Genomic DNA, 142,177 nt, shown 5'->3' with positions numbered 1-142,177 from the left:
TGCCCTATGATTGGTTGATAGCTGAAGAGAAGACTGAGGCCTAGTTTACCGATGATGGTTCTGCATGTGATGCAGGCACCGGAAGTGGACAGCCCTGAAAGACCAGCCAAGGGAAGTCTTCAGGCAGAGCACATGATCATATGTTTTGTTTGAAAGGAGAAATGATCAATGTGTAAATTGTTCACTGACTGTGGGCTGTGGCGCATGAGCTGGCTTTATGGTCAGGGGCTTGGAAAGAAAAGATTGCAACACTGAGGAAGGCATCTGGGGAGACATATGGATCACTACAAGTGGAAGAATGTGAAGATACTTAAACAAATGCTGAAAGGTGATGTTGCAGAGGAGAAGGTCAACAATCAAGTAGATAGGATGACCCACTCTGTAGACATTCCATGTCTCCCCAGCCGCTGTCACCGCCCAGCGGGCCCATAAACAGTGGCCATGGTGGCAGGATGGGGTGGGCTTGACAACTCGGACTTGCACTCACTGAGGCTGACAGCTGCGGTTGCTTCTGGGTGCCAGGTCTGCCAACAGTGGAGACCAGCCACCAAGGCACACGGTTCTCTGGGGTGGCCATCTGGCAGGTCCCAGGTTGACTACACTGGACCCCTTTCTTCATGGAAAGGACAGTTGTCTTTACTGGCAAGATTATTCTGCTTATGGATTTGCCTTCCCTACACATAATACTTGTGGCAAAACCACCATCTGTGGACATAATGCCTTCTCATCGCTGCTTTTGACCAAGAAACCCAGTTCACAGCCAGAGAAGTGCAACTGTGTGCTCAGGCTCACAGAGTCCACGGGTCTACTGAGTTCCCTGACCGTCTAAAGCAGACGGCCTGGTATAAGTGGAATGGCCCTTTGAAGACACAGCAAGAGTGCTAACGATTAGGTGGCAGCAGCCTGGAGGGTGGAGAAGGGTTCTCTGGCACGACGTATGTTTGAGTCAGCATCTATATGTCACAGCTTCTCCCATACCCAGGATGCACAGATCCAGGAATTAAGGGGTGTAAAAAGAAGTGGTTCCCTCACCATCACCCCTAGTGACTCAGCAGGAGTTTTTTCCTCCTGTTCCTAAGACCTAAGTTCTGAAGGCCTAGAAGTTTTGGGTTCAGATGAGGAGTCCTGCCAAGAGACACAGCAAACATTCCCTTGAGGTGAAAGCTCATCTCCATTCCCCCACCACTGCCACTTTGGGCTTCAAATGGCTTAAGCCATTAGGCTAAGAAAGGAATAGGAGTTAGGAGGGGGATTGATCCAAATGACCAAGAAAAAAATGAGACTGCTTCTCCACAGTGGAGGTAAGGAAGACTATGTCAGAATTGCAGGAGATCCCTTAGCACACCCCCAGTCTGTGGGTCGAGACACCTTTGGCAAACCTTTATCTCCAAAAATATTTACAATACAATTCCTATCAGTAGCAAAATTACAGTTGTGAAGCAGCAATGAAATAATTTTATGGGTGGGGTCACCATCACACGAGGAGCTGTATGACGGGGTCTCAGCATTAGGAAGGTTGAGAGCCATGTTAGGGTGTCTGTCTGTGCCACCACATCCTGTGATTAAAGCCTACCCCGGGCAGGATGACAGTCCCACAATGAAGGTGTGGACCTTCCTCCAAGAAAAACAGCCCAGACAAGCTGAGGGCGGAGGAAATGCAGAAGGGATAGCAGAGGGAGTTACGGGAGCCAGCTGAGGCCACATGGCCAGTTGCCGAGATGAGGGGGACAGCTGGCATGACACTCTGTCCTACTTTAAGAACATGTTTGTGCGACAGTCACATTTGCTAAACCACCCTTTCAGGCCTGTCATGGAATGTAACATTGATGGAGACCAAATCAGCGGCAAAGAGCTGGAATTACCACATTTTAACTACAAGACACTGAAACACCAATCATTCCTAAGGGGACTTTGCCACCATGATGCACTCTAAAGTATATAACGGTCTGTGGCTGTATGTGAGATAGTTAGGTAGACCTGGTTGCTGTTTTCAGTTGAAAATCAATCATGACATAAGCTGGGTTGTGCGTGCCAGGCAGTGGCGGCACACGCCTTTGATCCCAGCAGTCAGGAGGCAGAGGCAGGTGGAGCTCTGAGTTTGAGGACAGCCTGGTCGACAGAGTGCAGGACAGCCAGGGCCACACACAGAGAAACCGTGCTTCAAAAAACAAAACAAACAAAGAAGATGTGGTTGAGTGTTAACAAGGGGTGGAGGTGGACTTGTGATGGCTAATTGCGGTTGTCAACTTGACTGAACCTGGAATCTGCTAAAACCCACGCTATTGGGCACTGCTATGAGGGGCTTTTCTTAATCACGTTGCTCAGAGCACCCTACGTCTCAGCAGCCCCCTCCGGTAGCAGCCCAATTAAAGGACCTGAAAGGAGGAGACAGGTCTGTCTGCTTGCCCTCAGCCTACTGGCAAGTTCTCTTGTTCTGTTGCTGCAGCGTCCCCTCACCAAAATTAGAACCAGCTTCCTCAGGATTCCAACACGGACTGGATTCTCTAGTCTGGTGATTCTGTTTCTTTACAACAGTGGGTCTCCACCTTCGGTGAAGGTGAACCTTTAACACAGCTCCTCATGTTGTGGTCACCCCTGCAGGCACAAAATTATTCTGTTGCTACTTCATAACTGTAATTTTGCTACTGTAATGAATCATAACATCTGATTTGCAACACCCCCAAAATGGTGGCGACCCACAGGCTGAGAACCACTGCTTTAAGGAACCCTGACTGACACTCTGTGTGTGCGAGAGGCACCCAGTTCCCCTGAACTGGAGTTACATAGTGTGTGTGCAGGGAGGAGGACATCAGGTGTCAGCCACCCTGTCTTCAGACCTCACCAGTCATAGCTAACACGGCTAACTAGGGAGCTGCAGGGAGCCTGTCTCGGACTGAACCGACGGCGCGTAGAGCCACTCGGAGCTTTTACCTGTGTGTGGGGATCCAACTCAAGTCCTCACGCTTGCCTTGCACGCACTTCACCAGCTGAGCTATCTCCTCAGACCAGTAGTTATTTAAACCCCTAAAAACAGCCGAGTGGTGATGTCCCACGTCTCTAATCCCAGGCAGAAGCAGGAGGATCTCTGAGTCCTGGCTGGGCTACAGAGTGAACTCCAGGACAGGCAGGCCTACACAGAGATACCGTCTCCAAAACAAAACAAAAAGCAAACATACAGACATGCTCCCCCTGCCCCCCCCCCAAATGCCCAAAAACAGATGTAAGGGAACCGGCCTGGGGTATGTGGCTCAAAGTTCTGCAGAAAGGCAGCGCAGTTAATGCCAGGGCCTTCCAGGAGGCGCTTCCCAAGCTAGCTGCCATCTACTATGTGCGCTGGGAGCATGCAAACCTCCCACAGAAGGCCTTGGAAAACTGGAGTCCATCTCCCAGGCCCTGGGCGCGCGCACCAAGGTGCCTGAGCAGCAGAGGGCGGAGCTTGCACGCTGACGTAGAGTCTGAGGCGTTCCTTGTTCGTTACAAAGTTAGGCTTCTGAGGCTAACGGAGGTACTGGTCTCAGACCTGAACCTTCTGCATCCTCAGAGGTAGAGGGCAGCACCTATTTGTGAAGGGAAGCTTCTGTGGGCCTGTGGTGCTGAGGAGGGGAGGAGCCTGCTGCAGGGAGGGAGGAGCCTGCTGCAGGGAGGAAGGGGCTTGTCTCCTCAGTTGCCTCCTTCCGCCTATGCGCCTATGCCAGGCTGCCCTTAGACCAGCATTCCAGCTAAGGAACTTTTGGGCTTCATAGACCCTGTGCTCCTAGACAGGTATGGTGACACAGGCCTGGAATCTCAGCACTCTGATTGGCTGAGGCAGTTGGATTGCTGTGGGTTCAAGGCTAGCCTAGACTTCCTGGCCAGCCCTAGATACACTGTGGAACCCGGCCTCAGCTCCGCTCCGCACCAAAAGAGAGTTGTTTGATGTCTTGACCGCAGAGGTGGGTGTCCACTGAATTTCCTCCTGTTTTCAGGCTCAGCATGTCCACTGTCAAGGAACAGCTAATTCAGAACATAACTCAGGAAGACAAAGCCTCCCGCTGTAAGATCACTGTGGTGGGAGTTGGAAATGTCGGCATGGCGTGCGCTATCAGTATCTTACTGAAGGTAAGGCGTTAAAGGAGATCAAAGGAGCTCTTTTAGGTTAGGGTGGCCCGGCTGCTCCCTTAATGCCACTACACACGTGCTGCATGTGCAACACACACACACACACACACACACGAAAATAAAAAATATAATCTCTAAAAAGTTGTAAAGGTACAATTCTACAAAATTCTTACGATTTTGTAAAGGAAAAGCAGTTGATACTTTCTCCTCCCTTCTTCTGTTAACTCGGACTTCTAGTCACTTGTGCATATTCAGCAACTATATTTTTGTATCTTTTTTCCTAATTAAAAAAGACAAGATTCTCTGGGTGGTCATGGCTGCACATGTCTTTAATCCCAGCACTCAGGAGGCAGAGGCAGGTGAGTTCAAGGCCAGCCTGGTCTACAGCGTGAACTCCAGGACAGCCAAGGCTACACAGAGAAACGCTGTTTTGCAAAAACAAAAACAAACCAAGAGCCCTACAAGATTCCTTTGGTTATAAAGTGGCCATATAAAAACTCGGACTCAAGGCCTCCCCCGCAGGGCAGGCACTTTGCTAGCTCAGCTCCACACTCAGCCCCGGACACGGTATTCACAGCTTCTGTGTGTTTTCAGGACTTGGCTGATGAGCTTGCCCTTGTTGATGCTGACGCGGACAAGCTGAAGGGGGAGGCCCTGGATCTTCTGCACGGCAGCCTTTTCTTTAGCACTTCAAAGATCGTCTATGGAAACGGTTAGCTTTGGTTTTGTAGCGTTGCTTGTAGAGCTTTGTGGGAAGCGCTGACGTTTTATGTGTAATATCTGGACAATTTGTAATCCCAGCACTTGGGAGGTGGAGGCAGGAGGAAGATCAAACTCAGCTACACACTGAGTTTGAGGCCAGCCTGGGCTACATGTGACCTGTCTCAAAAAATAGAAAAGGTAATTAGTTTTACCAAATTGACTTCAATAAGTATATAATTAAAAAATCACTGTTAACAGGACATAGAATTTAATTGTATCTATGTGTCATTTTAATACAACAATCCTGTTCACTTATTTTGAGATGGAATCTTACTCTTTGGCCATGGTGGGCCTGGAACTCACACAAACAGGACAGCTTCTGCCTCCTAAGGACCAGATTAAAGGTGTGTGCTACCAAGCCCAGAATAAAAGCTTAATTCATTAACTGTTTTTGTTTTGAAACAGAGTGAGTCTGTGTGGCCTTGGCTCACTCTGTAGACCAGGCTGGCCTCAAACCCACAGAGATCCGCCTGCCTCTGCCTCCTGGGTGTTGGGATTAAAGGCGTGTACTACCACACTTGGCAAGCTTTTTTCCTTTTAAAAATGTTAAATTACAGTTGGGCGAGTTTTGGAAGACAGAAAAGACAGAACTCCTTGGGAGATGGCGAGGCAGCCCAGTGGTGGAGAACACTACTGCTCCTTTTGAGGATCTGTGTGTGCTCGCCAGCACCCACCCCATGACTCACAAGCACATGTAATTCTAATACCAGGAGATGGAGGTCCTCCTCCAGACCGCGCAGACTCTGCACATGAGTGGCGCAGAAAATAGCAAGAGAACGGTCTCAACATGACTGGCCCTCAAGGTAGCTGCTTAATCTAAAAGTGTCTTAGAAAGGCACTGCAAACATTTCATACTGACTCAAACATGTCAATGTCCCTAAAATTTGATGATCTATCTCTCTATTCTCTACCTCCTTACTTATCTATATTATTACTATTTTGTTTTTTGAGATAGGATTTCTCTGTGTAACTCTAGCTGTCCTGGAACCTGCTCTATGTGTGCTCTGCGGCACACACACACACACACACACACACACACACACACAAATAAGAAAATAAATGATATGTGTAAGAGTACTTAGAGTAGCTGCTAATTGAAAAGTATCTAATGTTTAATAATGCTAAGCAAACATTGTGTCACTGGAGTTGGATATAGAGGGTGAAATAATTTACAGACTGATAATTCCATTTAGGAAGTATAAGTTGTTTCTTTTCTCGTATGGATTAAGATCTAACTTATTTGTAATATCAAATATGGGTCCTTATAATTAGAATCTATTGTTGCCTTTAGAGTCCTAAAACAGACATGGAAATTCTCAGAATTCTAAGCTTCTAATTCATTTGTATACTCTGAAAAGCCCAAGTGTTGGGGATGTGGTTCAGGGATGGTGCTGCCCTGGGTTCAGGCCCAACAGCACATAAAAGCAAACACCGAAGCCGGAGAGCTGCTGGTCTCTTGCCCTGGTCTTACTGACAAATAGGAATGTGGGTTGAAAGGGATGGCAGATGAGGAAGTGGCCATGTGAAAGCTGGCAAGCGGCAACAAGCCTTGTGTGGCTTATGCAAGACGCTGCAGTGTAGGGAGTCTGAGTTCTTCAAACCCAGCAGAACGGGATAGACACTCAAGGCCTAGTGGTCGGCACTCCTGATGGAAACACTGTCTTCTATTTCCTCCTTAGATTACAGTGTATCTGCCAACTCCAAATTAGTTATCATCACAGCCGGTGCAAGGCAGGTAGTGGGAGAGACGCGCCTTGACCTGGTCCAGCGAAATGTTGTTATCATGAAATCCATCGTTCCTGGCATAGTCCAAAACAGTCCCGACTGTAAAATAATGATTGTCTCCAACCCAGGTAAGGAGCCCCCGCTGAATGATGACTGGTCTGTGGTTTATAACCACTCTGTTTTAAAGGTCACTAAGGTTGCATTTGTGGGTAAGAAGCTTTGGTCACCCCACATCTGCCATGCTGTGAGTTTGGTGGATGCCACCACAGTAAGATCTGGAGTAGCTCTGGCACCTCTGAAGGCTGTGTGGTCATTTGCTGTTCATCCCTCCTCCTACCGCTTCACTCGCTTCCTGGAGCTTCATAAAACAAAAAACAAGGCAGAAAACAGTAGTGAAGCAAACTTTTCTACGTAGCCCCTTTACAGTGCAATTATTTTGGTTTCATTTCCGTCTGGGATGTGTAAGGCATTTTGCTCCTTTGCATTGCTGGAGTCTCCTGTTTATGTTTCTGTGTGTGATGCGCTGCTCGGATCAAAGGTGTGTACCGCCACCACCCAGCATGGTTTTTCCATCTTTCCTGCCTCCCTCCTTCCCTCCTTGCCTGGGCATGTCTTCAGTACCCAGCTCAGCAGCTTACGGCTGTGCCTTAGCCATCACTTCCGGCTTGCTCAGAGTTTCAACCGCAAAGCAGAGTTGACAGGATCTTTCTGTACTGCACACACACCCCCGCAGGCCATCCTGGCTGCGTCCAGAACGATGTATTCTAGGTTACACCTTGAGAGCGGAGGTGAGGATGCGGCAATGGAGAGCAGAAATCCAGAAGGTTAAAGAAGTGTCTGACCTGTTCGTTATTAAATTTGCAGAAAAGCAGAAAAGCCCATAGAGTCTCTAAGAAGATGTTTTAAGATTCTATTAGTGAATTAGTTCTTATTAATTTTTATTTACCTTTATTTTATGTGCATTGGTGTTTTGCCTGCATGTACACCTGTGTGAGAGTGTCACATCTTGGAATTACAGACAGTTGTGAGCTGCCATGTGTGTGTGTGCTGGGATTTGAACCTTGGTCCTCTGGAAGAGCTGCCAGTGCCTTTAACCACTGAGCCATCTCTCTAGCCCTGTGAATGATTTAATATTAAAAAAAACAACAACAACAAAAAAAAAAAACACACCTGAGTGTGCCTACCTTCTAAATTCACTGTACTTTGAACTCTAATGAATCTGCATTTGACTCCAAGACAATTTATCTGTTTAGAAAAGCAACTGTGAAGGGAAACTGCTGGGGCTGGAGCGATGGCTCAGAGGTTAAGAGCGCCATCTGTTCTTCCAAAGGTCCCGAGTTCAATTCCCAGCACAGCCATCTATAATGTGATCTGATGCCCCTTCTGGCATGCAGGTGTACTTGCAGATAGAGCACCCATACATAAAGTACATATATCTTGGGAGAGAGAGAGAGACTGCTTTGGACCTTCCTCAAACACCGTTTGGCATTGCTGTTCTTCCTAGTGGATATTCTGACGTATGTGGCTTGGAAGATAAGTGGCCTCCCTCCAACGCGTGTGATTGGCAGTGGCTGTAACCTCGACTCTGCCCGTTTCCGTTACCTGATTGGGGAGAAGCTGGGCGTCCACCCTTCAAGCTGCCACGGCTGGGTTCTTGGAGAGCACGGAGACTCCAGTGGTGAGTGTGAGCCCAGCTGCGGTGTAAGCGCCCTTCCCAGTCCCTGCCGACAGGGCTGCATGAGGTTCATTCGGTTACTTTCTTTGGTGTATGTTTTTTTGTTTCTATGTTTTTTCAGAATCTTTTACTCGATCTAGGCATGGTAGTGTCTACCTGGAATCCTGGAAGTTCAGAGGTGGAAACAGGAGGCTAGCTCTAGGGCAGCCTGGGCTACAAACACCAACAATCCATTTTCTGCCGCATAATTATGCACACTGAGAGGACCTGAGGCACATGGGCGTGACATAGTGGTCAAGTCAGTGTCATTGGCTTTGTGGCCACCTCCTGAATCTGTCATTTCTCTGTGGGAGAACACTAAAACCTGGCTAGTTTGAGATAGGCAATACTTCAAAAGTATTTTATTATTTCAAATTGTGCACACTATGTGTGTCTCTGTGTGGGTATGTGCACCTGGTGTCTGCGGAGGCCAGAGGTGGTGTATCCCCAGAATCAGAGTTACAGGCTGTTGTGAGTGGCCTGATGTAAGTGCTGGGAATTGAACCCAGGCCCTCCAGAAAAAACAGCTGTTTTAACCACGGAGCCATCTGTCCAGCCAGAGACCACACTTGTCTTTTTTCAAGGACAGGTTTCCTGACTCCCAGGCTGGCCCTGACCTGCCTCTGTAGCCGAGGATGACCGTGAGGTTTGCTCCCCCTCTGCCTCTGCCCCCAAAGCACTCTCTTACCAGTGAACTGTCCCCAGCCTGAGAGCACTAAATTGCTGGCTACTCTGTGAGCGCACGAGCACTTGCCGTGCACACAGCGAGGTCTGTGAGCTGCCCCTCATGTCCCTCTTCTCCTTCCTTCCCAGGATCTCAAAACCTCCCTTCTCTACTTTCCCACATCAGGTTTTTTAGACTTTTTATTTATTTATATTTTGTTCATTTATATATTTTGTTTTTTCCAGACAGGGTTTCTCTGTGTAGCCCTGGCTGTCCTGGACTCCCTGTAGACCAGGCTGGCCTTGAACTCACAGAGATCCTCCTGCCTCTGCCTCCCAGGTGCTGGGCTCACAGGTGTGCGCCCCTGCGCCTGGCTGACCTCATATTTAAATGACATGATTTCCTGTGCGTGGCTGTATTGCTCACCACAACTCCCTGTTCCGCTCACATTATCATAAAGGACAAGATGGGACTCTCTTGAGGCTGAGCACTATTGCACCACACAAACACGCACGCGCACGCGCGCACAGAGCACCTTTTCAGCTCTGATGGACTTGTCTCTGATTGCAAGTCTTGGGGGTCCGTGCTCTGCTGTGCTGAGCACGGCGGGCAGCTCTTGTCTTCCATAGACTGACCTCGTTTCTTCGGCTGTGTTCCATGCCCAGTCATGGGATGCTGGATCAGACAGTAATTCCAGTTCCGTGTCGTTTTCCACCCACGGATGTACGGACTCTGTTCCCATCAACAGGGCTTGAGTGTCCCCTTTCCCACAGCCTTGCCTGGCATTTTTTTTATCTCCTATCTTTTGACAATAGTCACTCTAATTAGGGACAGAGGATCTCATTGTGAGTTTGTTGTATCTTTAGCTTGTTTTTGCTTTGTTTTGAGCAAAGGATTCATTCTGTAGCCCAGGCTGACCCGGAACCCACTGTGTAGCCCAGGCTGCCCTCTTCACCGTGTCAAGCATGACTCTGATCCTGGAGGCTGAGGTGACCCTCATGCCTCAGTCTCCCAAGTGCCGAGATTACAGGAGGAGCCACAGCAGCTGACTCCCATGGCTCTGATTTACACTGCCATCTTCAGTGACGCGTCATTTTCCTGTTGGCTGTTTATGCACCCTTTTCACAGATGTGCAAGTTCAAATCTGACCCCTTACGGACAGGTGCATTGTTCTTGTCGCTGACACGTTTGAGTTCGTTATAGTTTATGAAATTTGAGCCCTTTATCAGATCTGATCTGTTACTTACAGGTATTTTCTTCTGCTCTATGGTTCATCCACTCTGTTATTTATTGATATACTCCCAGTTAGTTTATTTTTGGAGGGGATGTTTGGGGTGTTTGTGTGTGTGTGTGTGTGTGTGTGTGTGTGTGTGCATGTGTGTGCATGTGTGCGTGCGTGCGCGTGCGCATGCAGAGGTGCTGGTGCACGTGTGTGCAGGCTCAAAGCTGATGTCAGGCATCTCTTCCCACCGCTTTCCACCTTAAATATTGTGAGTCAAGTTCTCCCACTGAACTTGGTGCTCTGCCAATCTCACTGGCCTACATAGCCCGCTTGCCCGGGATGCCCTGTCTCTGCTCTCTCGTCTACATGAAGGTGTTTGGGTTTCATCCCGTTCCTTAGAGAGTTTGTCTGAGAGTCTGCGAGGCTGCTTGCTTCTCTTCAGCTCTGTCCCTGTGGGAAGTGTGGTGTTGGTGGGCAGCTCTTTCTTCTCTGATTGATAGCGTGCTTCTTGGTAATCCTTGTCTTTGTAGATTCCACATTTGTATATTGCTTTAAAATGCCTCCTGTTCCGCAGTTACAAATACTTCAACTATGTGTTTTCTAATATTATTTCTTGTAATTTCCCTTTCTGTCCAATTAAAACTTATCTTGGGAGCTGGAGAGATGGCTCGGCAATTAAGAGCACTTGTTCCTTGCCACCTGTAACTGCAGCTTCAGAGGACCTGAAACTCTCTTCAGGGCCCTGCTGGCCCTTATGTGTACAAGCCTACACACAGACACTTGTGTGCACCTAAGGAAGAAGCACAAAATACAAACAAGCAAAAATAATAAATCTTAAAAAAAAAAAACCAAGAGAATCCCTAATATCTTGTTTTTCTCTATGATGTGAGATAGCATCCTACATTAAAATACAAACCAGAAATTCATCGGGGTGTGGTGGTGAACACTTGTGATGCCAGCACTTAGGAGCTGAGGCAGGAAGCCCAGGGATTTGCAGACATCCTCAGGTACACAGGAAGTTCAACACCTCCCACCACCATAGTCCAGGGGTGGTGATGTATGCCTAAAATCTAATAATTTGGGGGTGGGGGTATGAGTGGAGGCAAGGGGATTTGGAATTTGAGGCCATCTTTGGCTACACATTGAGTTACATGACACCCTGACTTAAAACAAAGAACAAACCTGCAGTCGTCACTAACCAGGTATGGTAACTCTGCTTGCCACCCATCACTCGGGGCAAAGGCAGGAAGACTTGAATCTGAAGAGAGCCGGGGCCTAACAGAGCAGAATCTCCACCGCTGTCCCCACAACAGAGCACCCCAGCAATGGACTCCAGCAAAAGTTGCGCCTGTTTTTAAACTCTACTTTATTTGGCTTGTTTAAGCCTCTACCTCTCTTCCACCAACCCTTTAACCCTAGGTGAGAGAGAGAGACAGTTAGTGGGGAGAGGGGGCACAGACCCCTTGACTTCTCCCGGCTGTCTAGGGTGGATGGGTTCTTTTGGGTGGGGAGAGGGGGCGCAGACCCCTTGACTTGTCCCAGCTGTCTAGGGTGGATGGGTTCTTTTGGGTGGGGAGAGGGGGCGCAGACCCCCTGACTTGTCCCGGCTGTCTAGGGTGGATGGGTTCTTTTGGTGATACACCAACGGTCTGTCAACAGCTGACACAGCAAAGCAGTCTTCTCCAAGCCGCCATGAAATGTCTCTCTTCGTCACCTCCAAGCTGCCACACCTTCTTTTTCTGGGCTCTCCTATTTATATCCCTCAGAGTCCTAGAACTTCTCCATGCTGCAAGAGGCAGGCCATTACCAGCTGGCGAGTCCATGCCCTGCAGGAGGGAGTTATCAGCTGTGGACAAACTAAAGCCCAAACTAAAATCCCACAGTTGGGATTGAAACAAGTAGATATTTATGTAAAATAACTAAGTTTTAAAAGCAACCCAAACGTCCATTACAAGCAACTGACGCAGTCTTGGAAGAGACGCTCACGCGAGAGGTGACTTTGTGTTTCTTCAGTGCCCCTGTGGAGTGGCGTGAATGTCGCTGGTGTGCCGCTGAAGTCGTTGAACCCAGCTTTAGGAACTGACTCAGACAAGGAACAGTGGAAAAAGGTCCACAACCAGGTAGTGGAAAGGTAACAGTCGTTACGTGATTTTTCAGTTCCCTAATAATCAGTATTAAGAGTACATTTTGCTCCTGGTGGTGGCACACAACTTTAATTCCAGCCCTCGGGAGCCACAGGCAGGCTGAGCTCGGTGAGTTCAAGACCAGCCTAGTCTATAGAGGGAGTTCCAGCAACGCTACACGGGGAAACCTTGTCTCAGAAACCAAAACCAACCAACGAAACAAAAAACAAGCAAACAAAAACCAACAAATTTTGCAGTTGGCTGGAGAGCTGGGCTCAGTGGTTGAGCGTGCTGGCTGCTCTTCCAGAGGACTTGGGTTGGATTCCCAGCACCACATGGTGGCTTACAGCCATCTTAACACCAGTCCCAGGAGATCTGCTGCCCTCTTCTGGCTTCTGTGGGAACCAGGCACACATGTGGTACACAGACATACATGCAGGCAAACACCCATGTGCATAGAATCAACAAATAAAAATGGAAAAAGACTAAATGTTCCCTACAGAACATCTGGAGCTGCTCTTGGCTTCCAGGGTCACCCTGGTGTCTACCAGCCCGTCAGCCTGTGAGGCCTGAGCGGTCCCGCTGCTGGCAGTTTGTCTGCGGCACCTCTCTAAACCTTGAGCTTTTACTTTGGTGCATTTTCTCCTGCGTTTCCCTGCTGAACTTAACCGATTTCATATATGTGTGTGTATATCTGAGACAGGGCATTAGTATATAGTCCAGGCTGGCCTTCACTCAGCTTTTCCATCTCCAGCCATCTAAGTGTTGGGATTGAAAGTATATACCACCACACCAGGCCTGTACCAGGGGTTGTCTATGGTCAGAGAGCTGTCTATAGTGACTTTCTAGGTAATCAGAAGCTGTGCTTGTATATTTAAGCAGCAATAAAATATTAAAAGTTAATTCCACCTTGTGGTGCATATGTCCTAGTATTCTGACTTGATGATAAAATATGAACTGATTCTCGTTTTGTTCTTTGTTTTGAGACAGTGTCTCCCTGTGTAGATTGGGCTGCTCTAGAACTCTGAGATCTGCTTGCCTTTTCCTCAGGAGTGCTGGGATTAAAGGCATTTGCTGCCATGCCCAGCATTGAATCAATTCTTATTTAAAGTGAAATTGGTGGTTGGTCTAATGCTAATTACTGGCTAATTATGCAAGCTCTGGTTCCTGCCAGCCCCGATACACTCATCCTTGTTTGTTTAAACCTGCCTAAAATGTTACACCTGATTGAATCATTAAATGGCCTATACCTGGGCAGGGCAGAATAGGGTAGGCATGGCAAAGGTTTCCGGGCTTCAGAGAGAATCACAGGAGACAGGTGGACTGGAAGGGAAGAAGGAGGAGGAGGCTGGGGTGGGTTAGCCTGTAGAAAAAAGCCACATGGGGCCGGGAGAAAGGACTCCAGTAATGGCGTAGAAAGGCCCAGATGAAAAATAAAAGCAAGTACCATGGAATTCTGGATGGAAGGTAGACCAGATGAGGATTAAGGCATTGGATGGGGCTGGGAGATGGATGGTGAGGATATTGAGACAGTGTAGGTGAAGTATCTGCCCCGCCCAAGGGAGATAAGGCAGTTATAAATGTAACAGGTTCTGTGGCTTCTTGTTTGCGGTAGCAGGTTAGATGATACCGCCGTGACAATCTTAGGGCTGATAATGAACATTACATAGCCCAACTGTCCTCTCATGTATTCACTACATCAGAGTGAATAATTTTAGGAGACTTTTTTATGAGACATTTTATGAGACTTATTTACTTGGGATAGGATCTTACTGTGTCTCTGGTTGGCCCAGAACTTACTATGTGGACAGGCTGTGCTGGAACTCACCTGTGACCCACCACGTGTGGCGCAGACCTACCTGAAAGATTGTAAGCTCGTAAACACCTCTAGAGGAACTGTCAGCGGCATGGCACGGACACGTGGGTGCTTCGGAAGGGCGTGAGAGCGGCAGTGTGTCTTGGAGTTGACAACGCATGAATTCGATTTTCTTCCTTGTGCAATTGCAGCGGCTATGAGGTCCTTCGGCTCAAGGGCTACACCTCCTGGGCGATTGGGCTGTCTGTGACAGATCTGGCCGGGTCGATGCTGAAGAACCTACGGAGGGTGCACCCAGTGTCGACGCTGGTTAAGGTATGCCTGGAGGAAATGCTCATTCACCCTCCCTGGCCACTGGTAAGGTCGAGTGTGAGGTCACCTCAGAGAGGCAGGTGGCAGGGTGGTTCCTGTGGGAGGAAGTATGGGAAGAACGCAGGAGTGGGGAGCTGCAGAGGGCACGAGGCTCTGGGCATGTATGAGGAGTTGGGATGCACTGGCAGAATCTAGAGACCTCCCCTGACCCTCAGTGTTCATACATGACACGTCCGACCAAAGCTCTTCCATTGCCTTGCCACAAGCCCAGCCTCGGCCATGCAGGGGTGAGGGGAAAGGGTGGGCAGCTGGGGAGAGGTCACTGGGTGTCTTCATCCCCCAGGGGCGCTGGTGTGACAGTTGGTGTGGGGCAGCAGATGCTGGTGTGTGCAGGCAGATAGGATCATTGGATAGATGATTGGATAGAACAGTGTCTCACAGCCATTTCTGTAGCCTTGGCTTTGACTATGGAAGTGGAAAGACTGTTGGGTCATTGGCCGGAGTTCCACGGCTGAGTACTGTAAGCGGCTGCAGGTCTCATGTCTCTGTACAGCCTGGGAGTCCCACGGTGCAATTCCAGGAAAGCTGGCAGTTTAGGGGTCCAGAAGAGCAGGGATACAACCGAAGGTCTTATCCTCACATACTAACCTGGGCTTGTTAGAGTGACCCCCAGCTCCTCCAGGGCTTCACCTCTTCGTGCTTGAGAAACTCATGTGTAGCAACTGGTGTCCAGGTGGTGCGGGTAGTGCTCTTGTTACAGGTACGAAGCACGGGCTCCCTGGTCACCAGCTCCCTTAGCCTTTACTGTGCCCTAGTGTGCTGGCCAGGTAGGAAGGTCACCTGAAGACAGCTAACCCTTTAGACATCAAGATGATCTGTTGAGGGATGAAGGGGATCTTGTCTTTCCCTGGTCCCCTTGAAGACCTTAGGCTGATGGTCCAGGATAAAGAGGGCTCTCAGCTCGCCCAGCTCACTGCCTTGTGCATAGCTCTGCCGGGCATTTTTTTTTTTATCCTCAAGATTTCTTGCATAGTTGCAAGGGAACCAAATAATGATGTGACCTTGTGTTTCAGGGCTTATATGGGATAAAGGAAGAAATCTTCCTCAGTGTCCCTTGTATCTTGGGACGAAACGGTGTTACCGACATTGTGAAGGTGAACTTGAACCCCGAGGAGGAGAGCCTTCTCAGGAAGAGTGCAGAAACCCTCTGGAATGTCCAGAAGGACCTGAAATTGTGACGCCTACACACCGAACTTTTTAACAGATACATGATTGCGTATTTCACATTTCAACTGTTTCCACATAATAGAGAAGTAAATAAAATATTGGAAACCTATGACATCACATCAGTTTCAAAATTAGAAAATAAATGTCAAAGATGCATCTCCCCTTCCTGTTCTATATAGCTCTGGCTGGCCTCAAAACAGGATCTGCTAGTCTCCCAGTGCGGAGATTAAAGGCATCCACCACCATGTCTGGCTGAAATCTCTGCCTTTTATAAACCCTTTGTCTATCAACGGAAATTATGTCAAGGAACCAATGAGTGAGTAGTGATAACTGAGCACGTGTGATAACCCTGAACTCACAAAACAAACTACTTCTTCCAGTTCTGTTTGACTGTGTTCTCTCGTCTTTGATCTGTTGCGATGCCATATTCACATTGTTTCATTAGTTCCCATCTCTCTATATAAACTGTTTTCTAAATAAAAGATCATTTATACCAAGGGCCTGGAGATAATGGCTCAGCCATTCCCAGAACTTGCTGCCCTTCTGGAGGACTCTGGTTCGATTTTTCACCCCCACTTTGTTGCTGACACCTTCCATAGATACACATATTGGTGAAATGTTCAGACACAGAACTAATAAAGCTTTTTAAGAACGACCATAAGCCGGTGGTGGCAGTGGCACGCTCAGGAGACACAGGCAGATCTCTGAGTTGGAGCCAGCCTGGTCTACAGCGTAACTTCCAAGACAGCCAATGCTACACAGAGAAACCTTGTCTAGAAAAACCAAAAATGGTAAGACCATATCAGAAGAAAATCAGCTCAACGTTTGAAGTGGGGTAGAGCTGGGTGTGGCGATGCCAGCGCCCAGGAGGCAGGGGACTCGGGCGCAGCAGACCACTCCTGTGTTGCTGTGCAGTGTGGGACTCTGTCCATGAGCCAGAGCTCAGGGTGCATCAACTAGTGATGCTGATTAAGGCGACACAGCAGTTGCCTCCACGTCCAGGATGGGAATGAGCGTGCTGTTCCTCATCAACACTCGCAAGCCATTTCCTTGAGTCCAATTTGAGGCAGATATTAGAAATATGCAAAAAACCAAATGCAAGGTGACATACTGATAGGACAGGACTCCTCAGGAAACAAGATACCTGTGTTCTAGGGCTGTTTGTATAGCAACAATGGTTGAAGAGGAGGCCTGGAATTCAGAGACAAACGGGCTGTTAAGAGCACCCAGGTTTAGTTCCTAGCACCTATATAGTGGTTCACGACTGGCTATAGCTCCAGTTCTGGGGGACTGCATGCCCTTGTTGGGAGCCGCTGTTCTAGCAGCTGCTTTGATATTTAAATCTCAGCGGAAAGACTGGTTTTACCAGGCCTTCACTGAAGTCAGGGAAGAATTTCCAAGTCCATCTTTTGTTTGTGACAGCAGGTGGGACAGCTTGTCAAAATCACACCTCTTGTTTCAACTCCTTATGAATTTAACCCATTGTTCTGAGCTGTTTTTACTCTGGCTTAAAAGCAGTCTGAAATAAAGCCAGGCGGCTGGTCCAGTCTACTCTCCACTGGAGACTCTCAGAAAGGTCCCATGTGTTGTGTGTTAGTTTATTAATTTTAGTCCTCGCTCCCAACTCAAGAACCATTCGACTCTGCTAGTGGGCTCCGGCACTTTCTTAGCCACTTGCAAGCACATTTAAAAAAAAAAAAAATTGTTTTTTAAAAAGGAGGCCATGACTTTGTGAGAGTGAAAGAATAAAGTCCTAGCATAATGCTGACCCTGCTCACAGTCTGCCTTCCCGCCTTCCCGGTTCCGGGTACGTGACTTAACTACGGCTTTGTTCAAACCACCCAATCAGACCCCTGTAACTATGCTTCTCGCTTCTGTAACCGCGCCTCCTGCTCCCGAGCCCTATAAAAACCCGTCACCCCAACCGAGAGGCGCGCAAGTCCTCCGATAGGCTTGGTCGCCCAGGGTACCCGTGTATCAAAATAAACCTCTTGCGGCTTGCATCCGAAGGCTGGTCTCGCTGTTCCTTGGGAAGCGGGGTCTCCCCGTCTAGATAGGCTCATGGGAGTCTTTCAAGAGAACCAGTAGGGAGTGTAAAAGGGAGAATGAAAAATAATGTAACTGAGTTTTATTAAATCCTTCTGACTTCCACAGGCACCAGTCACACACATGGTACATACACATACATACATATAAAATACATCTAAATAAAGCTGTGTATTTAGAAAGTGCTTGCCGCTCTTACAGAGGCCTGGTTTAGTTTCCCAGCACCCATGTTGGGTAGCTCTTGGCTACCTGTAACTCCAGCTCCCGGGGCTCAGCTGCCTCTGGGCCACCCACACTCCCATGCACAGAAGCTAACAGCCTCACCCACGGTAACACCCAGGAGTCCACATCTGCTGGGGTCTCTCTAGGCCGAGGCGGATTCAGAGTCTTGCTTCCATGACTGGCCATTTTGAAGATTCAGGTGGCTGGAATGGTGTTTTCCTCTCCAGGGAAGATGGCAAGGCGCCACTTCACTGTGTCACACGAGCGTGCGCGCTGCTGGCTTGGTGGCTTGGCCGCCTCAGTTTGCATCTCTAGGGCAGCTTCCGCTTCCTGGTTTTGGACTGCGCTTTTTGGAAGTCTCTGCTTACACTAAGCAGTGGAAGATCTTTTCCATCTTCCCTGAGGATGGAAAACTCCCAGAGTACCATCTTCTTTCTCAGAGGGAATTTGACTCTGCTCACCTAGTTAGCATTTATCAATATCATTATGGCCTCATGGATCTCATTTTACCTTGAGGCTGTAATATTGACTGCGTGTGTTTGTTAGAGGGGACGGGATCAAAGGCCTCCTCAATGTTAAGCGAGTGATCTATCACCAGCCTAGATCTTCACTTAAGTTTGAGACAAGGTCTTGCTAAACTGTTCAGATTGGCCTTACTCTATGTATGTATGCATTATGTATGTATGTGTGTGTGCATGTATGCACGTATGTTTGTATGTATAAATGTATGTATGAATTGTGTATGTGTGAATGTACGTATGCATATACGAATGTATGTGTGTGTGTGAATGTATGTGTGTGAATGTATGTATTATGAATGTATGTATGGATGGATATATGCATGAATGTATGCACAGGCAGGCCTTGAATTTGTAATGCTTGTGCCTTAACCTCCCAGAAACAGGAGTTAACAGCCTGCAGCCAAGCAGCTGCACTGCTAACACAGCCCCTAAACTGCCAGTTCTCTAACTCAGCCCCTCAAAACAGCACCCTGTTTCTTGAGATACATCTTCAATTTGTAAGATAATCTGGTGTGATCTAGTTTAAAATGTGACGTGTACAGCCAGGTGGTGGTGGCACATGCCTTTATTCCTAGCACTTAAGGGGGAGGCAGATCTGAGTTTGAGGCCAGCCTGGTCTACAGAGCAAGTTCCAGGACAGCCAAGGCTACACAGAGAAACCCTGTCTCAAAAAGATAAAACCAACCAAACAGAAAGCAACATGTACAGCTCTGGATTTTTGCTAAGTCCATTAAGGTAACTGAAGAAATAATCTAAGTTGGCTTTGTGCTTAACTTAGAACATAGAGGCGTTCTTGCAGCGAAAACAATATAAATAATGTAAATACAGATACAATATGTACTTAGGGGCTGGAGCAGCGGCTCTGGGAGAGGGCCAGGGTCAGCACCTTGCACCCACATGGCAGCTCACCACAGTCTGTAACTCCAGTCCCAGGAGATCCAACGCCCTCTTCTCAGTGCTTGGGAGGCAGAGGAAGGCAGGTCTCTGAGTTTGAGGCCAGCCTGGTCTACAAAGTGAATTCCAGGACAGCCAGGGCAACACGAAGACACCCTGTCTGGAAGAAACCCTGTCTTGAAAACCCAACCCTCCCTACTAAAAACATAACAAAACAAAGCAACCAAACAAATGTGCTCAAAATGTTTCTCCTGCTGAGGTCGCACACCTTCAGTCCCAGGACTTGGGAGGCAGAGGCAGACCGTTCACTGAGTTCAAGGCCTTCCTCATCTACACACTGAGATCCTGTCTAAACAACAAACATGTCTCCTCCAAAGATAATATTTTCACAGGGTTAAAAAATGAAAGTATAGGGGCTGGAGAGATGGCTCAGAGGTTAAGAGTGATGACTGCTCTTCCCAAGGTCCTAGGTTCAATTCCCAGCACCCACCTGGTGGCTCACAACCATCTATAATGAGATCTGGTGCCTCTTCTGGTGTGCAGGCAGAACATCAAATACATAATAAATAAATTAATCTTTAAAAAAAGAAGGTAGAAAAAGAAAGTGTATGGACTTGTGTGCTGCACAGCCCAGGCTTTGCTGTATTACACGGACGTTGATGTGGTTGCACTTGTTTTTAATTTTTTATTTATTCAGTTTACATCCTGGTTGTAGCCTCCTCCCTCCTCTTCTCCCAGTCCACCCTCCCTCCCTGTTCACCCTACCCCTCAGAGAAGGGGAGCCCCAACCCACCCACCCCAGCAAGTCAGTTGCATCAGAACTGAGTGCATCCATTTCTCCTGTGACCTGGTGAGGTAGACCCACCAAGGAAAGTGATCGAAAAGCAGGCAGCAGAGTCCATGTCTGATTTAGTCCTCATTGCCCTCACTAGGACCCCGGGCTGCCCATCTGTTTAGAGGGCCAACCTCCACCCCAGGCACGGTCCTTCGTTGGTGCTTCAGTCTCCACAGGGCCCCCTTTGCTCTGGTTAGTTGACTCTTGTGGAGCTCCTGCCTCCTCTGGGCCCTTCTATCCTTCCCCCGACTATTCCACAAGATTCCCTGTGCTCCACCCAATGTTTGGCTGTGGGTCTCTGCCTCTGCTTCCATCAGGTGCAGAGCCACTCGGAGGGCAGCTATGTTAGGGACCCCTCTGCAGGTATAGCAGAGTATCGTTAATAGTGTCAAGGGTTAACTTATTTTGGTTTTTCCAGACAGGGTTTCTCTGTGTCCTCCTGGCTGTCCTGGAACTCCCTCTGTAGCCCAGGCTGGTCTCGAACCTCCTGAGGTCCACCTGCCCCTGCCTCCCCAGTGCTGGGATTAAAGGCATGGGCCACCATGCCCAGGTCACATCAACCCTTTAAATCAGATTCAGTCTTGCTGCTTCTTTTGCAAATAAAGATATTTCTTCCTTACACGAAGTCTCTTACTAGAAATGGATAGTGTTGGTGTTGGCAAGACAGCTAACTCAGTGTGTAAAAATGCTTGCTGTGCAAGCCTGATGACCTGAGCTTGATCTCCAGAACCCATGTCAGAGTCAAAGGAGAGAACCAACTTCACAGATATGATGTTACGTCCACGGCAAGGCCCTCGCATATCCGTTCACATGCATCATACATAATGGCACAGTTTTTTAAAAATTTATTTATTGTTTTATTGATTAGTCTATTCACTTTGTATCTCCCCTGTAGCTCCCTCCCTAGCCCCCTCCCAATTCCACCCTCCCTCCCTCATCTCCCATGCCCCTCCCCCAGTCCACTGAGAGGGAGGTCCTACTGCCCTTCTATCTGATCCTAGTCTATCAGGTCTCATCAGGACTGGCTGCATTGTCCTCCTCTGTGGCCTGGTCAGGCTGTTTCCCTCAGGGGGAGGTGATCAAAGAGCCAGCCACTGAGTTCCTGTCAGAAAAGCCCCTGCTCCCAATGGCACAGTTTTTAAAAGGGAAGGGCAGGTGGTTGGCTCAGCAGGTAGAAGCATTTGCTCTACAAACCTGCCCGCTTGAGCACCATCCCTGGGACTCACACGGAGAACTGACTCCCATGCAGCCCGGTGCAGAAACGCCCACACACGATAATACAGTACAGTTTAAAAAGACAGCGACTTCTCATGGAACTGTAGATATTCGCAGTTGCAAAGAGCCTCATATTTTAGTCTATTGACTCATAACATGTTTACTGAGCCCCTCCCATATGCAGGTGGGCTCTAAGCAGCAGGTGTGGACATGGGTAAAACACCAGCTCCGTCCGGTGGGAAATCCCTGCTTTCTCACTGTGCAGCCTCAGTTTAAACTGAAGCGAAGGGAAAGCTCAGCACCTGCAAAGCCTTTTCATCTGTTACTCTGTTTTTCTTGGTAACCTGCATCTCTCCTGCTTTGGACTTTCATATCCCGGAGCAATACTGAGGCCTATTATGCAGCCTGACAGACAATTCACAAGCTACACAGAGAGCTGGTTCAGTGGCTAAGAGAAGACATTTCTACCACAGCGGACTTGTGTTCTCCTCCAGCATTCATACACGGCAACTCACAGCCGCCTCCTCAGGCACCCACGCTCATGAGTGTGCATGCACGCTTTCTTTTCATTTCTTTGCGGTAAACTCTTCCACCACACTCTGCTTGGCATCTTTTAGGGTACAGATACTGAATTTACCTTTGTGGACCTGTGTGTGTTATGCATCCATCTTTGTGTGTTCCATGGAGGTCAGAGGTGGATACCAAGTATTTTCATCTAGCACACACTACCTTTTTTTGAAGGTAGGGTCTTTTCACTGAATCTAGGGCTTGCCATTTTGGCTAGACTGGCTGCAAGCCCCCAGAATCCTTGTCTTCAAACCTCACACCCAGGCTGGGATTGTAAGGCCACTATGGCTGACTTTTACATGGATGCTGGGTCCTGAACTTGGGTCTTTATCCCAGACAGCAAGCACTACGCACTTCGAGATCCCTCCTGCACAAATCAGTGTAGATTTATACTATATGCATTTTTTTTTTCTTTTCCCAGACGGCTTCTGTGTGTAGCCCTGGCTATCTTGGAAGTCGCTCTGTGGACCAGGCTGGCCTCTGCCTCCCTAGGGCTGGGATCAGAAGCATAAGCTACCGCCGCCCGGCTTATACTATACTATAAGCATTCTTACGTGAATACATGTAAGAAAACCATCTTTGTTGAACTCTGAGGACCCTTTCCGTTTTTATAGTAGAGCTGGGGGCTTCCTACTTGGCCTATAATGTTCAGATCTCCTCAGGTTGTTCACAGGCATCCTACGTCACAGAGCCAGCTCCTCACAGGCTGTCGGTGGCTGTGACATCCTCACCCCTTTGCCAGCGTTGTTTTCCACACTTCAGATAGCTTTAAACCCTGAGCAGGGATATTGTACTGAGCTGAACCTAGATCATCTAGGTGTAAAGCTCAGCTCTTGCTTGATCCCCACAAGGGTTTGTGTATAGCACAGCTGTGCCTTCCTTTACCACACAATCCCTATTTTAATCTCACTGTAAACATACTGGTTTCCTGAAATGTTTACTAGGGCCTGAGTACTGCATGCCTGTAATCCCAGTGATTTGTGAAGCTGGGGCAAGACGACTGACAGTTCAGACAGCTTGGGACTGCTGTGTCTTTCCAGCTTGTGTCTTCTGGCCTGTGGGGCCACTACAGATACACATTAAAAAAAAGTTTGGGAAAATGTGGCAAGACTGTTTCAAACAAAACATTGAGCACAATGGTGTTTTTTTAAAGATTTATTTATTATGTATACAATGTGTGTCTGCGTATACACCTGCATGTGAGAAGAGAGCACCAGATCTCATTATAGATGGCTGTGAGCCACCATGTGGGTGCTGGAAATTGAACTCCTGACTTCTGGAAGAACAACCAATGCTCTTAACCTCTGAGCCGTCTCTCTAGCCCAACAGCAGTGATTTAACGGAGGTGCTCTTTGGCAAACATTTTGGTTGTTGAGGGGGAAAGTGTGTTAAAACGTCAGGTGATACCTTTCTTCAAAGCCTTCCTCAGATTACACCTGCCAACTCCAACCTCGGGACCACCACAGCAGGTGCATGGCAGGGAGGAGCGCTTTCTGTCTCCCAACCACAGAGTTCAACCTCAGCTCATGGAGGGCTATCGTTACCAAGTGAGTCAGCTCTAACTGGAGAGCCCCTTTTCTAGTGATTTTGGTAATTTTACGGAAAAAGAATTTACAAATTAAACCTTAACACTACCAATAACGTCTCAGATCTTTGTGTTTTCTCGGTGTCGCAGGAGACTAGCACAGCAGTGACCAGCTTGTCACAGTGAGGATGTTTTTGAACTGCTGTCTGTGGGCTGCTTCCTACTGTGTGAGGAAGGGGAGGCAGCACCATGGGGACCACGGGCTCTCCACAATTGTCCAGAACTCCTCCTCAGAGCACAGGTCTGGCAAAGCCAAGGCAGACTTTGGAGATACTACCCTGGAGTCGTGGAAGGGCATGTGGAGTAAGGGATAGAGGTCCACCGCCAAAGCACACCTCGTACAGCTGCTCGGATGGAAGTTTTACTTAACCAGGCTGGGGTCAGGTGAGCAGGTCTGGAGAACAGTCAAGGGAGGTAGTTGATGAACTTGCAGCCTAGCGTTCAGGGCTGAGTAACTGTGTTCCAAAACCATAACCTATGCACAGGCCCAAACACGGAATCTGCATTTGCTGCTCATCTGTATTTTAAGGAGCATAGCTGTTACCATGTTATATTTACCATGGCTCCAATAGCAACTTAGGGAAACAGTGCAGGACTATATACAGCTTCTATGTGGGTCTGCTTTGGCCCACGGCTTGCATGCCTGGCAATGGTACACGTTTTCTGCATCTTCTTTTATTTATTTATTTTGGATGGGGGCGGGGGGACTGTTTCGAGACAGGGTTTCCCTGTGTAGCTCTGGACTCTGTAGAGCAGGCTGTCTTTGAACTCACATCGATCCTCCCCCGGTCTCTGCCTCCCCGGGTGCTGTTATCAAAGGCATGTGCCACCATACCCAGCTTCTATTTTTAACGGATAATGTATCATGAAGCTTATTCCACAGCACTCAGGAATATGATGATCACTATACTTTTGTGGCAAGTTTTGAGGGGGGTGTGAGGACCTCCAACTTTGTGGCTTTAAGATCATTTCTGCTGGGGCTGGAGAGATAGCTCAGTGCTTTCTGCTCTTCCAAAGGACCTGGGTTCAATTCCCAGCACCCACATGGCAGCTCACAACTGTCTGTAAGGCCAATTCCAAGGAATCTGACATCTTCACACTAATGCACATAAAATAAAAATTAAATAAAATTAATTAAAAACAACCATTTCTGCTTCTCTGGGTCCTTTGCATTTTTATGTGAATTTAAGAATCAGACTGTCAATTTCTACGAAACAACAACAACAACAAAAAACAGTAGATATTTTGATAGGGAATGTCCTGAATCTGTTTTTCAGTGTGATAGTGTTTCTGTGTTGTTCTCAGTCTATCTTGGGATGTCTTTCTACATCCCTGAGGTCTGTTCCCCCTGTTTTCATATATGAATGTTTCACTTCTTTGGTTGCATCTGTTCTTCACAATTGTGTTTGTACTGCATGCTGTCACAAGACAGTCCTTTAAATTTGATTTCTGGATTGTGCAGTGAGTACAGTGGGATATTAAGGGCCAGAGAGACGGCTAAATGGGTTAAGAAACTTGAACCAGCCAGGCACACGCCTTTAATTCCAGCACTTGGAGGCAGATCTCTGAGCATGTGAGACCAACCTGGTCTACAAAACAAGTTCTGGGACAGCCAGGGTGTTGTACAGTAGAACCCTATCTTGAAAAAAAATCAAAGAAATTTGCACCAAGCCTGATGACCTGAGTTTGATTCCACAGATTCTAACGGTCTTGAGACTTGTTTCCTATACATTGTCCTCTGACCTCCACAGGAGCTGTGGCACACACACACACACACAGGTAATGTAGCAGATTAGAAGTTTATGACTGTGTGCACACAGTGGAGGTAAGTTTTCTGCATTTGTTGGCTCTGGGGACTTAACTCCCGTCGTTAGGCTTCCTTAGCAAGGCCTTTACCACTGGCCCGTCTCGCTGCATCTGAGCCACTGACTTTATGCTGCAGTTGCCACTGTTTTAAAAGAATTTCTAGAACAAAATCATGTTGGGCATAATATTCCCCCTTTCTAATCTAGATGCCTTTTCTCTTGGTTACAATTTAAATAAAGTGTTTAGTCATTATTAAGGATATATACTTTGGGCTGGAAAGATGGCTCAGTGGTTAAGAGCACTGGCTGCTCTTCCAGGAGTCCTGAGGTCAATTCCCAGCAACCACATGGTGACTCACAACCATCTATAATGAGAGCTGGTGCCTCTTCTGGCCTGCACACGTATATACAGCTAGAGCATTCACATACATTAAATAAATAAGTAAATAGGATATGAACTTTAAGTTTCTCATAAATGTTTTTGAAGTTCTTTTCCTGTTTATTTTCCCGGTAATTATTAGATGATATGAGTGTTTCAAGACAGGGTTTCTGTGTAGCTCTGGCTGTCCTGGAACTCCTGTAAACCAGGACTGAATTCAAGATATCTGCCTGCCTCTGCATCCTGAATACTGGGGTCAAATGTTTGTGCTATTTGTCCTTTTTTTTTTTTAAATCAATACTGCTTCAAGAGAGACATGTGGCTTTTGCATGTCATTTTAGCATGCTATGACAAGTCATTTTTGGATGTAGGACTGGTTCTAGGAGAAATCCTAGTGTTGCACTATCCCTTTGAATGCTCTTGGGTTGGGTTTGCTGGTATTTTGTCAAGAATGTCCACATTATTCTCTTGAGAGACTGTCCTCTTTCTTGTTGTTCTGCGGTTTCTAAGGACTGAATTCAGGGCGTTGCACCTCTAAGCAAGCATTCTACCACAATCTCATCTACAGGTTTGTAGTTTTCTTTTCTTAGGTAACTAAAAAAAAAAAAAAAAAAAAAAGAATCAATTTCTTTCTACATTCATGTGTATGGATGTGTTGCCTGCATGTGAAGATCTGTGCACGCTGCACACGTGTGCCTGGTGCCAGCAGAGCACAGAAGAAAACATGGTATCCCCTAGAGTGGAGATAGATACAGCTGTAAGCGGCTGTGTGGGTTCTGAGAATCCAAAGCAGGTTCTCTGGAAGGCCACCCAGCTGCTGGGACCTCTCTCTGGCTCCCTGGCCTTCAGTGTCACCACAGCCTTGCCTGTCTTTCGTTTCCGGGCAACAGTGGCTTCAGAGTAGTGTGGTTCTTCCTCCATTTTCTTAGAGTGTGTGAGGGAGGTGTGTCTGTGTGTGTGTTGTGTATTGTGTATGCAGAGAGATTAGAGAGCAACTTGCAGGAACTGGTCCTGTCTTTGACAACATAGGGCCCAGGACTGAAGTCCGGGACCGGGCTTGGCAACAAGCTCCTTCACTCCACGGAGCCATGCATGCCACTTGCCCAGGGCTGCTGTTTTGGTGAATTGTTCTGGTAAATCCAGACAGCTCCTGCTTTGCCGTAGAGAGGGTTTTCAGATTACTTACAGCATCTGTGTTTGTTGTATACCTAGTCCTACCTTGTTTCTGAGCCAGTCTGGAAGGTTTCTTTCTGGGAATTGATACATTTATGTATTTGTTAGTTTACAGCTTGTTGTATTCCTCAACTGTCTTATCAATGGTCTTATTTTCTTGAAGATTAGGAGTGATGGCTGCCCCTTTCATTTCAGATCTTAATCATCTGTCTTCTCTCTCTTTAGACTGAATCTCATAGGATAGCCCAAGCTGGCCTTGAACTTGATGCCTCTTGCCTCCTGATGCTGAGACTACAGGTATGAAACCAAATACCCACAGGTGCTTTTTGAAATTCCAGCTAGTTTGGAGTTCTTAGCTTTGTTCGTGTTTCAAAGAACTTGTTTTTAGTGTCAGTAACACTCTCTACTGGCTATTTCATCTTTTATCTTCCCCATAATATATTATATTTCTTGGTTTCTTTTTGGCTTCAGCATACTGTTCTTGCATTGTTGCTTAAGGTAGAAGTCCCGCTCTAATCTGAGGTCATTCTGGTTTTACAGGAGGCATCTACTGATACAGGGTTAGCATTCTTTGAGATGCCTGGTACCAGATCATGCCTCAGGAATCAGACTTTGGAATATCTGAGGTAGGCTTTAACCACTCAATCAACTCTCATCTGAAACGGATTAAAAAGATCCCTCTCTCTGTATTTTTTAACATGTCAGTCTCCCCCAAGTTATAGTATCTTTTTTTACCAGGCTGGCCTTGAACTCAGAGATCCTGAGTGCTGGGATTAAAGGCATGCACCACTGCCCAGCAGTATCCTGTTTTCTTTCAAAACTTCACTTCAAATACTTAAAATGTTGCCATGATTTCCTAAAACCCCATACCCGAGTCATAATGATCATACCTCCCCACTGTGCTGGACTGTCTTGCCTAGTTAACACGAGAGTTCTTGATTTAAAAGTCACAGTTCAGTTGGTTCTAGAAATAGATGCATCTTCCAGCACACCTATTTCTCTGTGTTGTACCCTACACTAAATAGAACTGTCTTTATCCTATAGAAAACTGAACTGGAACTTAAGCTAGACATTGTGTCCTGTTTGCTAATGAGAATCCAGGCTTCTGACTAGGTTTCTGCATCTTTTCTCAAGTCCAAGAAAGAGAAAAATTATGCAACAAATTTTATTTAGCCCAGTCAGTCCCAACAGAGCAAAGGAAGCTTACAGAGGGTAGAAAGTGCATTAATAAAAGCCAGTCTTTACCCAAAGGAAACAGAAAATATATTATTGATTCAAAATATTTAACACTTGGATGATAAACTGCAATAACTTATTCTGGGTTCTACTGATGAGAAAAAGGAAAAGAAGAAAAGAACGCTTTATGAAGAGGTCAGTCTCCAGCTGATACCAGAAGTCAGTAGAGGTCACTAAGCCCCGCGGTCTTTCTTGCCTTTTGCATTAGTGCCCTTAGCTGGAACTGTTTACGGGACAGCAGGCGGACGTGCTAGGAAGGAAGAGAATGTTAATAGTTTAGAATGACTTTGATCCTGGCATGAGGTCAGAGAGCATCTAGCAATCCTAAATACATACAGCAACCTCTGGAACCATTATCTCATTATACATGGCTTTAAAAACTCTTACTATGACACAGGGTCTGGTTCAGGGTGTTTCGTTCTGCTTTGTAACTACTAGTTAAGTGCAATATCCTGAGACGTTTCCCCAGTCCTGAGCTACATCTTGAGACACCAAGATGCCAGGTGAACACACTACAAGCTTAACACAGTTACTCAACTGTCCCTTTACCAAGAGAAAAGGAAGAAACAAGCTACAGAGAAATGGAGCTAACTCTGGTCCTAGTCAATTTCTCAAAAACAGCTTCCTTCTCTTGCCTCTCAATTCTTCTCTTATGCAACGCCACCCGGCCAGAAGACAGTGGCAGAGAGCCCTCTCTGTGATCTCTAGTTAATGCCCAGTCATTCACATTGTTTGCATTAGACCCAAGGCACATGGTTCAGCCACTCACCCAAGTGCCCTACCCAGCTTGCATGAACACTGAGGTGTCACCAGAAGCCAGCCCAAATACACAGAGTGGCTGGCTACTATTCCTAAGCCGATATTCTCCATGACCCAACAAACAATAATAAGCAAAGCTTACTAGATCTTCAGGTCTGTATAGTGTTATCGAGCCAGAGATAACTGCACTAAAAAGGGTAGCTAGCCCACTTCCTTCTGGGACTATCTGATCTGGGAACTGACCTAGAATTATCCAACCCTAAGACTATTAATGGATTAAAAACAAAACAAAACGGGGGTGGGCAATAATCTCAAATGTAGGTGGTGTGACGCAGAGAAGGAATGGCTATCTGAGGCGCCTTCTGACCCAGGGAAGCAGAAGGAGGAAGTCTGAAGTGGTGCTATCAATGAACCTGCAGACCCCAATGCCCTGCAAGTCGAGGAAGGATGCCTACCTTCAGGAACACATCCAGGTCTATTACTCCCCGCCTCAAGGCTTCTCCCAGGTAAAAGATAGTGTCTTCAATAGCATTTTCCTCTGCATACAGATTTAGAATCTGTTTATAGAGTGGGGCTGTGGGAATGATAACTTCATCAATATCATTATTTTCAGACTGATTTTCCATTTTCTCCAGAGCAGAACTTAGTTCTTCATCCTTCTTTTTCAAAAGTTCTATGTTTTTATCAACTTCAGCCTGAAAACAAAACAGTCCATGCATAACTTTATACTGTTTTGCACACGATCGCCTGCTGTGACACATCTACAATGCAGCCTCAGGGTATTTTAAGCAGCTGACTGACTGACCTTTCCAATAACTTACTGGGTGAATGCGAGAAGGAATGGTGGAAACTCCCTAAAATGGGCACGATCATGAGAGTGACACATGGTGCTATCAACTGCACTGTCAGACACGTACTTTCAGAAAGAAAGTCCCTCTGCACAGACAACCACAAAACAAGAACTTCCACATGTAAATGATTCGATCGCCGAGCAACAGCACTTTGTCCAGTGTCAAGATACTGCGGTGGTAGAGGTAGGCTCCCCATCACACTGGAACCACATCCATGAAATGAAATGGAAAGCCTCAAGAGGGGGCACAGGCTACATTGATATGACTCCCTCAAGGGCCCCAAATGTCTTTGGACGATGAAACCTAAGAAGCTCCTGAGACACATTTGTGTGTGTGTACAGAAATGGATGTCAGATTCCCTGGAGCTGGAGTCAACAGGCAGCTGTGAGCAGCCTGATTGTGGGTGCTGGGAGAGCAGTATGTGCTCTTAACCACGGAATCATCTCTCCAGCCCTGCCCCCAAGATACTTCTAATAGTGACTGAAACAACATTTAGAAGCACGATTCTCTTAAGTACGTACTTGGAGGCCTACAGAGCTCTACCATTCATTCACACTCCCTAGTAACCGGTAGCAGTTTCCCCAGAAAGAAGTGCGGTGCTCCAGACAGCACCCACTTCCCAGGAGGACACCAGCGGCTGCACTCCAGACCTGGGGCGCACAGCCCTTCCACTCCCCATTCTCCTCTCATTGCCCACCTCTGGCCTCGGCCCCCGAGAACTGAGATGACAGGTACCACCGACCCTGCTCACACAGCTGTGCTCACGTGTGTGCCTTCTGCTCACTGAACTTTCCCTGTACACAGGCAGGGCGTGCGCAACCTTTGCCTTGGCTGTAGTTCAACCTCAAAGTGTAAACGCCTACGCACTGCTTACCACTTCTTGATCTAAGCGAGTGACCATCTCTTCCAGTTTCTGGTGACCCTTTTTCAGATCTTCCTCTGTTCGTTTCAAGGCATTGAGCTCTGCCTGGGCACCATCCATTTCCTCCTTCATCCTCCATCTCAGTTTGTCACTGACTGCTGAGATGAGAGATGCCCGGATAGTGTCCTCGCTGATTGTGCCGTCTCTGCTGGGACCTGAAGGAGATAAGGCAGAAACTCTGGACGCCAAGGCACAGGCACGTGTTCAGATTCAGAGCCCTTGGACTGTGCCACAGCCAACTGCAATCTGTGTCCTTTTGCTATAAGCAGCTGTAAAAGGTGGATAGCAGCTTTCAGAAAGTCGTGTAACAGAATGTTAGAACTGAACGTGGCCTCAGAACTGTTACACTCAAGACACCTGAGCACTTGCCCTCAAGTCTGACAACCCTCGCTTAATTTCTGGAACCCAAGTAAAAGCTGGAGGCTGTAACCCTCATCTGTAATTCCAGCACTCCTATCTCGACACAGGAGGCAGAGACAGAACTGGACAGAAGCCCAGAGAACCAGCTGCAGAACCAACCCGGAGAGATCCTGCTTCAACAAGGGAAAGGTGGAGACCAGTGCGAGCACACACACAATTTACCACTCAATATGGACAGGAGACTTTTCTTCACCTGCTAAATTATATCAAAGAGCTATATGTCACAAGCCTCATTCACAGACTCATTCTCACTTAAATAAACTGTTCAGGGGTTGGAGAACAGCTCCGTGATCAAGAACTCGCACAATCAGGCAGCTCATAAAAGCCTGTAACCTCAGGTACACGGGCTCTGACACCCTGTTCTGGTCACGGTGGGAACCAGCATATATGTAGGGCGAGTGCACACATGAGTGCACACACATACACACAAATAAATAAATAAAATACTAATGATATTAAGAGGCTTAACTATTCAGGCATCCGAACAGGATAAAGGCCAAATCAAAATCTCCACTATCCTAATTTATAAAGTAAGTTGTTCTTTTTTTTTTTTTTAAAGAAAGAAGGAAGTCAGGCGTGGTGGTGCACCTCTGAGATCCCAGCAATCTGGGAGGCAGAGGCAGGCAGAGCTCTGAACTTGAGGCCAGCCTGGTCTACAAAGCTAGTTCAGGACCACTAAGGCTACACAGAGAAACCCTGTCCACAAAAACCAAAAAAAGAAAGGGGGGGGGGAAGAGGTGGAGAGGGGCTCACTGGTTATGGCACTTATGGCTCTTCCACAGGCTCCAAGTTCAGTTCCCAGCACACACACGGCAGCTCACGACAGCTACACCTCCAGTTTCAGGAGCTCTGCCCTGAGCTCCTGTATGCCTTGGCACACACAAACTCACAGAAAAGTAAGCACGCTTCACGTAAAAGGAGATACTTCCTACAAGATTTAGTGCCTACCCAAAAGATGAGAAGACCAGCAAAGATGTGATCTTATTATGTGCCCATTTTGACAAAGAGACATTAGGAATGGAGTTTATATTTGCCTTTAAAAGACCCCAGTCCATAATAACCCATGTGAAATTTTATTATGCTAATTTGATGCAAAATGCCCTCATCCCAGCGGTCATGTACCCAGACGATAATAACAACAATGTGCTCAATTCCATTTATCTATGTTGTTATCTGTAATAACAAGACGTAAGAGTCTTTTTATGTAGGCTTTTCATACACAAGCACACCAACAAATCTGATTAGTTACCTTACCTGGTCTAATGGATCATGTCAACTGATGTTAAATTTGAAATTCCTATGTTAAAGAAAACACATTTAATTTTGGAATTTATATTGTTCTTAGAATCTAGGCTTTGGCAGTCTCCATAAACTCCATATAAAAATGCAAAAGACCACAAGCAGCCAAAACATCCTCAGCAGAAAGAACATTAAGTCACACTACAGAGCCATGGAAATAAAACTGGCACAATACTGGCATAAAATAGGCATGTAGAGCAATGGAACAAGGCAGAGGAACCAGAAATAACTCCAAGCATACCATCTGATGCCAGAAACACATGAAAACCCACAGCCCCATGTAGAGCAACAAAATTAGGTACCTGTCTCTCCTCTGAAAAAAAATCCACTAAACAGGATCAAAGACGTTAAGATTCTAAACTCTGAAATTTCCAACAGCGAATTGAGGAAACACTTAAAAGATCCAGGAATATGCAGTGACTTTTTAAATCTGACTTTAACAGCTCAGGAAACACCAAGTGACAAATGGGGCCACATCAAATTAAAAAGGTCCCGCACAGGAGAGTAGACAGCCCACAGAACAAAAGAAAGTCTCTGCAACTCTAGGTACCTGGCATCTATAAAGACCTTGGGAAAGTAAATTCCGAGGGAGCGGTGGGTATCACTATGATGGTTAATCTTTCTTAAGAATTACTTTCTCTGTGTGTGTATGAGTGCGTGCGCGTGTGTGAAGGGTTCAGGTGGGCAGCCTCTGGGGAAAGAGCTAGAACTGCAGGTGGTCTGTGACATGGGTGGTGGGGTCGAACTCAGGTCTCTCAAGAGTAGCAAGTGCTCTTGACCGCTGAGCCATTGCTCCTGTGCCTGATGTCAGTCTTGTTAATTGGAGAGGTTTAGAACTGTCATGGACAGAGCTCTGGAGACACATACTTGATGACTTTTCTACAGTAGGCTGACCGAGGTGGGAAGACCTAACTGTGAGCGACAGCACTCCATGGGCTAGAGTTCCAGGCTGAAGAGAGCAGGAAAGAGCGCCCAACTGCTTGGCTGCAGATGCGATGTGATCAGGCGTCCCCACATTCTTGCTACCCTGACTTCCTCGGCAAGATGAACTCTACTCGCAAATTACAGGTAAATCTATCTTAAGCTTATTCTGTCAGGTACTTTGTCCCAGTTACTAGTGCTTGCCTAGCATGTACAAACTCTGGGTGGGGCTGATCCCCATTTTCTTAAAACTAGGTATGGTGGACACCTACAACCACAGCACACAAGTTTGGTTCCCAACACCCATGTCAAGTCCAGCTCCAGGAGTTCTGAGGCCAACTTCTGGCCTCCAAGGTACTTGCATGTACATGCACATACACAACCAAGTAATACATAAAAAGTAAATTGAAGTTTTACAAAGAATAATCAGGTGATGGAATAAGCCGAGGTGAAAGAAAATGTGGGATATAAGTTACTATATAATATTAAAAAAGATGAGTGTGGTGGTGCACTGTATTTTCAGCACTAGGGGAAGCAGAGGCAGGTGGATTTCTGTGAGTTCAAGGCCAGACTGGTCTACAAAATGAATCCAGGACAACCAAGGCTACACAGAGAAACCCTGGCTCGAAAAACCAAAAAATAAGTAAATAAATAAATAAATAAATAAATAAAAATAAATAAATAACATTAAAAAAGAATAAAATTATACCACTTGCAGGAACGTGAACAGAACTTCAGCACCAGGTGAAGCCACACACACAGACAAGTGTCATGTTTTCTCTCATATGTGAAAACCACAACAGCACAAATTACAAAGGCCACTATTAAGAAAGAGGAAATGAAGTAAGTGGTGGTGACACAGGTCTTTAATCCCCGCACTCAAGAAGCAGAGCCAGAAGGATCTCTGAGTTTGAGGCCAGCTGGGTCTACAAAGTGACTCAAGGACAGCCAAGAGCTACACAGAGAAACTCTGTCTCAAAACAGGAAAGAAAGAAAGAAAGGAAGAGGGCACTTGGGAGGCAGAAGCAGGCAGATCTCTGCGAGTTCGAAGCCAGGTAAACCACTGGTCAGCTTGGTTTACTCTGTCTCAAAAAAACAAAACAAAACCACTGAAAACAAAGTTAAAACAGAGACTTCCAGGGTTTTTGAAGTAGTAAAAAAGGCGGGGGAGGAGAGACAGCTGAGTGGCTGAGAGAACTTTCTGCACTTCCATGAGATCTGGGTTCAGCTCTCAGGGCTGATCCAGCAGCCAGCTGTGCCTCCAGCTCAAGGGCATTCACACCCTCATACACGTGATGAAAATAATCTTAAAAAACACAAAACATTCTGAACTTCAGTCCAAGTTCAGTGTGCTGCTTGCCACTGAAACAAGAAAAAAAAAAAAAAAAAAAAAAGAACTGCTTGAAGCCTCTCAACTTTTAATAAGTTTTCAAACTATTTTTTTTTAAATCGGCTTAAGAGAAATCCTATATTCTCCAAGTCAAACTGTCATATATCAAGTCTCTACACACTGACAATTATTCACACAAGCAAAACCAGAGTTCTGAGTTGAGTAGAGTTCTGTAAGTCAAGATTATCAAAGGAAAAGGTCAAAGACTTTAACAACAACAACAACAATAATAATAGTTCAAAACTTAACGTCAGGGAGTATCCATCACCAAATGTAATCCTTAGAAAATAAGACAGTTTTTCTAAAACTGGGGAACAGATAACTCATCAATCATTAGCTAAGATCTTTAAAGCACCCTAGTTCACAGCACCTGACTTAACCCCTCAGGGGTCTTAACCTTTGCCCTAACTTTTCTAATTTTTCACCCTTAACTCCTTGTGGAGAAAAATTGGTTCTCCAGCAGCGCTTACTGACCACAATTTCCTACAAGTCAAAAAGAACCCATTTTGTGTTAGCAAATCTAGGATTAACCCAGCAGAAACAAGATAACAAGTAGTTTTTTTGTTTGTTTGTTTGTTTGTTTTTTTGCCTACAGAGGCCAGAAGAGGGTATCAAACTTCCAGGAACTGGAGTTGCAGACAGCTGTGAACCATTATGTGCGTGCTGAGAATGAGACCTGGTTCCTCTAGAAGAGCAGCCAGTGATCTTAACCTTTGCCCTAACTTTTCTAATTTTTCACCCTTAACTCCTTGTGGAGAAAAATTGGTTCTTAGCCTTGTCTCAAAGAGTAGAGTGCAATTGAAGACACAGAAGTTGACCTCCGGCCTCCTTCACACGTGTGCACACATCTAACACATACACACATAGGGACGTATATACATACATACATACATGATACACATCCACACATACACATAAAAAAAGAGAAATAACACTTTTGAATTGGAATTGACAGTAGGTGGAAACCACTGGAAATAAAACCAAAGGTAAGGGAAAATACTTACTGTACAGCAGCTTTGGAGCCTGAGTTACCACAAATTATCTGCTCAGAAAGTAGATCAAACCATGAAGATTATTTCTTTATATAACAGCAACATAAAAGGTTGGTTTCTGAAGAAGGAGCAAACCTTCCAAACAACTGCACGCACAGAATCTTCCTGTGTGGTACTGAGTGGTGAACTGAAGCTCAGTACAATAGTTACACAGGTACAGTTTTGACACTGTGCAAGCAACAGGACTCCGGCTCCAAACAAAACAAAACACCCAAATTATGTGGTCACAGTGAAGCAAAGTGAAGACAGCTACCAACAACACACCACATGAGAATCCATGTACTCAAAAGCCTCAACTTTCAAAAATGGCCAAAAGTTCAGCAGGAGGCTATGCCTCAACAGCCCACCATCCACCAATGCGCTACTGTCAGGTCCAGTCTCGTATGGGGGACCACAACGGGTCTCGGGCAATACTTAACAAACAAACAAACAACAAACATGATATTATCTGTATGGTTAAATCTTAAGTCAAGTCTAATTTTAAATGTACCATTTTCCATAAAAGCCCATTTTGAGGATAAACGGAAATTTTCTAAGCTATGAAATTCCTCAAATCTAATATTCATTCTAGTATGAAATGAACTAAAAGACTTTCATGGGCAAAAGAAAAGCTATTAAGCCCAATAACCTAAGTTCAATCCCTGGACCTAGTGGTATGAGAGATTCCCCAGAGTTGTCCTCTGACCACCACTAATGCTGAGAAAACATACACATACACACACAGGCACGCACGCACCAGAATATTTAAATATTTAAAAATGAGATCAAAGGGATTATACTATTATCTAAGAAAGCAACTAACTGTTCTATTCCCATTTCTCTGATGCTTCAACACAAATAGAAGATTTTTAAAAGATGCTATTTATTATTATTATTGGTTTTTTTAAGATAGTGTTTTTCTCTGTAACAGTCCTCACTGTTCTGAAACTTGTTTTGTAGCCCAGGCTAGCCTGGAGCTCATAGAGCTCTGACTGCCTTGGCCTCTCAAGTGCTGGAATTAAAGGACTGTGCCACCATTCCCAACACAAGATGTTTTTTTGTTTGTTTGTTTTTAATTTTATGTGTATGAGTGTTTTGCCTGCATATATATTTGTGCACTTCTTGTGCCTGACACCTGAGGAGGCCAGAAGAATGTATCATATCCCCTGGAATTGGGGTTACAAACAGTTGTAAACCACCATGAGGAAGCTGGGAATCATACCCAGGTCCTCTGGAAAAGCAGCCAGTATTCTTTTTTTTTTTTAAAGATTTATTTTATTATGTATATAATGTTCTGTCTGCATGTACACTTGAAAACCAGAAGAAGGCACCAGATGGTTGTGAGCCACCATGTAGTTGCTGGGAATTGAACTCAGGACCTCGGGAGGAGCAAGCAGTGTTCTTAACTTCTGAGCCATCTCTCCAGCCCCGCAGCCAGTATTCTTGAACCATGGAGCCACCTCTCCAGTGTTTCTAATTTTTTTTTAACTTGCAGATTAAAGACTTCCAAAGACTCCCAGCACTTTTATTTCTTATTCAAACAACTTAAATTATACTGTATTAGGTCAGATATGTGGACACATGCCTTTTATGTCAGCACTTGAGAAGCAGAGAAAGGCAGATCTCTGTGAATTCAAGGCCAGCCTGGTCTACATACTGGGTTCCAGGCCAGCCAGGGTTGTACAGTGAGAGCCTGCCTCAAAATGAACAAACCTTTTTGTATAAAGTAAACTACAGTACAGAAAAGACAAGCACATATTTTTCATGTGTCAAAGCCAATGCCGTTAGGTCCTGTTGAGGACAGACCCTGTCTGGATGGCAAAGGCAAAGACACATGCTCCTGATATCAGATTTCATGACAACAGAAAATATAACCACCTCCAGCCTCACACCATCCTGTACTCATTCAAGCACTTAGCAAAATAGCCCTGGTGAGCGGCCACACACCTGCTGTTGGAGTAGGTGGTAGCAAGATGATACAAAGGAAATACGCAAACTCTTTTACATAAGAATAGTAGGCAATAAGGTAACAGGAATGAGGGGCAGGATCCACAGGCCTGCTAAACCTAAAACCTCTGTAGTAAACTCTTAGTGAAACAAGGCTGACTCATGTTTAAATAATGCAGGGCTGACGGTTCTCATAAAGTAGATGAGATAATGGTGACTTGTATGGATACGGTGGAGTCTGTATAATTTGAAGATGACATGATTCAAGAATGAGTGGAGTTAGAATATGAAGAGTTGTCAGTGGAGACGGATAAACTGTAGAAAGACTTGAGTCCAACTGGAACATGCTGAGTTTAAGATGTCTGTTAACCATCAAGTGGAGACAGTAAGAAGGCAGCTGGGGAGAAGACTAGAAAGATCAGGAGAGAGATGCAGACCAGACACATTCAGCAACCGTGGGTACAGCTCTACCATGAGGGGAAGGAATCACACGTGCCAAGAAGTAATTGGGCACTCAACATTAAGGGGAGGATCTACAGAGGCTGAGCACAAGTACCTGTGACACAGGAGGAAAAGAACAAAGTGTGATTCCCTGTCAAGCTGACAATAGCCCACTGTGTCAGATGCCACTGGGTTTAAACCCATAAAGTCACTGTGACTCTGACAGAAGCAGTTTTAAAGGAATGGCAGAGGGAAGGCAAGCGTAGCTGAAGTCAACAAGGACAGACAATAGTCCCTTGGAGGTTTGCTGCAAGAAGGAAATGAGATGGTGCAAATAGGAAGTGCAGTTGAAGCCTTTAAAGGTTGACTTAGGATGTTTTGTGTGCCAATGACAGCAGTCCAGTAGGTAGGGAAGGAAATGGCTGAAATGGCACCCCAGTGTGAGTTAGAAGACATAAGCCCTTCAGGCGGCAGCACAGGTAGCTGAGTGAAAGGGGAAGGCAAATGCAGTGACAACAGGAGGCAGGCTGCAAAAGTCCTCCTAGTTCAGACAACTCTAAAAAGCAAACACCACTGGTGTGTGGCACTATCTTCCTGACCCTTTTGTGCTGACTCAGCTCACATTCTCCCACAGGAACACTCACCTGTCTCCACGCAGCCAGGCCACAAAGCGCTAGGATTTGCTAGAACTATCCAACCTGAATTTGGGGGCTTTGTCTTTAGGACTATTTCAGCAGCTCCCTGCTCTGTGAAGGTGACCCTCAGACGCCAGTGACTCAACATGTATGAGATTCACCAGTAAGAATGTGGCAAGCAGGAAACTGTTAGTGAGTTATCAGCCACATTTTTAGACTTCTGGGGGGGGGGGGGGATATGCCTGTTTACAGAATGTTAAATCACATCAAGTTTTACATTACAGGACACCGATCACTACAGACTTTCCTATATGAAAGAATAGTCTAAAAATTTACATGTAAAAATGAAATGCAAATACATTTCACAACAGGAGACCTTCAACTTATGTGGAAAAAACAAAAATGTTTATACTTACCAACAGTGGTCACAGGAGGCTGGGTAGGATACTGAGAGCTTGTTGTGGCAGGGTATGGGCCAGCAGGTGGGTAAGGACAGCCAGGATAACCACTATAGAAAAGAACACCAGAGGTGAAGATGACCCAACACTACAGTGCTATGAAAACCCCACTGAGAAAGTTCAGACTGACATACTGCCAGTTAATGAACTTAAGAGTTTTAGAAATGAAGGCTTTTTTTTTTTCCATGGAACAGTATATGGAAATTCCATTAATGAAACTTGGTTTAAAGTCAACTGAAGGAGGCTGAGGCAAAAGGATCCTTTGAGTATGAGGCTAGGGACTGGGAGATAGCTCAGTGGTTAAGAGTGTTTGCTGCTCTTTCAGGGGCCTAGATTCGATTCCCAGTACCCACATGCTAGCTCACTGTCACTGGTCACTCTAGCTCCAGGGGATCTAACACCTTCTTCTGACTTCTGTGGGTGCCAGGCACGCATGTGGCACACAGAGATTCATGCAAATCACTCACACATGTTTAAAAAAAAAAAGAAGAAGAAGAAAGAAAGAAAGGCAGGCACGGCACTGCCTACTTTTAACCTCCATTCTGAGGAGGCGGAGGTGGAGAATGTCTGTGAATCTGAGGCCAGCCTGCTAGACACAAAGAACCCCACACATCCAGAGAACTATCTTGGAAACAAAGAGTACGAGGCCAGTTTGGGCTACACAGCAAGACTCTATCTCAGAAAATGCAAAACAATCAAATCAATCTACAAAACAGAGCCCAACAAGGTAGCTCACACCTATAATCACAGCATATGGCAGGCTGAGGTGATTTTCAGACCAGCTAGAGAAATGGCTCAGTTGTTCTTGCAGAAGACCACGGTTCCACTTCCAGCTCCCACACAGTGGCTCACAACTGTCCGTAACTCCAGCTTCAGGAGGTCAGAACACCCTCTTCTGACCTCTTAAGGCACCAGGCATGTAAGTGGCAGACAGACAAACACATGAGAAAAACACTCACACACATAAAATAAACCATCTTTTAAAAAAAGTCTGAGCTCCTATATCAGAAAAAACCCAAAGAAGTAAATGGCCAAATATTCTTGCTTGGCTCAGATTATACATGGATACCTTCAGAGAGGTAGAAATTCCAAGAATATTCCTAAGGACAAGACTCTAATAACAGAAGAGTAAAATTTTCTATTCTGATTTCTAGACAAGGTTTCTCTGTGTAGCCCTGGATACCCTGGAACTCTGCAGACCAGGCTGCCTTCAAACTCAGAGATCTGCCTGTCTTTGTAGACCAGGCTGGCCTTGAACTCAGAGATCCACCTGCCTCTGCCTTCCAAGTACTGGGATTAATAACCACTGCCCAGCATTTAAAAAAAAAAAAAGTTTCTGGATAGTTTGTGTTATTCATATATTCTAATAAACAGTTCTAAATTTGCATTCTGGAAAATCCAAAGTTTCTTTTTAAAGATTTGTTTTTATTTACTGAGACAGTCTCACTATGTAGTCCTGGCTGGCCTGGAATTTATAAAGATCTGCTAGCTCCTGCTTCTGGAGTGCTAACACCCAGCTATTCCTTTTATTTTACGTGTACACACGTGTGGGTGCCCATGGAGACAAAAGGAAGGCTGGATCCCTCGAAGCTAGAGTGCCCAGTTTAGGCGCTAAGAACCAAACTTAGGCCCCTTTGGAAAAGCAGAAAGTGCTCTTAACTAAAGAGCCACTTCTCTAACCCTAAGGGAAAAAGCAAGCATTTCAAGGCTCTAAACCAAACAAGATTACTGTTATTACTAAGCCAAGCCTGTCTCCCCCACCCTGTAAATAAAACAAAGCTGCATTTTTCTAGGCAACCTATAACTCCTTTGAAATTATGTGCATACACTTTCCATAAACCCAGGTATGGTAGTGCAGGCCTATAATACCAAGGCTGAGGTAAGATTGTGAGTCTATACAGCCAGATATCTCAAAAAACAAACACCAATAAACCAACCCTTCACTGAATTCCAACTAAACTTAATTCCCCAGTTAGCATTATTTTGATTCCAAGTGTAACAGAATTTTCATTACCTGGGGTTGGGAGGGTATCCAGATGGATATGCAGAGATTCCACTTGGCATGCCTGGCATGTAGGAGGCTAAAAATAATTTTTAATATTTGAAAGTCATATGCACAGTCCTGAATATAAAGGCTGTAGAGTAATAGGTATCTCTGTCACACCACAGCAAAATTTCACACCAAGAATCCAACCTCAGGCTCAAAACAAAACCAGCACCTGGCTTTTATTTGTTCTTTAAGGAATAATATTTTGAAGTCACTTAATTCCTAAATCATTATATGTGAGTGACAACACTCATGCAAATCTCAATAATACATGACTGGAAGACAGGTCAACCTGGTAAGCTTTACAGCCTTAAAATTAATCTGTAATTTAGGAGAATTTGCTCTAAGACCTGCTTCTTAGGAGTTAGTCCACCTCTGCATCTAAGAAATCTTGGCCACATTGACTGAATTGCACAACTGGTTTTGTTGGCTTGTTTGAGAACCTAAGACTCCAAACCACTATAAGAAATCCTACACAAAACTTACAACCACACGCATTTAGATTGGCTTTTAAAAGCTTGAACATACTAGGGGGAAAAAGTTAAAATGTCATTAGTCTTCAAGAATGCCTCATTCATTCATAGAACCAGTAAGGTCAGTGATGCCAAAGGCTAAATTTGGCCTCGATGGAAAAGGACTTGCCTTCAGAGTCAATTTTACTCAAATGTTTCTCATTAGATACAATGGTGAATCAGTACTTAGGTCAATAAACAATGTTTTACTGTCTTCTATATGACAGGAAACAGGGATTTGATGGGAGGTGGGAAGAGATAGAGAAAGGAGAAGAGAAGAGAAGAGAAGAGAAGAGAAGAGAAGAGAAGAGAAGAGAAGAGAAGAGAGGAGAAGAGGATGGTACAAAGGAAAGGCATGAGACAAGAAGGGATCCTTGGCCACATGTTGCTTAGAATCAGGCTGGGGCGATAAAGAGTCAGCAGTGGCTGTTCTGCTAATCATGCTGGCAGGGAAGGCAGAGTGCTATCTATGGGATCATCCAGGAAAGGAGCTAATTTAAGTCTAAGAGATAGAGTAAACCTCAAGGTAAAGGTGAGAGGTAGAATGATCTACTAGAGGAATGGCAGATGAAGCGCGAAGAAAACGAGACACGAAGCCTTCAAAGAATGACCTTCTAGAGGACAGGCTACAAGCCAAGTGGGAGAAGTGTGCTGGGCTGCTGTCAACAACAGGCTTGGGAACCTTTGCCAGCCTAACACATCAGGGTTCACAGCCTTCTTAGGATGTATCAATAGATGCTGAACTACTTTTTCCTAAGTATAATAAAGGAAGACAGTCAGTATTTCATTAAACAACAACTTCCAAAAGCTCACAACTCCATTCCACACATAGACACTTTCTAAGCAGGAAGCACAGTTGACATTTATGAGTATCTCTTTAAAATGGCGAGTCCACTGTTAAGTCTTAGCAACACACATGGTCAGTATCATTCTCTTCCATGCTAGTTTCTCCAATGTACAACCACTATCTCAGAGTCATAATTTCCTCATAAGCATAAGCAATTTTTCTTTTCTTAAAAACGGGTTATTTCAGGGCTTGGAGAGATGGCTCCATGGTTAAGAGGTAAAACAGAGAGCGCATGCATGTGCACACACACCTCCCCCCTACACGGTTCAAGGGCTAGAGAAATGGCTCAGTGGTTACGAGCATGTAATGCTCTTGCAGAGGACCCGAGTTTTATTCTTAGCACCCATAACTCACAGTTGGACAGCTCACAACTGACTGCAACTTGAGTTCCAGGGGATCTGATGACTCTGGTCTTCCTCGGCACCTGAACTCGTGTGCACATACCCACACAGACACACTCACACAGGATTAAAATAAAACTTTAAAAAGATGAAGTTTGGATATAGTGTCTGAGTGTCTTGCCTGCAAGTACTTCTGCACTGGTATGACTGAATGCCTGGTGCCTGCAGGGTCAGAAGAGGGCACCAGATCTCCCAGGAGTGGAATTAGATGGTTTTAAGTCACCATGTGGATCCTCTGCAAGAGCAACAGGTGCTCTTAACTGCTCAGCTGTCTTTCGAGTCCCAGAATGTTACTATGCTGCCCAGAACTCCATGGCTCACACAATTCTCTTGGCTAAACCTCCAAATTACAGGCACACACTATTGCACTTATTTTTGTTTTTTAAACAATGTCTTATAACATGACTCATCACTTAAAAATTACCCTGAAAGAGTTAAAAAAATGTTCTGAGCAATGATTTCTCAACTACTAAATATTTATTCAAATATGTGTCCACGATTCTTGGCTATTACTTAGTACATGTATGGGAGGAATCCAGACCTTTGCTCATGGTGATACCTGATAATGATGGATATTCTCTAACTGCCTAAAATGTTACTAAAATTTCAACAGCTAGCAGTGCAGTGTGCAGGGTCACAGTGATTTGCCTGAACTAGCTCTTCAGGGCTGGAGGAGGCCGTGAGCACAAAGCTGCGCTGCTCCCGTGACTAGTGCGGCCTCTTCATGGAGCACTGTACTGCCAAGGCAACGTGAAACTGAGAGAAGTAGAGAAAGGCTCCCTCTGTCTTGAGTGCTAGCTAAGTTAGCTGAGCAAATAAACGAGGGGATCAGACTAGACAATGTCTGTTAACACTCAGTTAACAGCCCTTAACTAACAAAAACAAACTAACATCCTTACTACAGGAAACACTAGCCCTAACAAGCTCACTCTCAGAGGGAGGGGAGGGGATGTCACTTCTCTGACATTCCCATTCTGCTCAAGGATCAAGATACTCTCCATGAAAAACGAGTAAAAACAAGAGCATGTCTTTAGGCAGAAGGAAATAAAGCTCACATAACTAGTCTTTAAAGAGAAGTTTGTCAGAATCACAACTTAAAACACAGTAAAATCAGTACAAAACAAAAACAAAACAAGTAAGTACAACCAACTCCCAATTACCCAGTATGCTTGTCAAGTATCAGCAAGAATCATTCATATGATCAGAACAGGGGTGGAACTATTTATGGGGTGCACAGTACTGTCCCCTTGCTCTCACCCTTCCAACAAGGTAGTCACAAATTGGCTGTACCACAGAGAAGCAGCCAAGAGCTAGATGTCTAATTGTGTATACCCAGAATAGCTCAAGGGAATGAGCTAGCTGATGTAATTAATTCTCTACAATACAGACCCTGGAGGCACAGAGAAAGCTCAGGCTACCTTTCAAATTACATTTGCTTTCCAGGCTTTTCCATGGCATGCATAATTTAAAACTTCTAGCTCTATTTGGCATCTTCTCTTCACTCTGGAATCCAGAACATCCACACTTTGATTTCTACCCACAGATGGAAGCCCAAATGCCAGTCTTTGGTAGGAACCTGTACATGCAGATGTGGGGCCTCAGAATACTTCCAAAAACTCCACTAACTTGAGAAGCTAAAAAGCAAAGTAAAGTTATTTTAAGAGTTTTACAGGCTTTGTTTCAGAAACTTTTAAAATCAGATCTCAAGCTACTTACTATTTGGTGGCCCTGTTGCTGTGTATGGTGGGTAGGATGCAGAAACAGTAGGACGGGAGAACACTGGAGGTTCCTCTCCAAATATCACAATCATGATCTGAATAAGCTCCAGCAACTCTGACCGTGGCTAAAAAGGGTGGAAAACACAACAAATCATGTCACCTATAATTATTTCTCAGCAAAATAGAAAGTTTGGTCTTTCTGCTATTAGTTTTTAACCCTCTGACAATCTTCTTTACTCTCTTGGCTTTTTATCATATGTATGTGCGAGCACATATAGCACACTGTGTTCAGGAATCAGAAGACAACTCTGGAGTAAATTCTCTCTTTCCATCTCTACTTGAATTCTAGGGATCCCCAGGCTTGTGTAGCCTCTGCCCTTACTCGTGAAGCCATGTGGCTGGCCCCAGCTATTTCCCTAAACACACCAATTTTCAAATCAGACAACTTTACACGAAGCACGGAAACATGTCTGTGTCCGACCCCTGTGTAGCTCTCTTTTAGTGTAGTGTTAGTTTACATGCTGGGCATCACTTGTGAAAAAGGATGGAGCAGGCAGAAGTTTCCAGGAACAGGAACTGGTGAGGAGCACCTCATTTGAGTGGGCGGGGCCTGTTCCAGGGCAGGCTCTACAAGCTATCTAACTGAGTTGTCTCAAAATAAATGTGATGGTTAATTTTGGTTGTCAACATGACTGGATCTGAGATACTCCCCGAGTGGGCAAAACCTTCCCATGTCGGCCTAGATACAAGAGGTCAGAGGACAAGGTAGCGTTGCCTTTTCTGCCCATCTTCCACCTCCCCACTGCCACCTCTGCTGCCATCTCCTCTGACACAGAAAGCCAGTTATTTTGGCTTTCTGGAGACATGGCTTGGCAGTTAAGAGCACTGGCTACTTTTGCAGAGGTCTTGTGTTCAATTCCCAGGACCTCCTCTGGTGGCTCACAATTGCCTGCAACTCTAATTTCAGGAAATCTGATGCTGTCTTCTGGCTTCCACAGGCACCAGGCTCAACATTCATACACACACACACACACACCTTTAAAAAAATCCAAAAAAACTTCCTTTATAACATATTCATTGTATTGCTTCTGTTCCTCTAGAGAGCAGTGATACAATGTAGGCTTCTGGCTATTTTGTACAAATGTTGCTCAGCTCTCAGCCAGTTACACTATCAGAGGCAGAAACAGGAGTTTCCAACTGTTGCCCTTGACAGCAAGCAATGCTTCAAAAAATAAGATCTGAGTTCCCAAACATACCCCATCAGTGTACCCATTTTAAAACTAATATTCTACCTCTGAACCTTGTCTGTTTAAGTTTATATTCAACTAAATAAAATGGTGAATCAGCATTCTAGACTATTTCCCTTTCAGCTATTTAGTATTACAGTTCATGTATGTCATCTTAGGACTTGTTTGAGGACAACACAATATAGACTCTACTTCAAAACCAAACAGACAAACAACCACTACCACCAACAAAAACTAAGCAAAGGAACAATGAAAGCCTTTTCTAACTGCCTCAGTCCACTGTCTGAACTTACTTTACCATTCTTGAAATTTTCCTTGAGTGTAAACTGAAGACAGAAGCTAGTGAGTAGAACACACATGTAATTACATCACAGAGACACATAATACTTACGTGTTTCCAGTCATGTAGATACGGTAGGTAGATCTTCCCATTTGCATCTACATGTTTTCCTGTTTTAATAGTCATTGAACTAGTAGGCTTAACAAAACAGATAGGGGGATTATATGGGTACGTGTCCAGCAGCCACAGGCATATTGGAATATTGTATGTATTACCTGAGAGAGAAGAAGAAACCTCAGTTACTCCTATTATTTTCCAGGATTGTAAGACACAAGATTGAGAGCAACAAACACCACCATGGCCACCATCAGATATTTTTTTTTAATTTCAAACGATTCTTGGAGCTTTGGTTTGTGAGCCACATCAAGAAGGTCAAAGTGCTGACCGCATTCTGCAGACAACATTCTTTTGGTCCAACCTACCGTCTGAGATGGAAGGAAAGTGATGCACCCATTCTCTTCCAGAAGCTAGTCTCCACCCTCTAACAGTCAACGGATGCCACCCATGCTTATGGCGGTTTCAGTGGTGATTATTTAGATCAATGGTGCTACCCTCTCCTCTTGCTTTGAAACAGAATCTCAGCTGAGAAATCTGACTACTTGGCAGTCAAATGGAAGGATCTCAAAGGATGCAAAGTCACCACACTAAACGTAGAGCAGTCTTTAATGCTCTCAAAGCCCAATGTTGCAAGCAACTGTTTACCACCTCCGCAGCTTACATGTGCCTCACCTTTACAAAGTTTCGGCAACACAAATATGTAAGCATGTTTCACCTCAAGAAATGAGATACTAACGGAACTTCTGATTTCTCTTTCTCACCATCCAGACACATCTACAATGTGTAGCTCTAACACATGAGGCTTAGGTTTATCACCAACATTGAGAAGTCTCCGCTCTTTGAACAAGAACCCCCCACAGTAACCTGGACCTGCATGCTATGACCCACGAAGAAGGGCTGAGGGAAAAGAGCAGGCTCACCTCAACCTGCACCACAGCTCATCCCTAGGGGCAACAGTGCAGCTAGTAATTAAGCTTAAGTCCGTCACAGATGCTCTCAGTTAACGCTTTTCCTTCAGGATTATGTCAGGGGCAAGCGGCTGACAAGCATTATCTCTGTGATCTTCCTATATGCCCCTGTTCTCCTTTTTGATCTCACAGCACAGCAAACACGGAACTGTTGTGTAATATTTCCCCACAGGTTCATGTTCTAAACCAGTGGCTCTCAATCTCTGGATCATGAGCCCTTTGGGGTTCCACAGTAGATATTATGCTTTTCAGAGATTTACATTATGATTCAGAACAGTAGCAAAACCATAGTTACAAAGTAGCAATGAAATAATTTCATGGTCGAGGGGTTACCACAACACGGGGCACTGTATTAAAGGGTTGCAGCATTAGGAAGGCTGAGAATCACTGTCCTAAACACCTGTTTGCCAGTTGATGGTGATATTCCGGGGCCTATGTCACAGAACTGGGTCACTAGGGGAGGGCCTTTGAAGGTTCAGCATCTTTCTCTGGGGGCATGTCCTAGCTAGCCACAAGGAATAATTAATGAATACAACTGTCCCAAAGCAGAACAGGCTCTTAAGAAACTGAATGTTCACTTATCACTGAGTGTAACAGAGAGCTGACTGATTAGCAGAGACTAGCTACGCAAACTCGCGTCCTTACCAAACAACAACCATAAACATGTGCCTTTTACTGTTTGTGTAGGACACACCAGGCTAGTGCAAACCTTTACATGTATCACTTCCATGAAGCATTGGCACTCGAGCCAGGTAACATTCCCCAAATGCTGGGGATGTCCACAGTCACAAAGTTCACACTGCATAGCAGGAATCCAAACCTAATTTCTGTCCCGACTTTACCCACCACCTCACCACTACCCAGTACAGCTTCCCACGGTCAGAAAGGTATGAATGGTGAGAAAGGCTGAACTAGCAGACACCTAAGATCCCAATACAGTACCACGATTCCATGAAACATTAAGTTCTGTCTGTACTGTAAAGCACTTGTTTGTTGCTCTATCTTGACAGAGAAGTTAAACAATAATGACAATAAAAACCCAACTAACTGTGAGGTGCTGCTGCCAAATAAAGTTGAAATAGGACTGAAGAGAAGACCTCTGTCTTGTCAAGAAGGCCCTTAGAATGTACTCAATGTACTTTTAACTCCTTGGCAGAGGTTCCTGCCAGCATATAGAGCTACCGTGAGAACATAAACATGTTCTTTACCTCTGTAACGCACAGGGATTGTTCCAGTGAGGTTCACCAGCTCCCTGGAACTGCCATCATTAAAAACTAGAGGGAAAAACAAAGATTTCATCATGAGCATTTTTGTACACACCATCATGTAAGTTAGTCTTTCATCAGTTACCTATGGAATCTGGCTAACCTGTCAGTGTTCAGTAACAGAGCCTCCTTCACGGATTCACTTAGTTTAAAAAGCTTTGGAGTACTTGTAAAAATTATCTTCTGAGTGCTGTATTTCCAAATACGAACTTTTGGTCTGCAACTAACATGACTTTAAGCCTGTTTAGAAAATCACTTTGAGCTGGGTGGTGGTAGCACATGCCTTTAATCCCAGCACTCAGGGAGGCAGAGGCAGGCGGGTCTCTGTGAGTTTGAGGCCAGCCTGCTCTACAGAGTGAGTTCCAGGACAGCCAAAGCTACACAGAGAAACCCTACCTTGAAAAACCTAAATAAATAAATAAAATTAAAATCACTCTGAAGTTATTGTGATGTAAACCTAAGATGGATACAATGATTATGCAAAAACTGTATCCCCAATAAAGTTGTTTTTAACAAATTTAAGAATAAATATATCAGTAAATAATAAAAATCCCCATCAAAGCTGTCAATATAGCTCCATGGAGCAACTGTCTTGAATGAAGACCCTGGGCTTGATCTTTAGTACCACTAAAAAGGAGGAAGACGTCATTGCCAAATGATGCCACACTAAAAGCTTACCTTTCATCATTTCACTTTAGAACCCCCCACTCACTGTGGCTGGGGTGTAGCAAAACAGTAATGGAGTGCTTGCCTAGATTCTTGAAGCCGGGGGCTCCGTCACCAGCACTGTGTAAACTGGGCATGGCGACACATGCCTACAGCCCTAACACTTGGAAGGTAAAGACAGGAGAATCGGAAGTTCTTCTACACATACATCACTTCCATTCTCAATTCCAAGGTGGTATTAAATTACAGTACTGGAAAGAGATGTCTCCATAGTTAAATACAGACACCTTCTTTCAACATGTATTTTATTTATTTTTATTTTATGTTTATGTGTGTTAAGTATTTTGCTTGCATGCAAGTGAACCATGTATGATGTACACTCAGAGGGTAGTAGAAGAGGGCCTCAGATTCCCTGAACTAGAGTTACAGGCTATTGTAGTCTGTCATGTAGCTGCTAGGAATTGAACCTGGATCCTCTGTAAGAGCAGTATGTGCTCTTAACTGCTGAGTCATCTCTCCAGTCCCTTTCCTGAACTCTCCTTTTATTCTTAAAAAAAATTATTATGTGTGCCATCACACTTGGCTTCCTTTTATTCTTAAAAGAAATTGTTATATGTATAAGGGTGTTTTGTTTACATGCATGCCTGTACAACATGCATGCTTGGGAGTCCACAAGGCCAGCAGAGATTGGCAGAACCCTGAAACTGGAGTCACAGAGAGTTGTGTGTGCCATGTGGGTACCGGAAATTCAAATGAACCTTGATGTCTTTTGCATAATTTGTGCTACACAAACTGCTTTATTTCTAAAATGGACACTGTCACACAGGGCAAACGCTGCACTTACAGATCTGTAGAAGGACATAAGGTCCACATAAGCAATGCCTGTTCACCTGAAGGCTGGGATGAAGTGGATGTTGTCTGACACCTGGTCATCATTTGCTCTCACCCAAATCTCCCAGAATTCTGAGCACTGTTTCTTAGTCACTAGAACTCACTCATGAACAGGTCCCATGTACCTTACAATGGTTTCTTATAAAGCTTATTACTAACCAACCCTTCCTCCCTAGGCTCTTCTCCTGAGCAACACTTCTCAGAAAACAGAACCCATTCTGTGGAAGAGGTCACAGCTACTTTGCAAGGGAGTTAGATGTAGTCATACTTTGTTGTGATAACTACCATGAAGAAATATTTTTCCAAAGTTTTACTGTATTTAAATATGTAAAAAAAAACAAAAAAAAAAGGCGGGGGGACTGGAGAGATAGGGATCCAACAACCTCACACAGACATACATTCAGGCAAAACATCAATGCATATGAAATAAAAATAACTAATATCTAAAATATGTGTTAAAAAAAACCCCACTTGGCATCAAGACTCCAGAAGTTTAAACTAGACTAAGTTGTGCTGGGCCAAGATTCATATTTTGCCTCTCCACAGATCATTGTTAGGACCTCCACATGGATTCAAGATGAAATAGCCTCTAAAGGCTCTTGTGTTGAAGCCCTGGCCTTTGAGGAGGTGACTGGACCATGAGAACCACGGCCTCAGCAGTGAATCATAAAGGACGGGCATTATTGAGGTGGCAGGAACTGGGAAGGTGGGCCAGGTTGGAGTATCTCCTATGCAAGGCCTCTCACTCTTCCTCTGCTCCCTTGCTTTATGAGGTGAGCAGCTTTTCTCCACCATCTCCTTCTGCCATGACGCTCAGACCCACCTCAGGTCCATAGCAATGGAGTCAAGAGATCACTGACTGCAATGTGAGACTGAGCCACAGCCAGTCTTTTAAAGAGGTTGATTTCCCAGAGACTCTTCCTATGAGAAAAGCTGGCACACGCTGTAACAAACAAAGCAAGCACACACAACTACTCTGACAATAGCAGCTCTTCTGCAGACAATTGTCTAATTTTGTGCATTGTGAAGTTAGAATATGTCCTTGGGCAGAATTATTCATGCCTACAGTCACAGCACTTGGAACAGTGAAGCAGGAGGATTACCATGAATTCAATGACAGCCTCAGCCATGTACGAAGTTCCAGGAGAGCTTAGGCTAGAGTGAGAGTGAGAACCTATCTTAAAAATCAAACAAATAGGGGGGTGGAGAGATGGCTCAGTGGTTAAGAGCACCGTCTGCTTTTCCAAAGGACCCGGGTTCAATTCTCAGCACCCATATGGCAGCTCACAACTGTCTATACCACCAATTCCAAGGAATCTGACAACTTTACACTAATGCACATGAAATTCATGCGTTGAAACACTACATTTAAATTTAGTATGTTCTCTAAAAGCATTTTTATAATGAATGAAAACAAGAAATAAAAAGGAAATTGTCCTGGGTTTGAACCTTAACAGATAATAGTTTAGATTAAGTTCAGCTATATAAAACCAGAAAACTTTGTGTGATGATGACAGCATCTATCAGTTTTGATTAACAGCATGCAGTAAAAACTACACTTAAACACAGGGCTTAGTAGTACATGCCTGTAATCCCAGCAGTTGTGAGGCTGAGGCAGGCCAATCTCTGAGTGGAAGGCCAGAGCCTGGCCCACTGGAGCCACTTTGGGTTTCGTCAGTCAATACAGTGTGCAGACAGAAATCATGCAGAGTGAGGGAGCTTGTCCCGGGTTTGAGAGGAGGCCTCATCATTTACCGGCACCTCCACATCTCCATAGGACCTATTGAAGAGCTTAAGATAGCCTGAATATAACTCCATTTTGAAATAAAGATCTTGACTGGGAACTGAATTCAGGTACCAGGAAATATCATAGAATGTACACCTGGCAGAAAACAAAGTTAACTCTCCTAGCAACAGCCTCCAGGAAATATATAACAGAATAAATGCTTCATAGAAAACAGAGACAAACTCCCTGGCAATAATCAATGGGAATCGGTTGAGAATCAGGTGGGAAAATTCTCCCCAATGTTTTAGATATGGCTTAGAAAAATAGCCATTGTGATTATATGCCTTAGCCATTGTGATTATGTGCCTTAGAAAAGGTCACCCCGCCCTGCTAAACCTCACCCAATTCTGTAACGCCAAGGCTTGTGCCCCCCTGCTTGCTGCCATGGAAACCCCCGGCTCACAGACTTTCCCTTTAAAAATCCTGTTCACTCAGAGCTCGGGGTCCCACTTCTCTACTGCTGCGCCAGTGAGACTTGGGTCCCGAGTTCGATCACTCTTGTAATAAAGCTCTCTTGCAATTGCATCGAGTCATCTCCTGGTGGTCTCTGAGGGTCCCGTGAACCTGGCAGAACACTATTGTTTTCACAACCCTGCCTGAAGGAAGTGCAGTCTACAAAGCCTCAGCAATAAAATCCCACTCTCTGCCTTCAGAGCCAAGGACCTCCTAGTGGACAGGAGGACAAGGGCACATGCTTTCCCCTGGCCCTGGCCCTGATGTGCTCAAGGTAGGACTGCTATATCTTAAAAGAGAAAAACTCCAGATGTTATTTCTTAAATTCTCAGTACAAAGACAAATTGGCATCTAAAACTAAAGACCATTATTAAAAAATACTTTCCAGTTGGGTGTGGATTAATCACACCTTTAATCCCAGCAGAGGCAGGTGAATCTCTGTGCGTTCGAGGCCAGTCTGGTCTACAGAGTGAGAGAGTTCCAGGACTAAAGCAGAAAAAGTGTCTTGAAAAACCAAAAAAAAAAAAAAAAAAAAAAAAAAAATTTCCAGATTTATAAAATGAAAGGGACTGTTAGTGCCAACTAGTCTTGTGATGTGACCCTGAGAACTGAGAAGCTAGGGGGGAGGGGCTGAGACCCAGTAGCTAAGACATTCGGCATGTCCATGGTAATCCACCTCTCAGTTAAAAAAATTTTGTTGCAATGAAACTTAAGTTTTACAAATCTGTCTTAGCTGGATGGTGCTGACACCACTTTAATCACACATAGCACCTGAGAGCAGAGACAGGCAGATCCCAATGAGTTCAAGGCCAGCCTGGTCTACAGAGTGAATTCCAGGACAGCCAGGGCTACAGAGAAAGCCTGTCTAGGGAGTGGGGGTGGGGGAGTCTTATAGAGATGATTAGAGACGGGAGGCAGACACAGAAGAGACAGAGACAGGCAGGCTGAACTGACTATCTTTATTGCTCAGGCTGGCCTAGATTCCTAGGTTCAAGTAATCCTCCTGTTCCAGGTCCTTGAGTAGTTGAGATTACAGGTTCATGATACCAAGATATGCATTTGATTTTGTTTAATGTTTAACTGTTAAAACTTAACCACAGAATTTTCCCTTTAACCCTCAGCTGCTCTTAGCAACGTTCTTCAAGACTCTGTCAAATGGCCTGACAAGATGGCTCACTGGGTATGGGCACTTGCGGCAAAGCCTGATGACTCAAGTTCAAGCCTCACAATGACACAAAGAAAGAAGCACAGACTCCTGTAGTTTGTCCTCTGATCTGCACATGCATGCTATAGCATTTGGACTCTCTAAGTATTTTGGAAAGGAAAAGAAAAAACTTTAGAAAATGATAAACTAAACTATATTTAAAATTCTCTCCTATGGGCTAGAGGTACAGCATGCAGGGGACTGGGTTTGGTCCCCCAACACAGAAAAACAAATATCTCCCCAAGTATCAAAGTAATACTTTTTAAGACTTGGAAGGAAAAAGAAAAAAAGATTTGGAAGCATTCAACAGATCTATTTTTCAGACTTATTCTCTCCTGTTTCCCAGCACCTTTGTTAGGTGGAAGTTCAATCCTTCAACTGGAAACCCAACAAACTGAAAAGGAAAACAAGAAAACTGTAGCCATAAACATAAGTAAAAAAGTCAATCACAGTGACAGATACTCTTCTTGAATAAACTTACCATATGAATCCAATACAGGTTTGAGATCCTTGTACATAGCGATGACATTGACAGTTTGACGGACAGTGAGATCTCTGTATTTGTACTGAAAAGCAAAAATTTCAAAGTTTACTTAAAACCAATGTGCATCACTTTACTGCTGGGTTTTCTTCTCTTTCTTGGTTTTTGAGACAGGGTTTCTCTATGCAGCCCCACTGTCCTTAAACTCAGAGGTCAACCTGCCTGCCTCCAGGTGCCAGGATTCAAGGTGCGATGCGAGCTGCCACCGCCAGGCTGTATTTTCTTAAAATGTTATTTTCTTTTGTTGCAGTCTTCTTGAACCTTCTACTCATCGTTAACATTAAAGCCTGAGGGAGCCTCAGGGAACTTATTTCTCTACCACAACCCTTTCTGAGAAAGGGAACCCTTCTGAGGTTGCTCACTACTATTTTAGTACTTATTTTATTTTTACTAATTACAGTTTATTCACTTTGTATCCCAGCTGTAGCCCCCTGCCCATCCCCTCCCAATCCCACCCTCCTTCCCTCTTCTTCTCCTATGCCCCTCATTATTTTAGTACTTTTATTCAAGTTAAAAGGCCCCGTCCAAAGGGCTCAGTGGCTTAAGAGCACTGTTCTTCCATAGGGCTCGGGATGGAGTCCCAGCACCCACATGACAGATCACAACAGTCTGTAACTCTAGTCCCAGGGGAGCCAATGCCTCTTCTGGCTTCTTCAGGTACCACACAGGGTACTTGGACATACATGCAGGCATTTTAAAAAAAAGAGTCCCCATCCAAAAATGTTTTTAATGAGGTTTGATTTTATTGTCTAATCTGGCTTCAAAATTAATGATCTTCTGCCTCAAGCCCCAAAAAGCTGGGGAAATATAGGTTACTCAAAAACTATGCTGCATCTTTCTTTTAACAAAACTTTCCGGTACACTTCCCTCATTCTCTGTAGCATTCGCTGTCAACAACCACCATTTTGCAACAGATCACTCACCCCACCACTCTCTCCTCTCCTCTTGAATTAGCACACTGGTTTAGGCACATCTAGCAGGAGCTAACTGATAATAACACACTGATGCTCACAGGTTGATAAGCCCTACCCATGCAAAGCTCTTAACTGGCTTGTCTTAAAAAGCAAAACAAACAAGCAAGCAAGCAAGCAAGCAAACAAAAACAGTCAGCTGCAGAGGCTATGACCCAGAGGGAGAGAGTTCACCTAGCCTGCCCACGATCCTGGGTTCAATTCCCTCAGTACAGGAAAAAAGAAAAAATAAATAAAAAGCACCCAGCTATTCCAACAGACTCTGCTCTCAAGGCAGAGAACAAAGCATCAGGATGATACAGTTCTTTACTGCTAACTGATATTAATCATATGAACAGCCCACCTTTAACCTAGTGTTTATTTGATAGTGACAGCCTCATCTCTATTTTAACACACATGAATTAGTTTTTGGGTCTAAGAAGTTATGATATGCAAGATATTTATGTCCTTGCCCCTTCCCTCTAGCGAGCTCACTGCAGAGAGGGCCATGCTTCTTCACTGGGGAGAAACAGGTACTGGGCATGCCTGTGGTCTCAGCAGCCGCTGCTTAATGTCTACAACAATCTTCTTCAAGCCTCCTACAGTTTTGGACATCCCACTGTGGAGACAGTGAGGTGTGATCAGATTTGAATGTTTGACTGGCAAGGATTTTCTGTGTTGGGAAGAGGACTCAGTAATTTTTGCCTCAGCAACAGAACGGGTGCACATATATTTTATGCCCTTCCCAAAACTGCTTATTAAAGTCGCCAGTGCCTGCCATATGGTGCGGCGCGCCCAATTCTATCCTTCATTTTATTCAATCCCCAAGATCCACATGGTAGAAAGAAAGAATGGACCCCTGCAGCTTAGCTCTGACCACCATATGCTCACTGGTGCATGTGCAAATGTGCGCACACAAATGATGAACATAATGAAAAACTAAAAAACCCAAACCCCATGTCTTCTAAAGTATCAGAGCTTGACTTCCTTCTTATCCTTTGTTCTTTCCCTTCTAATCAATTATTACTGAGCCACAGGACTCACTCCTTTATCTTTTTCATCTAATCTCACTTCTTTAGTATTCTCTCTTGTATTTTTAAGTATTTAAACTCGCACATTAAAGATTTCCCATACAGGGCTGGAAAGATGGCTCAGGAGGTAAAGGAGCATGCTGAGCAGTTAAGCTTGCCCCCTAAGCGTGGTCCCTAGAAGCCCACATGGCAGGAGAGAATGACTTTCAAATGCTTGCCTTGGCCTATGTGTGCGCCTATATGCACATGGACATCTTTTTAAAAACACTTTCAATCTGAACCTCTTCCATAAACTCTAGACATGCGTCCCTTCTTTCTGTAATTTCAGTGACCCACGCTTAACCTCACTCCTGAAGTATTTGAGAGAGAGCAGCCACGGCCCTGTGCATGCACACCAAGCCATGCAGGACAGGACCGGAAGTGAGAGGATTTGCACCCTTTGAGGTGTGCGCCATGGAGTTACTCAAGGTCTCCAAGGATCAGCATGCTCAAGTTCATCAGGAAGAGGGTGTGGACAAGAGGAAGCAGGAGCTGGGCAATGAGATGGCAGCCATAAGGAAGGCAGCAGCCAAGAAGGACCGATGGCCCTTCTCCTTCCCCAATACATTTGTATTGCAAAACAAAACAAACACCAGAAAATTCTAGAAATAAACAATTCATTACATTAAACTGCACTTCTTTTTTCCCTCTCAAAACAGGGTTTCTCTGTGTAGCCCTGGCTGTCCTGGAACTCACCTGGCTAGCCTTGAACTCACAGAGATCCACTTGCCTCTGCCTCCCAGTGCTGGGATTAAAGGTGTGTACCATCCAGTAAATTGGATTTCTATGTAGCATGATGTCTTGATGAAATCTCAGTCCTACTGCCCTGCCCAGGAAGTGAGTCGTCTCTCTGTCCAGCGTAAGTACACTACATAGGCTACCCCACCTGTTAGTGACTGACTGTCCCAGGGCTTGTGTTTAAGGAACTATTTTACTCAAAGCCAGAAACTTATAACTGCTCTACCTTGTTATATTATTATTAACCTCTTACTGAAACTAACTTGTAAGTTAAATTTCCTTACAGAAATGCATGCATAGGAAAAAGCACAATCTATATGGTTCAATACATCTGCTTTGTCTTGGAATGTCTCCACTATGGGGAAGGGAAGAGGGAGTGCTTTGTATCTAGCTACCAGTTTGACAGCTGTGTATCTACTGCACATTAAACTGACCAGGAACAATCTCCTCATCACCCTCCCAGTTGCATTCTTCCCACATCTTGACTCTAGCTGCTATTCAGATTCCAAACCTTGAGGTTCTCCTTGACATCTCCCTCTCAAGCCACAGCAAATCTTGCTCAGCATTAACTTCAACACATACCCAGAATCCTGGGCAGAAGAGATGGCTTAGTGCCTAAGGGTGCTTCCTCCTCTGCAGAGGAACCAAACTCAGTTCCCAAGACCCACACTGGGAGCTCCAGGCAATGCCCTCTTCTGGCTTCTGTGGTCAGCCACATGTATATGCACACACACACACACACACACACAAGTGTACTTAAAAAGAAATCCTTTTTAAAAACTGTACTTGTATATCTACATCTCTAGACCCTGACTTCTCCCTCAATAGCGACAACTACAGTCTAAGCCAGGAACAGCAGTGTTGTCTCTACTGCTCTACTGCAGTCTCAGTTCAGCACCTAGAGTAGTCTTGTTACAATTCACATCAATTGGGCTGACTGTTGTGGATCATGCCTTTAGTCTCAGCACCAGAGGCAGGTGGATCACTCTGGTCTACAGAGTAAGAACCTCAAAAATAAATAAGTAAATAAATAAACAGAAATAAAAAAAGCGAGGGGGAAGCTGGAGATGGTGTGGCACATCTGCTGCTCTTGCTTAGGTGGTTCACAAACGCTGCAATGCTAGCTCCAGAGGGTCCAATACCTTTGGCCTCTGTGTGTAGATCTTGCTGGCCCTCAAACTCACAGAGATCTGTTATTAAAGGTTTGTGTCACATATCTGTTCCATATACATAATAAAAAAAAAACTAAATTATTTCCTATCACAATCCAATCAAATGCCAATCCTTACACTCGCCTGAAAAGCCCTCCAAAATCTCCCACATCACTGAAAGTCAATGCCAAATACCACTAATTCCTGCCTGCTCTCAGCCTGCCATGCTACCACCCTTTTGGTGATGAACTGCTTCAAACCTTTGTGCTTGTCTTTCCTTCTTCCCAGAATGTTCTTACTCCAGATTATTCCAGAGCTCATTTCCTTATATTGCTCAGGTTTCTGCTCGGATAGCACTTCTCACAATAGAAAACTAGGACCTCACCATTGTCACCACCACCACCATTTCTTCCTGCTTTACTTTTCTCAAAAGCTATTATCAACTTTGCAACATTATTAGCATGATTTTGATACTTACTGGCTTCTATGTTAAGAAGTACAATTTTTAGTCAATTGCTCACACTGTTGTATCTCTACAATTTACTGTACAATAGCACTCTTTTTCTTTGAGACAGTCTCACTATGAAAACCAAGCCGGCCTCAAACTCAGAGATTTGCCTGCCTTTGCCTCCCAATCAGTGCAGTGTGTGCCATCATTTCAAACTCAACAGCAACTTTTAGTGTGACCACTTTCTTCTACCCAGTTAGCAGTGACTCATCTTCTATTATAAGTAAATACTGTATGTAAAAAAAAACCAGAAGGTTGCTGTTAATAATGAATAAAGTAGAAAGTTATTTGCATAAAGCAAGATGGACTAACAGTAGAAATATACTCAATTGATAAAATCACAACCAAAAATGGTGTTGACAAAAACCTGATGAGGATGGGAGCTAAGATAATGCTCAAAGGAGAGAGATGATCTGTAGCAATATTAAAACACTAACCAGACCCCTCCCCATGAGCCAGAATATCTTGATAAGGGTGGAGATTCCTCAATCGGATGAAGTTAATGGGCTAAATCCTCTAAAAGCGTAATTGATGCTTTGAAAAATAAATGATGAAGATAAACGTTACTATACAGACCTTTGCTTGGGCCACAAAGATTCCCCCTAGCCCCATCTGTCATAACCCATAACTACAGGAAAAAAAAAAATCAAGAAGCTTAAAAAGTAATGGGTAGATAGCCAAGAGACTGTACTGGAAAGGTCTCTTTTACAAAGTTTTGAATTCTTTTTTTTTAGCATCATTTTTGTTTGTTTGGATACAGAGTCTCACTGTGTATCCCTGGCTGGTTTGGAACTCATGATCTGTCCATCTCTGCCTAAAGTGCTGGGTTTAAAGGCTGTGCCACCACGCCCAGTTTCCTTGTAAATAGAAACCTCTTAAACCTACGATCTCTATCGAAGGAGTTAGGGCTCAACCACATTACATAGATTTTATTCCAATTAAATTTGGTAAATTACCAAAAATAAATAAATAAAGCATTCTGGAGTTGGGTGCCCAGTGTGTTCATCAAACTAATAAATTAACATGCAAAATATCCAAAAAGTCCTTTTTAAAAGTGAGGGGGAACCCCTAACCCCAGGCAGGCATACGAATTAAGTTCAACTCAAAGTAAACAAGCAAACAACTGCGTTAATCATAGTTAATGCATGCAATGGAACGGAACTGCAGAGTTCTCCAAAGTGAGGCGGGGATGGCAGTCTAGGTTTTCTGGCTGCTCTACTCCAGCGAGCCAATTGCACCAACAGTTCCCGAGCTCCGGAGAGGTGGGCCGGGCCGGGGGCCCGGGAGAAGCGCGCGGGGACCGAGCTGAGCAGGGCCGGGCACAGCAGGGCTGTCTGGGCCGTAAGCAGCGCCTGGCGGACAGCAGTGGCCGCGCCAGACACGACCCCGCTTTTGTTTACGGAGACGAAGGCGGGAAGGGCCGCTCCGCAGAGCAAAGCGGACGCAGCCCTGCCCGCGGGGCCGCCCAGGAGGGCGCGGGCTCACCTTGGACATCATCTTCTTCAGCTGGCTCTCGGACACCGCCATGGCGCGCGCCTCCGTCCCCACAGGCAGAGGGTCAGCGCCACGGGGCCGCCCCAGGCCGCCAGACAATCGCCGCCGCCGCCCCGCCCCTGCCAAGCAGGAAGCCGGCGCTCAGCGCTTCCGCTTCCCGCGCGTCACTTCCGGAGACGCTGCCCTGCGCCGGAGCCCGGCGTCGGCTCGGACCGTTCCCGCAGGTGCAGTGGGTACCGGCGTCGGGATCCTTTCCCGGCCGCTGAGACCCTCGGCCGCCGGCCCGCTGGCGACCCCTGCCAGGCGCTGCGCGCACAGGGTCCTGGGGCCGCGCCGCTCGTGTGACTAGCGCCTGGGGCAGCCTGGCCTCAGGAGTTGCTTTAGGTGACGACGGCCGAGGCCCCTCTGTTTATCGCCTGCATTTGTCTTTTGTTACTGTCAGTTTAAACGTTTGAAGCCCTTTATGCTAAGTTCGCAAGGATAAAGATAAGACAGGCCGCAGTCAGCCTTGAAGGTCCTTGATGTCAGCCTTATTTTCAGACCAAAAAGAATTTTCTCCTTTCAGACTTCGGAGCCGTCTCTCCAGTGTCAATCCCAAAAATGCAAGGAGAAAGATTGAGCCTAATTATGATCACGGTCAAAACAAGCTCTTCTATTTGTGTACAGGAGGTCAGCACTGGGCAAAGGCAAGAAAATGGTTTTTATTGCTCGGGTGGGAAGGGGTTTCCAAATGGGGGTTTGGCAGTCAAATAGGCTTACAGAATTGGAACATAACAAAGTGGTCATGGTTGCAAGGTGGCCTTAAGGTAGTCATGACAAAGTGCACATAAGGTGGTTATGACAAGGTCATAATAACCTTTTGAAACAAAGGCACGGTTACAGTTGGAAACAAGCAACTGAAATGTATTCTAAGCACTACTGTTGGTGCTGTGTTCTGTGGAATAAACAATTTACCCTTGTTCATTCAAATGCTGATTTCTCTACCCCACTATCTGGTTTCAATCTGGACATTTCATTGTAATGTTTATTCTAAGCATCACCTGTCTCAAGTTTGTGTAAACATGCCACCATTTGTTCTCTGTGTTGTCAATAAAACAACCACCCAGTTCTGTGCAGTGGAGAGAATAGGGTGGGACATCCTGGTCCGGAGAGGAGAAGGAAGGGAGTGGGAGAGTCAAGGAGCAGAGAGATTCATTCCCGAGGAGAGGACTTGGAAACAACGAAGAGAAATGAGCCAGACCTAAGATATGACTAAAAACAAATATAATGTTGGAAATTCTGAATGGGAGGAGGCTATGCAGGCTTGGGAGTAATCATTGCCCAGCATTGTGCTCTAGGATAATTAAATAAATCCTAGTCTCTGTGTGGTGAATTGGGTATACAGCTGGTTTAGGAATAACTGCTGTTTAACTAAAGATAAATTAATAGTAAATACTAATAACAACATACTGCCATTTCGTTTTCAGACTCCATCAAAGGGAGAAACTAAGTTTAAGGTCCCAGGCCCTAGGGGACCTGGGGACTTCCCAATAGCCAACAGTTTCTGTTGTAAGTAAACAGTTGTCTGAGTCCAGGCCTCTCAGGGACTTGTAAGGAAACAGTTGTCTTGAGTCCAGCCATTTCAAGAGCAACTTTCTCCGTCTTGCTGGCATCAAACTAAGTTTATGATCCTAGGCCCAGGGATCAGCTTCTATTCTGATTGATAGAACCTCCCTTGGTCAGCCTCTTACGTCAAAAAGATTGGACAAAGCTACAAACCCAGCCCACTTCCCCTTGCTGTATGGTTTCATCCTTTCAACATGCTGTACAAATATCCCTTCAAGGTTGCGGTTCAGCTCCGAGTCTATTCTGCAGCCCTGGACCGTCAGTACCAGCTTGCTTCTAATAAATACTGTCATCTACATTGACCTGGTGTTTGAGTTATGTTGGATTTAAGTGGACCCCACAACAGTTACCTTTTCCTGGAATAGGCAGTACAGAAACATTTGTATTTAAGGTTACAGGTGGGGCATAGCTCAATCAAACCCAGTTTGTCTTTACTATAAGACGGCTTGGCTTTCAAGCCTAAAATGGAGGCAGGCTGGCTCATCACCAGACCTATTCTCAGATTTTAATTGTCCCATAGAATACAAGAGGTGATACTTGATCTCAGTTGAATTTCTATTTCCAATAAAAGCTTGCTCTAGGGATTGAAGAGATGGCTCAGCAGTTAACAGCATTTGTTGTTCTTACAGAGGGTTAAGGTTAGGTTCCCGGTCACAAGAAATCTCCGTGGACACCAGGCATACAGGTGGTGCACATACATACAATGTGGGCAAAACACTCATAAAAATAATCTTTAAAAACATTAGTGACATAGTAACCATTAATTATTATATGTAATAAGTACAGTCATCCAAAGTATAAAACCTAGTATAGACAGTAGTGAAAGATGATACACCAGGATAACCTTAGTATACAGTGTGATGGTATCAAGTCCTTTCTAAGCAAGGCATGGACCAAAGGGGCCTAAGTGAAAGTGCATGGCATGAGTCAGTGTGCTCCACCCCAATAGGTAACATCAACCTTGAGTAAACTGTAGCTACAGTCAAACCCGAAGCTCACCCTATCCTGCTATTCCCACTTGTTTCCAGTTGTTCAAAAGCACTTGTTCAAGCATGAAACCCAGAGTTCAAATCTCACAGGGCATTCCCACCCACGCCTGTGACATGGTTAACACCAGCTACAAGAGGAGTAAAGAAGGACCTTGGGCTTGCTGGCTACTGGCCTCACCAAGAGATGAGCCCCAGGCTCAGGAAGAGACCATGCTTCAGGAAATAGGGTAAGTGATGGAAGAGGACACTGAATGCCTTCTCCCTACAATGTCTTTACAAATACTCAAAAGCCTTCATTTTAAACTGTTCTTACAACCACAGCTATCTTAGAAATTCCTTTAACCAGAGCATCTGTTTCTATGAATTGAAGGCGAACTAATTCAATGCTTTACAAGGTTATTTTTTATTTATTTTATTAATTATTTTTTTTTTGAGACAGGGTTTCTCTGTGTAGCCTTGGCTGTCCTGGACTCACTTTATAGACCAGGTTGGCCTTGAACTCAGAGATCTACCTACCTCTGCCTCCCTGAGTGCTGGGATTGCAGGGGTGCACCACCATGCTCGGCTACAAGTTTTTTTTTCTTTTTTAAAAACCAGGTATGACAATCTATAATCTAGAATTAAAGTCCTTGGGAGGCAGAGGCAAGAGAATCTAAAGATGAAAGCCAGCAATGAGTAGATAGCATTATATTGTTTGAAAAGTTTCTATCCAAATTATATATTTTTTAAATTTAGAAACAACTGATTTTTCTTCATTTTACACTTAAGCACTTTAGTGAATGGATGTGGGTGCTCTGAAATGCCAGGAAAAAACCCTCTTTAATGTGAATGTATTTTCTTTCACTTAATCAGATATCACATGATCCTTTAAAAATCAAAGTTTATTATTTTTGATATTTGAGGAAGACCATGTAAACCGGATAATGAAAAATAGACCTTACAGTATTAAAAAGCATTTTAATCTAGGCCCCAGTAAAATCATGAGGTACTGCATGATTTTGGAACAATGAAAGTTTCCCCCTCCTTGTCACATAGCAAGAAGAAAAACCAACATTTTACTTAACATAGTGCTTTTTAAATGAGGAAATACATCTCTTACTTTTTCACAAAAGCCTGCATTTCAGAACAGTCCAGTCGGTCGAGGTTTGTGACTTGGTTAGGGCTGAACTTGTCATATGGTAGGTATTTCTGGGGAATGGACACTAATTTGGATCCTGTCCTTGTGCCTCCGATGAGAAGTATGCAAACGCTGTATATTTTCCATTGGTTTAGAGACTGACACAATATACAGATGAATCAAGTCAGCATCACCCAAACATTAAAAGAGTCAGAGAAAATCAAAGTTACCACACAGAAGCCCTGTGACTGTTAAATTAGCAAATCAAAATGAGGTGCTGGCGATTGACACCGCCTGACTTACACAGAACTTACAACTGCTGCCTAACTCAAGGAAGTGCGTGATACAGAAAATGACTTCTCTACTAGGACCTTTTGAGGGTGAAGTCAAACTCACACAAAATAGTTGGGATAACACTGAGTGTTCAATACATGTCTGTTGTATTGACATTTCTTTCTGTAACTGACACAGTTCTTGGCAGCTCATTGTTCTAACATTCTGCAGTTGGCTCACTGTTGAAGAGTGTTAGAATTAGACCCCAGAAACCAGGTTGGGGATGAACCACAGTGGTGGAGGTCTTGCCAAGCTTGTATCAGATCTTGGACTAGATCCCCACAAACCGGACAAACAAAAACTGTTGCTGGGCATGGAAGCCAGCACTCTTGAGGCTTAGGCAAGATGATGGTGTAAGATTAGTCTCAAAAACAAATGAAGAGAAAAAAGGTTCTATTTTAGGAATTATTGAATCCCTAATTAGTCATCACCTATTATAAAATACTAGTTTAAAACACATAAGAAATGGTTGTTTCAACTTTACTTTCCTGTTTCATACAAAAGACCAGTAAAAGCAACAACAAAATTGTCTACAAATGCTTATTTCAAGTATCCTAAGTTTTTGTGGTTCTGAGACCAAACTCAGTGCTCTGTATACATCAGGCAATCATCTTGCCACTGGGCTACATCCCTAGTCTGAATGTCCAAGGTTTTATGCAGTTAAATCTGGTGGGATTCTTTCTCAGACATCATTTTCTAGTTTCTTCAGCGGGGGTTCTGCGGTTGTTACCATCACCGAGTGTCACACTGAGAATGAGATTATTTCCTTTGTACCTCACAAACCACTGCGCTCCTCTCTGGCTACACTGGAGTCCCTGTCACGGGCTCTCCACCTCTCTGACTCCGAACTTCACAGGGCTTAGCACACTTGCACTTATATGACATTTGGTCACTGTGTTCCGTGCTAATCCTTACGCACCAGCTGGGTTTGCTCTAATCTGTTGGTGTTCACAGTGCTTCATCTGTGAGAACTTTCTCATCAGCACCAGCTGAAGGACTAAGTGAACACTGTCTCCAGCCCATACTACCTCTGCTATTTGCAGAATTTCTGGGGGTCAAGCTAATCAATCTTTGTAAGAAATATTTTTGAAAATATAGGCAGGCATGGTGGCCCATACCTTAATCCCACTGGGAGAAAGAGGGAGAGGCAGGAGGACCTCTGTGAATTCGAGGCCAACCTGGTCTACAATAGCGAGCCCCAAGATAGCCAGGACTAGGTAAAGACCCTGTCTCAAAAGAAAAATAAAATAAAATAAGAAGGAAAGAAAGAGAGAAAAGGTCCCATGTGAGAATGAAAGGAATTCTTTCACAATACCCCAAACCTCAACTTTAGTGTCTGTGACAACTTGGCTTTTAGGCCTCTAAGCCTCCCTAGAGCCCCTGCTGCTACCTATAAAAAGTAAAGGCTGCACAGATAAGTAATGCCCCATGGAACCCATGGGATCTTAGACACTAACGTTCAGCTTCCTCCTCTGTAATGAAAATAAACAGCCCCTACCTCAGCCACTTAATGTGAGGATTCTGAAGGTAAGGAGCTCCCGTGTAAGAGTTGTGTTAGCCACCACTGTCTTCTGCATGTCACAGCAGTCACCATGCGGTCTCCCACGTGGAAGTGCTGCTGCTGACCAATCTCCCAGGCACAGCTGGAACTGTTTCTCCAGGGCTGAATGACTTTCTCCGAAGCAGCACTCCAGCCGGCCGGCCTCTCTCCCTAAGACCATGGCTCTTAGGAAAGCCTCATGATTCGGTCTCAAAATTGGCCGTTATTCATTACTTATGGCCACAGAAAAACACATCTCTCTTTTTCTACTGATACACTTTTAAGATATGTTGGAGATCTTCTAGCCCAGGAAGGGGTTCTAGAAATTTTCAGAAAGGAAATCTCACTGGAAATTAAATCACATATTATTTTTCATGTATTAAACAGGAAATCTTACTGGAAATTAAATCACATTATTTTTCCTGTATTAAACATTCCATTAGATCAATTTAAAATGCACACTAAAGTCCTTTCTGGTGTTTGTAAGCTGGTGAACTGGCCATTACCATCAACTGGGTCTCGCAAAAGCAGCATTAATGTGTAAGCCAAGCATCTCGGAATGAACACCTACCACAGAGTTTGTGCCCATTCTGCCTAAGCTTACCAGGCTAAGAATAAATGTCCAACAGGAATCTTTAAGGATTGCATTTCTCTCAGAACGTCTCCAAAGTGCTAGATGTGCCTTAGGTTTAGGACATTCAATTTAAAATGACATGCAATGCAAATGAATCTTCATCCCTGCTGTACGTTTAAACAGCAGTACAGGCATGTCAAAAAAATCAAATACTTTCCCGTCCTCTCCTCAAGGATTAAATTATGAAGCTAACTAAGAAACCATCTACCACAAAGGCTGCTTTTTAAGGATAAATAGTAAGTTGTGGAAGTTCTCAAAACAATGTGTGTTGGCGAAAGTAAATGAGCTCCGCCCTTCGGGTGAGCGCACTTGAAAATTAGAGTTTCAGCTGCTGCTGGAGGCTGTGGATTGAGGATGCACTGGTTTGGAGTGTCTCCATCATCGTGTCTTCTGCTGTGGTTTTAATGACTTCAGATACTCCACCGGTTCCCAGGATGCAAGGCAAACTTAAAAATACTTCATTGTCTAGACCATAATATCCCTGAAATGAAAAAGATGAGATTATAGTTGAATTACCACAAAAAAATTAAAATGATAGAGCTGGAGGGATGGCTCAGCAGTTAAAAGTATGTTGTCCTCATCCAGAGGACCTGAGTCATTCCCGGTATCCATGCCAGGCAGCTCATAACCATCTGTAGAGTCAGCTTCAGGGGATCCCACACTTTTCAGCCTCCATGGCACCTGCACTCACACACAACCCTTGTCAGATACATAATTAAAAATAATAAAAGAATATAAAGATAATAAAAAGACTTGTAGTTCTAGTACAAAGTGATACAAGTTAAACATAATTTGTTTGCTAATTTTCTAAACTCGGGATAGAGCTCCAGCAAATGTCTGAGATGGAAGGAGTCAGGTCAAAGATAAAGATGCCCTCTTTGCAGGGAGGTAAACTAGCTGTCTGTGCCATGGTCAGCAGGCTGGAGGGAATCAGAGATGGACAGCCCTTGGGGGAAGATGGCATGGACTCTGGGGACAGCCACCACAACAAGTCATTTCACATTTTCTTTCCATGTTGTATTTCCCTCCTGGTGTTCAAAAACATCTGACCCAGGATTTATACCTCATTTTAGCTGTGTTTTGGGGGTAGTTCATGTTCTGGTAAAAGCAGAAAACTGCTGGAGTGACTTGCTGGCTTAGGTGATAGAGGACAGCCAGGAAAAGCACACAGATTACATGAACACCTTTGCCAAATCCCCTAAGTTATACGGATGTGGAAGGACAGGCTGACCATCCACACTTCCCAGAAGCAACTCAGGATACACACTCCCTCGGCTCACACCAAAGCCCTGCGCTGACACAGCAGTCCTGCTGCCTTTATACGATTAATAGCAAAGCTATCAAAGTCTAAAATACATGAATGAAAGTCGTTACCTTTGCTAAAGTTGATACAGAATGCACTTTCTTTTTGTTGTTTATAATGGTGTCTACCAGGTCAGCCACCGACAGTCCAACAGACCAAGATCTCTGACCTTTTACCCTCAACAGTTCCACAGCTCTAGATTACAAGAGAGAGAGAGTTCAGAAAATTTAAGAAGGCTTGCAGATAACATAATTATTACTTCAGGCTTTCCTAAAATGTGAGATGCACAGTTCACAGAGAAAATGCAGAAACCTTTACAGCATAAAAGATACTCACCACCGTGATTACTTAACTAAATATTAGTTAAACCATAATTGGGTGTGGTGGCATATGCCCTTAATCCTAGTACTTGAGGAGGCAAAGGAAGATGAGTCCAGGCTAGCCAGGACTAACTGTCTCACAATAGCAACAACAACTGACAAAAAGCCAAACTAAACACCAGTTTGGCCCACCAATGCTAACAAGGATAAAAGGACTGATTAACTAGTTCTGGAAGCTGTATGAAGAAGCATCCCTGTAAGGCAGGGATCTAGAAACCCCCTTCCTCACACTTTGCCCTACGGCAGCAAGCTCAAGTGTGCAAAGGTATACATATGGGCATGCTGGCTGTATTTGAAAAAACAAACAAACAAACAAACAAACAAAAAAACAAAACTCATCAAATGGAGAACTGGTTAAATAAATCCCTGTCAAATACCATACAACATGGCTCCTATGAAAATAAGGTTGGGGCTGAAGTGATAGCTCAGAGGCTGAAAGCACAGGCTGATTTTCTAGAAAACTGAGTTCAGTTGCCAGCATCCATGTCAGAAGGCTCCTGACTGTCACTAACTCCAGCTGATAATCTCTAGGGAGCTGATACTCTCTTCACCCACATGCATGCATGCTCCCAAATAAAAAATAAATCACATAAGAAAAAGGGAGGAGCCCACACCACCTGTTATTTCACCATCACCAATAGTTTTCCTCCACCTAGAGTGATTGTGCCGTGTGGGCTTTTAACTCTTTGGCTCATGAGTTTTCGAACATGTAGCACTTAGAAAGAGTGTGTGAGGGGTGTAATCTATTATGTAATACTCATGAACAGGGTCCTCTATTTTGTTTGGTTTGGATGGTGCTAAGGATTAAACTCAGAGCCAGGAATGAGCTAAATGCCTAAGCGTCACGTCCTACACCAAAGAAGCTGGTGCTGACAGGGCAGTCCTGCTGCTTGATAGGATGAGAGTCTAAGACAGGAATGAAATAAGGCCATCTTTGCTGACGTTGCTTCAGGACACACTTTTACAGTAGTGTCTACCAGGAGAGTGAGCTCAGCAGTGAAGGGCACAGAAGGCTCAGGTTTGGTTCCCAGCACCCATATGGCGGCTCACAAAAACTCGTAATTCCAGTTCCAGGGTATCTGACATTCTTGCCTAGCCTAAACACATGTCAGACACACACGTAATGCATATACATACATGCAAGAAAAGTCTCATACATAGAAAATAAAAATAAATCCTAAAAAGGAAGGAAGCCTTCCATGTACAATACAGAAAGATACTCGGTTGTATGATTAACCAAGGTGCAGGGTGGTACAGACAGTGTAACTGTTGTAAATGATCAGTGCACCTGCCTGTGGGGCCTGTGGATGTTAAACTGGCTGCTTCCAGACGATGGGATTATCTCAGTTTTTACTCTATAAACAGCTGTGGTATTTAAAATTTATAATAGGCACACTAGGGCTGGAGCAATGGCTCAGTGGTTAAGAGCACTGTCTGCTCTTCCAGAGGTCCTGAGTTCAATTCCCAGCAACCACGTGGTGGCTCACAACCATCTATAATGAGATCTGGCGCCCTCTTCTGCCATGTAGGAATGTATACAAAGAGAGTGCTCATATGTATAAATAAGTAAATACTAAAAAAATAGGCACATTTTTTTTGGGGGAAAAAAAAAAGTAAAGGCAGGCATGGTGGCACGCCTTTAATCCCAGCACTCGGGAGGCAGAGGCAGGTAGATGACAGTGAGTTCAAGGCCAGCCTGGTCTACAAAGCGAGTCCAGGGCAGCCAAGGCTACACAGAGAAACCCTCTCTCAAAAAACCAAAATAAAAAAGGTATGTAAATGTAAACTGTTTAAATTTATTCCATTTAATAACTATAGGGAACATAATTCAGTGTGAAAACACGTTTAGCACATCCATGACTCTGATTTTATTCTCCAGCACCATCAAAACAGCAACAATGAAACAAAATAGCAAAAAACAATAAAACAGGAGAACCTATAATGTAATAATGCAATAGCATTCACTCAGATTAAATTCCCTCACATCCTGTTCTTTCCAACTGTTAAATGCAATTAAACTCCTAAGGTGAAGATTTAAACATCTACACTTTACTACCACTCCCGACTTAAGGAGAGTATGATTGGTGATGGTGAAATAACAAATGTCTGAAAACAATGTGTGTGTAAACCCAGTGTAGTGGCACACCCCAGAGGGCCTCCACATACGGGTTCTGTGCACTGCACTCCCCTGACATGATATGGAAAACTTGGGTCTTGGGCTGATTTCCAAATGTAGTCATGTGTGCTTAGTTGAGATAGCGGAGATGAGTCCTCTCCGTACACTAATTTGATATCAGATGATTGGATGCAAAGCACTCTTTGGAGTCCAGGACTGCAGAGCACTGCTCCTGGCACTTCCACGCTCCCTGTAAGCCAGCCCTGTTTACACATGCCAGGAAGGACCTCTTGTGCTCCTGGCACCTCCACGCTCCCTGTAAGCCAGCCCGGTTCACACATGCCGGGAAGGACCTGCTGTGCTCCTGGCACTTCCGTGCTCCCTGTTAGCCAGCCCTGTTCACAGACGCTGGGAAGGACCTGCTCTGTAAACAGGTGCTCTCTCAGCTATGAAGCCCATGAGTTTCAGCTGGACGTTCACAAGTTCGCACTGTTACCTGCTAGACAGCTGGGCCTGAGAGCTACGACTTGTCACTCCATCTCGGCCGCTCCATGAGCATACTAAAATTAAACAAAGAATTAGTTATGTTTTGCCAGTGATTTTGTTAAGACTAACAAAATGTGACAAATGGCTGGGAGTGGTGGCTTAAGCGTCAATCACAGCCATCAGGAGGCAGCGGCAGAAAAACAGAGTTCCTTGAATTGGATGTCAGCCTGATCTATATAACAAGTTCCAGGACAGTTAGGGCTACACAGTGAGACAGGGTCCAATAATAATAATAATAAAAAAAAGGTGCCACCACCACCAACAACAAAACAAAAAGCAAAAAAAGATGCAACAACTGGCCTTTTAAGCTCAAGAGACCTGGTCTTCTTATAGTTTTTCACTCTTCTAACAATAGATCCTTTCCCATTGATGGCAGTTAGTTTTATGTGTGGAGACAAGAAAGACTTTAAACCTCGATCTCCCGCAAGTGTGCTCCAAGTCTACGTGTGGCTTCCTTACCTGCTCTCCACCACCAGCAACAGGTCTACATGGCCACTGTCCACTCACGTGGAAGAGCTGCTCCCTCAGGAGGCTGCAGCAGGTAGCAGCCTTGGAATGCTGGAAGCACTTGCCAGCAGCTCTGCTGGGACGCATACTGACTGACGATTACTTTGAGGAATAACTTGGTAACCTACTCTGGGATGGAATTTCTACAATCGTAAGAGAAGCAACGGCTTTTGACCACAGTGTTTATAAGACAATTTAAAAATCCAATTCAGTGCCAACAATCTGCAGTTTTTAAAGCATGAAGGGACTTGAAATCTTCTTGCACGTGCCAAGCATGAACTTTGCCAAGGCCGATGATGCATCAGAAACACATAAACTAGATATTTGTGCCAGTTTTTAATATTGGCCTGAAACTGCAACACTTGAAACCATTCTAGTATTCATTTATATAAAGGCATCTTAAAAAATAAGTCTGTTTTCATGTAAGCAAAGCAAAAATATATTTGGTTGTAGAAGAATATCTTATGTCTATGATTCACATACTCTAAACTGCATTTAAAAAAAACAAAACTCCTGACCATTCAGTGATGTGACAGCAGCAATGGACTTGGCCGTCAGGACACTGCCCTCCTTCACGCTGACTGACCATAAGCTGCCCTGGTGCAGCGACTGCTGGCTCCTCTTTTGTGTCCTCTGCAGTCTATTTTCTATCATGGTGCTGAGGACACAGAAGCTAATGCACAATGCTAAAGCCCCACACACCATTCAAGATTATATTTGGTAACAAAGAGAAAAAGACTTGTAACAATTAAGCTGAAAATCATAGGAAAGTTTCAAGCTTATTTTTTATAATGCTGGGAGGGAACCTAGGGCCCTGCTCATTCTGAGCAGGTGCCTGACCACTGCACTCTGCACCCTGGCCCCGCAACAATGCGGCTCTCAGGAGCAAACGGAGGCTCTGCAAGAGCAACAAGTGCTCCTCACCCCATCCTCTCTCTAGCCCCGGGCATCTCTATCTTTTTATCTGTCCTCTATATAAGCTCTGACTCGTAACTAAAAGGAGAAAAATGTTTGGAGTGTTCAAAGCTGCCTGTAACAAAGTCAAGTCAGTCAGGATGCATGGTGATGATGAGATAGCAGACTCGGGGGTGACACGGTGCGCTAACGCCTATAATCCTCGCACAGGCGTAGCTAACCTTGAGTGCTGTCCCGGAGGTGAGCAGGAAACGGTGAAATGGTGTTCAGGAACAGGCAGCAGCAGTGAGAGTGCACGAACTACTACAAGTGACCACGTGGCTAGCACTGAACAGCTGGCAGACCACCTGGCAGCTGAAGCTGAGGAAATGAAGTCCAATGGTCTCATTTGTCTGGGGACACCTTCCTAGGCGGTGGCTCCCATTGTCTCTGAAGAACTCGAAGGAGGATTTTATTTAGACACTTCCATTCTTACAACTGTCTCCAAGACCTAACATTACTTCCTTCCTTTTGCTAAATCTGTTCATCACCTTGTAAATCTCGGAGTAGCAGTCGCTGAGTGCTTACCCTGTGCCAGGTGTGGCATAAAACACTTTAAGTGACATTAAGTGACAGCAAGGAAGAGCGATATTTTAGTGTCAATTTAGGATATATTACCCTCAGCAGTTCAGTCATCCTCACTGGGCTCTTGTTTCCTCCTCTTCTATACATTTAGAAAATCAGGGCTCAGCTGGAGGGTGGCGGTGCACGCCTTTAATCCCAGCACTAAGAAGGTAGAGGAAGCTAGATCTGAGTTTGAGGCCAGCCTGGTCTATATTGAGTGAGTTCCAGGACAGCCAAGGCTACACAGAGAACCTTGTCTCAGAAAAACCAAAACCAAAACCAAACAAATAAAAAACAAAACAGAAAAGAAAAAACTAGGGCTGGAGAGATGGCTCCATGGTTAAGAGCACTGGCTGCTCTTCCAGAGAACCTGGATTCAGTTCCCAGAGCATGGGAGCTCACTACCATCTGTAACTCCAGTTCCAGGCAGGGGATCTGACACCCTCACACGGACATACACGGAGACAAAACTATTTATTTCGACCCAGAGTATTTGTAAAATGTAAGTGAGATACCTGTATGAAAAGTACTTCATAAAAATAATTATTAAAAAATCAATTCTATCAGCTGGGCGTGGCGTCTGTAATCCCAGCACTCAAGGAGGCAGAACAAGTGAATCACTGTGAGTTGGAGGCTAGCCTGATCTACAGAGCAAGTTCAGGATAGCCAAGGCTACACAGAGAAACCCTGTCTCAAAAAACAAAAACAAAAACAAACAAACAAACAAAAAAAAAGGAAGAAAAAATATTCTATCACATTACTGTTTTCACTTGTGCAAACATTCTTACCAGCTGACATCTAAGATGCAGCCAGCAGAGGGAGCCTCTTACTCATGTCTGCCTTTAGGGAAGGAGCCCCAGCTCTGTGCACACTTGGCTGAGGAGGGGAGGACAGGACAAAGGTGCGAGCCAGGGCCAGGGCTGTTAGTTTGCCTAGCAAGCACAGGCTCCTGGTTTGGATCCCAGCATGGCAAGACAAGACGAAGCCAGCTGTGTCTTCCTAGACAGTGAGCAGTATGATGGCTGGGAAGAGTCAGCAGTGCCCCGACGCTCCTGACTGAGAGTGTGCTCGTGAGTGCTCGTGAGTGCTCATCCCATTAGGTTTCAGATGCTCACGCGGCTCTCTGTACACGCAGACACACATACATCAAACATCCCAACCCTGGATCTCAATAACCCAGTCTGCATTCTCCTAGATGCTCTGCATTTCTCAGCTGAGACCTCGAGTCAGAAGTCCCATGCCTGCTCCCTATGTTTTCACTGCCTCTTGGCACAAGCTACCCACCTCCGCCTGGTTTGGAGTTCCCAGTCCTGGCATGTTTTCACTTTACCATCAACTCAAAACCCATGCATTCTTCCAATGTCCAGCTCAATTATGGCTGTTACTATCATTTGAGGTACTACAAGTACAGTAATCTTTATTTCCAAGTGAATTCAATCCATGTTGAATGCATGTGTAAATGTCTAAGTACTAGAATAATGCTTAATCAAAGAGTATCCTGTCAACTAAAGTATCTTGTCAACTATAGTATCTTGTCAACTAAAGTATCTGAGTATCTGAGTATCCTGTCAACTAAAGTATCTTGTCAACTATATCTTGTCAACTAAAGTATCTGATATAAAGTGTTGTGGTGACCCCAACCATAAAATTATTTCATTGCTACCTCATAACTGTAATGTTGCTACTGTTCTGAGCCCTAATGTAAACCATCTGAAATTTAGGTTCTCTGAAATGTAACTCCAAAGGGGTCCCGACGCTCAGGTTGAGAACCACTGCTTTAGAATGAATGTGGTATGTCGTGTTCCACACCTTTCACATGACACACATGTCTGGTATAGCAAAGAGTAAAGTGTAGACGCTCACATTCTTGTTACATGAATGCAAGTGGACAAATGAGAGCAAGCTTCAGTCCTATCACTTGACCAGCCTGGCTTTACACAAAATACGGAAGCTGTAAAGGAAGGCATTCTCAAATACAGAAAGCCTTCTTTCGCAATAAGAAACGGGTTTTGTTTGTTTCCATACAGAAAACTGAAGCGATACTTTTGTGATAGGGAGGGAACAAGCAGCTGGTTAAAAAGGAAGCAGGCTGAAAATTCTTTGGCAGTGGTGATGGGGGAGGGAAGAAACAAGCAAGAGGCATACATTTAGGAGTGAGGCTGAGCTTTGGAAAAGCAAAGAATGATGTGGAGAGCTAGGGGACTTCCAACTGCTCCAGGTGCATTTAAACATTTAAGTGAAAAATTAAAACTTTTCAATTAATTCTACACTCTAAAATTCAATCCAAAATTTAATTGTCTTGCTTTAGGCTCAAGAAAAACCAAATATATGAGTATGATAGGAGCAGGGGTTGTAGCTCAGTGGTAGTACATGTAACAAACACACTGGAGGCCCTGGGTTTAATCACTAGCGTGCGCACACACACACACACACACACACACACACACACACACACACGCACGTGCACGTGCGCGCACACGCACACACACACACACACACACACACACACACACACACACACACGGGGTGAGCGACCCTCAGCAAGGCTCTCTTGGGCTTGCTCACATAAGGGCACTCACTAAGGCCCACAATCCTCTATCAGTTCACATAGTATGCAAGCAATGACATCACTAAACTGCTGTACTTACCTTTGTTTTCTCCCTGTTCACCAACAACCCACACTTCTTTGCCTGAAGTCTGCGTCTTCAAAACATTCATAATAATGTATTGTAATCTCTGTGAATCCAGATTGCATCCAGTCCCAATCACTCTATTTGCAGGAAATGTGCTCAGTTTCCATGTCACATAGCTCATGATTTCCACTAAAATGTTATACACAAAGTAAAAATTTTAAGGATTAAAAAAAAAAAAAAAGCTGCCTTTAACCACAGCAGTCAGGAGGCAAAGGTAGGCAGATCACTCTGAGTTCAAGGCCAGCCTGGTCTACTAAGTGAGTCCAGGACTGTCAAGGCTACACAGAAAAACTCTATCGTCCCCTGCTGCCTCTTACTCCCCCACCCCCAAAACGCGTCTAGCCTCACCTAGCTCAGCCCAATAATTCCATTTCAGTGATAAGTTTCTTTTATGTTTTAGGCTTAAGTGAAAATGCCGACTCATATATTATTATGCAATACAGCACCTTAAAAAAAAAAAGCCTACAACTTCCTTGTCTCATACATGAAAAAGGATTTAAAGAGACCGCTGTCTCTTCGAGTACAAACGAAACCCATAACTCTGGGACATTTTCAAACACATGCTCACACAGAGAGTATCACTTCACTAGAGAAGTATGGCAGCACTTCTACACCCTTTGGGGGTCTTAAATGCACTGAAGCTTTGTAGTCTCTGAGGCCGGATCTTGTATACAGTCTAGCTGGCCTTGAACCCCCAATCTTCCTCTCTCTGCTTCTGAGTACTGGCATTATAAAAGTATACCAACATGGCTGATAGTATGTTTGTGAACTATATTGAGAACACTAGGGGTCTGGGATATGGCTCAGTGGGTAAGAGCAGTGTCTCATCTTCTAGAGAACAGGGGTTCGAATCCCAGAAACCACATGGAGGCTCACAACTGTCTGTAACTCCAGTTCTGGTGTCTTCTGAAAGGAAGGAAAGGAAGAGAGAGAGAGAGAGAGAGGGGAAGGAAGGAAGGAAGGAAGGAAGGAAGGAAGGAAGGAAGGAAGGAAGGACACACTAACCAGGTTAAAGTATTTTATATAACTTCCTCACAGAGCATAAATTGTTAAGGTAGAAAATAAATAAGTTCCCAGAACAGTTAAGCAAAAAAAAAAAAAAAAAAAAAAAAAAGGTGAAAACTGAGCATAGAAAGCAGGAAAATAATTTCATTTCAGTGAAGCATTAATTCTTTGAGTGTGTGAACATGTGCAGGGTTCTGAACATTAATTCTTTGAGTGTGTGTACACGTGCAGGGCTTCATGTATGCTGGGCAAGCACTCTACCGCCAACCCATATCCCCAGCCCAATAATTCCATTTCAGTGATAAGTTTCTTTTATGTTTTAGGCTTAAGTGAAAATGCCGACTCATATATTATTATGCAATACAGCACCTTAAAAAAAAAAGCCTACAACTTCCTTGTCTCATACATGAAAAAGGATTTAAAGAGACCGCTGTCTCTTCGAGTACAAACGAAACCCATAACTCTGGGACATTTTCAAACACATGCTCACTGTTGAGCCCAAACCACCTAACTCACCTAACTCACCTAACAATGTACAAAATATAAACAGTGACGACGGGTGAGATGGCACAGTGGGTAAAGGCAGATGCCACCAAGCCCGACAGTCTGAGGCCAACGCACAGCCCATGTGGTGAAGGAGAGCCGACCTTCACACAGTGCGTGTGTGCACACATTCACACACACACAAAAAGAAAGCGTAAGAAACTGTTGCTGCATATGAAACGGTATGCTCCCTAACATCTTTATAACACCAGCGAGGTAAGGTATCTTACGTGTAAATGTTGCTGCATGATTCTCTTGGGGGTTTTAACCATTTTCTCACTAAAGGAGGTATGGCTCACAACTGGAAAATACCACATTTCATGAAAAGGTGTGAGTTGTGAACTGTGTAATAATAATTATAAAGAGTAACTGCTGCTAGCATATACATGCGTGCCCTGTTCATTGTAAGAGCAACCTTACTGAATACCCCTTTGTATACCCACAGTGCTTTGGCTTTTTTTTCTTTTTAAAATTAGCAATGGCAACAATACTGGTAATCTGGACCAACATTTGAATTTAAAATAAAGCTTTTTACCTGGCTGAGAGGCAACAAGCAAGACAGCATGTTGACTGTAATGTCCCAGAGCTGGAACAAGAGCTCTGAACATGTCCACATTGCTCTGTACTGCACGGAGGTAGGATTCAGAACCACCCAGAGAGTTGGCTGTGAAGATCACCACCTTGGAATGAGCAGAGGCAGACAAATCTAATGAACAGAAAGAAACAGTCTGAGTTCAAAACAGTCTAAACTAATGCTAGTACATGGTGAAAATGTTTCTCTATCCTGTGACCAGAGAATATAGGCATATTCTGTCACTCAGAGCACTGATGGGTAACATCCTGTATTCCAGGGCCAGGCATGGTGGTACACAGCTGTGATCCAGTACTTGAGAGGTAGAAGCAGAATGGCTCCCAGTTAGAGGCCGGTCTGGGACCCGCAAAGACTAACGTTTCCATGTGTTTCACAGTTCTCAAAGTGGTAATAGGTAATATGATGTAGACAAAGTGAACTGACAACCACTGGCTTCTGTCCTGTGAGCTGGGGAGCCACAGGGTTCCTTGAAAGCAAGTGTGACAAAACGAGGGAGGGGGGAGGAGGGCTGACTGGGCGCTGCAGTGGAGCGACAGGGCAAGCCAGCAGCGGGGCTGGGACTCAGGCCCAAGCAGTGTGGCTTCAGGTTCTATACTATTAACCCACCTGAGAAACATGGAAACGGGGACCTGGAGACGCGGAGACGCATGCACAGAGCATCAAAACCAGCGAGCAGTTTAATTTACACACCACCCCTCTCTCACACATCCACCTGCTCTCTTTTCCTCCTCTGGCTTTCTCTGCCTCGAATGACAAAAATGTCTTCATCCTCACAGGTAACTGAGTCCCTGCTTGGTGATAAGTAACATGCTCTGCACATTTCTTCCAAAGGTTTTGTTCTTTCAATTATTCAGTTATTTCACCAGTTGCCAATGGCTAATGAAATAAACAAGAAAAAAAAAAAAAGATTTCCTAAATGAACTCACTTTCACTAAAGAGTTTCTCCTACAGAAATCTGGAGAAAAGCGTTCCCTTAAGGACTTCAGGACTGGGAACGACAGGCAAAAGAAAACATCCAGCTCTCCCAGGAACCTCTACCCAGCCATTAAAGGACCATTAAAGCAACTACAGTGTGCTCTCAGATGAGGAAAATGAGCTAATTGTCTCCTTGGGGATCTAAATGCTAACTGAACTGTGACTTACTGCTTTCAGAACAGACAGGGAAGTGAACTCTCCTGACCAACATCAGTGCATTCCAGCTTGTGAGACTGCTTTAAACATTATTTGGAAAACAGTCAGGAACATGGGAGAACCAAGGAAAGAGCATCAAAGCCCACACCATTGTGGCATGTATGAGCTGGTCTTATCTAGAGACTGGCAGAAATGTTCTAGGAAATGCATTTTGTTCAATGACCTATTCTTATTATTTTGATTTTTTTAAGATTTATTTATTTTACATACATGTAAAATATAAGTGCTATAGCCGCATATATCTGCATGCCAGAAGAGGTCATCAGGTCCCAGTATAGATGGTTGTGAGCCGCTATGTGGTTGCTGGGAATTAAACTCATGACCTTTGGAAGAGCAGACAGTGCTCTTAACTACTGAGCCATCTCTCCAGTCTCTATTATTTTGATTTTTAAAGTTTATTTTTAAGCTGGCTGTGGTGGCACACCCCTTTAATCCTAGCAGTCGGGAGGCAGAGACAGGTGGATCTCTGTGAGTTGAAGGCCAGCCTGGTCTACAGAGCTAGTTCTAGGACAGCCAGGGCTACACAGAGAACCCTGTTTTTGTCTCAAAAAAAAAAAAAAAAAACAGACAAAACAAACCAAACGAATAAACACACACATATGTATATGTGCATATAATTTTATATATCTGGGTACCTGTGCAGGCCAGAAAATGTTGTTGGAACCCCCTGGAGCTAGAGTTACAGGCAGTTGTGAACTGCATAATGGGGGTGCTGGAAACCAAACTTGGGTCCTCTGGAAGAGCACGCTCTTATCCACTGAGCCATCTCTCCAGGCTGGGTTGATTTGTTTTTTAAAATCATGTATTCCTGGTAAAATAGTTTTTTTTTTTTTTTGGTAAAATAGTTTTAAACCTGCATCCTCAAATATAGTCTTTATCTGGATAAATATCTGTACTAATAGGATGTCACATGTAGTGTGAAAAGATACTTTTTAAAAAGGCTTCAGGGGCGGTGCCTACTGTCACCACTACTTGGGAGAGCAGTGGGCTAACAGGGGCTGCCTGAGCCCAAGAGCTCAAGGGTAGACTGGAAACAGCAGGAGGAGGCTCACACGCACAAAAGGGATGAATAGCAAAAATAACTCTTTCTTTTTCTTTTTGTTGAGGCTGAATTCAGGGCCTCATACATGACAGGTAAGTGCTCTATCACTGTGCTATATGCCCCCAACTGCCTAAAACAACTTTTCAAATCCTATTTATTGCACAGTAGCCCTTTTTGTTCTCATGAAAACTCATGCTAGGCAGGCTTCAGTACAATCAAAGTGAACCAAGTATATTGTCAGTCTTGGCTTCACACTCTTGTGCATCATAGGGCAGACAGTGCTTTTCCAGTTACAGCTGAGAACCAGATCTTTCAATGCTGAGGGACTATTTAACCTGCAAATGTCAGTACATAGTGTATAGGGGCTGTGTGAGATGCAAACCCAGTCTACCTAACTCTAAGCCAGCACTCCCGAGAAAGGAAGCAACCAGAGAATGTAAATGGGGATGTAAATCACGGAAAAAGAACACCTTTGATCAACGGGAGTGAGTATAAATGCTATTTGCTCATTTGACTCCGGCTAACATAATTAGTTGTAATTGGCTTACTGTTTGGATAAATCAACTGATTTATTTCAGTTTTTTCACAACTTGTAAAACAAGGGACTCTTCATGATACTTTTCAGCCTTACAATCCTAGGACCTGGGCTGGAGAGACTGCTCAGGGGATCAAGGCTCCTGCCACTCAATTTGCCAACCTGAGTTGGATCCCCAGGACCATGTGGTGTGAGGAGAGAACCAACTCTCGAAGGTGCACACATGGTAAGGCACACGTGTGCTCACCTCCAACCAAAGGAAGTGAAAACATAATTCAAAAATTCTAGGACTTAATTCCCATTTCCACAAACAAACAAACAAACGGGGTAAGAGTCAAGTATTACAGCAAGTAATAACCATCTTTAAATAGAATAATCAAACCTTTGCTGATCTCTACGTTAGGGAGGTTGAAGATGTCAAGGTCCATGGTCCCTTGGTTAGTCCCATCTGAGAGGTCTAAAAGGAGCAGCTTGTCTGCAATGCCCTGTGTGGAAAAATTAGAACAGTGTTCTACCAACATAGCTAGCTACTCAATATAAGGTCACTGAGAATAAGGTCACTGAGAAAGGCTAACTGAGGCCTCCTGACCTACTTTGGAATGAAAGTAACACAAAGCAATAAGGGAGAAGCAGGAGTAAGATGCTATCACGTGAGTGATGGTACCTGTTAGGCTTGACTGCTGAAGACCAGACTTACCATGGTTTACTCAGTGTCTTCTGATGGAATAAGTAACAAAGGGGCCAACAGTAGGTATGCTACTGTTCCTCTTGAGTTTAAGTTCTGATTTTAATGCCACAGTATCAGTTGCTGTCTGTCCATCCTTCCTTCCTTTCTAACATTTTTTTCTGAGACAGGGTTTCTCTGTGTAGCCATGGCTGTCCTAGAACTCCCTTTGTAGACCTGGCTGTCCTTGAACTCAAAAGAGATCCACCTGCCTCTGTCTCCCAGGCACTGGGATTACAGGCCTGCGCCACCACAGCCCACTTAGTATCTGTTCTTAAACAGTCTAGAATGATTTGGGAGTCTATTTTAACACATCATTATGCCTTGCTTAAAAGTCAAAACTCACGGCAGGCTTCTTCAAGACAAACAAAAAAACATTTTTCATATAGGATAGATAAACATGAGAGAACACGTGTGTGCAAGTTTGCGGGCACCACAAATCTCAGGTCAAGCCCTGCTATCATGTAGTTGCAGAAAAATACTCCCAATCTGTGAATAGCTCCCGGGCAGCACGGTGAGCAGACTGTAAGTAACAAGTAAACTCCACGAGTCTGCAGGAGGTACAAGGAGCCCTAAAGTCTTGAGACACCCAGGGACCTACTGCCACCAGAAGAAAACAACTCCATTTATTCTATTAGCTATGCAACAGCCAAGTCACTGAACTCAGCCCCATATAACTGTTTGTGGGATTAAAGTATGTGACACAGACCAGCCACAGTAGTCCTTTCTAAACCATAGCTATTCATCTTATTATTGTGAACCACACTAGGAAAATGCAGAGAAAATATGTCTACAGAAGTGTGAGAATAAATTAGTACAACTGACATAGCGGGCAACTTGATTCTTGTTCTTTTTTTCCTCCTTTAACTGAGACAGGGTTTCTCTGTACATTCCTAGTTGTCCTGTAACTATCTATGTAGACCAGGCTAGCCGTGAGCTAAAAGATCCCCCTGCCTCTGCCCCCTTTGCCCAGCATAATTTGATAATTTCTACCAAAAGTTTAAAATGTTTTAGAAATTCAAAAATAGATTATTTAATCCACTAATCTCATTTGTAGGAGTAATCCTACAAAAGTGCTGGAACATGTGAAAAATGACACAGTATGTATGGATACTCAAGGTGAGACCCAAGTATTTACCGGGAATAAGTCAGAAAGGAATACAGTGACCAGGGCTTTCAAAGAGGTCAAGCTACACTGACTGCCGGAGCCACCCGGGAGACTCTGGTCAGTGGGCTGCCGCAAAATGAAGGCTAAGCCTAGGTCATGCGTGGCTGTCTTAGGAGAGGCCAGTGTTACAGCTCTGAAAGCCAGGCGTGGCTGAAAATGCCCACAATCCCAGCACTCCAGAGGCCAGGGAAGAGATTTTGAGGGCAGGTCGGGCTGCCCAGCAAATCCCTGTCTCTTTCATTGAGTGGTACGGATCTAGACTCTAGGTTCCCGTCCCCAGAGACCCACATAAATGACAGATGGGCATGGCAGCCCGCTTGTAATTGCAGTCTCAGAAGGCAGACACGGGGATCCCAGAAGAAACTGGCTGGAGACCAGCCATCTTGTCCAGCTCTGTGTTTGACTGGCAGATCCTGTCTCAATGAATGAAGTGGAAGAGCAAGCCAGGATAATTCCTGACTTCAATCTCAGGTTTCCATATGTACAAGCACACTTCTACACACATACACACGACGTGTGCTCACACATGCCAAAAAATGCATACACATATAAAAAATGGAAAAAGAAATCAAAAGTTTAATGAAAGTAAGATAAACTTATAGCCACTGAGTCACATACCTTTGCTGAAATTGCCAATGTACAGGCAATACCCAAATCTCCACTTCCAACCACAGTAATTTTATTGGGTATTTTATTATCATGATTTGTCCAGCCCCTTGAATTTATGTCTGAGACACCTAGAATAAAAAAAGATTGTCCTGAGAATTAAAAAGTATTAAACTCTCTTTTCTAAAATTTCATGAGCTTGGTGAAGTAGCACACATCTATAAGCCCAACGCTCAAGAAGTGGAGGCAGAAGGATTACAAATTCACAACTAGCCTGAACCTGTGTGACCTCTCTCCCATCCCCCTCCCTGAAAAACCAAAAAACTACAGAAACCTGTAATGATAAAGGTTTGGGATAATTAATTTATAAGGGACGCTGGACAACGCAGGAACTATTTTATCTGTGTATATAAGAGTAACATTTTTACATTTTAACAAACTTTAAATGGAACTATATAGAAATACTTTATGTCTGATGTAGAGGAATACTTACTACCTAGGAATATATATGTATACTTATTCATGTACTTATTTACTGGATTCAAGTAGAATACTAGCAAGAAATTCTAACCTCTTAGCTCTTAGGTGATGTGACTAGGAATACAAACCTTCGGTGATTTTCGCAATATAGGCCAGCAAGTCCACCTGCTGCGCTTCGCTGGACGATGACACGGAATACAGAGGAAGTTCCTCTTGAAACTTGGCGATCATTTCTTTAATTAGTCCAACAATCACAGATTTAGGCTGAAGAATACATGCAAAGGGAAAAGTCACACAACATTTTTTCTAAAGAACACTAATGTTATATTGTCAGTTGGTCAAGTGATCCCTGCACGATGCAGTTGAAGATCTACAAACACCGATTCCCAAACTTCCTACTGAGAGCCTACACATCTTCCTTCATCCACGCCGGGAACTGAACTCACAGCCTTGCACATGCTAAGCCAGTACTTCACACTGAGCTCCATCTCCAGCCTTACCAATAACAAAAACAGCACACATTCTGTAAGCTATATCACTCTAGTGAAAAATACATGGCAGCCGCTTGATGTCACTTTATACAGAATCTTAAAGGGATGATCAATCATGAGAAACTTTATGGAAGCAGAAGGAAGCCCCAGCAGTACCTAACACTCTACATGGGCCAGCTCACTCCACACAGTTTTAACACTGTTTGCTCACACTATGGTTACAGGTGAAGGGCGCCACGTGTGATCTTTAAGTGTCAGAGTACAGGTGTGTGTATACACACGTCCAAGCTTTTTATCTTTTTAGGGGTTTGTTTTGTTTTATTTTGGGGAGTTCTGGGTCTACTGTTTGTTTCTAAGCTCTTGCGCTTTGTAGCCAGGACAGCTGAGAACCGTACCTCAGACTGGCTCAAACCTGTTAAGTGTGGTGCCTCAGCCGTGGTACCACACTCGGCTCTCTAAGCTTGATAGATCTTAACTTTTTTAACAGAGTTATGCAGCCTTTATGGTAGTAATAGTTAACACAGTGTCTTTTTACTTTACACATTAATGACAACCTTTTCTTCGAAGCCAGGTTGTCAAAGGTGATCTATATTCAGTTATTTCCTCATTTTTCTAACCACTATACAAAATGCCTTTAACGCTTTTAATATTCTTAACTGAAAGGTACAAATAAATCCTATCTTAAAGCAAGTGGCTTCACTAGAGATCTCATGGAAAATATTCCACAAACCTACTCAATACAAGGTGGAAAAAGCTAAACAAACATGAAAATGCCAAACCAACATGAAAAAGCTAAATCAACATGAAAATGCTAAACCAACATCTTCCAAATATAGAATAGGATAAACACACTTTGTAACAGAATACACAGCATTGAAACTTTTTATTTTTTGAAGTCATTTCAGACTAATATGGAAGCTACAACAAATAGCATGTATCTGCCATCCAGGCTAAAATAACATTCTATCCCTTATTTTCTAAATCATGTAAAAATAAACTGCATATGGCCATTTATCCCTAAAAATTTTGTGTAATATCCTTACAAAAGAAAGAAGGGCTGGAGAGATGGCTCAGCAGTTAAAGCACTGGCTGCTCTTGCAGAGGACCTGGGTTCATTTTCCAGATTAAACAGAGAATGATTAACTTACACAAAGTTAAAAAAAATTATCTACAGATAGCATTAAAATTGTTACTAGGCAGGAACTAGGAAACTAGGAGGTTCAGTGTTTTGCTGATAGCATTTTATATACCTCCTCAAGTGTAAAGTGTTAGCTGGCTCCCAGTCCTAGAGGAAGTAGATGTACAGGCTGACAGGATTCTGGAATGTCAGACTCAGAGCTCAATTTCAAACTGTTTTTCTAAAGAACACTGAAGAATGTAATTGAAATCCAAGTGTGTTGATGTATGCCTTTAATCCCAGTACTCAGGAGGCAGAAGCACCAGATTTCTGTAAGTTTGAGGACAGCCTGGTCTACTCAGTAAGTTCCCAAAGGCCTACATGGTAAGACCGTGTCTCAACAGCAAAACAATAAGTAAGAAAGACAGAGAGAGAGGAAGATGCAGCATGTTTAATGTACTACAAAGATCAAAGACAAACATTCAGGAAAATGACACTTAGAGGAAATCTGAGTTGGCCTTACATGGCTCCAGTTTTGGAGATAGGGCAAGTATATTCTGCCTTTGGCATCCACGTGTTTTCCCACTGAGATTTCCATGTTTGCAGTTGGCTTCAAGAAACAAATGGGTGGAGCAAAAGGATGGGAATCCAAAATCCAGAAGCGAATGGGTATGTTGTATGTATTACCTATTGAAAATGAAATAAGCAATCATTGACATATACACTCTATATGTGATGCAGCTAGATGCCACTTTAAAAACAGATTGCCAGGCATAGAGGTAAAAGCTTATAATTCTACCTAATGGTGCAGAGGTAGGAGGGTTGCAAGTCTGAAGCCAGTCTAGACAACAGCAAGACCCTGTCTCAAAACAAAACAGGGGCTGAGCTGTCGCCCAGTGGTAGAGCCTTTGCCTAGTGTGTGTGAGGCCCTGGGTTCGGCCCTAAGTATTGCAACAACAGGAAGAAAAGAGGGTAGCCGAGCTTGTATTGTAAAGGGTGGATGTAAATCTTCCTGCTTTTCTGTACAGTACCAGCTAACATCGAAACTAAGTTGACAATGGTCAATGGAGCAACTCAGAAAGAAGCTTGGGACAAAGCTTACTTGTCAGAGTCTTCTCCATGTAGTCTCCTTTGTGCACCCCAATTAGACACTCTACAGTTTCTCTACTTTTTGATTTATTTTGCATTGAAATTATTTACTTACCTAGCCTAATTTATTGTGGATTTTCTCTCATTTGTTTTTATATCCCCAGGATCAGGTATTGGGCTTAATATACTAGCTGCTAAGTAAGTCTGTCATATAAATAAGAATGAACCAACATAGGCTGGAGAGATGGCTCTGTGGTTAGTTAAGAGCACTGTCTGTTCTTGCAGAGGTCCTGAGTTCAATCCCCAGCAACCACATAGTGGCTCACAACCACCTATAATGTGATCTGGTACTCTCTTCTGGTACGCAGGTGTACATGCAGATAGAGCTCTCATATACATAAATAAATCTTAAAAGAATGGACCAACAGCTAAGCTACATACAGAAAACAGAGGAGAAAGTCACCTTTTCTTAGAGATCCTTAACCTTCAGTGTATGTCAGACTCAAAGAAACTGAAAAAACATGCAGATTCCTGGAACCTAGTGAGAGGGGGGTAGGGCCAAAATGCTCTGAGCACATTTGACACACACTCATACCATAAAGTGAGAGTAGGGAGGGTGGTTTGAATAGTCCATGATTATTTTAGAAATCCAATTCTTTTGGAAGTGCTTGATGTTCTTTTCAGAAAAAAAAAAAAAAAAAAAATCAGGCTTGATGTAAGACCCTGGGTTCATAGCCAGCACTGCAATTAAGATCAAGATTTATCAGGCAGACCTCAACAGAAGTGACTGTCTTTCACCCAGAACAATGAAGGAAGGGCAGCTGTCTCTCTCTGTGAATGGAGACTGTGACCAGGTGCAGGGAGCTGGAAAAGGAAACTTTTGGGGTAGAAATTTTTATCTCTAGACTTGTTCTTTGTAGTCTCAGGGCCGAGTAATGCTAAAACGAGCTGGCCTTGGCAGGCGTCCTCATTCCATCGGATTTCCTGTCAGGTAGGTAGCTTGTCTGAGGCTCTTTGTTTTAGGTCATTAGCCCTGCACAACACAATAACCTACCTGGGAAGAGGGGAGAGGTAGAAAGGCACCTGACTGCACACTCTTCCAATTTTAGTAATGTAGGTCAGACCTACGAGTTGCCAGTTTTGGCAACAGGTCAGATGTAAACAAATAGTTCTCTTCTTCACTATAATCTTCTCTCTCTGTGGAAACCATCTTTCTACTAAAAGCTACTTTTCTCATCTTGCTTCCTCCCCGCTAAGCCGTGATTACACATTTTATAGACATGTTTTGGCCATATCCCTCATGAATTTGATGCAAACCTAACAATATTCCATTGCTAATATGCAACCAGGACTGTAATTAGCACATGACAGACATGTTAAAACCTGGCAATCTACCAGTTATACTGGTATTTCTTAGAACCATCCTGTATTGACAGTGTGGGGTATGGACAGAACCCTATCCGTTGGCCCATAGAAAACCCTATGACTACAAAATTACGTGATCATAGACCATAAAGTGGCCAACAAGTACAAATAAACACCATCACATTTCTCTAGAAAGTAGCTCCTGGCCAATGGTGACACAGTTGGAGAGGGTTTTCCAACTGGAAGCTGGAAATGTGTGAAGCCGAGGGTTTGATTTCCAGGACGGGGTGGGAAGAGTACTGCAAACAGCCATACTACTTTGAACAAGACTTGGCATAAGGATTAATGGCCTAACTACAAGCCTGTATGAAAGGTGGAGTATCAGTGGGCTTCACAGTACTGACGGTCTTAAGATAGCCCCCTCGTGGGGCCGGGGTTTGGCAGAGGGCTTACATGTCTAGGGTTTGAACTCCAGCTTTGTGAGGGGATACCACAGTACCTAGAAACTGAAACGACACTAGGCAATGATTACTAAAATGACAAATCTAAAATCAGCAGAAGATTAAGAATTATTCTCTTGCTTCAAAATGAATTACCTGAATCAGTTTCCTTCCCCCTCTTCTCTTTCCTCATTCCCTTCCCTTTCTTCTTAACATCTACCCAAGGAAAGTGCAGAATAGAAGTAATGACTGATAGGTGTGAGTGAGGTTCTGACAGCCAGAACACAGGCTGAGATCCTGGCAGGAGAGAAGTAAGGAAAGCAAAGATGGATGAGTTCTGCCTCGAAGCCAAGGCTTTCATCTTCAATCACAGGCAGAAAAAAGGCAAGCTTCTTAGAAAAGGTCACCACTGTGGGGAGAGGCGTTAAGGCGTTAGGGAGCTGGCCATGGTATAGAGATTAACATAGGGGAATGCCTGACATCCAAGAAGTCCAATATTGAACCCTTTCCTCCCTATGTCAGTTGCTCTCCCAAAGCCCTCTTAGTGCATTCACTCTTTCAAAGGCCCACTGAGTTCATTTATCCCTCAGCCTCCAGTCGGCAGTCAAGTAAACTAACTCATGAGCAGACTCAAGGAAGCATTACTCAGTGTTATTAGTCATTCCAGCTGTTCCTGTCTCGAGTGATCTGAAAGTGAACGGACATTTTGTTTTGTTTGAGACGTCCCAGTGTGTAAGGTGCTCTTTGACTCTCCTGTCCCAGCACCCTAAGTCCAGGATTACAAATGTCCCCTTCAGACATCAAGAGCAAATGTTTAATGGTGGAACTGTGGCCACTACCTCAGGGAAGTATTTTGAAAACAGAGCTTTGCTGGTGTTTTTTAAATGATACATCGTATAAGCAATCTTCTACTATTCCAAAGGTTACATTGTTGACATAGCAGTAAGTAGGGAATGGCTAAGAGAGGTTAACGAATGAGTTTTTCCTTTTGGTGCACTGAACTCTGAAATGTCCAGGAATACACTACAACACTATGAGCTCAGTCACCTGACAAGGCTGTGTTCCCTCAGTCACGAGATTCAGTTTTTACCTACAGAACAGGTGGAAGGCTACATCCCAGAGAAGGAATGACAGGGACAAGCACAGGTGTCACTAGGAAACTAAAGGACCCTGGCACGCCGTTACAGAGAGCAAGGCTGTCTCTCCTCAGAGTGTGTCTCTCTCATGCTCTCTTCTGTCCTCAGCACCCCTGGCCTAGTAGATACTAGTTGACAAGTATTTGTTAAGTGGAATTAACATTACTCTAAACCGTCCCCAACATGCACAGAATCCTGCCCGATCTAGTCAGGCCCTGAACAGACCTCGGGCATATGCGAAAACACTTTCAGCCTGGTGTGAAGCAGCTCTTATCAAGTGAGCTGCGCCCGCGGGAAGTCCCGGGCCCCCCGCTTCTTACCCTGGTGCATCACAGGAATGGTCCCAGTGAAATTTAGCAGGTCTTTTTGGGAAGTATCTTTGAAAACTGGAAGAGAAGACAAAGTTCCAAATGTCAGTCAGAAGTAGGGAGAGTAGTAATCAAAGTGTATGACTGCACATGCAGAAATGTCAAAATAGATAGAAGAAATAAAACCACAAAACTCTGACACTGAAGTCCAAATCTAAAGCCTACCTTCCTTTTTTTTTTTGTTTTTGTGTTTGTTTTTCAAGTCAGGCGTTCTCTGTGTAGCTGTGTAGCTCTGGCTGCCCTGGAACTCACTGGTAGACTAGGCTGGCCTTGAACTCATAGAGATCCTCCTCCTGTTCCTGGCTCCCAAGTGCTGTTTTTTCCCCCCCTTTTAGTTTTTCAAGACAGGGTTTCTCTGTGTAACAGTGCTGGCTGTCCTAGAACTTGTTCTGTAGACCAGTCTGGCTTCCTACTCACAGAGATCCACCTGCCTCTGCGCCACCACACCCAGCTCCATCTTCCTCTCTTAAAAGGCATGTAACTTGCCAAGCATGCTGTCCTACACTTGTAGTTGAGAGGTGGAAGCAGAGGGATTGACATGACATGCTGATTGAGACCTGTCTCAAGTCCACAGACGGGAGGAATGCAGCCTGGGTAGTGGAGCTCGGCTAGTATGCATGGTGCGCTGGCTCCAACTCCATCACCAAAGAAAGCAGGGAGTGGCAGTGCCTGCAAGTAATCTCAGGAGGGGGAGGAGGGTTAGAAGTTCAAGGCTATCCCTAGCTACATAGCAAGTCCTGAAATTAAAAACAGAAAAATAATTTGGAAGCCTTTTTTTGTTTTGGTTTTTCGAGCCAGGGTTTCTCTGTGTAGCCTTGGCTGACCTGGAACTCACTTTTTACACCAGGCTGGTTTCAATTTCATAGAGATCTGCCTGGGATTAAAGGCATGAGCCACCAACCACGGCCTGTCTAATTTGGAAGCTCTTTAGGACAGAAAATTAGTAATCCAAATAATGCAGCAAGGACTAGAGAATGTTATTCATACCATAGGTGTCCATGGAATATCTGAAGTGTGGGAAAAATGCGTTCACATTCTTCAGCTCTTCCACAGTCAGATCCCTGAACTTGTACTGAAATGAGAGGAACGGGCACAGAATGAGAACAAAGCTATTAAGATTAAGTATCTGCGGTATGCCAGCCCCAGGGCAGGACCAAGCTCTTTACAATGGTACAAGTGTCATCACTATTTGACTCATTATGAATGTGAGAGAGGGTCTCACTTTATAGTTCAGACTGGCCTTGAGCTGGCCACCTTCCTGTCCCCACCCCCTAAATGCTAGGAACAGAGGTGTGCACTAGGGAATAAGTGGAGTTTACGACCGCTCTATTTTATGAAGTAAAATGAAATCTAGAGAATCCATGCAACTTGCTAAGTCAGACACCAAGTGAAGCAGCAAACCCCAAGCCCCGGGCCTTGATTAATTAAATCTAAATGCCTCCAAATACCCCAAGGGCCTATGGGACAACACAGGGTGAACACCTGTCACTCTTCAAGAGCCACTCTCCCTTAAAATTTTTATTTATTTAATGTAGGTGTGTACGTGTGGGTTCACATGTGGAGGGCTGAGGACAGCTTACAGGAGCTGGTTCTTTCCTGCTCCAGGGATCAAATTCAAGGCTGTCCTGCCTGATGGCAGGTGTCCACCCATCCTGGCAGTCCCTTTTCTCTAAATGCCTCCTTCACTAGAGACATCCTGACTTTCCTCCTCCAACCTTCAGACAGTAATCTGGGTTTCAAAGGGGGAATGATTACAAGCAAGAGTTTGCTACAAGCCAGTGAACTGCCTCTACCCGGCTGTCTTTGTGACCTTGCACACACCACCATGTAACTTCTTTCAACTTATTTTCTTACCTGCAAAGAGAAATAGTATCTACTCCCTAGACTTTCCATGAGGATTAAATGAAAGGAGGTAAATCTATCAATATCCTGAAAATAGGATAAAACTACTTGGAAATAAGTGCAGAAACGTACAAAAGTGATATTGAAAACTTAACAGTATTGAAAGAAATAAAATGGAAAGCTATTTTAAATGGAAGAGATGCTGTGTCTGTGGATATATAAATGTCAAATAGTAAGATTCAGCATAATCCCTTAGCGAAACTTCAGCTGAGTTTTAAAAAGTCTGAAAACTGGGCTGGAGACGTATCTAAATGTTAAAGCATTTGCTTAGGATATCCAGGAGGCCTGGTTTCTGTCTGCAACACACATACCTTACCACCAAACTACAAACAGGAAAATTCATGGGATTTAGAACAGACAAAATAATCTTGAAAATGAACAACAACAACAACAACAAAAGGTTGGAGAAATCACAGCATCAGCAAGACATTAACTATAGCAAAAGTGAGACAACAGTGAGTGCTGGAGAGGATGTGGGGAAATCACCCCCCCACCACCACCTATCTGCCCTGCTGTGTGTCATACAGCTACACTGGAAAACAGTTTCAGAGTTGCACAACAACCCTTTGATCCCAAGCACTTGAGAGGCAGAGGCAGGAGACTCTTGGTGCATTTCAGACCTGCCTGATCTAGATAAAGAGGTCCAGGCAACCTAGGAACATAATGACACTGTCAAAAAGTAAAAATAAGTAAGTTAATGAATAGAAAATTAAGTGAAAAGAAAAGGTCCACAGGTTGGTGAAGGCTCTGTAATTAAGAGCACTTGACACTCTTCCAGGACTTCCTAGTACCCATACTAGATGGCTCAAAACCTCCTGTAATTTCACTTCTAGGGGCTCTAACACCTCTTTTGGCCTTCATGGGCACCCACACATGACACATAGTATACACATGCACACACACACATATGCATAAATAAAAATAAACCTTTAAAAATGGAATGTTACACCTGAGGATAAAGTGGTACAGTGCCTACCTCATATCCATAAGGCCTATGTTCAATCCCTAATAACACCCACACACACACAAATGCTTTGGCTACATTGGCAACATCTAAAAGTTAATAACATTCACATTAAATATTTGTTTTAAGGTGATCCATCAGGAACTAGACTATAGTAACATTTTTTTAAATATATAAACTAAAGAATATCCCTGTCAAAGAACGCTTGGGTTGTTTCTGATACTTAGTTTTTATAAATAATTCCGCTATAAACATTACTCCACCAGGGAATGCTCACACCCCTGAAAGGGAGACAGGCAGGGTAGTAATAGTACTTTCTTTCTTTTTTTTCTTTTATGTATTTTGAGACAGGGTCTCATTATGTAGCCCTGGATGTCCAGAAATTCACTATGCAGACTACTAGGCTGGCCTCGACTCAACAGAGCTGCCTGCTTCTGCCTCCTGAGTGTCGGGATTAAAGACGAGTGGCTTTTTCTTTTTAAATGAGAATGTTTACAACCAAACTCAGTCAACCTACGCCTGTAACTGTAAACTAAACTATCTGAATCAACTACATACACGACTTCAATCTTGGGAGTTCTTGAAACTTTTTCAGGTGTAAAGTGTCCCAAACAGAGAGGGACACCCCAACGCTCAAGGAAATCAGCACAGATGATGGCTCCTCCAGCGAAATCTGAGCAGCCAGGGTCACTTAACAAGGTAACTGAAGAGCCGGGCCGACTGCCGAGTGGGCGGGAGTCAGGAATGCCGAGCATCCAGTCGGGGGTGGGGGTGGGGGTGGGGGCCGGTGAGCCTGGGGGACGGAGGGAACCCTCCACCCTTGAAAAGCGCAGTCCCGACCCGCACCCGCGTGCGCACCCACCGGGGCCTCCCTGCTAAATGAGGGGAATAAAGAAACAGCACAGGGCAGCACACGCGCTCCGCAGCAAGCGCGGCGGAGGATGGCTTCCACACTGACGACCCGATCACCCAAAGCAGGAGGTCATTTGCAGGAGTGACTCATTCAAAGGGGGAGGTGTGCCGCCAGCCTGCGACCCAGCACCGGGGGCCGAGGCAGGGGCTGCCGCGACTCCCGGCTCACCGGGGGCAACAGCGCGGGCAGACCTGTAAGGCAACACAATTCTGGAAGAAAGGATATGGCGGGGGGGAGTGGGCCAAGACGGACAACGCGCAGTGGCCGGAACGCTGTGTCCCGCCCGGCCCGCCGCCCGCCCGCACCCTGCAGCAGCCGCCCGCACCTTGCCCAGCAGCCGCCTCACGCCCTCACAGTCGAACTCCATGGCCGGCAGAGCTGAGTCCTCCACGGCGGTGGTCGCGCCCTCTCCGGAACCCGCTGGGACAGAGGCCGCGCAGGCCCAAACCTCCGCAGAGGACGGCCCCGCCCCTTCCAGCAGGCAGACCCGGGGTAGGATGCACGCTGAGGCGGCGCCCCGCCCCGCTGCCCCAGCCCCGCCCCGCTGCTCCCAGCTCCGCCCTGCTGCTCCCAGCCCCGCCCCGCTGTCCCCGCTCCTCCCTGCTGCCCAGCCCCGCCCCCTGCCCCAGCCTCGCCCCGCTGCTTCCAGCCCCGCCCCTCCCTGCCTCCAGCCCCGCTCCTCTCTGCTGCCCAGCCCCGCCCCTGCCCCGCCCACGGGGGCGGGCTCTGCGCCAGCGCTCCGCCCAAAGCCAGGGGTTGACAGCAGTCAGCCGTCCCCAGCGCCCCGACCGCGGCGAGGCGGAAAGGCACTGCCGCTCTCCTGGGAACACTTGAGTTCAGTACAGAAGCGGGTGAGGGACGGATCGTCAAAGCCGAAAACTGAAGCTGGATTTGCATGTTCAAGAATCAGAGTTTCGCGGAGAGGTGGTGGCGCATGCCTTTACTCCTAGCCGAGGGCAGGCGGACCTCTGAGTTCGAGGCCAGCCTGACCCACAAAGAAGAGTTTCAGTACAGCCCGGGGCCACACAGAGAAACCCTCCCTGTCTACAAAAACCATGAATTAATTTCGGAGGAGACAGGGAGGGTCTAGTAAAGCTGGTGAAGCTGATAAGACCAAAGGCCAAGACGTCCACAAGGAAAAAGTTCCCTCATTTATCAGGCCCTTGTTAACCGGGTCAGGACTTCCGACCCGGGCCTAGAGAGCTGCGCAGTTCGCAGCCCCTGCTCCTCCGGAGGACCCGAGGTCGAATCTCAGCACCCGCGAGACAACCGTCTCAACTCCGGCTGAAGAGGTTCTCACGCCCTCTTCTGGCCTCCCCGGGCACTGCATGCGCGTAGCGCACCCACATACTTGCATACACAGAAAGTAAAAATAAATAAAAAAAAATAACGACTTTGGCATGACTCACCCAAACCTACCGAACAGAAATGAGACTCCCTTTTCCGAGAAGCCTCACCAACAAGATTATTACAATGGCTGGGAAGCTAGGCTCAGGAACAAAACATGTCAACCGTATGTGACCTAGGCTTAGCAAAATGGCTTTCTCGCTTTTGGCCCGCGCCTGCACGTTACATCTCACAAACCACCTCATCCCATCACCCGAGAAGAAATCTGAGGGCTGAGTACACGACCACATTTGAACACCCGTCTGACAGCCCATCCTCCTTACGCCGCATAACAAGTGTGCCTCGTGCTTTTGTATCGTTTTCATTCTAATGTCTCCGGAAAGTCTTTGTCCCTGCTGCACCTGAGACAGGCCCTGACCTGAGGCTCCTCCAGGAGCCCCTGCCCTGAGGCTCCTCCAGCTTTACAGCTAGCAAAACCCACCTTAGTTTCTTTCATAGCGCACTCACTCAGTGACTTGTTAGAAATGCAGCTTCCTGGAGCTGGGGGGACGGCTCCGAAGCTATGCCAGCCGTAACTGGCTCCAGGCGTAGAGGGCCTCTCTGGGCTCCCAGGGTACAGGCGCACAGATGTGTAATTTTAAAATGGGGCGGAAGACGGCTTAGCTGTTAAAGAGCAGTAGCTGTTCCTGCGGAGAAACAAGGGTCAACGCCCAGCACCCACAGAGCAGCTCAATACTACTTGGTAACTCCAGCTCCAGGGCATCTGGACGCCCTCTTCTAGCCTCTTCAGACACCAGCTGTTGGGGTGACTCGCAATATTGTGACCTTGTCTGATCTTAGTATTCTGATGGCTTTTGTCCAACAGAAGAATGAGTTGACCCAGCTCTGAGCCTCAGGGCAAATTCTGTCAGTACTGAGCTTAGCTATATGACAAGCAACTTGATATATACATACACACACACACACACACACACACATATACATACATACCTGTGTGTATCAGGCTGGGTATATAAAGAAAAGAGTCATGTAACAGGACTGAACTTTTGGGGGGATTTATTTGGGGCTGGAGAGATGGCTCAGTGGCTCAGAGCACTGGCTCTTCCAAAGGACCGGGGCTCAATTCCCAGCATCTGCGCGGTGGCTCACCACTCTTAACTCAGTTTCAGGGGATCCAGTGCTGTTTTCTGGCCTCCGTGGGCACCAGGCATGAAAGCGGTGTACCAACAGACATGCAGACAAAACACTCAAACAGATACAAATAAAATTAAAAGAGAAAAAAAATTATTCAGCCAAGTGCAGTGGCCCACGCCTATAATCCCGGCACTAGGGAAGGCAGACACAGGCAGATTGCTGTGAGTTCAAGGCCAACCTGGTCTACAAAGCAAGTCCAGGACAGCCAGGGCTACACAGAGAAAAATCTGTCTCGAAAAGCAAAACAAAACAAAAAGGCTGGAGAAATGGCTCAGAGGGTAAGAGCACTGCCTGCCCTTCCAAAGGTCCTGAGTTCGATTCTCAGTTACCACAGGGTGGCTCACCACCATCTATAATGAGATCTGGCGCCCTCTTCTGGCCTGTGGGTGTATAGCATGGGTCTGTGCAGGTGTGCCACGGTATGGGTGTTGACATTCGCCACAACAAGGACCAGCGCAAGGAGCCCAAGAGCCAGGACATACACCTTCGGCTGCTAGTCAAGCTGTACAGGCTTCTGGCCAGACGAACCAACTCCACCTTCAATCAGTTGTGCTGCAAAGGTTGTTTATGAGCCGCACTAACCGGCCACCTCCGTCCCTGTCACGCGTGATCCGAAAGATGAATCTTCCTGGTCGGGAGAACGGAACAGCTGTGGCTGTGGGGACGGTCACAGATGCTGTGAGGATTCTACAAGTGCCCAAGCTGAAGGTGTGTGCACTGCGAGTGAGCAGCCGGCCGAAGTCGCCCCTCAGGGCTGGGGGTGAGAGCCTCATCTTTGACCAGCTGGCCCTGGAGTCTCCCCAGGGCCGAGGCACCGTGCTCCTGTCTGGTCCTCGGAAGGGCCGAGAGGTGTACCGGCATTTTGGCAAGGCTCCAGGGACCCCACACAGCCGCACCAAACCTTAGGTCCTCTCCAAGCGCCTGAAGTTTGAGCGTGCCAAAGCCTGAAGAGTCAATCAAGACTACAAAAACTAACCCTGGATCTTACTGTTATTAAAAAGCTTTCGATGTTGAGAAAAAAAATACATAAATACTTTTTTTAAATTAAAAAAAGAAAAAACAAATCAGATTTATTCGTTGTTATGTACGTGTATACTCCTGTGAGCTTATATATATGCACCACGTGTGTGCCAGTGCCTCGGAAGGCGGAGGGCATCCAGTCTCCTGGAACTGGAGTTACAAGCACGTGTGAACACTTGATAGGAATGCTAGGAATCAAACCCTGGTCCTCTCCTGAGCCGTCTCTCCAGCCCCAGAAATCTGACACACTTTGATCCCATAGCTCCACTTTTAAGATCTATCCCACAGGTGTAGTGGCACAGGCCTTTATTATTTATTTTAATTTTTATGTTTTGGTGTTTCGGGACAGGGTTTCTCTGTGTAGCCTTGGCTGTCCTTGTACACCAGGCTGATCATGGCACATGACTTTAATCCCTACACTCAGAGACAGGTGAATCTTTGTGAGGTCCGACACAGCCACAGATACACAGTGAGTCCCTGTTTGGGGGGCGCGGGGCCTATAAAAGTGAAAGTGCTGATGGTGGAGGCTGAGGAGTCCAGTCAGTTGACTGCTTGAGCATTAAGGACCTGCGTTCAATCTCCAGAACCCACTTAAAATAGCCAGGCTTGGCAGCCTGAGCTTGTAATGCCAGAGATGGGAAGGAGGAAACAGATGGGCCCTTGGAGCTTTTTGACCAGCTGATGTAGACAAATCAGCAAGGTCCAGGAATTTAATGAGATTCTGCTTCAGCAACAAGAAGGTGGATCTCCATCGCCCACACGGTGTAGAGGGATTGTAATCCAGCAACATGGCTACTCTGTCTGGGTACAGACACGCCCGAACCACACATGTTTAATCCCAAACAATGAAGGTAAAGTTAGTTTGTACAGGAAAGAACCTGTGTTTGAAAGTGATGTCTAATTGAGAGGCCGACAAAGTGATGAATCGGAGAAAGATTTGACAGAATGAGTTAAGATAGGATAGGCCCAACTCTCACCAGAAGCGACAGGAGAAAGAGGCCCTAGAAGAGCAGCACAGAGGGAGAGAGGGAGGAGGCACTTTTACCAGCAGAGTTTTACAGAGACAGGTTGCAGAGAAAGAGAGAACAAGTGAGACACAGGTGAAGACAGAGCGAGCAGAGGACGAGGAGCCAGAAGATTAGAACCGATTGCTAGAGTTAGTTTGAGGCTAAGCAGAGCGATTCAGTAAGAAACTGAGAGAAGCCAGATTAATTCCATCAGCTTGGAGATGGAGTCTGAGCCAGAACAGCTGAGTTGCACCAGCCAGCCTGAACTCAGAACAGGAACGGGTGAGCTTATTCAGCAGTAAGTCCCAGAGGCTGAAAACATTCTAGGCCTAGGTTAGATTGTACGGAGGCTGGAAGCTTCCCAAGCCTAGGTTAGCAGGAGGAGGCGGTAAGCCTCAGACAACAATTAAATCAGGAGGATAAGAGTTCCTTTTACAACATGGTGTCACGCCTATCTGAAACTCCAGTTCCACAGATCTGATGCCCTTATCTGGCCTCCACAGGACCATATGTGTGAGGTGCAGAGACATGCACAGAGGCAAAACACCCACATATATAGGATCAAATAAAGAAAAAGAAAACATAAAAACACTCTGGAGAAATGTGAAAGACATAATAGTTTAATTCCTAGCACCAGCATGGCGGTCACAGCTGCCGTAACTCCAGTTATGGGGATCCGAATGACCTCTGCTAGTCTCCCTAGTCACCGAGACTCAAGCTGTGTGCAGACATACATGCAGGCAAAGCACACCATGCATATGGAATAGAATAAAATATAAAACTTACAAAAGAAAGTGCAAAAGTGCACAAAATGGTCTCTGAAACCCAGTGGCTGAGATGGGGTGGGGCTGAGATCCTTGGAGGTGGTCAGAAATGGATCCATTTTGATGGTAGTACAAGACTGATGATGTATTTTTCAAACTCAGAAGCATTTTTCCCCACACCAAAAATGAGTAAATTTTATCATGTGTAAATTATACCTCAGTAAGACTTCTCATTAAAAGAGAGAGAAAAGCTGGGTGTGGTGGGGCAGGCCTTTAATCCCAGCACTCAGGAGGCAGATATCTGTGAGTTTGAGGCCAGTGAGGTCTACAAAAAAAATTCCAGGACAGCCTGGGCTGTTACACAGAGAATACTTGTCTCAAAAAAAGAAAAAGAGGAGGAGAAAGAAGTGGAGGAGGAAGAAGCAGCAGCTGCTAGACATGGTGATGTATCTCTTTTAATCCCAGGGCTCGTTCAAGGTAGCCAGGGCTACACAGAGCGAAAGAAAAAGAAAGAAAGAAAGAAAGAAAGAAGGAAGGAAGGAAGGAAGGAAGGAAGGAAGGAAGGAAGGAAGGAAGGAAGGAAAGAAGAAAAAAAATGCAAGTTTTGTTATAAAGCTGTCTTGAACTCACAGCAATCCTCCTGCCTTAACCCCCCTTGTGCTAGGATTACATGACACCACATATGGTTCTGCAAGATTCATTTTAATGACCCGTTTGTATTGCTACAGGGGGAAAGCAAGTTTCTCAGTCAGTCAGGACCCTCCGCAGCCTTCTGCATGGATGTTTGGAGTTGCACACATATGGGAAGAACATGAGTAGAGGGCAGATGTCCAGCACTAAGCAGTATGTGGAGGTCAGAGGTGACAAAGCGGGTGCTATGTTTCACGCAGACACAAAGAGAGATCTTTGATGGTATCTGATCGAACATTTAGTTCCAAGGTAGGAGCTAGATCATAATCAAACACATGGGAAAACGTGTACATTGAAAAGGAGGAACTTAGCCAGACACGGCATCACATGCCTGTGATCCCAGCACTCAGGGAGGTAGACACAGGCAGATCTCTGTAACTTCGAGGCCAGCCTGGTCTACAGAGTGAGTCCAGGACAGCCAGGGCTACACAGAGAAACCCTGTCTTGAAAAACGAAAAGAAAAACTAAAAGAAAAAAAGAAAGGAGGGACTTGCATGTAGACCACTTATTTAGGAAGTTTGATCATGAAAGGAAATTGGTCCCAGGACAGTTGGGAAGCAAACCATTGTTAATTGGAGGCTTCTTTCTTTCTCTCTCTCTTTCCTTTCCCTTCCTTTTCTTCCTTCCTTCCTTCCTTCCTTCCTTCCTTCCTTCCTTCTTCCTTCCTTCCTTCCTTTCTTTCTTTCTTTTCCTTCCTTCCTTCCTTCCTTCCTTCCTTCCTTCCTTCCTTCCTTCCTTCCTTTCTTTCTTTCTTTCTCTCTCTCTCTCTCTCTCTTTCTTTCTTTCTTTCTTTCTTTCTTTCTTTCTTTCTTTCTTTCTTTCTTTCTTTCTTTCTTCTTTCATTCTTTCCTTCCTTTCTTTGAAAAGACCAGAAAAGCCTGTGGCTTTTGATAGCCTAGAAAAGAGGACTAGTGAAGAACTGAGCCTTGGCACTGAAGAATTTGAGTACTAAGTGCTTTGAGGAAGCTTTGCTCTTCTTCCAGAGGATCCCCATCTTCCAGATAGGAAGAGAGGTCTTGTGGGGGTGAAAATAGAGGTAGATGGAAAAAGTGGATTAGGGTCCAAGGACAGTGTTGGCTATGTAGCAAGCCTGAGGCCAGCCTAGACTGCGTAAGACCCTGTTTGCTTATTGGCAGCAATCATCGTGACACACCTTTTCAAATCTGATCTCACGTTAGTAGAGTGCCCTGGCGCCGCTTATATAAGCTGTGTGGGTGTTCTGGACCTTCATTTTCTCACTGGTGAAATGGGTTATAACAATAGTACCTACCTTGTGGTAGTGCTGTGCAGTAACACACACAAAGAGCTTACGGGGGGGGGGGTATCTATGGCGGGCTGAATCCAAGCCTCACGACCAATGATGTCACAATGCCTTCCCAGACTCCAGCTTCCTCATTAGAGAGTCTTAGATCCTTTGGAACCAAGGAATGGAACTAACACACGACCCATATATCAACTGAAGTTTTCATGAGTTCGCTCCTTTGCCAAGATCTTGGCGAACAGTCTCTCACTGTGTGATTGTGGCTCAGAAATTATTTTTCTTTTGGTAATGATCGTGCTGGGCTGGATGCTTTTTGTTGGGCTTGCGGCCTACATGGGAACATTTCCAGAGGCCATGGTAAGCACCAGCCTCCCGGCCCTGCTGGGTCTGGCTCTGCCTCATGCTCCCATCTGGGATTTCTGATGAAACAGGAGAGGTTTTTGTTGTTTGTTTTTTAACCACTGACTGGAAGTCAGGATGTGACAGAAACGAGGCTGGTATATTCTCATCCCATTGTGGCGTCCTTCTTAGGAGGGCTTAATATCTCCTCCCTCTGCTTGGATAGATAATATCATTTGTATCCAGGCTTTATGACATTTTTAGGTTTTGTTTTGATTTGGTTTTATTTTGAGTTTTGTGGGGTTTTTTGTTGTTGTTGTTTGTTTTTTGTTTTTTGTTTTTTTTTACAGCATTTTACAGCTCTGCTGGACACAGTGCCTAATTTCAGAGTATCAAACCAATTACATGAGGAGTTTCTGTGAGAGACAGAAACTGTGTGTGTGTGTGTGTGTGTGTGTTTTAAGCAGTCTCCCAATCACAGAAACACAATGGGTGAAGTCATGTCTAACTCTAATTTTCCTTCTGACTCAGCCTCCAACTCTGAAGTGGAAAGAGAGGTGGCCTGTTCGGGAGAACAAGGTACGACGAAGGAGCCAAGCTGTGGAGGAGGAGCTGCTGTTGTGAGTGATGAGGTCTGTGGGGCTGGGTCCTCCTGTCCGCGCAGTCTCAGGGGGCCAGTTTTACCCTTCTGGGATTCAGGCAAACCTCGGAAGGGGAACAGCCTGAGGGGCATTTTAGGGGAGAGGACTGGGGGCTTACTGCCGGGGATAGCAGGCTGAGGATCAGCTGCCCGTCACTAGCCATGCATCACAGGGTTCCTCCTGGACAAGATCCATTCATTATTCCGTTCTTTCACAAACACTGTATTAGCATATGTCAGTCATATAAAATAGTTTATCATTCATGTATATGGTGTATCCATGTATATAATAAACTCTGATTGTGTTACCCCTCCTCCTCTTTACTTTCTCTGGTTTTCCTCCCTCATCTCCTTTCTCTTTCTAAATAGAGCCTTTTCTGTATCTCTTTTTTTTCTAAAGATTTATTATTTATCCAGCATTCTGCCTGCATACCAGAAGAAGGCACCAGATCTCATAATAGATGGTAATGGGTCACCATGTGGTTGCTGGGAATTGAACTCAGGACCTTTGAAGAGTGCTCTTAATCTCTGAGCCATCTTTCCGGCTCCCTATATTTTTCTTTTTTGGGGACAAGGCTTCACTTTCTAGCCCCTGGAGCCCACTAGGTAAATCAGGCTTGGTAACTCAGACTTCACCACAGAGATTCTGTGCCCCTGCCTGCTGGGTGTTGACATTACAGTCATGTGCCACGATACATGGCTCGTGACTGAGTAAGGCCATGCCATCTTGCCACACCTTATTTTGTGCCTGCTGAGACACCTCTCGGCCTTCTACCCACCCCTCCACCCCCAACAGCCATATCTTCCTTGGCAACAACTGTTTCGTCTGTGCAATGTTTTAATAAAGCCAAAATAACTAAGGGGAAGTGTAAATCAAAGATAACTGTCATGTAGTATCTGGAAAACACTGCTGAGTTTTGCAAGAAAACAGATGTTACTAGGCCCCCCAAAACCCTCACAGATGTGACCCCCCACATTGGTGTAATTGTGGCGTTTGTCTTTTAAAACGCTGTACATGCTGGGTGTGGGGGCACACACCTGTGATCCCAGCACTGGGGGAGGCAGAGCAGGCGGATCCCTGTGAGCCTGCGGCCAGCCTGGACTACAAAGCAAGTGCAGGACAGCCAAGACTACACAGGAATCCTACCAAAACAAAACAAAACAAAACAAAACAAAACAAAACAAAACAAAAGCCATGCTGTACTTCTGAGCTTGGGCACTAAGAGACATTTTGGAGGCACAAGCCCACTCTTGGTCTGACCATTAATAGATGGACTCAGATGCTTTTATTGGCATAATCAGTGAGGGTGTCAGTAACTTCCTTTCGCAGATCATTTCAAGATGAGCACTCATAACCCTTTTCGAGAGGACTTCGAGGCTCGAGTTAAAATAAACCTGAGATCAAGCCCTAGCTTTGCAACTTGCTGAGTGAACTTGAGAGTTTTAAATCTTCTGAATGGTGGTTTCTTCACTGGCACAATGGGAGATATCTTGGTCTCTTACTATTTTTGTGAATATCACATTTTGGGAATCCATGTAAGGTGTTTAATGCAAAGCTTCAAAGTTAGTAAACTAAAAACTGAACTAAGTGAAATGAGAACCTCTCGATGAACACTTACTGGTCTCAGTGGCCTCAGGTACCTGTACCACGGTGCCACCCCCTCACCGCTGCTGGAAAGCCAGCCAGCCAGGCCTCTGAGGGCACTTCTCTGTGTTAGGGAGGACACCCTGTCAGCAGTTTCGCACCTGGGCTTCCAGCACTCCACCCATTTCACCCAGATTCTTTTTTTTTTGAGACAGGGAGGTTCTCTGTGTAGCCCTGGCTGTCCTGGACTCACTCTGTAGACCAGGTTGGCCTTCAACTCACAGCGATCTGCCTGCCTCTGCCTTCCAGAGTGTTGGGATCACAGGGATGCACCAACTTATCTGGGTTTATTTATTTATTTATTTATTTATTTTAAGAGCAGTGCCATTGTTAGAGAATTTACTCTTGGTAGTCTTGATATGCTGAGTCAAGAGCAAACGGATTTGGGGGAAACTACCCAAAAAGGCAGGGGTAACCCCAGCCTCAGGTAGAGTAAGGGCAGGAAATGACAGCTGGCCTTTGGTTCCCCGTGAGTCCCGCTGGTGCAAAGCGGGGGTTTGATGTGGGTGTGATGAAGAAGTGACGTGTTCAGCTCAGCCATTGCCACAGAATGTGACTCTAAGCCACAAAAATTATCCCCTAGCTGTGAGGGAACACCATAAGCAACCCATCCTGTCTTTCTGTTTCTTTCCCAAGGCGGTTACAGGAGGCTGAGGCCACATGAAGAGGGCTGGATTGTCATTTCACAAACTGCAAGACTTTTCTTCTTTGGGAAGCTTAACAGTAACCTAAAGCTGTTGTCCACCTGGCTGGTTAATTCCTCCAATAAATCTGGGTGGTTTTGATTTGTTATTCAAAGCCTTTGATTTGTTTAAGCCAATACACACCAATCACATAATGGCTTATTAAGGTGTGACAGTATCACCTTTTTTTTTTCCCTCCAAGACAGGGTTTCTCTGTGTAGCCTTGGCTGTCCTGGGCTTTGTAGACCAGGCTGGCCTCTAACTCACAAAGATCCACTTGCCACTTGCCTCTGCTTCCCTGAGTGTTGTGATTACAGGCATGCGCCACTGTGCCTGGCTGAGAGGAGCTCCCTTTTGAAATTTCTTTCATCCAAACATACCTAGCATCCTGGCTAACCCACTGCTGCTCTCACTCTTGAGGCCCTGGTGTCACAGGACCTGATGTCACAATTGCTGTCTGGGCTTTGCCTCCCGAAATAGCCATTTTAGTTTAGACTAAACCACAGAGCTCACCAGTCAGGAACTGCCATGGTTGGCCACCCACTTTCCGGTCTGGAATGAAGCCAGAGATTCCCAGGACACTTCAAGTAGACCCAGGCCTTCCAGTAACCTGCCCCACCCCCAGCAGCCAAGAGGGCCCACCATGATCGTTGTCTTATGGATGGTTCTCATTGCAGGAACGATGTGGAAGGGATATAAATATCCCCCAGGAGGGGTAAGTGTACTTTGACTTCTTTACTGTGGGAGAATCCCTGGCTTTACCACAGGAAGCATGAAAATCAAACCCTACTGACCTTAGAAACAGAATCCTTTCAGAATGCGAGAAAATGCTCCTGTAACTTAAATGCTTCTGCTGCTAGCTACTCTACTTAGAACTGGGAGCTTTCTAGGTTTCTTTCATGTACTTATTTTTTAGTGAATGAGACTTTTAAGGACCAGTTGTCTCCCATAGCCTAAGCTGGATTTGAGCGAGCTGGGAATGGACCCGAGGCTGCCTGGGTCCTCCTGCTGCCACCTCCTGAGATTATGTAGTGTTGGGATCAGACCCAGGGCCTCCTGGATGCTAGGCAACTACAATCTGAGCCACTTACTTATTTAAGAAGGAGGTAAAGGGCCAAAGCCAACCTCTGTAATGCTGACAGGATGTTTAAAATGTTTAGCCTTCAGCATTATTTCCTAGACCAGCCCACTTCTGCAAACCAGCCCTGGTGGCAGACATCTCTGAACTGTCAGCTCCCACAGTTGTCAAGCACCTCTTCCACAGAGCCCTATACCCTAGCAATGCCGGAACCTCCTGACATAATGCTTTTCTTCCTCTCAGACCCCTCTGGAAATAAACAAAGATGACCCTGGTGAAGTCATGCAGCTGTGAAGATCACTCAAGTGCACAGTTCCTGTTGTAGGTTTCACATAAAGTAATCGCACATTATTTTGTCATATTCTGTGTGGTTACCACACTTTTTAAGATGAACAAAGACAACATTCTCTTAATGGAGACAGGGTGAGTCAGTAGGTGAGTGAACAGGTGATGACCAGGTTCTGCCTGTCGAAGCCTCTAAGGCTGGTACTGAAGGCCAACATACCTCGTTTAAACTGTCCTCTTTTCTGTAATCATGCATAACGATTTTTAGACCCACTTCCCAAATAACATACCCCAAGTCCAGGGTCCAAACGTAAAAACTACCCCATGTGGGGAGGGCAGCTGTGTGTGAATGACTCATTTGATATTGGGAGAGATGCTGAAGTGAGGTTTCGATCCCTCACCCGAACCTGTTGAAGCTGGCCGGGTACAGGCCTCACTTTACAAAGTCACTAGGGGAAGCTCAACGGCTCAGGTGTCTGGCCAGCACAGCAGTTAGACGCAGGCCATCTCCAGGAACACTCATGCCTTATGTGCTAAGGCCAGGGTCAAACAAGATCAATGTTCCTCCCCAATGAGTCTTTTAAAAGATTGTCTCCCAAGTACTGGGACTCAATGCAAGTGCTGTGTGCATTGGAGGCCAGAGGCCTCTGATCCTTCTGGAGTTTTAAGTTCCAGGTGGTTGTGAGCTGCCCAGTGTGGGAGCAGGGAATGGAACTCATGTCCTCTGTAATAGCTCTTGGGTAGTTCATGCTCTTAACCTGAGCCAGCTCTCTAGACCTCTCAGGATCCCTTACAAGATGGCTTCAATTCTCAATGTGATTCAGTGAATTTGAGTGCAGGGATGGGAACCTAAGATTCAAGCAGCTAATACACCAGGAGTCTGAGCCTCAACTTTAAGCCCTCTAAAACTGGGATGAGTGAGATGGTGGTGGGGAGGATGGGATGGGGCAAGAGAAATATATTGGTGACTGATGATTCCACTGTAAGAGAACAGACCTGCCCCAGCAAAGCAGCCCTGTACTTTACCCAGAAAACACTGTTATTTGATATTTTTACCATCTGTTACAAGGTTCTGCACCAAGAGGGTTATGCTGTGTTTGTGTGCTCGCCTGTGTGGAGACCAACGGTTAGTGTCTGGTGTCTTTTCTCATTCTCCACCTTATTTTTGAGGCAGTGTCCCACCGCCCCTGGGACTTGCCACTTTGATTAGACTGGCTGGCCGGGGAGCCAGAGTGCTGGAGTTAATGTATGCCCTATGCCTCCCTTGCATGTGGGTGCTGCAGCTCTGAACGCAGAGACTCCTTTTTGTGGCAAGCACACAGGTTTACATTTCAGTCTATCTCCCTAGCACCTAATATTACCCTTCCTATGGGAAGGAAAGGAATGCAAAATCAGTACATGCAACTCTTAGTAATTTGGGGATCTGGACACCACTGTCTTTTGTATTTTTCACATGACCTAGCCTCAGAACATTGCAATGGGCCATTAGCTACATTCTCTGTCACCCATCTGTCCATGCATGCATGTACCGAGGCCAGCAGGCACAGGGTGTCCTCCATCGCTGCCTATTCCCTCCAGGCAAGGGGTGTTTCTGAACTGGAGGCTTTGTTTCCCAGGCTAGGCTAGAAGCAGCAAGTGCCAGTGGCCCTGTCCAGCCGCCCCTGGAGCTGGCTTACAAGTGGCTGCGGGATGCTCGTTTGGTGTGTGTGCTGCCTGTTATTCTTGTGGCTGTACGGTCAGCAGCTTTAACCACTGAGCCACTTCTCGAGCCCCTGTGTTACAGACTTGACTGATATTCTGACAAGAGGAATCATATACCATCGCTGCCGTTTCTCTTCCATGCGAATAAGCCGTCAAAACCCTGAGCCACATAGCTAGATTTCATTGCTCTTACTTTTTTGTTGTTGCTTTTAATGTATTTTATGTTTTAAGTGTTTTGCCTGCATGCCTGGCACTGGTGGAGATGAGGTGTCAGATCCCCTGGGACTGGCATTACGGGTAGTTGTGAAACCACCATGTGGGTGCTGAGTCCTCTGCAAGAGTAACGAGTGCTCTTAATCACTGAGCTAACTTTTATTTTTAAACTTGGTGTCTGAGAACATAATGGCACTCTAGCTAATGGTAGAAGAGAAGTCAGTGGTAGGCTGAAGTCAGGGGCACCCCTGACCTCAGAACCTGACAGGCCCACAGAGGTTTCTAGCTAGCAGTGTTCCAGGGGATAAGGAATAGCTCCAAGTTTTGATCAATAAATGAAAACCAGTAAAAATATCAATAAAATATTTTAATGCCTACAATTTCTTGTGTACATAAATTGCAAAACATTCACCTGTATATGCAAAAGTATATTCTTCTGCAGGTCAACAGCACCAGAAAACAAGCTAAGCTATGTCAAAGTTTTCTTCTTTTACATTTGATTTGTCCATTATGTAAAAGACATCATGGATTTAGTAACTCCAAAGAAATCTATATTCCACTCTTAATTATACACTAAACACCTGAATATGTATTTTATCACATCCACTCACAAAATAAATAGTCTAATCAGCACACTGAAAATAAAACAACCAGTCTCTCTTTATATAGTCATTCTCTTTCCAAAAATGTTTTGGTCTCCTGCTATATCTCAGAAATGTACTACTAGCTGCTTTTAAGTTATAAAATACAAAATAATTCATTTCTTGGAGGAAATCTTAGGGGTTAATATTACAAAAATGAAATTTTGAGTTCCGTAGACTTTGTTAGAGTCTTTGAACTTTCTCATGGCACACATGCAGGGCTGCCTGTAACAGGTGCTTCCCTGCCTCTACATAGACATGACTGCATACAACGCTTAGAGAAAATACAAAGACCAGTTCTGAAGTAGCTTTAAAAGAAGGTGCCCTTTGCTTTAGCAAGTCGGACTGTGCAATCAGAGCCATGAGTTTTATGAAAACTACTTTCTTGTCACATAATTTGTTAGAGAATGCCACACCCACGATCATGTAGCATTACAACTTGAGACAACACCACTACATTCGAGAATTAACATTACCCAATAAAAGGCACATCTTCAAATATTGAATCAAAATCCGAAACATCAAAACAGTAGAGAGAATACATTGAAAATCAAGCACTTAATTTGTAAACCCTGAAACAAACAGCCTGCTCCTCTTTCTTCAAAGGCTTGTGAGCTTTTTTAAGTGGCCAGGGAATACAGAAGAGCAAAATGGAAGACATGGTTTGGACTTACAATCTTTCTTTCCTGTGTTTTCAACAAGCCGCACAAGCATACTGGTGTAGAAGCTGACGCACACCTGTTACAGAAATGCATTCAGACACAACAAACATTACAGCCTGACTCTACCAAAGTCTAAAACTTTATTCCAGCACAATGGCTCCTTTCTGTGCAAACAGCTGTACCCTGTAATTGCATACAGTAAACTTCCAGCCACCAGAAATCTTGACTGCAATAACAGATTCCAGAGTATGAGTATTAAAAAAAAGGTTATCCAAGAAAAATCACGAAGGACGGGGAAACACGTGACGGCAGTAAAATCATGTTCCACACCTACTTTACCATGGGGAATGTCTAACCCTTTACATAAGTTGTGGGATAGGAAAAAAGAAGGTAACAGGCTTTCTGCTACCAGTGTGTAAAGATTTACATGGAGAGTAAATCAAATCTTTGCACTTTCAAAGTCTGAAACTCAGCTCACAATGAGTTAGCTTTAAGGTCTGGGTCAAATGGTCCCACATAGGCTAAAAATGGTCACCCATAATACTCAAGCTTAAATAATGAAGACACCATGGACAAAATACATAAAAAGTCTGGACCTGTTGAAAAATAAGAGTTCCTTATAGGACACCCTCTATCAGCTCCTACCCCTCATGGCTTAACAGCTTATGACAGCCAGCTTCACTGTGGAATTGTCCCACGAACTGAACTCTGGCTATTCCAACCCTCCACACTCGAGTCTCTAGCATACTACTTCATTTTCTGTTGCTGACTGTCTTGAGACATGGCTTCCTTCCAGCCAGACCATCGTTCAGCATGGATGAACTAGAAAGTCTGCAGGTCTGACTTGAAGCAGGATAGACCTTAAGGTTTCACAGCTCAGTAAAACAACAGGAAAAAGTATCTCGTCACAGTGCATAGTTCGAAATAAAAGTGCAATATGGACAAAAGAGAAGGTGGTACTCTTGATACACTAAATATTTAGTTTTTGGTTTTTTGGTCATTAACATTTTCTAAGGGATTTAAGCTAAAAATGCAATGTTATTAACAACAGGTACAGGGTCACCCTAGGGTCCTAAAAAGCTTTTTAATGGGGAGAATAAAGCAGAGGTGGCCACAACACATGTTGCTTCTTGTTGATTTTTAAACTATTAATCTTTCAAATCTAATATCTGGATAACCATCTTTCTTTAATATAAAAAGGAATTAAACAACAGCAACAACAAAAACAACACAATAGCAAGGGCCCTTATCTACTTCATACTAAAGTCAACGTGACAGGAAGCCTGAAAGGAAAACTGGAAAAGAATATTCTCGTTCTGGCAAAATTTGTATTTTAACTTTAAAAAATTTTATTACCTACTATAAATTAAGAATGCTTAGCATCCAATTCATAGATAATGCTGAATACAATATAATTCATTCTATTTTGTACGTCAAAGTCGTAAGGATGAGATCCATGTATAAAGCCTACTCTTTCCTGGGTTTTCAACTCAAACATAGACTAGGACAGGTCACTTTATTGCTGGCAGCATTCACAGAGGGGCCACGCCCTCCATGCGGACTAGTCTGACTGGGATCTGGGTAGTGCCCTACTCACACATCAACTGTCTCCTTTGAAAGTAGCAGAGGAGCAGTTACAGAGCAGCTGGCTGGTGAGCGGTCCCACATTAGCGTGCATAGCTCATGAGAGTCAAGGCCGGCCCCTGCGAACAGTTAGCTTCCACAGAGCACACGGCCAGCATTGTTGGTAGCATCTGCACTGCAGATCCCACCCTGGACTATTTGAAAACAGTGGACACTCAAACGATAGCCTGCAAACGACAGTATGCACGCCTTCCTTGAGTGGCCACTATCAATCTGGACTGGTAAGGGGCCTGGTCAGCCTGAAGGCAGGACATCCTTGCAGCGCTGTCCCAGAATTCACAAACTCAGCAGCAGCTAATGTCGCTTCAGCTTCTTGGCCTTACGACGCTTCATTTCTTCTTCTTCACGTCGCATTTCCTCCAAGTCCTCTTGCATACCTAGCCTTAAACTATGGAGAAATTGTTTTAAAGGATATTTGTTAATATACATGAAATTACAACTTTAAAGAGCAAGACGGGCATCTCAACTGGACTTTCATGAGGATTGTGCTAATGAGTTTGTTCATGCAACAGGGATATACATGCACACATAGAATTTAAAACAGGATCACAGACAAAGAATTTAAAATAAAATTTCACAATAAAGAAAAAGTTTTAATATCCACATTTAAAATAATAAAATATAAATTTATTTCAAATTAAAAAAAAAATGGGTTGGGGAATTAGCTCAGTGGTAGAGTGCTTGCCTAGCAAACGCAAGGCTCTGGGCTTGGTCCTCAGCTTGGGGGAGAGGGGGAGGTAAAAAAAAAAAAAAAAGAGAGAGAGAAACAACAAACCAACAACAAACAAAACTGTGAGGCCAGGCAAGGTGGTGTACCCCTTTAATTTCAGCACTTGGGAGTTGGGTCTCTGTGAGTTTGAGGCTAGTCTGGTCTACACATTGAGTTCCAGGACGGCCAGGACTACACAGAGAAACTCTGTTTCCAACACAAAGAATAAAAAGCACATGATGAGTGCAGATGAAGAGGGCAGATTCCAAGGAGCTGAGCTGGGTAAAGGCAGTTTTGTGGGCTACTGATATGGGTGTTGGGAACAGAATTCTGGCCCTGCACAAGAGCAGTTGTCCTTAACCAGAGCCACCCTTCTCAAAAACACTAAAAAAAAAAGCCTCCTGATCTGAGCTTGATCCTTGGCACCCACATAAAGGTAGAAAAGAAGTAACCTACACACACACACACAACCTATAAACACCCAGGAAACAGTCATTAGTAATAATCCATATTCGTCTTTCTTAATCCTTATTTTGACGTTTTATCTAGTTATAGGTCAAAAGAGAAAGAAAGCCATTTAGTGTTTTGTGTTGGGACTGAGGGAAATTATTTCTCTATAAAATAGGGAATTATCATTAATACTATAAGCAAAGTAATCATGTAACTCTCAGGACAGCCACAAGAAGGAGGTGGAGGGAATCTAGTCTACTCCTGGGTCTCTGAGGTAGCAAAACTACACGTTCCAAGACTGAGACAAGTCTGACAGGCAGAGAAAAGCAAACAGCCCATGGCAGACCCAAGGAGACTTCTAATTTTACTGTACATCACACATGAGACACTGCGAGCACCTGGCCTACACACTGTCTTGACCCCTACAATGCCTCAGTGAGTAAAACAATACATTCTCATTTTACATGCGGGAACCTCAGAAGGCAAGGACTCTGTCTCGGCTTTGAAAGCTGGCCAACAGCAGCACCACTGTGGCCGAGGACCTCATTCTAAACCTGCAGGTGAAGGCTTCTCGGGATGTTCTGACATAATGGACCAGTTCTCCTGCTTACCTCTTGGCTTCTTCCTTCTGCTGCTCCTTCCAACTGCTCTCCATGTAACGTAAGGCATAGTCACTTTCATCTTTATATCTGGCAAGAACAAGGTAAAAAATGAACAAATTTAATTTAAAGAGCCATAGCCTCTTATACAAAACCAAAACCAAACATGCTTACAACAAAAACACTTAGTTTTACCTTGTTTGGGAGACGGCCAGACAATGGGTAGAAAAATGCATTTGCAGCAAAGAAATTAAACAAGCTTTAGGTGCTTACAAAGCAACTCTTTCTGAACCCAGCATTAGCAAAAGCACCAAACCCAACAAGGCTTTCTCAGCCCCCTACATGTATTTAATAATTACAATCCTGAAAGCACAACCTGAAAATACATATTAAACTCATTAGACCTTCGTGACCACGGGGAGATGAGAACTTCCCAACAGTACACTGAGGCAGGTAAGTTAACAGTGTGGCCAGAAACGTGGAACAAGGTGAGCAGACAGTGCTGCTGCTTCACAGGCGGCCCTGAGCACACCAGCTCGGAACAGGGTCCTCCTCCCACCAAGTGTCTGGGATGTTCTGCCTGTCTTGGATGTTGAAAGTTTTTCTGATGGCCTAGTTTCTCCAGGGCCTTCTAAAGATGTACAATCAGCATGTTATAGGAAACGTGATAGGTCTCATCTGTCTTACACACACAACCTCACTTAACTCCTCCAAAGGGCTATCTGAAAATTTTCCTTCAGTTTACCTCAAGAGGATATGGCGAAGCTTTATTTCAGGCCCTGACTGTTTCTTTACATTAATGATTCACAAACTTTTAAACATATGCACCCTTACCTGGGGACTTTAAAAGCAGATTTGCATTTAGTAACACTGAGGTGGGGCCTGACAGCCTGACGTTTCAACTAGCTCCTAAGACATCAGTGATAGTGATGGTCCCATAATGGTGACCAGGTCCACATTCTTGACAGCAAAACATTACACTCAAGAAAAGCAGGTGTCAGATCAGAGGGACTTTTACTATGGCTCTGTGAATGACTTTCTGACTTCAAAGCCCACCTATTTCTATGACTTGAACCTGCTTGACTCCCTATCTTCTTTTAAAGACAGCAGCTGACACACAAATATCACAAACACTACTCTGAATCCATTGGAAACTACCACATGTCCTCTGTTAGTAAGGTTTCTATTGCTGGGACCAAAACCAACCCTGGGTGGAAAGGGTTTACTTTACTGTATAGCTTGTAAGTCCATTACGGAGAGAAGTAAGAGCAAGACCTGAATCAGGCTCTGAGTCAGGGCTGCAGAGCCTGCTCACTGGCCTTGCTCCTCAGAGCTTACTCAGCCTGCTTTGGTATAGCATCCAGGCCCCAATGAGCCTGGGCCTCCCAAATCAATTCTCAAGAAAATGCACCCCAGGCTTGCCTAAAGGGCAACCTGGAAGGGGCATGCTCTCAATCCAAGGCCTCCTCCTATGCCATGTTCTCCCTGTGTCAAGCTGGCAGTGAAACTACTCAGCCATGCTCTAAGATGAAAGCTTTTTAGAACAACCAGTCAATGGTTTCTACCTAAACATTCTACGCCTCTACTGTTAAGGTTTCTTTTTTTTTTTTTCTGTTAAGGTTTCTAAGTTTATATTTAGGTAAACCTTCAGCTTACTTTTTTCGGTCATAGCCAAATATTTCTCGAATGTGCTTGGATATTTCTTCCTGAGGTTCTCCTTCATCTTCAATGAAATCATCCATTTCTGAGTCATATTCGTCGTCATCATCATCATCTTCATACTCTCGAGGCCGTTTGTAGCCAGTAGGGAAAGGAAGCCTGTGAGGACCTAAGAACAAAAGCCACAACTTGTAAGAACATAGCATGGAGAACTATTTCCTGCAGGTGACTGAAGTCAGAAGCTGGCATTAAGATGGCACCCCTGAAGGCACATACACAGGCTGGCTCTGCGCAGGCTGCAGTGTCCCTGCTACATCAGTGTCTAAAGGGACTGAGCTCTTCTTTCCAGCTCACTAGGCATGCCCTGGTGCCTTCTCATGTTTTCTAGCTTAGTTATTCATACTTGTGGGTTTAAAAGATCAATAAAAGCTCTGAAACTAAGTCAAGTTACAAACTGTTACAGAATCATTCATATTTAATTCTACCAAATAAATGACCCAAAGTAGTTCCCTATCTTTCCTATCATTTTACTTAACAATTCAAAGCCCTGCACAGGCCTGTAACTTCAGCTAGCTAGCCTTGAAAGCTTGAGCCATCAGTTTGAAGAAGCCCTGGACAACATAGCAAGACTACAACCTAAAAAAGAAAAAAAAAAAATCCCAAGCATAAAACGTTTTTAATTTCTAATTGTTCAGAGAGAGTTAAAGCATGACTGCATAAAAAACTCATCATCCTATTTTTGCCTGACGACTGAGAAGCACTGAAAAAACGAGCTGGGGATGTAGCTCAGCAGTAAGCTGGCCAGGATATATTAAGCTCTGGGCGTGGACCTCAGCACCACAGGCCAGCAGGGTGCACTTGTACCCCAGCACTCACAAGGTAGAGGCAGGGGGTCAAATGTTAAAGGTCACCCTCAGCGATACAGGGGTATTCAGGCTGCAGGTCAACAAAACAAAACCAAGACAAAACAACAATAAACAAGCAAACAACCCCCAAACAGAAGAGCAAAAGACGGGTACTCATCAATGGACAGCGAGAGCAACTTTCTAGTCTGTGGAATATACATCAAGGGATGTTGCCCTTGGTTTCTTTTTATCCTCTCCATGGAGCCTAACAAGCTTTACCAAGCCCCTTTGCAGCATGCAGGATTTACGGCAGGCAGCTGGCAGGGCCGCCAGTGACTTTGAGATAGCACATTCCTAAAGCACCAGTGACATGGCTCTTCACAACGCCTATTAAAATGAACAGATCTCAGGATAGTCTAAAACAGCTGCTGGCACAGGACAGGTGTTGAACAGGCATCTGCTGTCTGAACACAGCAGCAAAGGCTCAAGGCTCATAATTACTCTGTCATCTTTAAATCTTCATGTGAAACATTATCCTCTCCATGAAACCATCGCCTTCTCTCACAAATCACAAAGCCAGGTTTACACATGAGAGAAGAAGGTGAGGTGTGAGCAGTGGAGCCTAGATAAGCCTCTTTTCTACCATCAACAACGAGCACATTACAGGGCATGTGGAAGTCGTCACAGGGTTCCTGGCCAATGGCCTAGTGATAAATATACTCTTTAGGAAGAGGGTCAGTTTTTACCTTGGGCAGTTCTGTAGCCAGACAGGAGAGGCTTCATTCCATTTATCTGTCCATTGCTTGACCGACTAATAATATTCTTTGAAGAAATTGTTTCTGAGACAACAGTGCACTTAGGCTTTGTGGGGAGGCCTGAGCTACTAACTGGTCTTCCAGGTCCTAAGCTGCTCACCGGTCTTCCAGGGCCTGAACTGGCAGCTCGTCCAGCTGGAACGGAACCACTTATGGCTTTCCCAGGGCCACTGACTGACGACCGCCCAGGGGGTCCTAGGCTGTTCAATGGTCGCCGAAGGTCGTGTGGACTATTTACAGGCCGCCCAGGGCCTCCAGAACTGCCCATAGGCCTCCCAGAACCAGCAGAACCAGTGGTGGGTCGCCCAGGGCCACCTGAGGTGCTCACAGGTCGTCCGGGACCATTTGTGCCATTGACTGTTCGTCCAGAGGGATGAGAGCTGCTCCCCAGCTTTCTGACCCCACTGACTGATTGCTCAGGGCCTGAGCTGGAGCTGCCATCCTGGCGCCTGGGCACAGGGCCAGAACTAACTGTGGGTCGAGCTGTCCCTGGGCTAGGTCGCCCAGGAGCTGAGCCGGAGTTGCTGCCTGGCTGTCGGACACCTGGACTCTTAGCTTTGTTGTGGGAGAGACCCGTGGGCCCAGGCTTGGAATGGCTGGGATGAGAAGGAAGAGATTTTTTGGCTTTGTGCTCAGAAGCAGATTTCTGAGTCCCGCTAGCAGAAGTCTTTGGGACACTGGGAGAACAGGTGCTGGGGTGGGGCTTCCCAGCCCCATTGAAGACAGGTCTGCCGTGACCCTCCCGAAGTGAGGGTTGGGAGCTACTGCCAGGTCCTGCCTTGGTCCTCTCTCCTGGTGTGTTTTTGGATGAAGACAAAGCTACTTGTCTCTCACTGGCCGTGCTGGGTCTAGATTTCTTCTCAGAATGAGGAAAGGGCGCTCCTTTGGAAGAAGGCGGCCTGCCCCCAGCGCCCCTGCCGGGCTTGGTGCCCACCATGTCCTTATGAGAGGGTGCCCTTTTGGACACAGGTGGAGGTAGTTTGGCATCGGTTTCAGGTTTCTTTTTCCTATGCTTTCGTTCAAGAAACTCTCGCTCCCTAAGCTCCTCTGCAGTCATGGGCCGATCTTCTGCTTTTTTCACTACCTTGATCTCCACTGGTTCAAACTGCTTCTTCTCAGCTAGCCTGAGCAGGTCAGTGAAGTTCATGGGTGGTGGGGCACTTTTAAGGGGGGCCTTTGGTTTGCTTTCAACTTTGGGAGGCTCTTGCTCCTCCTCATATTCCTGGTCTAATTCGGCTTGACTGTAGTCTACGAACTCTTCGTCCTCCACCTCATATTCTTGGTCAAGTCCCTGGTTCAGGTGGCTTTCCACTGCCTGCCTCTTCTTTGCCTTTTCCTCAACAGGAATTCCATCGTAACCATGAAAATTGTCCTTTGTCCTCTTGGCCATCGCTCTTGCTTTTTTGTCATGTTTGAGCTCAATTCGCTTCTTCACTAGTTCTTCTTTCCTCCTTTTCTCTTCTAAGGCTGAAAGGAATAAAACAAGAGCACATTATCCCAACAGTTTCCAGATAGCAGCTGCTCATGCGACACCAGTCCACAGTCAAAGTACAGATGAAGCGCAGTTACAGTTTCCAGATAACTAGAAGTCAGAGGAGGAAGTCATCTAACAAAACTGAGTAATTTCTATACAGCTGGGTCAGATATGAGCTTCTCTTTATGACTAAGCAGGTAAGGGACTTGGTTTTTGCTTTAAATATATAAAATGGCTCATATATACACCAAGCCAATGGAACATTAGTAACTGAAGTTGTTAAGAATGAATCAATGAATACCTAAAACAATGTCAGAACTAAGGTAAAGAATGGAGATACGTTATGGCCAGTTAAATGGTTGCTATACCAAGGCTTTTCACCTCTCCCCACCTTCCCTCAAGAAATAAGACTGCTCTGATGCTCCTGAACCCAAGGAATGATCTTGCCTTGGCCTGCTGAATACTTGAGAGGACAGGTGACTAGAACTAGGAGTGGGTGGGGTGGGGTTATAGAAAACAATACAAATAACTAACCTACGAACACTCATACACGCACGCATACGTATGTGCACACAGGTGTGCATACATTTCCAAAAAGTTAACCCAGAGACACATACACATCATCCTCAAACTACTAAGCTGTTACAAATACACACGGGTTTGGCAGCAGACACAGAAACTGAGAAGCAGCATAAGCACGTACCTTTTCGTCTAAGCTCCTCTTCTTTCCTCCTAAGAAAAGCCTGTACAGCTGCTGACTGGACACCTTTAACTTTTGGGTCTTTCTTGGGAGGCCCCACTGCCAAACTATACCTTTTCTAAAAACAAAAGCAAAATAAAAGCTATAAGCAATTCAACTTTAAAATATAGTCTAGGATGTAAATATTGTTTTTATTTCCTCAGATGATGGGAAGAATGAGAGCTGTACCCAAGCTTTACTAATACATGGCTTGGGCTGAGCCCAGAACGTTTCTATGGAACTATCCCTAGGCCTAGGCCAGGAAGCTTCTAGCCTTCATACAATCTAATCTTCTGCAAGGTTGGACCTTGAGGTTTCAGCTTCCAGCCTGTCTGCTAACCTAGGCCTAGAATGTTTTCAGCCTATGAGACTTACTTCTGAGTAAACTCACCCTCTCCAGCTCTTTCTGAACTTTGGCTGGCTGGTTCAACTCAGCTGTGTGGGGAATGTCGAGGTAAGCCTTTTAGAAGCCCATAGGGAATGGCTAGTGAAGTGTCAGTGACTCCTACAACTCCTCAAAAGGTCTGATTCACTGCACACAGTGTTGATCTACTAGAGACTCCTAGTTAAGAGTTTAAGTTAGCCTGGGTACTCCATTTTGAAATAAGGAGCCATCTTGACCAGGAGCTGAATTCAGGTACCAGGAAATACCACAGAATGTGCACCTGGCAGAAAACAAAGTTAGCTCTTCTAGCAACAGCCTCCAGGAAAACTCACAGAATAAATGTTTAGTAAAAAATAGAGACAATCTCCCTGGCAATTGTGATTATGTAAATGGTCATCTCTCCCCTATGGCTTTTACCCAATTCTGTAACGTCAAGGCATGCACCCCCTGTTTTCTCTCATGGAAACACCCTGCTTACCGTCTTTCCCTTTAAAAACCCTGCTCATTCAGGGCTCAGGGTCCCACTTCTCTACTGCTTTGCCAGTGAGACTTGGGTCCCAAGTTCAATCGCTCTTAAAGCTCTCTTGCTCTTGCATTGAGTCGTTTCCTGGTGGTCTCTGATGTTCCTGTGATCCTGGCATTACACTAGTGAAGTCTTAAAATAGATCTGAGGTGAGGGGGGTGACTGCTTCCCACTTCTTTATGAAAGACTCCTAAGGTGACCATGCCCCCCCCCATCTCCCACATTTCCTTATAGTTGCACCAACCTGACTGACTGTTACTGGTTGGTGCTTGAGGCTGGCATGGGATGATCTGGTTGACCTTTCAATCATTTAAAGCTGTTACACTGGACAATAAAGTCAGATCTGCACCTTTGAGTCTGGTCTCCAGAGTCTGATTCCTGGGACTCTGGGTGGGCTCCATCGCCACTCACCCCATTCCCCTCGGTTCCTGATCCCCACACAGCTGTTCTGGTTCAAAGGCCTCTCTAAGCTGACTGATTCAAATTGGCTTCTCACTCAATTGCTCTGCTTGGAAAAACTGCCTCTGAACGCCATAAACTGACTGCAGGAACTCTACTGTAGTCCTCCTGTACTATACTGTCCACCTCTGTACTGTGCTGTCTAGCTCTGTGCCGCTCTTAAATAGAACCCCTCCCGCCCCTAGAGCTGGGTCTACCCTATCCCTGACTCATGCTGTCATTTCTTTCCCTGATTCATCCCTTTGTCTGTCCCTCAATTAGAGGTCACCGTTTGGGATTAAAGGTACACACCATAGGTGTGTCTACATTCCAGGCAGAGGGATTAAAGGTGTGTATGTATTCCAGCTGATCACACAGACCTAAATCTTTGGATGTGATCCCTTGCCAGAACAGCCATGTCGCTGGGTTAATATTCCTCTACACTAGGGGCTGGGCTAGTTGCCCAGTGGTAGAAGGCTTGTCTAATATGAACCAGCTCCTTTTTGAGTTTAGTCCCCAATACTGTAGGAAATATAGACAGAAAACAGGAAGGGACGATTGAGGGAAAGAAAAACAAGAAACCTAAACAAAGGGCTGACTTAACTGTAATCTTTACCTGTAGCATTGAAGTTGATTAAACATTAATTTGCTACAGAAGCTCCTTTACACTGGTTTCCATATTACCAAGATCACAAATACTGCCCAGACACAGATATGTTTTTCCTGTACTTTGGTTTTTAAGTAACTACATTCGGAAAATGACTAAAGCAGGAATAATGATGATTTGACTCCCAGAAGAAAAATAATTCATTTCTGAAGTATCTACTACTAAAGAGGCATGGTAAACAGAGCTAATTCTTATGCCTGGGACCATGGGACATAATTGATGGGAAAGGAAATTTTTTAAATCACAGCGCTAGAGAAAAGGCCTCACACATGCCAGGCACTCCACTACCGGGCTCTATTCCAGCCCTCTCTGTTATGTAGGACAGACACCCTTTATCTTCTGAATCTGTGTGTCAGAGTGAAACTCATCTTTGTGGAAAAAGCCAGTGGTTTATAAACCTCAATGCTCTCCCATCCCGTGTACACAGACTTCTATCATTGCCAATGCCAATGCTCTCCATCTCAGCCCCATGCTCTCCCGTCCTGTGTATCACATCCTGGGAGGAAAACCAAAGGATCTGCTCATTAGAGGGCTGACAAATACAATGTATCTTGAAATGAGCTCAAGTTCCAACTAAATTTGTCAACTAAAAAAAGTAGCTGGCCAAGAAGACAGGCCTTATCCAACCTGAAAATCCCGCCTGATGGCAATGTTGACAGCTGACTCATCCCTGACAGAAATCCTAAGATAGCATCCACCAGGTGTTTTCTAGTCACCCAGGCTAGGATACAATCAGGTTCTATAATTAGTCCACATCTCTGTAAGCTGAATTGAGAGCTCTTCTGTTTCAGAACTACCACCATGAATAGAACACCTGATACAAGTTTACTAAGGCACACAGCTCACAGGCAGCATTCTACAATTTCCATTACTTTTGGTATATTCAGAGTTCCAGAGCAATCACTATTGGCTTTCAGAATATTGTAACCACCTCAAAAAGAAATCACATACCCTTGAGTCATGATGGGTCTGGCAACCATAGTGAACTTTCTATTCACTATGCACTTATCTCCACATTCAATGGAAACGAAATCTTATAAGGTGTATAGTCAGGTTAGCTCCTATAATATCCGAGGTCTCCTACTTAGCTCAGTGACTTCGGAGCAGTTCTGGGGGCAGCACGTAAGAAACTACCTCAAGATGATGGAATTAAGTATAGACTGCCTGGCTTTTCATACAAAATTTGGACTTGCCAACCCTGCAAATAATCCCCTCAAATCATTCCCACTTGTCTGTTTCTCTGGAGAATCACCACTCACAAAGCAGTCTTTTGCAACTGGACTCTTTGTGAAGATGAAGCTTCAAGGCTTGTGTTAGGAGGCTTTTGTCAGGAGCTCATTCCTTTAATAGCTGAATAATATTGCAGGGTATAGATAACACAGCATATTATTTATCTGTTCAACAGCTGGCCATGTGGACTCTTTCCATTTTTTGGCTTCATAAAAAATACTGCTGTGACATTTTAGGCAGATATATGTTCAAAATTCTATTGGGCGTACAATTATATGTCTTCGTTCATTTTGTTTGTTTTTTTGAGACAGGGTTTCTCTGTGTAGATGATTATATATCTTAACACTAAGCTCAGCAGACCTTTCCAAAAACTGGTGGGAGCAGACCAAGATATGTTTTAATGGAAGATCTCAGGACAGAAAATGATGTTAAAAAAAAAAAAAAGCTGGGTGTGGTGATGCACACCTTTTGTCCCAGCACTCAGGAACGCATTCCAGGCAAGCCTGGTCTACAAAGAGTTCAAGACAGCCAAGGCTACACAGAGAAACCCTGAAGCCTGAGGCTGGAGCACTTAGTATTTTCTTAAGGCAGAAGAGTCACTTGGCATGTCTCCTGTATCAGATGGCCACACTCAGCTGGAACAGCAGCACACCAGGACATACCCATCAATTCTGACTCTTGGTTCAAGGCATCAGGCTGCTTCATGGTCTGGGCCTCATGAAAAGCAGCTGGATAAGGTTCTCATATCCTAAGCACAGCCATCTTGCAATGGCAATCTCATCCCTCCTCTTTTGGACCCTGCCACAATGGTGGCACTTCTGTCATTTAATATAGCACCAGAGTTTGTCAAGATTTGTAATTCCTAAGCCAATAGGCTTAGAAAGCATCAAGCTATTTAAAAAATATTCCTTCTATTGAGACCATCCTGTCAAGGCTGGATTAAGAAGCAGTATGCAGTCTAAAACCTTGCTTAAGCAAGTAAGCTCAGTCAGAAACACCGCCCCTGCCCCCGCCCCCCCCCCACTGCTCCTTAGGGGAAACGAGACTGTTGTAGAAAATATAAAATTACTGATGATTTCACATCACTTTTTATTGGTTAGAGTAGTCAAGTAATATATTTTTAACTTATTAATCAACATCACAAAGTCTCAAACACTTTCTTAAGACATTAGTCAGGGAGTCAGGGACTGAATGCAGGAAAACAGCTCTTTGCATTAAGCTAGCTCAGGCAGATGGAGAAAAGAGCAGTGAGAATAAAACATCCAGACCTATTCATGCTGTGTATGGTGTTTAATGCCAAAATCAACTGTTCCAGGGTTTATAAAACACTTGATTAGGACTGGGGCACAGCCCACGGTGTGGCATGCTGGAGGCCCAATCTTGCTTACTTCAGAACACACAAGATCAGTTGGGCCTGTTCGGGTGGTTGGTTGTAGCTGTCTACTCATTTTTATATGCTCTTTTCATCTATATATTGAGGATGCCATGGAAATCCAACAGTATTATTGCCTAAAGCTGTATTAAACAAGTTTCAAGGCACTTAAGCTCTACAGATGAAGACGACGAATTCTCGTACTTCAATATATCCCTCACTCAACAAAGGGCTATGGTTAAGGGCAAGAACTATGATGAAGTCTGCAGGATTAGATCCCCTGCTTCATTATAACCAGTCTCATAATTCACTGGGTGGCCTTAGGCAATTTCTTCATAACTCAGTAGACCTTGGTCTGCAAAATAAAATCTCCTTCATATGTTCATTATGGTGACTAAATTACTTAACACATGAAGTGCTTAGAATACCTGCCACAGGCTCAGCACAATGAATGTTAATTGCTATCACCATTGTTTAGAGATTCTCTAAGGTATTACGGAAGTGAGGAGGCAGAATCCCCAAGCGGAAGGGAGGAGCAGCAGTTTCTATAGACCCTGTTCCTAAAACTCTGGTTCGGAAGTACTGCTCTTCTTCGCTGGAGAACAGCTGTCTAAGCTAGCTGAGCTGCAGGGGATGCCATCGTCAGCCCTCAGGGGAAGATCAATGTCCTGGAACAACCACTACTGTAGCAAAAACTTGTTAGCCCACGCCATTCTTTACAAGGAACCATTACAATCCCAGTGCTTGAGAGGCAGAGGCTGGCAGATCACTGAGAGTTTGAGGCCAGCCTGGTCTACATAATGAGTACCACAGAACAACCAGGGCTACACAGTAAGACCCTCTCTTAAAAAAAAAAAAAGTCAGTGACAATGACTGGTTGCATCATCCTGATCAGCTGTTATTTTTGTATTCAGAATTCCTCTGAGAAAAGTGTGTGCCTAATACTTCCACACGTGATGCAACCCTACCGTTGTTTTAACTAAAACATTAAGATGGTTGTTTCACTTAAAAACAAGAGCCATGACGGAAATGTGAGTACAAGCTGAGCATTCCTAATCCAAAAATCCATAATCCAACATGCTCCCAACTCTGCGATGTTTTAAGGACTGGGAGTGAAGTTAGGTAAAAGCATAGGTGGCAGTTTAGTTTGGGAGCCCCCATTCAGTTATTCACAAACCCTTGGGAAATGTCCTTGGCAGCCTGGTTCCTTTACTTGCATGTACTATGCACCTCAAGCAATGACCTAGCAACCTCAAAAGCACTCGGCCCCAACTTGCAGGGGTTACATGCTTCTCCATCTCTGAGACAATGGTATATTTTTCCATCCCCTAGTAACAATCACATTTACAATTTCTAGTCAAGCGTATCTGCAGTTTAACAGGTCCGACGTTTAGAAGATCCAGTCCGGTTTGGCCTGGTTTTGGGTGCATACACAGAAAGAAAAACTGCACCCTCTTGTAACCTTTAGGGAGAATCTATTTCCCATCAATGCCTATGCATAACTGGGTGTGCACAGGATTAAAATCAGGTGCATTCTGGGGAAGGACATGCATAGTAGAGAAATGGTTACGTCACCCACCCGTCATCCCACATAAGGAACTCTCTACGTGTACCCACAGTGAACCAGGCCACTCTTCCACAGGCTGGAGCCCGGGGTCCTGAGGGTCTTTACTCTTGTGCTGTCAAGTATTGGCTTTAATCTGTACTACTGCTTTGCTCCAAATAAAATCATAGTGCTTCTTCTGCAAATGTGTGTATACCATTATTTTCAACTCTTTGGAGGAGAGGCCAAGAATCTGGAAACACTGGGCCGAAACTCTGACCCCTCTAACAACAGGACGACGCAAATGGAAAATTCCATACTTGTCTTCATGCCATGGGTTAAAGTCAATGCAGAGGCACTCTGAGGCACTCTAAGGCGCTCAGTGGCTAAGAAAATTTAATGCTCCTGCAAAGGACCCAGGTTCAGTTCCCAGTATTCACACAGAGGCTCACAACTCTCTGTAATGCCAGTTCCAAAGGATCTGATGTCCTCTTCCGGCTTCTGGACTCTAGGGCACTGTATGTACAGGGTGCACAAACATATAGTCAGTCAGGCAAGACATCCATGTGCATAAAATAAAATTTAGAAATTGTTTCAAAAGGGGGCTGGAGAGATGGCTCAGAGATTAAGAGCACTGGCTATTCTTCCAGAGGTCCTGAGTTCAGTTCCCAGCCACCATATAACCATCTACAGTGAGATCTGGTGCTCTCTTCTGGCAAGCAGACACACACACAGGCAGAATGCTGTATAAATACAAAATAAATAATATAAAATTTTGTTTAAAAAATACTGTACAAAAGGAATCTCCAAGAGATGCAAGACCCACACAACGGAACTGACATTCCCAACATGTATGGGAGAGGGCTCAGACCTGCGCTGGTTTTAAATGACAATGGCTTCCACAGGCTCACATTTGCATAGTCAGCCCCCATCGGTGAAGAGTTAAGAGGTGTGGCCTTGTAACTGGAAGAGGCCCAATACTGGGGTAGAGCTTTGGGGTTTCACAGACGACAGGCCCAGTTAGTGCTCTGCTACCTTGGGGCCGAGATGTGAGCTCTAAGCTGCTACTCTAGCACTATGGCTGCCTGCCCCCCGCCACGATGGTCATGAAGTCTAACCCTGTACGCCCCCAATACATCCTTCTATAAGTTGCCCTGGTCATGGTATCTTATCACAGCACCAGGAAAGTAACTGAGGTAGGAGATGAAGGTTGTTGAGCCAGTGGGTGACGGCTGCTCAGGGACGGGGTTAATTTCTTTGGTGTACAGCCTCTGGTAAACTGCCCCTGCCTCTCACCCATGCTCATGTGTGTGACCTTATCTAAACTCAGTGGATCTGTCTGTCTGTCTGTCTGTCTCTCTCTCTCTCTCTCTCTCTCACACACACACACACACACACACACACGCCATGAAAACGGAGGGGGCCTTGGGAGGAAGAGGCATAGTTGGAGAGAGGAGTGAGGGGATAATGGAGGGTGACAATAATTACCATTCATTATTTATATAAATGAAAGTCAAAGAATAAGAAAATTAAAAATATCTCTAAACTACATAAGCTATATATATATCACCTATACACACATGAAACATGAATGAACTGTGTGTTTAGACCTCATTCCTATCCACATTATATTTATACAAATATCACAAATTTCTGGGGGGAACATTCTGACATGCAGAATACTTTGAGTGCCAAGTACTCTAGGTAGAGGCACACAACTGTAGCTCTGCTACACACAGACACCTACATCTGTGACAGGCCAACATGATGGTTTTAAATCCATTAATAGCCAAGTTAGCTTTCTTCTGTACAGGTATGGCCTACGAACTCTGAAGACTAAAACCTGAGTGTCAGCTCTGATAGGATCCAAGAAATTGTTGAGGGGAGAAGACACACAAAGGGATGTTGTGAGTTACTGCAAGTTCTAGGATTCCCTAATCAGGGTTAGGCCAAGTAGGTCACGTACACACATACATACACACATACATACACATACATACATACATACACACACACACACACACACACACGACACACAGGGGTGTGTATGTGTGTTCATCAAGATGCTTCTTGACTTAGATGGTAGTATTTACTTATGTAGAGATATTCCAAGTATTCATGTAGCTTAGGCTGGCTTGCTACTGTCTTGTAGCTAAGGATGATCTTGAACACCTGATGTCCTGTCTGTATCTCCCAAATGCCAGGAACACAGGCTTTCAGTGGCCCACATGCTAGGGTAGCAGATAAAGTACTCGTTTCAGAAAAACTTGGTGCCCTTGGTGCATTCTTCACTGTTTAAATAAAGGGAACATAAATTTGGAGGCCAGTCATATTAGCTACATCTTATTTTTCAGAGGAATTTGGGGATAGGGTCCAGAAATAAAAGCAAGCTCAGTGGCAGAGCACTTACTCGCCTTACATGAGAGGCCTTGGGCCCAATCTCATCACCGAAAAAAAAAATAACACAAAAGCAACACACACATAAAATAGAACTCATGTTGAGGGAGTTGTTAGTACTCTGTGCTTATCAGTACTCAAACTATTTTGAGCTGATAAAATTAAGCTGGATAGATGGATCAGTTTAGGGAAGATTGTGGAGTAAATTTAATGCTACTTAGCTTGTTTTATTCCAATTATTTTTTATGACTTTCATCCCATGTAAAAGACAAAGTTAATGATGCAAACTGAGTCAAACCTCCAAGTTTACTAACTCTTTTAGGAGAAGGGAGGATGATTCATAAAACATATCTGTTATTCAACTATTAAATTTTAAATTATGTCACCAATTTACCTTTCTTCACTTTCTGTTAGTACAATCACAGAGCAACCAATAACATGCACTCTGAAATATCTTGTATTTTGAAATTTTCTAGGATTATCTGACTGCATTTTTCTGAGCAGCTATGGTTTTTAGTAATTTATTTATCTTTTTTGTTTTTGGAGACAGGGTCTGTCTGCACAGTTCTGACTGTCCTGGAACTCACTGTGTGGACTAAGCTGGCTGCGAACTCCCTGAGAGCCCTCTCAGGGCTGGCTTTGAAAGGACGAGCTGCCACACCCAACCACCCATTGGCTTTTTCAGTCTGGGCTCTGATTCTTCCACAAGACAATTCTTGGACATTAAAGCTAGTATTTTTTTTAACCTTTCTCAAAATTCAATAAGATCTAAGATGAAATACAAACCAAATTATGCGAAGATAAATGGTTATTAGACCTAACACTGACTTGACTGGATATTGCATAAAGTATTGCTACTCCGGGTTTCAAAGGCTTGTGCCCACAGCTTCAACCTGCAAGGCTATGAGATGGGGCTTAGAGAAATCTTATTCTGAGTGTTTATTATCAGGGTAGGAGATGACTGATCATATATATGTATCTGTACACATACCTATATATATGAATGCACACACACATATGTATGTATATGCATATACATATTTAAATATTTCAATTTTTACTCATTTTACATTGGAGTAAAAAAAAAAAAGTAGGATTTGACAAGAAGTGGCAAAACTAGGAAATGTAGAGTCCTACTGTGATCTCAAATTCCAGCGGATGGATTAAGAGGTGTTTTGAGTTGGCTCCTCACTGACCAAACCGCGGGTATCACAACGCGATATTTACAGCTCCTCTGTGGTACCTTCTGGTGATTCAGAAATGATTAGTTTATGCAAAAGAGCTGTAACCCCGGAAACCAGATGTCAGACCACTTCAGCAATTATCTCTGAGCATATCGCCGAGCTGACACATCTACTCAGGTACCGGAACCTAAAAATCTGGAGTGCACTAGGAAACGAAAGCTCAAATCGGCCTTGCCCAACCCGCTCGCTCAGGGGATCGATAGACCGAGGGCCTCACGCACCTTTGACAAATAAAAGATCTACCACACACCTGCAGCCCACATGATCACGGTTGGCTACGGGTTTCCTGCAACGCCCTGAACTCCTCTTTCCAACAGAAGACATCTCCTTGGCAGGGTAAGAGCTTTGGCTCCGTGGGTGGGGCCACAAACCAGAGAGCCCTTTCAAGAAATCGCTGAACATTCTCGTGAAGATCCGCAGTAGACTAGCTAAAAAGACCCGAAAGGCGATGAGGCCAAGTCCGTAGGGAGCCGAGCTCTGTCAATCAAGGGGCTGAAGTTTATTCGGAGCTTAACTTCTAGAGCTTCAACTGCTAGACAGCACTGTGCCAGGCGCGGCTCGCTCGCCCTCCCTGCGCAGCTCTAACCCCCGTGCCCAGACCTCCGCCAACTCCGGGACGGCGCGCAGCTAGGTCTCCCGGGCCGACGGGCGCCCGCCAGAAGTTCCCCTGCCGCACACGAACTTGACGCCCCCGTGTCCTACAGCAAACCCCCGCACTCACCGGAACCTGGTTGACGCCTTGTCCTTTGGAAGCGATCAAGAGGATTTCCCTGAAGTCCATGTCTGGCCGAAGAGGGAAGCCCGGCTGGGCCGGCGGCTCCGGGCGCGGCGGATGCGAATCTCGCCGCTGAGCCCGGCTCCTCTGACTGGCTTGCCTTGGTGGGCCCTCTCCCGCCGCCCCTCGACAGGGCACTTCCGGCGCCTCCTAATGCCGTGGGCCGCCCCGCGCCGCCGCGGAACACTGTATGGATGCGCGCATATACATACGTATAGATGTCCACACACTCACGCTCAGCGCCGCCACAGCGCTCGCGAGTATTTGCGCAACTTCCGCCTTCGGGGGCACGACAAGCAAAGGCGTACGTGGCTCTTGGCGTGGGCTCCAGTGGGCGGGGCTGAGGCGCTGCCGGCCAATCAGGTGTAAGATGGCAGCTGGGGGTGTGGCTAGTGGGGGAGCACGGCCAGCCTGAGGAGCTTCCCGGGCGCAGGGTTTTCCCTGGCTGAAGGTCGCGCTGCGACAGCCGGTGGGAGAGGAGAGGAGGGATGGACCCCCTTCCAGGTTCGGGCTCTGCAGGCGTCACGCGTGGGTGTTCAGATCCCAAATGGCGAGGTGCCAACAGCTGGCCCGACCGGTCTGGAGCAGGGGATTTCGGTTGCGTTTCTCGGCGCCCGGAAGCTACGCATGCGCACACGTTTCCTGCTCTTAGCCTGGTCCTCGGAGGCGCCTAGGCTGAGCGGAGACTTCAGTCACGTACGGAGCAGGGCTCGACTCTGACGCACTGCAGAATATACGTGCATTCACTGGGAGTCTAGCTTGGCTCTCACTTGAGTTACCTCGAGTTTGCAGGCATTTCGGCCCAAAAAAGCGCACGTGAATACCTGGATCTGGGGGGTGGAGATGGACCGCCGATCTGGACTGTGAGGGTGGCTACAGTGTTAACTAATTATTGTACAGTTTGAGGGGGTGAGTGTATCCTTTAGGCCTTATTCTGTGAACAGATTTGACTGCCCTATGGGAATGGCTCCACGTCAGGCTGGTTGAGAGACCAAGAGGAAGCCTTCCTTCACCCTAGATTATTTTTTTTTCACTATAGGGTTTTTCTTTGTAGACCTAAATGTTCTAGAACTTGCTCTGTATAGACCAGGCTGGCTTTGAATTCGCAGAGATCCACATACCTCTGCCTTAAGATTAAAGCCTGTGCCATCACTGCCTGGCAGAATTGAGGGGCAGACAAAGTGACAAATCAGAGAAAGATTTGACAGAATGAGTCAAAGATAGGATAGCCCAGCTCTCATGAGAAGAGGACGGGAAAGGGCAGACAGGGAGAGAGGAGGAGTTTTATACTGAGAGTTCCTTCTGGGACAGTTTTACAGAGACAGGTTGCAGAGGGAACAAACTAGACACAGGTGAAGACAGAACGAGCCAGAGAATGAGAAGGAGCTGGAATAAGTTTGAGGCCAGGCAGAGTGATTCAGCCAGAAGCATGAGAAGCCAGTTAGAATCGGTCATCTTGGAGGGGAGTTTAGGCCAAATAGCTGCATTGAGCCTGTAAACACGAGTTCAGAAAGGCTTGGAAAAATGGGTTTCATCCCCTCATCTGAGGAAATAAAAGACATTTACTAGTTATGAATGGAAAGTCCAAGAATCTAGCAGTACCTCAACCCCACAAGGCTGGGCACCTCAGCTGGTCCTCTGTATATTTGCTGGAATCCTGACGTAGACTCTAGTACCAGTGAAGGAATGGATGTGTTAGCAAGGCAAGGGCAAGTAGAATTTAAAATCTTTTTTCCCCACTTCATTATAAACTCCCAGGAGAAAGTGTAATCCAGATTAAAGGTGTGTGTTCTGCCTCAAGATCTGGATCATTGGTGTGTCTTTCTACTTCAAAGGTCCCAAATAGAAGGGGATCCACCCACTTCAAACCAAGCAGAAAATCTCTCATTGGTGTGCCCTCCATTTCTGATTGTAGTTCATTCCAGATGCGTCAAGTTGATAACCAAGAATAGCCATCACAGCTGGTATGTCTGTGTACCACATGCATGGAGGCTAGAAAAGGGCATCCAGTCCCCTGGAATTGGAGTTAGATAAAGCTGTGTGAGCTACCATGTGAGAACTGGGATCCAGCCTGCGTCCGTTGGAAGGGCAACAAGTGCTCTTAACCACCGAGCCATCTCTCCAGTCCCTTTATTAAGATCTGACAGCTGTTAGTGTTTTCTTTCACAGTTTGTAATGAGATACTTAACACATGTTCTTTGCTTTTTTTTTTTCCTAATTACTAACTCTCAGGTTAAATGTGAAGATCTGTGAGAACGTGGACAAATTCCTTTACCTGTTAATGTTGCCATCTCCAAAGTGCTTCTCTGCATGCACAGTAGTGAATTGATAGATTTGATGTGCTCATGTGGGTTGTCTGATTTAGTCTTTTTTTTTCTTTTTTTTTAAATCACTTTTGGTGGGGGAGAGTCACCTTTTAACGTGTGGAGGTCAGAGGACAGTTTCTGAGAGTTGACTCTTTCCGCCGTGTGGGTCTTGGAGTTTGAACTCAGGTTCTCAGATGTTTAGAGGCATGTTTACCTGCTGAACCTTCTACCTGGCCCAACTGCTTCAATCTTGACTGACTTAATCCACATATTTGCTGCTTTAAATGAAGACCTGGGACTTCGATAAAATAACCGAAGTAAACCTGGTGTGGTGGCACAAGCCTTTAATCCCTGCACTCGGGAAGCAGAAGCAGGTGATCCCTGTGAGTTCCAGGCTAGTCTAGTCTACAAAGTGAGTCCAGGCCAGCCAGGGCTACACAGAGAAATCCAGTCTTGAAAAAACAAAAACAAAAAAAATAATTGCAGTATATTCAGTGAACAGACAAACTGGATTGTCTTCTACTGTTCTGAGGTATCCAACAGGGAGACTACTCAGACCTCAGATAAAAAAGTTTAAGCCAATAGAGAGCCTTTATTAGCTAGTGACTGCACTGGGTGTTCAGGATCCCAGTGTATCCCTGAGCCTTTCTCATGGTGAGCTTTTGAACACAAACCATACCCTTGTTAACCAAGACAGTCAAAAGCCAGAACTAAAGATGCAAAAAAGCAAGGTTAGTACATTTAGAGCCTTTCCCAGAACTATGGACTTCGATGGATTACGGCTTTGTTTTCAATTAGGCAGATGATGCTGTCATTTATGCTGAGATTTATAGCCTGAGTGGTACTTCCATCATGGAGTCAGTTGTGCTAAGACCTGTTACACCACCAGCCCCTGATCCCCTTACCTCCCTCCCCACAAGACAGGGTTTCTCTGTGTAACCTCCACCTCTGCCTCCCTGAATGCTGGCATTAAAGGCATGTACCACCACACCCAGCCCCCACTCCTTTTTTAAAGAGAAGATCTCACTGAGTAGCAATGGCTAGCTTGGAACTCAAGGTGTAGGCCAGGGTAGCCTTGAATTTACAGAGATCTGTCTGCCTCTACCTCTGGAGTTCTGGGGTCAAAGGTATGCACCACTAAAAAGGGCGTGCTTTTTCCATTTGCTAATTAAACTATTTGACTGCTGTAAATATGTACCTATGAAGACAAAATAGCTATCAGTAACTATAAAGTAGCAATAACCGTGTGTATGTGTGTGTGTGAGAACAGTAGCAGATTTTAAGTCACTTCCTGGAGGTAATTCAGTGAGGAGTAAGGGAAAGGCAAAATCCCCACCCTCATGAAAATAAACAATTCAGCAGATAGTTCCAGAGAAAGCACTGTGTGTTCAGCCTGGTGGATGGTGTAAAGACCGAGTTCCTGCTGGATCAAGGCTTTACTTCTCATGATCAGGAGTAGCTGCATAACACTGAAAGTAATAACTACTGAGTAGGGAAAGTGTGGAGTGGAGAGTTGCTAAAGCGTGCAAAGGAAAGGGCAGTAACAACATTTGTTATGCTTCTGAAATTAGATTGTTAGGTTTCCTATACTTCATCGACAAGCTTAATTAATAGAGTTGCAGTTGGAATGTGAGCAGTCAAGACCGAGTCAAGAACACCCAGTTAAAAAAGGTTTTGAGAATTAGGTATATTTAGCGTAGTAAGAATTAAGATAAAAAAAGTGATGCTGGATGAGAAGATATTGAGAGCCAGGGTAGGAGGGAAGAAAAGCATTAAAGACAGAGCAGTCAAAGCTGGGCATAATGGCACACGCCTTTAATCCCTGAACTTGGAATGCAGAGGCAGGCAGGTCTCTGAGTTCCAGTCTAGCCTGGTCTACAGAGTGAGTTCCTGGACAGCCAGGGCTGCACAGTGAGGCTGAGCAGGAAAGTGGGAAGAAATTCAAGTCCTGGTGACACTCTCCTCTTCCCACTGACACAATTCAAAACCTTTGCAAATAAGCGATGCTCGTAATGATCAAGGAAGGATACTGTCCTGGGATATTTGAAGTCAGTTTGGTAAAATGTCACAAAGCCTAATGCTGCTGGTTGCTTAGTGTGCTCCAGGCACTCTTCTAAGCAGTTCCTACCTAAGCGGCTGTTTCCACTGGAGCTCTGTTAAGGAGTGATCATGTGACTGAGACAGAGTTTCTTGACAGCCTTAACTGTGCTGGAGCTTGCTCTGTAGACCAGGCTGACCTCAAGCTCACAGAGATAGCCTGCCTCTGCCTCCCTAGGACTAAAGGTATGTGCCACCGTGACTGGTCTTATTTTAATTGTGTGTGTGTGTGTGTGTGTGTGTGTGTGTGCCTCTGTGTATGCGGTGTGTACGTGAGCACAGGAGGAGCTGGAGTTATAGGCAGTGGTGAGCTGTCTGGTGTGTGTCCTGAGAGCCGAACTCCACTCCTCTGAAGGTGCTCCTCACTGCTGAGCCACAGCTCCAGGCCCGCTCTCACTGTTTTATTTAAAAACTTAAATGTAACTACTTGGATGTAGGAGTTATTCTTCTAGATGTATGTTCTACCAAAATAAGCACACACACGTATGTAAAGCCACTGGACGGCAGTGAGGTTTGGAAGAGCAGAGGGCTGGGATGGTGAGGAGGCTCCATCCTTCAAGTCCAGCAACTTGAGTTTGAGCCTCAGGGCCGACTTCTGCAGGTCGTCCTCTGTCCTCTACCATGCCATGGCACACACCCACAGTCCCCGGCCCCAACCACACACGTCATAGAATGTAATTTAATAATTTAACAAAGAAAAAAAGTAATATTGAAAAGGCCATGAATGTCTGATAGTTGGGAGACATTGGAGTGGAAGTTTGTGTCCCTTGCAGAAGGAAATTAGCTCTATCTGTACCTGGATGGCTTCTAATATATGTTGTTAGAGAGAAAAAGTATGAAGAAGTTCAATAAGTGCAAAAAGAAAGCAGATCTAAAGGTGTCGGGTTCGTAGCTCAGCGCCAGAGCCTGTACTCTGGACACACACAGTTCTAGGCTCAGTGCCCAGCACCAAAAGAAAATTAAGGTTTTTTTAAAAAGATGAATTTAAAGTATTCACACATACACGCCTGCCGAGATAAGGGTTACAGCTGAAAGACTTCGGGCCAGAAGATGATCTAGAAAGTGGAGAGAATCAGTCCCAGGCAGGAAGGAAGTGGGTTTCCCACCGCATCTCTGCTGTTTGAATGTTTTCCCTTGTGTAAATATTTCCATTCTAAATAGGATTTTGGTTTTAGTTTTTGAGAAAGAGGGCATGATATCCCATTGTTTTATAGTGCTCCACTTGTAATGTGCTCTTTTGTGAGTTTCTTCCTCAAAGAGACCTCAAAGACAACCCTGACAGTATCTGCCCCTTTCTGAGAGGTATTTTACAGCAAGAAACACATCCTTTGGGCCTCAGACTTGCTGTGGTAGTTAACACACTATGGTTAGTGAGAGGCAGGGCTTAGACAAGGCTTAGGGCAGGCTGTGGCCTCAGCTGTCTCAGCATCATTTCTCCATAGTCAGTAACCTCACCCTGACACAACTTTTAAAATTTTTTTTATTTATTACAGTTTATTCACTTTGTATCCTGGCTGTAGCCCCTTCCCTGGTCCTGTCCTGTCCCCTCCCACCCCACCCCACCCCACCCCACCCCGCCCTGCCCTCCCCTCCCCTCCCCTCCCCTCCCTCCCCTCCCCTCCCTCCCTCCCTCCCTCTTCTCCTCTCTGCCCCTCCTCCAGTCCACTGATGGGGAGGTTCTCCTCCCCTTCCCTCTGACCCTAGCCTATCAGGTCTTCCTCTGTGGCCTGGCAAGGCTGTCCCCCTCCCTCAGGGGGAGGTGGTCAAAGAGCCAGCCACTGAGTTCATGTCAGAGACAGTCCTTGGTCCCCTTACTAGGGAACCCACTTAGATACTGAGCTGCCATGGGCAATGTAGTGAGGTATCCCAGAAGCAGAAAGACACACATGGTATATACTCACTTATAAGTAGATATTAGACATATAAGATAAACATACTAAAATCTGTACACCTAAAGAAGCTAAGCACGAAGGAGGACCCTGGGTAAGATGCTCAATCCTCATTCAGAAAGGCAAATGGGACAGACATTGGAAGATGGAGAAAACAGGGAAGAGGACAGGAGCTTACCACAGAGGGCCTCTGAAACAACTTTTAAAGAGGCTTTAGCAAATGGTGAAGGAAGAAGAGAGGGCTCATGTTAAAGAAGTGTGAGAAGAAACGTGCTTTTCTGTGTGTGTATGTGTGTGTGTGTGTGTGTGTGTGTGTGTGTGTGTTTTAAGCTAGTTGGAGATGAAGAGAAGTGCAATTAAGCAGAGTGACCTAAGAGGTGCTGGGAGGAAGACAGACAGAACTAGAGCCAGCAGAAAGCCCTCCAACCCCAGGTGTTTGGAAGCTTGCCCAGCCGATCCTATCTCAAAGTAAAACAAGTAATTGTACCTGTGACCCTCACCTGAAGCCTCAGGGCTTTGAAGGGGAAGCCGAAGGGTCAGGAGTTCAAGGTCATCCTCTTCTGAAGCTGACAGGTCCTTGAATGGAATCCAGAAACTTGTAAAAGATGACTTAAGAACTCTCTTATCTAAGAAACATACAAGTAGTTACTTCAATATAAATATACACATATATTCATTTAAAACTATAACTTTGTGTCCTTGGCTTATGTATAGAAATGGACTTCTGATGGAAAGAGTCTGTAATCCTAGCACCCTTTATTTTTCAAGACAGGGTCTCTATGTAGCCTTGGCTGTCCTGGTACACACTCTGTAGACCAAGCTGGCCTGGAACTCACAGCGCTCCACCTACTTCTTCCCCCTGAGTGCTGGAATTAAAGGCATGTGCCACTACACCTGCTAATCCTAGCACTTCTGTGGCTGAGGCAGGAAGATTTAAAAGCATAAATGAAATCTGGGCCAGCCAGGATACAGATAAGCTTTTTTTCTCAAAACAACAATCTTATGAACAACAACAAAAGAAATGATGCGTTCACTGTTGGTTTGCACGTGTGGTGAGGTCTGTGTTCTGCCCATGCCCAGCCAAATTCATATGTTGAATCGCTGATCTCCGGCATGAATGTGTTTGGAGACAGGCCCCTTAGTGATAATATCAAGGTTAAGTGAGATCATCATGGGGCCCTGGCCAATATGACTCATAAAAGAGGAAGTCAAGTAGACGTGTAGATACTCATAAAGAGGGTCGAGTAAAAGGCAGGAGGATCTCTGTGAGTTTGAAGCCAGCTTGGTCTACAAATCAAGTTCTAGGCCCTCCAGGGCTACATAATGAGACCCTGCCTTAAAAAAATGACAACCAAGATATTTGAGATGGACTAAAGGGCCAGAGGCCATCAACTGACACAATAGCATTTCCCCACCCAACTAAAAGACAAGAATATTGACTAAAGAAGCGGTTTACCCAGAACCAGAAAAATACACATGGTATGTACTCACTTATAAGCGAATTTTAGCCATATAGTACAGGATGAACATATTACAATTCACAGACCCAAAGAAGATAACTGACAAGGAGGACCCAAGGAAGGATGCTTAAATCTCACTCAGAAGGGGAAATAGAATAGACATCGGAAATGGTTGAAGAGAGGGAATAAGGTAGGAGAGCGAGTGCAGAGAGAAAGGAGGGTGCAGATGAGACCTGGGGAGAGCAGGGGCAGGAGGACTGAGAGTCTGCAGAGAGAAGAGAAACTGTGGGTGAGGGCATCTCTGTGACAAGCTGGAGGCCTAAGACAGGGTAGGTTTCTGTGAGGATATGAGGGGACTCTGGCTGAGACTCCTAGGAGCAGGGGCCATGGAGACGAAGAGGACACCCTCTACACAGGACATAGTGGAGGAAGGGGTCACCAACCCAACACAAAGACGTTGACCTAAAATTTACTCTGCCTACAAGATGTGTAGGGAAAGACAGAGCAGAGGTTGAGGGAGTGTCCAACCAATGCCTGAGACCCATCCGTGGGAGACAGCCAACCCTTGACACTATATTCTGCCAAGCTTGCAGATGGGAGCATAGCATAGCTGTCTTCTGAGAGGCTCTACCCAGCAGCAGATTGAAACAGATGCTGAGACTCACAGCCAAACACTGGTCAAAGAGCAGGGAGTGGCAAAGAGTAGGGAGTCTTGTGGAGAAGTAGAAGGAAGGATAGAAGGACCTGGAGGTGCCAGGAGCTTCACAAAAAGACAAACAGAGCCAACTAACCAGGGCCCAAAGGGGCTTTCGGAGACTGAGGCACCAACCAAGGACCAAGCATAGACTGGACCTAGACCTTCTACAGAGATGTCACAGATAGGCAGCTCAGGCTTCATGTGGGTTCCCTAGAAAGGGGAGGGGGGCTGTCTCTGACATGGACTCTGTTGCCTGCTTTCTGTCACTCCCTTTGGTGGGGCCTCACCAGGCCACCTCGGAAGAGGACAAGCTCAGTCCTGATTCAATCTGATGAGGTTGGTGGGTGGGAGAACCACTTCTCTGAGGAATAGTGGAGGGGGGAGGGTGGCAGGAGGAGGGACTGGGAGGAGCAGAGGGAGGAGCTACCATTAAGATGTAAAATGAATAAATAATTAATTTAAAAAAAGAAAAAGTAAGGAAGCTAAGTCTGGTAAGTCTCCATCTGTGGATATTTTTACTTTGGGAGGCAGATGAAGCTTTTTGGTACCTGTGCAGCAGCAATTCCAGGGTAGGACAATTCATGGCCATAACACCCACCCTCGCTCAAGGATACGTGTACAATATTTGCTGCAGGCTTATGTGTTTCGGCAAAACCCTGGAATTAACTTGGATGCTCCCAGAACATGAGCACTCAAGACCACCCATTCAACCTGGGGTGTTGTGAGGAGTTTTATATGAAGAACTTTGAAGTACAGTGTTGGCTTTGAGTAATGAGGAATTGGTTAGTAAGAAGAAAACTTTTCTTAAAATTCACTCTGTAAGGAGGCGGCTGCCAGAGCCCAGCCTTCTTGAAAGCAACTCTTACATTTCATGCCTCCATTTTGCTAACAGGGTCAAACTAGGTTCATATTCCCAAGCTTGCAGAGCCAGCACCTACCCGCCCCTGAAACATTTTCCTAATTGTTCACCGGCGAACGAATGTAAAACTTGCTGTCATCCTAACCAAGGTATCTAGCTGGGAAAAATATATTGCCTACTAAGCCCTCTCTAACTATAACAGAAGACCCGCTTCTTTGTTCCCTTTCACCTCTAGCTCCGACTGAAGGTCTCGGAGGATGAATTTAAGGACCTTGGATTCCCGACCGCATGCCTAGCGGAATAATGAAGGGCCTTGAGGCTGCATGTCCTGGATCAGGCCCAGTCTCCAACAGATACTTCCTTGCTTAACCCATAATGCTAGAATTTGATTGGATGACACAACAAAGCCGCCCTTGCCCTTCGGGTTTTTGCCCTTTAAGTATGCAATACAGCTTCCCCTTAGGGAAGGGGGTGCATGGGGTTTGGATCCCGAGCTGCGCAGCTCCAGCGCCATCCGCAGAAAATAAAACTTGCATTTTAAAGCTTCCTCCTCTTCAGTGAGTTTTCTCAGCTTTCTCCCCGAACCCAACTTAGTTTCTGAGACAGGGTCTCTCATTGGGACCTGTGGCTCTCCTGGTTAAGATAGGCCATTTGCTTGCTCAGGGAGACCCACAGACAGTCCTGTCTGCTGTCCAACGGTGGCATTCTCCACCATGGCCACCTTCTCCCTGAGGGCCGGGGCATGGCACCTGGGAATCTGTGCACAGCCAGCATTTCAGGGCTGAACTCTCAGCCCAGGCGAAGCAAGCAGAGTTCTAAGGATTACAGGTCATCCCTAGCCCTCTGAAACGGCCTCTAAGGAAGAACTCCTGCCCCACAGCTGAGACCCAGACCTTCTTGGAGGTGATGGGACTGTGGGTCCTGGAGAGATAGATGGACATCGCTGAAAATCTGCCTGGTGGACCTTGACATCTGCCTGCTAGGGTGCTGGGGGCAGTCTCACGGTAGTCCTTCCCACAGAGCTGCCTGAGGGTGGATGCGGAAGGAGGGGCACGCGGCAGGAGCCAGGGCCCCATGGGCCCTGCTGCGGGGGGGGGGGGTAAGGGGAGTAGGGGACTGAGGGAGAGGGGGGAGGGGGGAGGGGGCGGGAGTCTGTCCGGGGTCGAGGCACACAGGCTCTAGGACACCAAGTATGTTCCTTCCGTGTTTCTCTGGTGCCCTCTAATGACAAAACTTCATCACTGCAAAGGAAAATTATTTAAAGGGCCCAGAACTCTTCTATAGAGCAGTTGAAAAGGGTAAATTTGGAGCAGAGACTCTGCTTACAAGGAAACATCACAGAATTATTTATAATGGCTAAGAACTAGAAACTTATTTTAAAATGATGCCATGCACACAACAGATATATGAAAGAGATTTGTCGGATGGAGGTGGAAAGGTAGAGAGGAAAAGGGAGGAGAGACATGGTGTGTGTGGGGGGGAACTCCCCAACAGAGAAATGGAGAGAGCAAGAGAGAAAGAGCTAGCATGCAAGAGAGAGAGAGAGAGAGAGAGAGAGAGAGAGAGAGAGAGAGAGACAAGGTGGCGGGTTGGTCCTTTTACAGCTTCTGCAACTGGTGCGTCTACCTGGCGGGTGACACAAGATGACGTCATAGGTTACTAGCAACCCAGAAGCAGGCTGCTAAGTACTAACAGAAAAGACCTGAATGTTCTCCAGATGGTAAAGACAGATCAAGACTAGTGAGCACTCACTCCTACCAGTCAGCAAGCCATTCACACCCGTGATCCCAGCTCTCTGAGGCAGGTGAGCCCTATGAGTTGACGTTAGCGTGGTTCAGACCAGCCTGGGCAGCCTAGAACTCATAGCCTGGGCTATGGTGTGAGACTCGGAGAAAGACCCCCCCCAACAAAACAGCAATTACAAAAAAGCCAAACAAACACACAACACAAAAACAAACAAAACAAACAGATCTCTACCCGTTGTCCTGTAGGGACTCTAGGAGTGTTGGATTTTATATTTTGTTATTTTGAAAAGAAAGGGTCTCATGTAGACTATTCTGGCCTTGAACTCACTGTGGAACAAACCTTGAACTCTCTGTCCTCATGCATGCACCTCCCCAGCACTTTTTATTACAGGCCTGGCTTCTAAGGGCTTGTCATTGGTTTCTTTTCTTTTTCTTTTTTTCAATGGTTTTTTGAGACAGGGTTTCTCAGTCTCAAAACTCTGCTCTGACTCGTTTTGCCTTGGCTGTCCTGGACTCCTTTTGTAGACCAGGCTGGCCTAGAACTCAGAGCAAACCGCCCTGCCTCCCTGAGTACTAGGATTAAAGGCCTATGACACCTTACCCAGATCATAATTGCTTTTGTGAAGTGAAAAAGGACAGAAGAAAGAAGGGTGGGGATAAAAATATCTCCAAGGAGCGGTGTTCAGTTCCTAGTGCTTAAGTGTTGGCTTATAACCATCTGTAACTACAATCCATGGGATCTTCTGGCCTCTGAGGGTACCAGCCGCAAAACATACACATAAATAAAAATAAAGTTTTTTTTTTTTTTTTTTGGACTCGACACAGGGTTTCTTTGTGTAGCCCTGGCTGTCTGGGACTCACTTTGTAGACCAGGCTGGCCTTGAAATCACTGAGATCCAACTGCCTTGGCTCCCTGAGTGCTGGGAATAAAGGTGTGTGTCACCATGCCTGGCAATAAAGTCTTTTTAGAAAAGTATCTCCAGCAAAATCTGGGAAAAGAGCTTCAAGGTCTAGCTCTTGCTGGGGGTGCAGCAGGTCCTAGGTTTAATTGGGGAACTGCACAAACAGCCTCCAACAAAGACACAGGGAGAAAGGAATGGCAAAACAAGACAAAAAAAAAAAAGGTTTAAACTCACTTAAGCTTACTTGCTGCCTTCTCCCGGACCCGGACTCCCTCAGAGAGTCTTGCTAGCCATGTTGTGTTTTTTTTGTTTGTTTTTTTGGCCATGAATTTTTTTTTTTTTTCATATCTGCCCTCCATTCTTGCAATCCCCCCTCCCCCCCCCCTAGGAAAACAAAGAAACAAAGAAACAAGTAAATCTTGTTGTGGAAGCTGTGGTGAGTCTTGGTGTGTCACAGGATACCATTTTGACCAAACAGCTTTACTTGCAATGTTCATTGCACTGAGTCACTGGTTCGAGACCGCTGGCTTCTGCCACACCGTCAGTACTGCATCCTTGCCTGAACTCCTCTCGGCTCTCCTGCTGTTGCCCTGTGTCAAGGAGATTCTGCAGCTTTGGTTCTGGAGGACCAGCTCCTTCATGTGCTCCAGATGGGGTAGATGTTGGGGTGGGCCAACTCAGAGCCCTGGATCTGGGCCTGGGTGGTAACTGAGCTGGTCAGTCTGACAGCTCTCCCTGCCCTCATGCCGTCTGGGCCAGCTCTCTCACACTGCCCAGGCAAGGGGCAGAGCCAGCTCTCCCGAGCTCATGCCCTCAGGGCTGGTTCATCCATGACCCTCTGCCCCCAACACCCTGGGCCAGCTCTACTGGCCGCCCAGTCGAGGTGCTGCAACTCCTAAGGGGCTGGAGAGATGGCTCAGATGGTAAAGACTTGGCACACAACCAAAACAAACCAAAACAAAACAAAGAGTGTAACTTACATTCTTAAAACAACTAAAATGCCATGTGAGTGTTTAAAATGTATACTAGTAAGTTGGAAAAGGTGAACAATAAAAAGGACATGGACTCATTGTTTTTAATGTTCATGTATGTGTAGAAATTTACCCAGATAGATCTACCTCAAAATGACAATGGTCTTTTTTATTAACTTTTATTTTTTATATGTATGAGTGTTTTGCCTTCATGTATGTCTGTGCACCACTGCATGTCTGGTGCCTGTGGAGGCCAGAAGAAGGTATTGGATCTCCTAGAACTGGAGTGAGCCACCATGTGGAGGCTGGAAATTGGACCCAGGGTTTCATGAATGCTAGGGAGGAATTGTACCAACTGAGCTATAGCCCAGTCTCGGGGCAGCTGTCTTTTATGTGCAGAAAAGCAAAGGTTAGGTGGGGGGATCACTCTGGACGGTCACCTCGCTGCTGCTCATCCCAGAGTCTCAGCATGTTTCTAATTTAGGGCACAGTGGGGAGGGGTAAGCAGCAGCCGGAGGTTTCTGTTGGTGGCCAGTCTGAAGATGTGCGGTGGTGTAAATGTCTGGCCCGGGGGTGTGGCCATGCTGGAGTAGCTGTGGCCTTGTTAGAGGAAGTGTGTCACTGTCGGGTGGGCTTTGGGGTCTCGAAGGTCATGCTATGCCTAGCGTGGCGCTCCTTCTGCTGCCTGCAGATCAAGATGGAGAACTCTCGGCTCCTCCAGCACGCTGTCTGCCTGCACGCTGCCATGCTGCTTGCCATGCTGCTTGCCATGATGATAATGGACTGAACCTCTAAACTGTAATCCAGCACCAATTAAATGTTTTCCTTCATAAGAGTTTCTTTGGTGGTCACGGTGTCTCTTCACAGCCATGAACCCTAACTAAGACAGGCTGCAAACATGAGAGAGGAGAAAGCTGCAATTGTGAGTTTTTGTACATCCTGGTCACTCCCTTACACTGAGACTACAGAGGAAGGCTTTGGCACTCTCAGGAGGCTGAGGCCTCGGAGTCCTTGACACGGCTGTATGTCCACAATACACGCTCATTCAGGACTTCCCTCATTCAGGGCTTCCTCTGCTTCTACAGAGGGTTAAGCAGCTGCCTGTGCTAAGGCCGAATAGCTGCCGTTACTGTTGTGTGGGCCTAGTGAATACTTGGTTCCTTGGTGCTCTTCAGATATGCTCTGTTGACCTAAGTCATGTGACATAAAACTTTCTGCCAGCCAGGAGCGGTGGTGCATACCTGCGATTCAGCACTCAGGGAGGCAGAGGCAGGTGGATCTCTGTGAGTTCGAGGCCAGCCTGGTCTACAAAGTGAGTCTGGGACAGCCAGGTCTACACAGAGAAACACTATCTCCAAAACCAGAAAACAACAACAAAACTATCTGCCACTCCTAAAATGTTGTGAAAGGCCAGATTTCTTCTTTGCTGTGAGGATGGTTTTAGGGACTCCTCAGGGGAGTGTTGCTCGGGTGCTGGCTTAGAGAGGAGCTCTCTGAAGCGGCTCCTTTGCTTCCGTGTGCATCTCCTGCGCGGTCTTCTCATCTCATTCTC

At 45.1% G+C, this 142,177-nt stretch overlaps 5 protein-coding genes and 1 pseudogene across 9 annotated transcripts; 3 read left to right on the top strand and 3 right to left on the bottom strand.

Moving 5' to 3' along the window:
• The first annotated feature begins 3,921 nt into the window (after positions 1-3,921).
• Positions 3,922-17,630, top strand: LOC110559675 (L-lactate dehydrogenase C chain). Of its 2 annotated transcripts, XM_021655220.2 has the most exons (7): positions 3,925-4,098; positions 4,693-4,810; positions 6,540-6,713; positions 8,090-8,263; positions 12,199-12,316; positions 14,316-14,439; positions 15,510-17,630. In XM_021655220.2, the coding sequence occupies exons 1-7, from the start codon at positions 3,973-3,975 to the stop codon at positions 15,672-15,674; spliced, it is 999 nt and encodes a 332-aa protein (XP_021510895.1). In that variant the 5' UTR covers positions 3,925-3,972; the 3' UTR covers positions 15,675-17,630. The 2 variants fall into 2 exon arrangements, with proteins under 2 accessions (XP_021510898.1, XP_021510895.1); XM_021655223.2 differs by lacking the exon at positions 15,510-17,630 and having other exon boundaries at positions 3,922-4,098; positions 14,102-14,405.
• A 10,426-nt stretch (positions 17,631-28,056) lies between these two features.
• Positions 28,057-60,217, bottom strand: Tsg101 (tumor susceptibility 101). 2 transcript variants are annotated; one of them, XM_021655198.2, is made up of 10 exons: positions 60,061-60,217; positions 54,099-54,183; positions 48,561-48,626; positions 46,379-46,542; positions 44,739-44,865; positions 41,230-41,296; positions 39,174-39,265; positions 30,626-30,828; positions 29,356-29,595; positions 28,057-28,391 (listed from the first exon to the last, which is right to left on the bottom strand). In XM_021655198.2, exons 1-10 carry the CDS (start codon positions 60,100-60,102, stop codon positions 28,302-28,304), a joined length of 1,176 nt encoding a protein of 391 aa, XP_021510873.1. In that variant the 5' UTR covers positions 60,103-60,217; the 3' UTR covers positions 28,057-28,301. The 2 variants fall into 2 exon arrangements, with proteins under 2 accessions (XP_021510873.1, XP_060234675.1); XM_060378692.1 differs by lacking the exons at positions 39,174-39,265; positions 41,230-41,296.
• A 534-nt stretch (positions 60,218-60,751) lies between these two features.
• On the bottom strand, positions 60,752-93,504 carry Uevld (UEV and lactate/malate dehyrogenase domains). Of its 3 annotated transcripts, XM_060378688.1 has the most exons (13): positions 93,347-93,504; positions 90,230-90,314; positions 89,195-89,260; positions 87,895-88,035; positions 85,368-85,531; positions 83,365-83,500; positions 82,769-82,887; positions 80,641-80,743; positions 77,434-77,604; positions 75,306-75,479; positions 70,583-70,646; positions 67,662-67,785; positions 60,752-66,768 (listed from the first exon to the last, which is right to left on the bottom strand). In XM_060378688.1, exons 1-13 carry the CDS (start codon positions 93,386-93,388, stop codon positions 66,604-66,606), a joined length of 1,554 nt encoding a protein of 517 aa, XP_060234671.1. In that variant the 5' UTR covers positions 93,389-93,504; the 3' UTR covers positions 60,752-66,603. The 3 variants fall into 3 exon arrangements, 2 of the variants coding, with proteins under 2 accessions (XP_060234671.1, XP_021510875.1); XM_021655200.2 differs by lacking the exon at positions 87,895-88,035; XR_009590335.1 differs by lacking the exons at positions 60,752-66,768; positions 67,662-67,785; positions 70,583-70,646; positions 87,895-88,035 and having other exon boundaries at positions 75,343-75,479; positions 77,434-77,578.
• Positions 93,505-95,689: 2,185 nt separating this feature from the next.
• On the top strand, positions 95,690-96,468 carry LOC110559660 (large ribosomal subunit protein eL18-like; annotated as a pseudogene).
• Positions 96,469-100,592: 4,124 nt separating this feature from the next.
• Positions 100,593-101,267, top strand: Misfa (mitochondrial sheath formation associated). Its single transcript, XM_060376046.1, has 2 exons — positions 100,593-100,661; positions 101,175-101,267. Exons 1-2 carry the CDS (start codon positions 100,593-100,595, stop codon positions 101,265-101,267), a joined length of 162 nt encoding a protein of 53 aa, XP_060232029.1.
• Positions 101,268-107,238: 5,971 nt separating this feature from the next.
• Spty2d1 (SPT2 chromatin protein domain containing 1) lies at positions 107,239-128,265 on the bottom strand. Its single transcript, XM_021655207.2, has 6 exons — positions 127,646-128,265; positions 117,090-117,204; positions 114,844-116,379; positions 113,250-113,421; positions 111,606-111,683; positions 107,239-110,223 (listed from the first exon to the last, which is right to left on the bottom strand). Exons 1-6 carry the CDS (start codon positions 127,703-127,705, stop codon positions 110,130-110,132), a joined length of 2,055 nt encoding a protein of 684 aa, XP_021510882.1. The 5' UTR covers positions 127,706-128,265; the 3' UTR covers positions 107,239-110,129.
• Between the last annotated feature and the right edge of the window lie 13,912 nt (positions 128,266-142,177).

This window comes from Meriones unguiculatus, chromosome 1 (genome assembly GCF_030254825.1).
Source record: "Meriones unguiculatus strain TT.TT164.6M chromosome 1, Bangor_MerUng_6.1, whole genome shotgun sequence".
Taxonomy (NCBI): Eukaryota; Metazoa; Chordata; class Mammalia; order Rodentia; family Muridae; genus Meriones; species Meriones unguiculatus.
Note: the sequence above shows the minus strand (reverse complement) of the source record. Positions and strands in the feature narration are given on the sequence as shown.

What these genes read in the sequence shown, in the direction of transcription:
- LOC110559675 (XM_021655220.2), top strand. Translation starts at nt 3,973, where the DNA reads ATGTCCACTGTCAAGGAACAGCTAATTCAGAACATAACTCAGGAAGAC. An exon ending in CTATCAGTATCTTACTGAAG is followed by an intron (nt 4,099 to 4,692) that starts GTAAGGCGTTAA and finishes GTGTGTTTTCAG; the next exon opens with GACTTGGCTGATGAGCTTGC. An exon ending in AGAGCACGGAGACTCCAGTG is followed by an intron (nt 8,264 to 12,198) that starts GTGAGTGTGAGC and finishes GTGTTTCTTCAG; the next exon opens with TGCCCCTGTGGAGTGGCGTG.
- Spty2d1 (XM_021655207.2), bottom strand. Translation starts at nt 127,705, where the DNA reads ATGGACTTCAGGGAAATCCTCTTGATCGCTTCCAAAGGACAAGGCGTC. An exon ending in AAGGCGTCAACCAGGTTCCG is followed by an intron (nt 117,205 to 127,645) that starts GTGAGTGCGGGG and finishes TTTTGTTTTTAG; the next exon opens with AAAAGGTATAGTTTGGCAGT. An exon ending in TGGCTACAGAACTGCCCAAG is followed by an intron (nt 113,422 to 114,843) that starts GTAAAAACTGAC and finishes TTTTGTTCTTAG; the next exon opens with GTCCTCACAGGCTTCCTTTC.
- Uevld (XM_060378688.1), bottom strand. Translation starts at nt 93,388, where the DNA reads ATGGAGTTCGACTGTGAGGGCGTGAGGCGGCTGCTGGGCAAG. An exon ending in ATCTCCAAAACTGGAGCCAT is followed by an intron (nt 83,501 to 85,367) that starts GTAAGGCCAACT and finishes TGTATTCTTCAG; the next exon opens with CCTAAATCTGTGATTGTTGG. An exon ending in CATTGGCAATTTCAGCAAAG is followed by an intron (nt 80,744 to 82,768) that starts GTATGTGACTCA and finishes TTTTCCACACAG; the next exon opens with GGCATTGCAGACAAGCTGCT.
- Misfa (XM_060376046.1), top strand. Translation starts at nt 100,593, where the DNA reads ATGATCGTGCTGGGCTGGATGCTTTTTGTTGGGCTTGCGGCCTACATG. An exon ending in GAACATTTCCAGAGGCCATG is followed by an intron (nt 100,662 to 101,174) that starts GTAAGCACCAGC and finishes CTTCTGACTCAG; the next exon opens with CCTCCAACTCTGAAGTGGAA.
- Tsg101 (XM_021655198.2), bottom strand. Translation starts at nt 60,102, where the DNA reads ATGGCGGTGTCCGAGAGCCAGCTGAAGAAGATGATGTCCAAG. An exon ending in GGATACCCTCCCAACCCCAG is followed by an intron (nt 39,266 to 41,229) that starts GTAATGAAAATT and finishes TCTTTTCTATAG; the next exon opens with TGGTTATCCTGGCTGTCCTT. An exon ending in CTCGCTTAGATCAAGAAGTG is followed by an intron (nt 29,596 to 30,625) that starts GTAAGCAGTGCG and finishes TTTTGTTTTCAG; the next exon opens with GCTGAAGTTGATAAAAACAT.